At 43.6% G+C, this 121,896-nt stretch overlaps 3 protein-coding genes across 3 annotated transcripts in view; 2 read left to right on the top strand and 1 right to left on the bottom strand.

The window, feature by feature from the left end:
• The first annotated feature begins 2,305 nt into the window (after window positions 1–2,305).
• Window positions 2,306–65,558, top strand: RTN3 (reticulon 3). Its single transcript, XM_068975867.1, has 7 exons — window positions 2,306–2,575; window positions 58,189–58,396; window positions 60,300–60,438; window positions 61,011–61,080; window positions 61,536–61,582; window positions 62,367–62,425; window positions 63,489–65,558. The coding sequence occupies exons 1-7, from the start codon at window positions 2,431–2,433 to the stop codon at window positions 63,532–63,534; spliced, it is 714 nt and encodes a 237-aa protein (XP_068831968.1). The 5' UTR covers window positions 2,306–2,430; the 3' UTR covers window positions 63,535–65,558.
• Window positions 65,559–68,892: 3,334 nt separating this feature from the next.
• Window positions 68,893–74,184, bottom strand: ZFTA (zinc finger translocation associated). The gene is made up of 5 exons (XM_068979136.1): window positions 74,031–74,184; window positions 71,407–71,904; window positions 70,455–70,856; window positions 69,528–70,082; window positions 68,893–69,362 (listed from the first exon to the last, which is right to left on the bottom strand). The coding sequence occupies exons 1-5, from the start codon at window positions 74,182–74,184 to the stop codon at window positions 68,893–68,895; spliced, it is 2,079 nt and encodes a 692-aa protein (XP_068835237.1).
• Window positions 74,185–119,039: 44,855 nt separating this feature from the next.
• The window catches only part of SPINDOC (spindlin interactor and repressor of chromatin binding), a 12,611-nt gene continuing 9,754 nt past the window's right edge, over window positions 119,040–121,896 (top strand). The window contains exon 1 of the mRNA XM_068978575.1: window positions 119,040–119,166. Within this exon, the coding sequence (XP_068834676.1) occupies window positions 119,040–119,166 (127 nt within the window). The remainder of the gene's footprint in view (window positions 119,167–121,896) is intronic.

Below are 121,896 nucleotides of genomic sequence, written 5' to 3'. Positions count from 1 at the left end.
TGTGGCTTAATTTCTTCATCAAACCTCCTCAAATCACTATAACTCCATAGTGATTCCTTCTACTCTTAAATTCATACAATCACTTGTCATCTAATCATAGTGTTATAGTTTTGTGTTGTTTGGGAGTTGTTTTGGCTGCTATTTAATTTGTATTTTGTTTTAACTTTATGTGAGTATGTTCTAAGCCTCACCTAGCTTGTAAACTCAGGACAAACATATTTTTTGGATCCCTCCAGACTTCCCAGAATAGTGTCAAACACACAGCAAATGACCAGTAAACATCTGTGCAACAGATCAGGTACACAAATAACATCCCAACCAAGAGTCAGTCTCAGGAAAACGTACTGGTACAGCAGATGGAGCAGGAAGGAAAGGCAGCTTCAGGAACTGGACCGAGCACAAAGGCCTTTTTTTAAAAACATACTTATTTGGCTTCATTGGGTCTTAGTTGAGGTACATGAGATCTTTAGTTGCAGCATGTGGGATCTAGTTTCCTGACCAAGGATCAAACCCGGGCCACCTGCACTGCTAACACAGACTCTTAGCACTCGACCACCAGAGAAGTCCCCACACAAAGGCCTCTTGTGTGAAAAATCTGAAGGGTCCAAAGAGACCACCAAGACCACATCAGCGTCTTGATTTTTATCTTCTTTTCTCTCTTTCTAGATATGGAAATAGGGTTCCTTTCCAGGCATGATCTGCAGATCCTAGCAACTGCTGTCAAGAGTTAGGGACCAGCATCATTCATTTCTTTATCCAGCACCTAATAATATAAATGCTTAAAATTTATATATTTATCAGAATGGTAGCTAACTGGTTTGATTATCGTATTGGTTTGCATTTCTCTCTGTCATCCAAAGGACAAGCTGCTGCAGTATCAACTGATGCTTTAAATGCTAGAGTAAGATATTTGCCACAAAGTTATTTTGGGAAATATTCTTCTGTGTCTTTTTTTAAGAGTGTTTCAATGGCCAGAAGTTTTTTCCTTTCTTTTTTTTTTCCTCCTGTCTCAGCTTTACCTGACCTTAAATTCTGTCAAGGGCAGATGTAGTTCACCGCCTGTTCTAGAAGATTTCCACTGGTCAGATTGCTTTCCCTCTCTGTGGCTGCTTGGCTGGCTACCTCCCTCTTCATGAGGCTGCATCTTTACAGGATCTGCTGATCCTGCAAGTGCCCTTGGGGTCATTGATTGCTGCTTTAGCAATAACAAGCCCTATAGCCTTGATTTTTATTACTCCTAGTCTACATTTCCCTTTTTTAAAAGAATCATGCACATTGCAAATCATTTGGCCAGTTGTAGGTAGAAGGCTTTAAATTTTGCAAGGCAACCAGAGAAGCCAAAAAGAGTAAAATCCAGTATAAATTAGATAGTATCTGGTTTCAAATACAGTTTCCACTAAGGACCCCTTTTAGGCAATGAATAAATTCAATTATATGTCTTTTGTGCCATATTCTCAATTTTTAACCCCTAATTTTACCATCCCATAACCACAGCCAAGCTGTTATCTTCTGGCTCTTCTTTCTCATTAGTTTCTCTCTCTCTCTCTTTTTTTTTTTCATTCAGAATGTCTTCTCTATTAGTTATTCGACAGGGAACTGGCAACCTTGGGACCCAAGGTAGACCCCTTTTGGGGAAGAGTAACATAAGAACGTGAAGCAGGTTCTGCGGCTGCATTGCAATGTTATTGGAATAGTTTTTCATTCTGTACAGCATCTTTCTCCACCTACCAAATGGGAAAGCGTACCATCTGTCCCTCATGGTGATGGGGTATTAGGATATATCCAGAAAAATCCATAAATCACCTTGCAGAGTGGGCCTACAACTGTGGTTGTCACCATCGGAGTCACGAGTAGGAACGCATCAGACAAAAAACATAGGCTCTGGAATTTGCGAGAAAGATATGCTTCAATAATGGAAGCAAAAAGAAATTTCTATCGTTAAAACACATAATCAGCCTAAGATAAAACAATCACAGAAAAATCCGTGGAGAAACACTAAGCCGCAGGGTCCCCCTCAACTTCGGCCGCAGTGGCGGGCGGAGCTTGGTGTTTGACCACGCCCCCTGCGCCAGGTCCCCGAGGGGCGCCACCCACCTCTCCAAGGGCCTTGGCGCTGCGCGGAGCAGGTTTTGGCCCTGCTTCCCTGGAGGAGCGCCGAGGGACAGTTCTTGCGCCTGCGCCCTGCGTCAGTGGTCGCAAGGCGACCGTCTCCGCCCCCGCCCCCCGCCCGAGGGCCCTTGTGCGCCTGCGCGGTCGCTCTCCCGCCCTCTCGCGGCGCTCGGCTGAGTCAGTCAGTCCGTCGGAGCCTGTCCTCGGAGTAGGAGAGGCGAGGCGACTTTGGAGAGCCAGCTGCCGGATTATTTTCTCTCCCCTCCCTGTCTCCCGTCCCACATCTCTCTTCACCCCTCTCCCGCCTTTGCTCGCGCAGCCATGGCGGAGCCGTCGGCAGCCACTCAGTCCCCGTCCGTCTCCTCGTCGTCCTCCGGGGCCGAGTCCTCTGCGCCCGGTGGTGGCAGCGGGAGCCCGGGAGCCTGCCCCGCCCTGGGGACGAAGAGCTGCGGCTCCTCCTGTGCGGGTGAGGCGCGCCGGGGGACCCCGACCTCGGGAGGGGGACCCTAGGGGGTCAGGGACGGCACATCATCCTCGCGTCCTGGAGGCTTCAGCCCCCGGGAAGGAGCGTCTGGAAAATGGGCTAAGGGGGAGGGGGGTGACAGGTCTTGCAGGCGGTGAGGAAATAACGGGGTGTGGGGAAAACAGACTGGGGGAGGGGGGATATTCCCGCGGGTGGGCGTTAGCGCCGAGACTGGGCAGGTGGGCGCAAGATACCAGTGGAGAGGGGGTGTGAATCTGTCCCCTGAACCGGGGTGATTTAGTGGAGGATTAGAGAGACTGAGAGGATCGGGGCAGGTTGGTGGTAGGAGAAATGCCCTGTTAGGATTTTGAGGGGATGGCGGTGAAAGGGTTGGGTTGCATTGCAGGTTTGCAGACAGGTGTTGACAGAAGCAGCCGTTCATGGTTGTCTTCCAGAAAATATGGGGTGGTTTTTTTTTTCGGTTACCCATGGGGAGAAGGAGGAAGTTTAATAGAAACACTAAAGCCGTTTTCTGTACTGTTTTCATCCGCCTTTAATAATTTTTTTGTGGCCTGAGTCGGAATGCCCGATTTTTCAGAGGCTCGGAGGTAGAAGGAGGCGTGATGAGAATAGCTCAGGGAAGATTTGGGAGGGAGCTGCTGACGGTCCAAGATGGATCCGTGGCTGCATCTGCAACACAGCCTGCTCTTCACTGGCGCGGCGTGGGGGTGGGGACACGAGGTTAGCAGCTTATATTCTAGAAGAGAATAGATAGAGTCATACCAAGCAATCGACGTTTTAATTCCATGCTTTTTGTCGGCTGTTATTGATCGAAGTATAACAAAAGGGGGTGTTTCCCGCAGAAAGGGGGGAGGGGGAGAAAATTCAGACAAAGCAGGGGCTGGTGGAACCCCCTTCTCCTCGCATCTCTGTGAAAGACTAGGAGGGAAGCTGCAGGCCGCTTTTAGTTTCCATTGTATACGCGTCTGCCTGCTGGTGGGGGCTGGCTGGCAAGCTCCCCTCGGGCGGAGATCTGCAGTGCAGATGCCTTCTTGAGGGAAAAAAAAAAAGCACCATGAGCAGGTGGTGGTGGTTCTTAAAGGAACTCAGTCTTTGAAGAAGAAAAGATTTTTGTCGAAGGACCATAAGCTCGGGGGAGTACAGATAATTTTGCTCTTTATTTAGCTACCCTAAAGAATTTTGAGACGTTTTAAAATGCTTCATTGTCTCCTTTGCGAGAATCTTGCATTGATTCTCTAAAGAACAAAATTTATCTTAGCTTTAAATATATTCTCTAGGTGTTTTTCAAACAGTGGATTTCCACATAAATGCTTTGGTACCCGTTCGGATTTTCCAGTGTGGTTATGGACATTTCAGTAGAAACAGTTATCAAAGGAAGCTTCTGCAAGGCCAAGATGAGCTGTCCAGATAAAGGAATGAGGCAGCAAATTTAGAACCCCTGTCCCCTTTAAACCACTACCATTTCTCCTCCAAATTTTTGTGTTCTGGGCAACGGTCCAGATGAACAGCAGCTTCCTTATATACTTAGCAACTTGGTGTTTTGGCTTTAATCACTTGTCATTGGTTACTCTTACGTTGTTGGCCCTTTTGTGCATACCTTTTGATTTTCTTGATTTTAAATTTTTGATACACATGAAAAATAGATGCTTTCGCCACCTTGAACTCTTATCCACTGCAAATATGTATTAATATTGTATAAAAATCATTAATACAGTTTTAGTGAGTTCAGTGCAAGATCCTCATTTGTCAGGTCACTACTTGAAAAGTGTAGCTTAAGACACTGTAGTGTATAGTCAGAATTTCATTGCCAAAGCTCTTCCTCCTTGCTACATGTTTTCTCCATCTCTCAGAGGAAATGTCTCAGGCTTTTGCACCATGAAAATAAGATGAAGTTTGTTATTACAAAATTTGACTCATAAAATGGATTCTTTAAAAATGTACCATGTTTTAAAAATCTGTAGGTGTTAATGTCAACCTTTAGCTTCATTTTCATTCACCAAGCTTCTCTTGGTTTTAGAAACTTAAAATAAGAGTTTAAAAAAAAAGAGTAGATGGTCACTTGATGCCTGCAGGAAACAATTGTGTCTAGACCTACCTGTTTAGTAACAAATTTTAAAATTTAATTTCTAATTAAAAGTGATTAGTTTAAAGTAATTAGCCTCCAATTAAAATAAATAAATTTATATTTTTTAAAAAGTGATTAGTGATAGCGCTCTCTCATCCAGTGCGTTCAGTGTTAGTGCAGCTGGCAGTGATGTATGCTTGGAGAAGGTCAGGAGCCAGGATTGGCTTCCCAGATTTCTGCCTTTGAAGAACAACAAAGATTTCAGAGGCAGAAATTTGAGGTTGAGGTGAAAGATACGTAAATAATCAGTATTCCTTTTAGGATGAGGGTTGCCTTACTAGATATCAAGTATAGATACCTGTCTATTGCCTGAACTTTAAAAGTGGTTTAATAGTTTACTGTCTATAGCCTTTGAAATTCTTTAACTTGCTAGAGACGGTTCTTTATTATTGCTCTGAAAATCATGGTGCCAAAATAAAGCTACATTTCTTGTATCTGTTCATGGAGGTTAGCTCAAAGCAAAAAAATAGCTTGGACAACTAAAAAAAAAAAATACGCACATAAGTTTTTGTTTTAATTACTTCTTTCCTCACTGGAGAAACTGAGTTGTTCCATGTACTTGTTATGGCTTCATTTTTACGCTTTGTTCTAACATATCAGTCAATCGCATGATTATGTAATTTGTATTCAGTCTTAACTCTTAAGTAAAAAAAAAAACTCTGACTACCTACTGTTCAACACTGAAGTCTGTATTGTACACATGTCAGATTAGCAGTGAGTGTGTAATATCGTGATAAACACACAGACTTGAGTTCCAGAGATACCTATATTTCAGTCCTGCCTATGCTTATTGACCATATCACCTTGTGCACATCCTGAGCCTCAGGAATGTGACCTAGACAAATTTGCTGCCCTTAAATCCTAACTTTTATTGAATAACAATACCTAGTATTTGATACATCTATTTGTAGGTTTAAAATATATAGATACAAAGAACAATTGAATAAGAAGTGAGAAATCATAAATCTTTCTCACAGTAAAGGATGCTCTTATACTTTGTTCTTCTTTATAAAAGTGAATTGGTTTTTTCAGCTTTTGACCCCTCATATTTATAAGAGCTGCCACTCCTTTCACTTAACTGACCTGTTAAAGAAGTTGGGGGTGAAGCCAAGATGTTTCATAGGTCGCTTGGCATCAGTATGCTAAGATATTTTCTGCAGCATGTTGACCATAAGTATAGTTATGATACATTATAAAACTCCTGTCACTGGAAGCAAGAGGACAGGAAAGGGCAAGAATGGTCATGTAGTATGGTTCACAAATGCTTGTTGATTTGAATGGTTTTGATTCCCTGGGAATAGAAGATACCTTTTAATGCTGTTTTCTTTTAGAGTCAGATTCACAAATAATTTAACCATTCTGATCAAACAAACCAGTCCACATATATTTAACACTTACACCTTCCTTAAATTGAAATCTCTAAGGAATTATTTATGTAGTAGCTGGTAAAAGCATTGGTGTGTTTATTTTTATTATTTTAGAGATGGTCTGTAAACAAAATGAAACTAATATCGCTTTTATTGTATTCTGTGGTGGTGGTGTTATCCAGTCCCTCATTCGTGTCCAGCTGTTTTCTGTGATGAGGAAATTATATATCCTTACTGATACAGTAGTCATCTGTTTAATCTTGTGAAGTTTATAAGCATCTGTAAATGAAGCTTGGTAGTGAAGGAGTTGGTGACGTGTCATTGAAGGGCAGAAGGAACACTAAGGTTTCCAGTTTTGTGTGAGCCAAGACATTGTTCTGTAGAAGGGCACTTCTCTTTAGACTAGCCATAAACCTAGAACTACCATTTTTGTAATTCTGAGCAGAGTTACAGAAGCTCCAAATAAATGATTAACTATGTGTATTTGTTGTATGTACGTACCTTATAGTCTGTGTCCAACTTTATCGTTAATGATGAATTTATAACTGCCTCCTTAATTGTACAGACTTATGAAATAAATATAAATTTTGTAGTATAACTTTTTAGATGAAAATTACCAAGTTGATATTATGTTCATATGATTTAAGTCATTCAGAAGTTGCACAGGAGACTGACTGAAGTTTTATCCCGTTTATTTATAACAGCGCTTCTAGAATTATTTTGGATCATGGGGTATGTTACAGGTGTTTTTGAGAAGTGTGTATACTAAATGGGCTTCCCAGGTGGCGCTGTGCTGTGTTGTGCTTAGTCACTCAATAGTGTCGGTTCAATTCGGACTCTGCAACGCCATGGACCGTAGCCTGCCAGGCTCCTCCATCCATGGGACTCTCAGCAAGAATGCTGGAGTGGGTTGCCATGCCCTCCTCCAGGGGATCTTCCCAACCCAGAGATTGAACCTAGGTCTCCCACATTGCAGGCAATGGATTCTTTACCGTCTAAGCCACAGGGAAGTCCCCAGATGGCACTAGTGGTAAAGAACCTGCCTGCCAATGCAGGGCACTTAAGAGGCTCTGGTTCTATCCCTGGGTTGGGAGGATCCGCTGGAGAAGAGAATGGCAACCTACTCCAGCATTCTTGCCTGGAGAATCCCATGGACAGAGGAGCCTGGCAGGCTACAGTCCGTGGGGTTGCAAAGAGTCGAACACAACTGAAGTGACTTAGCACGCTCGCATGTATATTAAGTAAATTTAGCTGTAATCAGTATTGCTTATGATTGCATCATTGCAGTGTTTTACTACATATCTGTGACTGGTAACATCTGTTACTAGAGTAGGACATGTTACTCTGTAATACTGCAATTTCAGAGAAAATCCCCTTATTTCTTACTTTTCTGTTTTTGGTTGCGCTCTACCACTTGCAGGAATCTTAGTTCCTCAACCCAGGGACTGAACCCATGCCACGGCAGTGAAAGCACTGAATCTTAACCAGTGGACCACTGCGGAACTCCTGCAGAAAATCCCTGTAAATACTTTATAGGATTTGTGTTTCTGTTTTACATTTTGTGATAGGGTGGGTAATTGTTAGCAGTTAGCTTCCTCTTGTGATGGTCTCTTTAAATTTCAAAGAAACATTCTTACCTGTTTTTTCCAGTCTGCTGGTTCAGTTTTCCTCATAAGCACATCATCATAACCTGGGGGTGGGGGCGTGGTGTTGGAGACAGGTGCTCTCTAGACTTCTTCCTCACTGGCAGTTTGCCCTTGAGGATATATTGAAAGGTATTCTGAAAAACATTTTTAGCAAAACTAATATGGAGCCACCTGAAAGCATTTCAACAGTGGGCATTGTCTTCATTTTACATAAAAGGCAGAAATACTTGATTTGTGTCTTACACTTGTGTATTGCTTTATGGTTTAATTTGTGCCAGTACATTAACTTAATTTAACAAATATTTAAGCATACATCAAGCATTGTGGCTATGAAGTTAAAGGTACGATGAAACAGGGATTAAGGATCCAACTCAGTTCTTTCAAATACGTACACTGCCTCTCTTTCAAATTGGAAACAACGTGATAAAAATAGTTCTGTCACCCTCTTAAATTCAGTTATTGGTTAACCAAGTTCAGTTAACTTAGAAACCTTCACTTCTGGTCCCATGATTTCTAAGCCAGGTGGCTTTTTCCTCAACTTTTCTACAGAAACTTCTCTCATCAAATACACCAGTTATTTTCCATGTTATTAAATCCAGTGGTTACTTCTCTTTCTCATTTATTTATTTTTTAACCTCACTGTGAGGAGTGCGGGATCTTGGCTCCCTGACCAGGGATTGAACCCTTCCTTGTGTTGGAAGCATGGAGTCTTAACCACTGGACTGCCAGAGAAGTCTCTCTTCCTCATTTTAAATGCCCTTGATTCCTCTCTTTCCTTTACGCAGCAATCAGCAAATCTTACTGATTCTACAGTGACTACCAGTTTTCCCAAGCTCCATCACTACTACCCTGGGCCAGACTATTGTCATAGCTCTCCTGAATTACTGCGATTGCCTCCTGACTGATCTCCAGACTTTCTCTCTTGGCTCTCTTCAGTCTTTTCTCCACACAGCAGCTGGTGTGAGTCTGTGAAAAATTAAGTCAGATCATTTCACTCATTGGCATATGCTCTAGTCACTTCTGATCACACTCAGATTAAATGCTGAAGTCCTTAGAAAGCTTATGAAGCCCTATAATATCTGGCCCCAGCCTGCCCCTTGCTCACCTAGCTTTAGCCACACTGATCTTGTTTTCCACACCAGGAATACCTCCCTCAGTGTCTTATTTGCTGTTCACTGTGCCTAGAATGCTCTTCCCTCGTACATTCTCACAGCTCTTCGCTTTCTCACCACCCTTAGATCTTTGCCTGGCTACCTTATCAAAATTGCATAAGAGAAAAACACCTTACAGGCTTTTCCTCCTTTATTTTTCTTATCACTTGCCATAATCTGTCTTACAGTATTTGACTTATTTATTTTGTATATTGTCTGCCTGCCACAAAATAGAAGTTTCATTAGAGTGGAGATTTTTGCTGTTTTATTCACTGCTCTATCTCTGATGCCTGTCAGAACCTGGCACAGAGCAGGCCTTTGTATTTTTTTAATGAGAGCAAAGACTTTATCATTATGGAATGGATGAGTAGATGGAGAACCTCTACTCCCAGGAAAATAATGCATATAACTGAAGTATTGCATCAACTTTCACAGATTCATGAACTACTATAAAATCTACTCATAAACCTCAGGTTAAGAAAATTTTGTTTTTGAAAATCAGATTGTAAACTTTGTAAAACCTGCATATGGAAATTGATATATTCATTTTGGTGCTGAGGAGAGACTTTTCATATAAGTGCATAATACTATATCCAAATATAACGTATGTTTAAGATTGTCTTCTTTTACTACTTACTTCTGGACTCTAGTATTTTCCACTAATGGCTTTAAATCCAGAAAATTATAACCACTTGAATGCCACATTTTGGTGTATTAGAGATTCACTTCTATTAACTACTTAGTAGTAACCTAGTATGATGTGGCAGAATTTTAAAATGTGTTAAAATAAGTCTGATTTCCATCTTCTAACAGAATCTGAGATTTTGATTTAATATGTTTTAAACATTATTTGCAGAAGAGTAAAATATTCTTAACAACAGTAAATATAGCACTACTTAGAAGTTGGGTTATTAAAACATTTGTAACTGATTTACTATTTTTATGCTTCATTTTGTTTCTTTGTCAGACTTTCTAATTTTGTTTCTTTTGCAAGAAGAGTTCTGCTTATTTTTCCTCTTAGTTTGCATATGCATTTACTCTACATATGTACCAAGAAAGCTTTCCAGCTCTTTTGTGTTGTAACAGAGTGAGCATCTTGACTTCTAGAGTGAAATGCATAACTACTACATTAGTAGGGCTAATGTCCAGACTCAAAGTCTGTTTCTCAAATAACAATTTAAACTCTTGCTAAGGCTCTATAAATGTTCAAGCCTCCATATCCTGTGTCTTCTACTGTATGCTGACCATCATATTCTGTGCCTTATGAAAGATGCAGGGACATGTAAGATGATCCTTAGCCATAAGGTGCTTCCAGTCCGATTGGAATTTGTTTCCAATAGCAAATAGGTTGAACGGATATTAGATCTTATTTGGTTTATTGATTCCAGAGGGCCAAAACATTGTTACTTGGCCTATTTTTATAATAGTTATGTTAGCTCTAGTAAATTAAAATTATTAAAAATTAGCCTGCCAGTTTATGTAGATTCTCCCCCATCCCTTAAGTGGGGGAAATGCTTAGTAACTTGCTTCCAAAGGGTACAGTATAGAAGGGTGGGGAAAAGTACTACCATGGAGAAACTTGGCAAACTCTCCCTCAGCCAGGGGATCAAGGTTAACATCATCACTGATAAGTCATATTAATAGTACATACCTTGATATGGTATGACAAGGCAGCCCTTTACTTAAGTGAAGGGTTACCCCTTAGTGGTAATCCTCTCTAAAACTCATAACTCCAGTCTAACAATGAGAAGAACATCAGACAAGCCCAAATTGTGGGACATTCTGTGAAATATACTTGAGCAGTCCTTTTCAAAATTGTCAAGATCATCGAAGTAAAGAAAGCCTGAGAAATTGTCATAGTCCAAAGGAAGCTAAAGATAGATGATGACAAAATGTGATGTGGTTTCCTAGATGGGATCTTGAAACAGGGAGAGAACATTAGGGAAAAGTTATTGAAATCTCAGGGAAGTATGGGCTTTAGTTATTAGTAATGTATCAATATTAGTTCTTTAATTGTGACATTTATCAATACCTCCATACTAATATAACATGTTAACAACAGCAGAAACAGTGCTGAATAAAAGCAACAGTCTTTTCTGTAAATATAAAATTTTCTAAAATAATTTTTTAATAAGAGAAAGCTTTAATCATGAAATAGAAATTGTTTGGGGAGAGGCAAGTAGGTATGAGTAATGCAGTGGAGGTCTAGTAAGCACAAAAAGGTTTTTAAAAAGGAAAAAATGGCATAAAGTTTGGGGAGAAAATCAGTCTGCCTGTTCCTGGAGCTCTGATGAGGGAGAGGACAGTAACTGGCTCAGTTTAGCAGTTTTTACTGAGATCCTGAGTTGCCATCAAGAACTGTGGTCATGAAAAAAACAGACAAAGATGACACACAAAAATAAAACCACAGGCCAGTATCACTGATGAACATAGATGCAAAATCCTCAACAAAATTCTAGCAGACAGAATTCAGCAACACTTTAAAAAGCTCATACACCATGATCAAGTTGGGTTTATTCCAGGGATGCAGGGATTCTTCAATATTTGCAGTGTGATACACCATATTAACAAACTGAAAGATAAAAACCATATGATACTCTCAATAGATGCAGAAAAAGCCTTTGACAAAATTTAGCATACATTTATGATTAAAACTCTTCCCAAAAATGGGCAGAAGAGGAACCTTACTCAACATAGTAAAGGCCATATATGGTAAGCCCACAACAAACATTATTCTCAGTGGTAAAAGCTGAAAGGATTCCCCCTAAGATCAGGAACAAGACAAGGGTGTCCACTCACCACTATTATTCAACATAATTTTGGAAGTCCTAGCTACAGCAATCAGAGAAGAAAAAGAAATAAAAGGAATCCAGATTTGAAAAGAAGAAATAAAGCTCTCACTCTTTACAGATGACATGATACTGTATATAGAAAACCCTAAAGATACTATCAGAAAATGACTAATCAGTGAATTTAGCAATGTTGCAGGATGCAAAATGAATACACAGAAATCACTTACATTCCTATATCCTGACAATGAAAAATCAGAGAAATTAAGGAATCAATCCCATTCACCATTGCAACAAAAAGGATAAAATATCTAGGAGTAAACCTACCTAAGGAGACAAAGGACCTGTATACAGAAAATTATAAGACACTGATGAAAGAAATCAAAGACCACATAAACAGATGGAGAGATATTCCATGTTCCTGGCTAGGAAGAATCAATATTGTGAAAATCACTGTACTGCCAAATGCAATCTACAGATTCACTGTTATCCCTATCAAATCACCAATGGCATTTTCCCCAGAACTAGAACAAAAAATTTCACAATTCATATGGAAACACAAAAGACCCCAAATAGCCAAAACAGTCTTGAGAAAGAAGAATGGAGCTGGAGGAATCAACCCTCCTGACTTCAGATTGTACTACAAAGCTACAGTCATCAAGACAGTATGGTACTGGCACAAAAACAGAAATATAGACCAATGGAACAAGATAGAAAGCCCAGACATAAACCCACGCACCTGTGGGTACCTTATTTTTGACAAAGGAGGCAAGAATATACAATGGGGCAAAGATAGCCTCTTCAATCAGTGGTACAGGGAAAACTGAACAGCTACATCAACACTTTCTAACACTATACACAAAGATAAACTCAAAATGGAGTAAAAACCTAAATCTAAGACCAGAAACTATAAAACTCTTAGAGGAAAACATAGGCAGAACACTTGATGACATAAGTCAAAGCAAGATCCTCTAGGACCCACCTCCTAGAGTAATGGAAATAAAAACAAAAGTAAACAGGTGGGACCTAATTAAACTTAAAAGCTTTTACACAGGAAAGGAAACTATAAACAAGGTAAAAAGACAAACCTTAGAATGGGAGAAAATAATAGCAAATGAAACAACTGACAAAGGATTAATTCCCAAAATACACAAGCAGTTCATACAACTCAATACCAGAAAAACAAACAACCCACTGAAAAAGTGGAGAAAAGACCTAAACAGACATTTCTCCAAAGATGTACAGACAGCTAACAAACACATGAAAAGATGCTCAACACCGCTCATTATTAGAGAAATGCAAATCAAAACTACAATGTATGGAGAGAGTAACATGGAAACTTACATTACCATATGTAAAATATATAATTAATGGGAATTTGCTGTATGTCTCAGGGAACTCAAACAGGGGCTCTGTGTCAACCTGGAGGGGTGGGATGGGGAGGGAAATGGAAGGGAGGTTCAAGAGGGAGGGGACATGTGTACAACTATGGCTGATTGATACTGATGTTTGACAGAAAACAAAATTCTGTAAAGCAGTTATCCTTCAATGAAAAAATAAATTTTAAGAAAGAACTGTGGTCATGAGAGTGGAAAGAATGCCTTTTGTGTGTGTAGGGGGGCTCAGCTATAAAGCAAAAAGGGTAGCTAAATGATAAAATTTACTTACTTTTGTCTGTGCTGGGTCTTCATTTCTGTACGAGGGCTTTCTCTAGTTGAGGCAGGCGAGGGCTGCTCTTCGTTGTGGTATATCGGCTTCTCGTTGCAGTGGCTCCTCTTGTTGGTGAGCACAGGCGCCATCTCAGTAGTTGTGGCGCAGGGACAGTTGGGATCCTCCCGAACCAGGTATCGAACCCATGTGCCCTGCATTGGCAGGTGGATTCTTACCACTTCACGACCAGAGAAGTCCAAAAATAATTTGTTTTAAAATTAGAATAAGAAAAGATGTTTGAAAGAACAGATTAATTTTTTATTTTCATTATACTAATTTTAGATAAATTTCAAACACTTCATTTTTTATATACTAGAAGAAGTTTTAATAATCTGTAGAAACTAGCACAAAGGAAAAAGCTTTGACGTTATAGAAGTCATTCTACAAAGTTGTTCCCAGAATAACTTATTTCTCTAACAGTATAGTCTGTATTCTGCTGGTGTTGAAGGAATGGATACCACCAAAATAAGTAATTCATTGAAACTGTTTTTTACTGCAGTTTAGAAAATTCAAACAATGAGGTTTATTAGTGTATTTTCTCCTGATCTAAATCAAAAGTTGACTCTCACATCCAATCCAAAGCTTTTTCTGTCTTTCTCTCCCTGCCAGCAATCCGTCTAACACAGGCTTGATAAGAATTTGGAAACCTCCACTGGTGTGCCTTTTTCCTATTTTTCCTCCCCAATTTTCCACCGCTTACCTACTCAGCGTACTGCTGGAGGGAAAGGTTAAGAGGTATGGGGACAGGATCTCTCCATCGTCTTTGTTCGATGGAGTTTTAACACATAAACTTGAGAGAGGACGGGTTGTTAAGATTTGTTTGAAATTAAGAGATCAGCAACCTAAAATAATCACATATAGAAATCTCGTAACCGCAAACCAAAAATCTGTAATAGATACACACCCAAAAGAGAAAGGAGGGAATTCCCTGGCAGTCCAACAGTTAGGACTCTGGGCTTTCACTGCTGAGGGCCTGGGTTCAAACTCTAGTTGGAGAACTAAGATCCTGCAAGCCGTGAGGTGCAGCCCAAAAAAAGCAAAGAGAGAAAAAGGAATCCAAACATAACACTAAAGAGTGTCATCAAATCACAAGGGAAGAGAACAAAAGAAGAAATAGACAAAGACAAATACTGTCTGTTATCACTTGTATGTGGAATCTAACGAAAATGAATATAACAGAACAGACTCAGAGTACAAGCTAGTGGTTACGAGTCAGGAAAGGGAACGGGCTGGGGCAAGACACAGGAGTAGATGCAGAGGCACAGACTACCATGAATGAAATAAGTGCGCTACAGGGAGATATCAGACAGCACAAGGAATATGACCAGTGTTAAGAATAGCCTTATCAGTATTGCTGCTTTATTTTGGCCACATCTCATGGTATGTGGGATCCCAGTTCCCTAACCAATGATCTTAACCCCCTTCAGTGGAAGCACAGAGTCTTAACCGCTGGACTGCCAGGAAAGTCCCTAAAGTAACTTTAAATGAAGTATAATCTGTAAAAATTTTGAACAAGTGACACTAAATCCTTAGTTTATATAACTAACCCATGAGAAATAAGATTCAATAAATAATAAAATAATCCTAGGGCTTGAAAATACGTAGATGAGAGGATCGGGGCTCTGGAAAAGTCTCTTGCTCAACTTTTCTCATTACTTAAAATTATTTACTCAAAATCATTTATTCAAAAAGTACCCTATCATGATAAAGATGCACATGTATGCCAAAGATATATGTGAAAAGTTAAATTAATTCATGAAATGTTAATAGAAACAAAGCTAAATGTTAAGTGTATTACTCCATATTAATTGAAGTGTACTACTTCGTATTTCTAAATGTTAAGTGTATTACTTTGTATAATTTGATTCTGAGTTCATATGTAATTAAATTAATAAACAATGTTGTAAGTATAACCACCACAAAAATATGTATACATAAACTTGATTAGTAAATTTTGAGATAAGTAGCACATACATTACAGACCAGCAGAAGAGACAAGTGATCTGGCTGGTAGACAGAGAAGCAGCATTGGCTTTCAAAAAACATTCAAGTTTAAATCTTGATATCAAGCTTCAGTTTTTGTAAGGATTTGATTTAATATGTATATAAATAGTCAATTCAGTGTCTGTCGTAGACACTTGGGACTCTGTACGTGAAACAAAGCTCTGTTTTCGAAGAGAAGTTTTTGTTTGTTGTAGTTTTGACAGTTTGTTGCAGCTTAAATTATTATGAAGATGGAAAATCCAGTGGTATAAAGACTAGTAAGATTAGTCACTAAACGGTTTCATTGAGAGACCTGCCAGAGATCCTATTTTAGGTGTCCTTTTTTCTCCCTCTAAAGCAACTAATCCGTTTCATGTAGGTGGGAAGCACAGGTATGTGTTAGGAATTATAAGAAAAATGTATGTTCATCATAGAAAATTTAGTAAACAAAAATATAAAGAAAATTAAAAATCAATGAGTAGCATATCCTTTCATTTTGTAACAATAATCTCTAGAAATAATATATATTCCTCATACTCAAAAACTCAAAGAAGCAAGAGAAAAAACTCATAATCCCTCTACTCAGAGAGTAAATATCATTATCCATTTTTCTTCTTAAATGAATTTGTATTTTTTACCAAAATGGGGTCACATTATTTAAAATTACTTTTGTAATGCTCTTTTTTATTCATTGTATTATCAGCAGCATTTAGTATGAATAAATTCTCATCAACAGTACAATTTTTAATGAATAATATCCCATTGTATAGATATACTAAAACCTGTTTAAGCAGTCCCTAGTAACTTTTATTAAATTTCCTTAATATTTGTGATGAACAGTCTTATAACTACATAGAGGCACAGATTTATTCTTTTACTTATAAATCTGATTACATACTGGAATTAGGTTTCATCAGGTCCACTTGTGGTCATTTATCCCTTATCTTCTAGCAACTTCCTGGACTTTTTTCCTGCAAATATTGCTTCTTTTTCATATTCAGTCTTTTTCCTTCTACTGGCGCCTTTCTCTATATAAATACACTTGTCATTTCTATTCCTAAAAAATCTCTTTCAACTCTACCTCTCTCTCACTGGTGCCCAGTTTTTAGTCCTTCTCTTTATCATCCATACTCTGCACACTTGCTCTTAGTGCTTTTTAAACTTCTGTTCAGTTTTCAGTGGCTGGCCCCCTCCTCCCTCTAACCATAGAGTCATCAGTGCTGAATTACTTGATTACTTAAGTTCAGTGACCCGTTTCAAAGTCTTCACCACTCCTTGGCTTTTAACTCTGTTAATCATTCTCTAAAGCTTTCTTCAGGTGACAAAACATTTTCCCCCACATTGACTCTTTTCTGTCTCCTTCACTAGTGATTCTTTTTAGAGTCTCTGTAAATATTGGTCATGTATCTCAAGATTCCTTTGTTAACACCTCTTTGATTCTCCCTGGACAAATTCATTCACTCTGGTGGTGTCAGTTCTCACCCAGGTGTTAGCTCCTAGATATTTACCTATAACCCTTACCTGTCTCCTGAGCCTGTTCATATTGGTAAACAGTTTCCACTTAGATATTCCTTATTGTTGTTCAGTTGCTAAGTCGTGTCTGACTCTTTGCAACCCCATGGACAGTGTAGCTTGCCAGGCTCCTGTCCTCCACTACCTCCCAGAGTTTGCTCAAAGTCATGTCTTTTGAATTGTGATGCTATCTAACCATCTTATCCTCTGCTGCCCCCCTTTCCTTTTGTCTTCAATCTTTCCCAGCATCAAGGTCTTTTCCAATGAGTCAGCGCTGTGCATCTAGTGGCCAGAGTATTGGAGTTTCCACATCAGTCTTTCCAATGCATATTCAGGTTGGATTTCCTTTAGGATTGACTGGTTTGATCTCCTTGCAGGTCAGGGGACTCTGAAGAGTTGTCTCCAGCACCACAATTCAGAAGCATCAATTCTTCGGCACTTAGCCTTCTTTATGGACCAACTCTTACATCCATACATGACGACTAGAAAAACCATACCTTTGACTGTATCAGATACGCCTTTGTTGTTGTTGTTCACGTACTCAGTTGTGTCTGACAGTTTGCAACCCATGGACTGCAGCACGCCAGGCTTCCCATCCTTCACCATCTCCCAGAGCTTGCTCAAACTCACGTCCACTGAATTGATGATACCATCCAACCTTCTCATTTTTTGTCATCCCTTCGCCTCCTGCCTTCAGTCTTTCCTAGCGTCAGGTCTTATCCAGTGAGTCAGCTCTTCGCATCCGGTAGCCAAAGTATTGGAGCTTCACCATCAGTCATTCATGAATATTCAGGATGGATTTCCTTTAGGATTGACTGGTTTGATCTCCTTGCAGTCCAAGGGACTCTCAAGAGTCTTCTTCAACACCACAGTTCAAAAGCATCAGTTCTTCAGTGCCCAACGTTCTTTATGGTCCAACTCTCACATCCATACGTGACTGCTGGAAAAACCGTAATTTTGACTATACAGATCTTTGTTGGCAAAGTAATGTCTCTGCTTTTTAATATGCTGTCTAGGTTTGTCATAGCTTTTCAAGGATTAAACTTTGTCATAGATATGCCTTAGACAGCTTATTTCTTAGTGGAAATTAATACAAAGAATTCCTCCTCATACTCTAGCTGACCACATTTCATGTAGTTCTTCAGTCCTTTGACTTTTGCTTCTCCAGTCTTCAACATCCAGTGATTCAAAATCCTGTCCATTCTTTCCTGCCATATCCATCCCCTCATTCCCATCCTCACTGCCTTAGTTTAAGCCCTCATGTCTTGCCAAGATTATTAAGGAGCTTTTCAATTAAGTCCATACTTTACCCCTGATAGCTCAGTTGGTAAAGAATCCGCCTACAATGCAAGAGACCCTGGTTCAATTCCTGGGTGGGGAAGATCCCCTGGAGAAGGGATAAACTACCCACTCCAGTATTCTTGGTCTTCCCATGTGGCTCAGCTGGCAAAGAATCCGCCTGCAATGTGGGAGACCTGGGTTCAATCCCTGGGTTGGGAAGATCCCATGGAAAAGTGAAAGGCTACCCACTCCAGTATTCTGGCCTGGAGAATTCCATGGACTGTATGGTCCATGGGATCACAGAGTCGGACACGACTGAGCAGCTTTCATTTTCACTTTACCCTGAGTTTTTAAAACACGTGAGGTATTGTCAATCCCTTACCTTCAGTGAGTCCTCATTACACATCATATGATACAATTCAAATTTCATTGTATGATATTTAAAGCTATTTGGAATCTGGCCAGATGTTCCTTCTCTCCAGACTGCCTTCCCTTGTCTTCTTCATCTGATGAACATCATCTCTTCTGCCTCTGCTCTATGCATTCTTCCCATAATGCAAACAGTTTTACTGGTTTGTCTTTTTCAGTTGCTTGTGGGCACAGCCATCATCTCTGCATTGTTACAGTGCCTAGACTTAGTTACTTGTAGATAATATTTGATTTAATTATTAGTATTTGTGAATTAAGGTCACCTTTTTTGGGTGCAGTTGCCTGCATCAATATGGCATATGAATACAGTATGGTTTTGTAAGTTAAAAGAGCTCTTGAAATATTGTTGCAAACTACTTCTGATTATCTGTGTCCTGTATCAGAACAGATGGTGTTGCATAAAAATTTTTGTGTTGAAATTTTCCATTAGGAGGGTGTCAGGTGGAAATGAAAAGGTAGGTTCATGGAATCTTTTTTAGCATCAGGCTTACTTAGCGTTTGGATTTTCAGGTTTATTCAGTTGGCAAAGATTTAATGTTGAAGATAATTGCATGTAGACATTAACCCATTTGGAAACATTAAATAGAAATGCTTGTTTTAAGAAAGAAAAGAATACTGTTTTTCAGTGGTAGGAGTAAATGTGGTGCTTCATTTTAAGATAATTAAAAAACAGTGGGTTTTAAAATTCTGGTCTTGAGTTACCAAATTACTGCCTCTTGTCCACTAAGTTCTGCCTTGGTGTTAACGTGCTCCGTTTCTGTCAACTAAATAGTTTTCTTTTTTTAATTGAAGTATAGTTCATGTTCAATATTATGTAAATTACAGATGTTCAGTACAAAGATTCACAATTTTTAAAAGTTAAACTCCATTTGTAGTTCCTATAAAATATAGGCTATATTCCTTGTGTTGTGTTTAGATTGGTGCTTGCAGATATAGCAGTGGCCCAGTCCTCTAAAGCAGTCTCCTCATTTTAAGTTTATATCTGATATTTGTGAAAACATTTTTATAATTACAAGGGAAAAAGGAGTTAAGTAAAGATCGGTATACTTAGGGGTACTTTTTCAGGGTTTTGTTTTTCACATGTTGTTTTATTAATTTTTTTCCCATTTTTACTGAAGGCAGTTTATATTCTTTAATTTTTTTAAAGGCCAAAGGTTGTAATGAAAAGCAAATCTCCCTCCTGCCCTAGACCTCAAAGTTCCTTTTGTTGCCAGCTAACAAATGGAAGCACACTGTATGAACTTCAGTACTTTGCTTTTCAATTTAATATATCAACATACATAGCTGTATCTCATTGTTTTTTGTAGCGGCAAGTATTCCATTATCTGGAGGTAACTATTTAACTAGGCTTTTATCGATGGTCATTTAGATTATTACGGTGTTTATAATCAGCGCTCTTATGAATATCCTCCCTGATGTACATGTCTTTGTATATGTATGCAGATATATTTACCAAGTTCAAGAATTTGCTCAGGGGTTGGTAGGGGAAGTCTATGCATTTAAAATTTTGATATATGTTGCCAAATTTAGAGAAATATAAGTCCCAGTGTTAGAGATAGGAGATTTTTTACATTGGTCCTGTTTTTCCCAGTGGATTAATTGTGATTTAAATTTTTTTTTTTTTCAGTATTCAGCGTCAGTTTTACATATTTGCCAACTATACATGTTTAAATGCTTATATTCATGGCTGACTCCTCAAAATGAAGTTAAACATTGTTTTAAGCAAAACCAGTTAGTACTCAGATACCTATTTTTTCTTTCCTGCATGAAGTTGCAGGGGAGCATTATCTTTCTTGAGATTATTTAAAAATTCCAGGGGTTCCTCTTTTCTTCCTTTGTGGGTGAGAATATCTGACAGAAAAAATTGAATTGATTAACTTTTAGAAATGCATTTTGAAAATGAAATAAGGTTTTGCTGCCAGGTGAGTGAAAACAGTAATTGGAATTATAGATTTGGGTTTTCCCCTCTTCCTTAAACCCAGTGAAGTTACAATGCTTTGCCAAATTAAAAAAAAGTTAAAGCTCAAATTCCTATGTGAGGTTGTCAAATTCTCACGCTGTATATTTTCTTTCAGATTCCTTTGTTTCTTCCTCTTCCTCTCAGCCTGTATCTCTATTTTCGACCTCACAAGGCAAGTCTGTCATTTTTTGTGTGCATTAATAAAAGAAAAATGTTGAGAAAGAGGCTGTAACTGGGGAAATGAGGCACGAGTTTTCTGTTGCCCCCAAACTCCCTAAAATAAAAATTAAATACAAGTTAGCAACTCCTAATGACTTTATTGTAAAACCCAATAAAATAGAATGAGGCTGGGTGGACCCTTTAACATAGCATAAGCTTTAGGTGTAACTTTGAGTATTTTAAAAATTAAAAACTTGCCCAAAGAACTTGGAGTAGAAAGAACTACAGCTCAGAAAACACACTTTGTCCAGAATGCATTCACCCTGTAGATTTGCAGTTATCTAACTTGTTTGGAGAGGTAGTGCATTTGGGAAAACTATATAAAACTGTGCTTCCACTGAACTAATAGACCGTCCTAGCTAGAATACTTTCGTGTGGACTTATCTGAGATTCGTCCCAAGAGCTAGGCCAGTTCCAGATTGCCTGGGAACACTGAATAAGTCAATTGAATTTTTGGCAAGCGAGGCTTGTTTTCCTGGAGATTAAATTATGGTATTTTGGGGGGGTTGTTTTTACTCTGTCAATGAGGAAGGGAATCAGAGTTGATAGCTATATGGAAGAGAGTATGCTTTGTGCTGCTTCGATTTGCATTTTTTTAAAATGCTGTTTCATTTGTGCTCTTGTACTCCACCTCAGGGTTAGGTCAACGGAAAATCATTATTTTAAAAAAGATAATTAAACTCACTAGATAGGTTTAAGAAGCTGTGTTCAAAGAGTTTATTGTCCTAGCTGGAATGAAAGTGAGCATGCTGGTTTATTAGGAAGACTTTCACCTTGTAAGAATAAAAAACCTAATAGGATAAAATAAACGTAGTAAAAGTTTTTTTCAGAGTCTGATCTGCTTCTTGGGAAACATGATAGACAGTTTATTGCATTCATTTCAGACTGATAGCATTAGAGTCCCCAGCTCCTTTACAGTGTGCCTCACTGTGTGAATTTGGATATCTTCTGGGTCAAATTATGACCTTTGAAATTAACTTGTGTATATTAAAAGATAGATATTTTGTGAATGTTAGGAAATAAACATACAAATTGATCCTCAACATCTAGAACCCAACTAGATCTATATTTTTAAGGGTATTTTTTTCCTCATGAGAAATTTAATAATTTAGGCAAATAGATATTATATTTATTCTATTCTGGAGGATGTCAGTTAAAAATATTGTGTAAATAGAACAAATAATTATATCTTCTCAAAGTATTTCAGATCTTTTAAGATACTTTCTTCATAGTCACTTTTTTCATATAGAAAAAATTGATAGTCTAAATAGTGTGACAATACAACCTAATCACAACATGCCTAATATATAGAATGTTGAGAAGATATGTCATAGTTTTAAAAATTACTTTAATCCATATTAGGAGAAACTATATGCACACGCAAATCAGAGGTAAATAAAAGGGATTTTTCTAGTTAAAAGTTCAAGCAGGTTTCAGTTTCACAGTGACTATGAGAGTTTGTTCAAAAAAATAGATGTCATTCTTCCTTTTATAGTTATTTTGACCAGTGCAGATTCAGAGTATGTTGTTATTAAAAGGGTATTGTATTGTAAAAAAGCAGTTAAAAATGTCATATCCCTGAAGGTGTTCCAATCTAGCCTCTATTACTAGCATTCTCTCCTATAATGGAAAAGCAACCCAGCTGGTGCTCTACTTCATTGGCAGGTCTAGAGATCAGCTGATTCAGTTTTTTGAGGGCACTCTTTGGCAGGTGATTAGGTGTGTTCTAGGGTGGCCAAGACTGGTAGCTTCTAGTCTGCCTTAATAAAAGCAAGGGAAAGGAAGCTGTTGTAGGACTTAGTTAACTGGATTAAACCCCCTGGAGAGAATAGCAAGGACCAGTTCCACCCAGCTGCAGCCTTTCAGAGTGACTGTCGCCAGCAGGTACCTTTGAGTCCATAAGTGGCACTAACCCAGCTAATCTGTCTCTGGCTTTCATATCCCTCAGCCATTTAGCCTTGGAGAATTGTGCCTTGCTTATATATATCCAAGCCATATTAGGGCTTCCCTGGTGGCTCAGCTGGTAAAGAATCCGCTTGTAATGCAGGAGACCTGGGTTCGATCCCTGGGTTGGGAAGATCCCCTAGAGAAGGGAATGACCACCCACTCGAGTATTCTTGCCTGGAGAATTCCATGGACAGAGGAGCCTAGCAGGCTACAGTCCATGGGGTCACAAAGAGTTGAACACAACTGAGCGGCTTTCACTTTCACTCTTTTCAAGCCATATTAAGCAATATGTAGCAGTAATTAAAAATGACATTTTCATGCTTAAGAATGACATTTTTAATATTGAAATATATATTTATCATTATTGGACTTCAAGGAGAGGCATGTACTAAAACTTGTCTTTTTCTGTTTTTTGATCATGCTGCTAAGCTCATGGGATCTTGATTCCCAGACCAGGGGTTGAACCTGGGCCCATAGTAGTGAAAGTGTTGAGTTCTAACCACTGTACCACCAGGGAACTCCCAGAGTTGTCATTAATTTGGACTGAGAAGAAAGGGCAGTTAAATCTTTCAAAAGGAAATTATGTAGTCTTTATTAAGTTGTACTACTTTGAAGTATACAACTACTTAAGCTAACCTGTTAAGGTTTTTGAAAACTAATTTATGTTGAGAATGTCAAGAATAATCAGTTCTTCTTAAGTAAGTTGTATTCCTGAGTAGGTCCTTTCCAATTTTTTGCGTATTAATTCCTTTTTTAGTTCATCAAGCAGATTTAAATTTCAACTTAATCCTGGAGCATTTCAAAATGGAGTAAATTTTAACGTTTTCCTGTACTGTTAAATAAGGAGGTATAGATGTAGTTTATGTGGTCATTTGGGATGGGTTGTTTTTTGTTTGTTTGTTTTGAGGTTTTACTGTGGCTAGTACTTTTTTATCTCATTTAATCCTCACAATCAATTTTATGGAGAAAAGGTACTGCTTCTTTTACTAATTGAGGAAATTGGGGTTTTAAATGGTGAAATAACTTGTTCAAGGTCACACAGTGAGTAAATGATACACCTAGGACTCTGAAGTCCATATATTATAACCATTACCTCCAGTAAAGATGATGTATTAGTGATATTTTAAGGTTTACAGTTTTTTTAGGATGTCATGTTAACATGAGAACACAAGAGGCAGAAATGACCATTTTAACCATATTATTGCTGTTAGTGTTGTAATTTAGTATCATCTGGGGGATGTACTCCCTCCATCAGATACAAAATCAAATTTGGTTTCTCCTTTTGAAATCTTTGATAAAAAGTAGAGGTTGGAAAATACTACAATTTTCTGTAGAAAACATTGGAAGAAAAGTGGGTGAAAATAAGATTATAAGAAGGATCTATCCACCACCCAGAATTGGAAGCACATTTGCAGTAGTGTATATTTGCAAATAATTTGAGTAATGCAGTAGGCGTATGGAATAGGAAGTTAAACACTGAACTTTGGGGCAAGCATTGAGGGGAAAAAAAATTGCCAGTTACAGCCTTTTTTTTTTTCTTTTTTTACAAAAGCAAAACATTTTTCTTTGTACAAAGTAGACTTTTTGTTTAGGATCTAGCTTGGCTGCAAAGTGTCTGCTGGCTAACTTCCTATTTTAATGCTTTGGCTGAAAATTGCTGATACTGTTTTGCACGATTATTTGTCTTTCCCTCTTGTTTTGTGAACGTGAGAAAATTCAAGTGTAGGAAAACCTATACCTGAATATTTCAAGCCTCCCTTGTATGAATAAGCATAGTATGTATGTGAAAACGTAACTTAGTGGCTTACTACAGGCTGGCACCCTTTCTTCACTGGTGTATGCTTTTTCTATATTACCAACTAAAAGTAATGAATTTCCTGAGGCTGGGTAGTAACCAAATGGTAACTAGCATAATCCCAAGTTATTCACTGTTTTAAGGAAGAAGTGTAATATACAATATTTATTATTGCTTACCTGTTTCTAGATCACATTGTGTTTTCATTATTAAGTTACAAAACACTTGAATAAAAAAATGCTAAACCCCTTTCTAAAAGACAGTTTGGAGAGTGAGAGAAGATATTTTGAAGGATAGAGTAAACAGTATATGAAGAGGCTTTTTCAATTGAGAGTATTCACTTGACACATACACAGTATTCGGTTAAAAGTTGTTTCTTCATCCTGTGATTGGGCTTCCCTGATGGCTCAGCAGTAAAGAACACAACTGCAATGCAAGAGACTCTGGTTTGATCCCTGGGCCTGGAAGATCCCCTGGAGGAGAAAATGGCAGCCCATTCTAGCATTCTTGCTTGGAGAATCCCATGGACAGAAGAGCCTGGCAGGCTAGAGTCCATGGGATTGCAAGAATCAGACATGACAGCGCCTTAACTACATCTTGTTCTATAAGATAAAATACTCTGGATATAGAAGGGGGGGAACTTTTTCAATTTCCATGCAAGATTCTCTAGTCAAATGGAGCTTTTGCCTTATTCCAGTCAAAATTGTGAGTTAATATGTTAACTCAATTTAATCCTCATAGCTATTCTTAAGTTAGGTGCTTTAGTATCCCAATTTTCAGATGGTGTTAAGCAACTTGACAAGGCCACACACCATTAGTAAGTGTGATGAAAGGAATTTGCAACTTTTGGGTTTGGGAGTGGTCTAGAAATTTAGAGTATGACCGCCAACTTAATTTCCTAGTCTTATTTAAGATAATATGGAGATTTCTGAGTAATGACTATTAAGTGTCATGCTGACTAATTGGAAGAGTCTTTGCCAGTGGAGCTTAGTTTCTAAAGACCTATTAGATTCTGGTCTTTGTTTTATTTAATGTTTTCTTACCGTTGTAAGCACTTTACTTCCAGACTGGTTTTTTGCATGTCTTCATACAAATCAGGTCTGTTCAAGTTTGTTAGAATTTCAATTAGCCAAATGAACTTCTTTCCATTTGCTGAAATTCTAAGCAAGATAATTATTAAAATTAAAGCAAAAATGCTAACTTACTTTGCTACATGTGGGGAAGCTTGATTGACTGTCATGAGAGCTAATATCTAGAGTAATAGCTAATAGATGCTATTAGCTGAGGAATTACTCTCCTAATTACTGAGGAAAGAATGCAGCATCATACTCTGTTTAGCCCCTAAACCTGTCCCTTCAGAAAACACTATCTGCTCCAAGTATTGTCACATTATCATTAGGGAACATGATAAAGCTATTTTTGTGTATATAATAGTTATGTCATATTAAAGAATCTTCAGTAAAATGAAGTCTGTCAAGAAGTTACGGCATTCAGTACAGAACTTGGTATTCTGAGAATAAGATTTCGAACCTAATCTAGTTTTTACCTCAGATTATTATATACCTAATTCTAAACTTCTGGAGTATTAAGAGTTCAAGGAAGTTAGAAGAGAAACAAGGCTTAGAAAACTGAAAATTTTGTGTCCTGACAAAGCATAGAACATTTCTACCATCCTCTTTTTGTGTGTGTGGCCGCACCACATGGCTTGTGGAATCTTAGTTTGTCAACCAGGTCTTGCTGGCAGAGAAAAGCATCAAGTCCGAACCACTGGACCACCAGGAAGCTCCCTACCGTACATGTTTTTTTGTTTGTTTGTTTCTAATACTGTGTGCATTCTTTCATTAGCATCCAGTATCAGTTGCTTTCTTTTTCATTTCATCAAATCCATCGTCGTCACCATCGTCATCATCATCATTTTATCTGTTGACTTTGCTTCTTTTCTGTCTCCCACTCTGTACTGTAAGCACCACAAAAGCAAGGATTTTTTCTGTGTTCACTGGTTTTTAATCTAGATTCTAAAACAGTGTCAGGCACATAATAGTGGCACTTAGTAATTAACCATGAATTATTACTAATTCATTCTGTCCACTTGTGTCTGTAAAATGACAAGTCTAACTCATCTGAAATCTCAGTCTCTATAAAACATATAAGCTGAGCATTCCCTGTGAGAGGTGGAGTCAGTGTTGTTTAAGATTCCATTCGTTCGAAGGGAGGGGCTCTCAGTTTTACCTTATTCCAGATTTAGTTCATTAAATGTTTCCTGGTAGAAACATTCACCAGTAAATTCGATAATAATACATAGCTCAGACTGGAATATTCTGATATTACTGTAGTCCATAGTTCTTTAAATTTCAGGTCTTGAAACCTTTTATCCTGCAGTGGTGAGCTTCATTTATCCTTAATCAATCTTGCTGTGTATCCATACTGTACAATGACAGATGCAAAGCCATGTTTACTGCGTTAGAACTAAATATAAATTATAGCTTACTTCTATGTCATGGGTACAATTTGTACCACCAAACTTCAACTATTTTTTTCTCAGTTTACGAAGACTTTTCCCCCAGATTATGGTTACACTGTGCTAAAGGTCAGAGATCCTGTTACATCAGATTTCAGTAATATTTTAAAATATAGGAACTTTATCTGGCATTTGGAAACACATTTTTGTAATAGTAGAATTTTGCCTCTTGCAGTAAGATATTTAAGTATTTCTTTTCATCTTTATAAAATGATTTTGAATAGGATAAAGTCATACTTTTGCTTTTGTCTAATTATTACTCAGCTTCTCAAATGAAAAAACATAAGTTGAATAAAAGTAATCACAAAAGTTTTTCTCTCTCACATCTTCCCAATTGCTCATTCACACTGAAGGAAGGCATTTCTGTCCTGAGGGCTCACCTGAGCAAGCTGAATCTTTGATTCATTCATTTGGAACTCTTTGTTTAAGACCTACTTTGTTCCAGCTCCAGAGATACAACAGTGTATGACAACGATGGTGACATCGTTGCTGCCCTTGGGACAGTTGTTCTGATCTTTTCTCCAGTAAAAAAAAACTTCCTAGGTTGGAGAGTTGGAAAACAGTGGTAAATCAGTGGCTACTGCGATGTTAAAAACCGATAAGACCTAATTAATGTATTGCTTTTAGGGGAGTATTTTCTGTTTTAAAAGATTTTCTGGAGTTCACTCTTCTTAATAAAGGAAACCAGGGTACACAGTTCAGTTTTCAGTTGACAAGTTGGTACAAGAGATTTTGGAACAGACCAACGTTTTCAGTACCCTTTAAAACATTAAGGCCCTCTCTACCTGGGGCCCACCTTTCCTGTGGATAGAATGGAGTACTTCTAGCCTGATTTTCAGGCTGGGGGGGTCTACTGTATCTCTTGGGGAAAGAAAAACTCTCGTCACTTGTTTTCCTCTTCAGACAGGCTCTTACCAGTGGTTTTATAAAAGGGGTGTGTTCTGAATTGTTCCACCTACAGATGAGAGTATATCAGTGCTTCATAATATGTTTGTTTTATATGGATCACGTTTCTGCTGAATAGCTCTACTAAATACCAAAGGAAAAGGAATAAACACTTCCCCAGATTATCCAGTCTTTATTATAACCTTCTTCATGCTTTACCATTAAAGGGAAAATGTAGATTGATAAGTATTTTGTCATGAAAATTTTTTGTCATTTGCAGTTTGTAGCATGATAAGCCTTTTCTGTTTCACTGCTGGCGATTTTATGCATGTCTATAGGATAACTGTTGATCATTGTTTTTGTTACATATTTGTGTGTGTGTATGTATATATACATCCTGTGTGTGTATATATATGTGTGAATTTAAAAATAAAAAGCATGCTGCTTGGCCTGACTAGCTAATGTGTAATTGTACCTGGTAAACAATTGTTTTTCTTTCAAATTCTGGCCGTAGAGGGATTGAGCTCTCTTTGCTCTGATGGGCCACCTTCAGAAATCATGACTGCCTCCTCTTGTTCATCTTCTGAAATATGTAACACTGACCTTACAATACTACACGGAGTAAAAAGCAAAATGTTAGGCAGCCAGATTCCTTTAGCCCAAGAAGAAGACTGCTTGGCTCTTCTAGATGGGAAAAAGATGGGAAAGCCTCTGGGGACCAGTAAAGACACAGAAGACTCCCCAGTTTCTGCTGCAGAAGGAGTTCACTGTGACCGTCCTTCCATTCCACTCAGTTTCCTGGGTCATCCTGCTTTTCTCTCAAAGGAAGTTGGTCAAATGGAACCACAGATAAATAAAGATCAAGAGTCCAGGAGCCCAAATGAGGAACCAAATAAGGATGATATAACTGCCTTGGATGCAGATGACAAGTTCACTGTGCTGACAGCCCAGAAGCCAGCCACCCAGCAGCCTAAAGCAGAAGGCATTTGTCCGTGTTCCTTGTCTCCTTCTGAAGCTTCAGGAGGTGGTGTTATGGAAAAGGATTCCCCTGAATCACCATTTGAAGTAATTATTGACAAAGCAGCATTTGACAAAGAATTTAAAGACTTATATAAGGAAAGCATAAATGATTTTGGTAGCTGGGCAGTGCACACTAGTAGAGAATCACCTGCAGACATGTCAGAGTCTAATGACAAAGTATTTCCACTGAGAAAGAAAGAAGCAGGGCGTTACCCAGCCTCTGCATTGCTCACCAGGCAGTTTTCACACACAACTGCAGCATTGGAGGAGGTATCTAGATGTGTGAATGATATGCATAACTTTACAAATGAAGTACTGACTTGGGATTTGGTTCCCCAAGTGAAACAGCAGAGTGATAAAGCTGAATACGACACAAAAACTACAGGACTTGGCACAAGTGAATATAATTCAGAAATTCCTGTTGTAAATCTTAAAACAAACACTCAGAAAATTCCTGTATGTTCTATTAATGGAAGCACTACTGACACTAAATCACCAGGTGACTGGGCGGAAACACCTCTCCCACAGGAAAATGCCGTGCCAGACCATTTTGATTCCACACAGGAAGTCACTATCAAAGGTGTGCAAGACAGTGTGCAGAAAAGAGACAACACACTTTCAGAGTCACCTGGCTCTCCACTGCAGAAATGTGTCTCTCTTGGTTCTGGAGTGGCCACAGATAAAGTAGTTTTACCCGACAGCCACCTGAAAGGTGGAATGAGCTGGCAGACCTCTGTGTTGGGAGAAGTGACAGAGGCTGATAGTTCTGGTGAATCTGATGACACAGTAATAGAGGACCTCACAGCAGATAATTCATTTGAGAGCAACAAAATTCAGGCTGAAAAACCTGTTTCCATCCCAAGTCCTGTTGTAAAAACAGATGGAGAAGTCAAAGAGATCCTCAGTTGTAACAGGAAAGACAGAACATCTGAAAAATTTGAAGGGTCGGTCAGTGACTCTGAGCCACGACAAGTTCGGCCTGATCCTCTTGAAAGGAGCCCAGGTGAAGCAGTATGTTCACTAGTATCTAATAAGAATGGCACGTCAGAAGTGAAGCAGTCAGGTAGTAAGCATGAAGCTGTTCCTGAAAAGCCTGTTGCAGCTGAGAACCCAAAACTCCCTTCAGAAGCAGCTCCTACAGAACTCACACAAAGTGGGACAAGCTCTGCCTATTTGGAGTCATTGCATGAAAAAAATGTGAAAGATCTAGATGATTCTTCCCCAGAGGACCTGATGGCGGCCTTTACAGAAACCAGAGAGAAAGGAATAGTAGGTAAAGGTGAAGGCAGTACCTTTGAAGCAACATCAGAGGAGACTAAGGACTTTAAAGCAATTCTTCCTCTAGGTGTTTTGCATGGGAGTAAGTCAGGTGGTTCTGAAATTAAAACCATAAAAAGCAAATACAGTGAACAAAGCAAAGAAACACATGGGAGTAAGCTTCTGGAAGTTTTCCCTACCCAAGGTACTCCAATAGCATCTCTCGACTTAGAACAAGAACAGCTCACAATCAAAGCACTTAAAGAACTGAGTGAAAGGAAGGTGGAGAAGTCAGCTTCTGTACAGGATAAAGGAGACTCTCCTGAAGAAATATTCAAACAGACTTTAACAAATGTTAAAGAATCTTCCTGGCCACAGAGATCAGCTGATGTCCTAGAACACAAAGAGGTCGAGACTCGATCTGATCTTGAGATTTCCGGGAAGCCCACTATTATCAAGGAAACTACTAGGATAAAGGCTATTTCCAGCCTTAGCAAGACTGAGCCGGTAAACGAGCCTGTCCTAACAAGACTTCTGACAGACATATCAGGTAACCACTTACGTTAGAAATACTGCATGTGGGAAATAAAAAGAAATATTGCATGTGGTTAATTCAGCTATGATTGATTATTTAGAGGGCCATTTTTCTTAGTCTCTGATTTATATCACTAAATTATAGCTAGAATAAAATATACTATATAATGGGGAAAGGTAGATTTTTTTTTAAATGGTTGTTTGATTTGGTTTTCTTATACAAATGTTTCCCAAAGCAGGAGACTATTTGTTAAAATTAATATTCTCCTAAAGGAGAAAAATGTCATGGTCCAGTTTTTTCATTATACGTTGACTGTAGGGGAGATTGCTGCTTTTAAGACTGTCACTAGGCTCTTATTTGCACAGATTATGATAAAATCTCCGTAATAGTAGCGCTGCTTAGCCCTTAGGTGTTTTGCTTAGCCCTTGTAAAATCTATTTAGCAATCAAAAAGAAAGGAATTCCTCCTGGGAAGATAATAAATGAAACTTTTAATTAATTTGATCTTATACCACAGAGATTTTATGCTCTGAAAGTAGGTAACCAGTACTGTAGTACAGTCGTGCCAGTGATGCTTTAGGAGAACTCATGCATTGTTCTACTTTGGACCTTGTTGACATTCTTCAGGTCAAAACTCTTTGTATGGTACTAGAAGCCCTTCTGCTTGTCTTCTGTTTATTTGAGTGATTACTTTCCTAGCTGTTGATCTTCACTTAAATTACTTCAGATGCTCTCTCTTCTGGTGTCTTAGTGTAATGAAAAAAAGATCTATAAAGCCTCCAGAATCAAGCCCCAACCTCTGATCTGATATGAGGTTCTGCACTTGGTGTATGATCAGTGTGGTCAGAGTTAGGTGCTATGCAGGGCTCTGTGGTTTTCCAAACTTCTTAAACAATAGATTCCTCTTTCAAATGAAATCAGACACAGAGTTATAATATTTAAAAGAAAATGAGATTTTTGTTAAGAGAAACTTTTTAAATGAGGTTGTACCATCTTTTTTTCCCCTGTAAAGGTTTTATTATGCACAGAATAAGGAAGGGGCTCAGTCCTCTGCAGCCACTTCCCTCCGGTCACTTCTTCCAGCCAGGGTACCGCTAACTTGCTTGCTTGGTTAGGTTACCTGCTGGGATCTGTGGGTCCCCTTGAAGTCCACAGCCATAGGCTGCTGCAGAACCATGACTGCTGCCCATCATAGCCTGCGGCAGAAAGGCACCATTTACTTCTTATTTTATAAAGGTATTTCCTTACCAAAGACCATGGACAGGTTATTTAACCTTATTAAATCTTAATCCTTAAAATAGAGATAATAATGGTACTTTATAATAGTGTGAAGATTAAAAATATAAATGCAGGTTATAAAGGGCCTCAGTTCATTCAGTTCAGTCACTCAGTTGTGCCCACCTCTTTGCAACCCCATGGACTGCAGCACGCCAGGCTTCCCTGTTCATCACCAGCTCCTTGATTCATCAAACTCATATCTATCAAGTTGGTGATGCCATCCAACCATCTCATCCTGTCATCCCCTTCTCCTGCCTTCATTCTTTCCCAGCATCAGGGTCTTATCTAATGAGTCAGTTCTTCGCATCAGGTGGCCAAAGTATTGGAGCTTCAGCTTCAGCATCAGTCCTTCATGAATATTCAGGATGAATTTCCTTTAGGATTGACTGGTTTGATCTCCTTGCAGTCCAAGGGACTTTCTAGAGTCTTCAACACAGCAGTTGAAAAGCATCAAATTCTTCAGTGCTCAGCTTTCTTTAGAGGGCCTGCTGCTGCTGCTGCTAAGTCGCTTCAGTCGTGTCCGACTCTGTGCGACCCCGTAGACGGCAGCCCACCAGGCTCTCCCGTCCCTGGGATTCTCCAGGCAAGAACACTGGAGTGGGTTGCCATTTCCTTCTCCAGTGCATGAAAGTGAAAAGTGAAAGTGAAGTCACTCAGTTGTGTCCAACTCTTGGCAACCCCATGGACTGCAGCCTACCAGGCTCCTCTGCCCATGGGATTTTCCAGGCAAGAGTACTGGAGTGGGATGCCATTGCCTTGGGCCCAGTATATAGTAAATATTCATTTAGCAGCAAGTACAGGACCTGGCATATAGTAGGTCCTGGATCATTATTTGTTACTGAATGCATTGTTAATAATTATCTGTGAAAACACTGAGGCTTTTTTATAAACTCAAAATTGTGAAATGGCAGTTAAGGATAGCTGTTATACTCTAGAAGTTGAAGACAGCTGAACTTGGATTAAAGAGACCTGAATCTGTTTTGTTGCTTTACACTGTCTAGAAATGTGACTTTAAACAATTAAGTTACATCATCTTTTGGGGCTTTAGTTTCCTTATCTATAAAGTGAGGATGTTGAAGTAGGTGATCATCAATACCGTTTCTCTGACCCTGGTAAATACTAGTTTTCTTCATGACTTTTTGTCAAAATTCTTAAACATAGGTTTTTGAAGTGTTGAGGTGTATAGAAATCAGGTAACAATCCAGTGTCTAATTCTGGCAAATTCCTGCTTTAGTGTGACCTTTGACAATTAGCCAAATTGGTTTGGCATCTTGCTTTGTTAATATTGTGGTATTTTGCCCTTCTTCATAGTGAAGAAGGAAATGGCAACCCACTCCAGTACTCTTGCCTGGAAACTCCCGTGGACGGAGGAGCCTGGTGGGCTGCAGTCCATGGGATCACGACTGAGTGACTTCACTTTCACTTTTCTCTTTCATGCATTGGAGAAGGAAATGGCAACCCACTCCAGTGTTCTTGCCTGGAGAATCCCAGGGATGGGGAAGCCTGGTGGGCTGCCATCTATGGGGTCGCACAGGGTCGGACACGACTGAAGCGACTTAGCGGCAGCAGCAGCATGGTGTTACTTTTCGCGACCCCATGGACTGTAGCCTAACCAGGTTCTCTGTCCGTGGCATTTTCCAGGCAAGAATACTTGAGTGGGTTGCCATTCCCTTCTCCAGGAGATCTTCCCGACCCAGAAATTGAACCCACGTCTCCCGCACTGTAGGCAGATGCTTTACCGTCTGAGCCACCAAGGAAGATCCTATAGTAAATAAAGTACTGTGTAAATACTAATTATTAGTAAATCTCAACTGAGTTATTTAATCTAGTGTGAGAGATGAAAAGGACTATGGAAGTTTAAGTCGTTTTGTCACTGACCAAATTCTATGATTAATAGATATTTTTACATGATAATTAAAACTAGTATAATTAGACCAAGAAGCTAAAAGTTCTTCCTTTGAAGGTTTCAGAATTAAAAACCTTTTAAAATTGTCTTACATCATGAATAAATCTTTTAAGATGTGAATTATACTAATATGTACCAGCATCTAGCTCTAAGCAGTGTATCTGAGCGGTCTTCATTTCTAAAGTAAAACCAATTCTGTAATTATATTCTGCCTAAAGTTGTTGGGGGAAATAGGCAAAGGAAGCTATGAAAAAATTAATGGTATTTTATTTTTCTTTTGCTATTCTGTGGTATATATGGCAGTATATAACAGACCTGGAAATGACCTAGCAATTTTGTTTCTAGGTATGTATTCTAAGGGGAAAAGAAATTTATGTGCAAAAGCAACTATAGAGATATTCTTTGTAGGGCTGTTTACAATAGTGGCGGGTATCTTAGTGCCTTAACAATTAAAGATTGTTGGAGTGTGTAACATACCTATGCTGTTAAATGTTATATAGCCTTTGGAGTTGTTATAGGTTGATGTGAAGTACAAAAAGAAATACACTTGTATTTCTGTATATTAGAATTAACTTCTGTTGTTAATTAATATTTGCTTTCGAACTAAAGGACCCTTTGATTACCATCTGACCCAATTCCCCCATTTCCCCAGAGGGAAATTATCTTATAGTGTTGTGTTAGTTTCTGCTCCGCTACATTTTAAATGTATGCATATATGGTATTTTTTGTGCTTTTAAAACTTTATTAATTTTATCTTTGTTGGGATTTCCCTTGTGGTCCGGTGGTTAAAAATCTGTGCTTCCATTGCTAGGAGCATGGGTTTAGTTCCCTGGTGGGGGAACTAAGATCCTTCATACCATGCAGAGCTCACCCCCAAAATAAATTAATATTATTTTGTTATGCAACTTGTTTCATTCAACATTAGATTTTTTAACTCTTTTCATGTGGAGGTATCTGTCATTTTATTTATTTTAATAGCTGTGTAGTAACCCATTTTATTACTATATTATTTTTCTTTTAACTAATATTTGGGTTATTTTCTATATTTTACTATTACTAGACATTGCTGAAGTTAACATCCTGTACTCATCTGTTTTTATACATATGCACATATTTCTCTTGGGTCCGTATGCCACTGCCTATCAATTTCACTTTCTGTGTATGTGCTTTATTTTTCTAGTTACTATCAATTTGCTGTCAAAGTTGGAGTTTCTTCTATTATTCAAAAATGTTCATAGTTTATTAATAAAAACTATTATTTAACACTAGAGTTTTTATTATATGATGAATACTTAATGTAGAAAAAACAAAGTAAAAAACAAGGTTTTCGGAATAATACTTATTTTCATGTCATTATAAGTGAATCTGTATACCTACACACAGTGTGATTCTGAAGTAAATTTTTAAAAACAAGATCACAGTGATTTTTCTTGCAATGTGGCCAAGTAGGCTTTTACTGGACCTTTGTTGGGACTTCGCTGGTGGTCCAGTAAGTCCAGTAAGAGTCTGCCTTGCTGTGCAGGGACTCTGGTTTGATCTCTAGTCCAGGGAGATCCACATGCAGCGGAGCGACTAAGCCCACGTGCCACCAGCACGGAGCCCACGCTCTGGAGCCTGTCAGCCACGACTCTCGCGCCCCTGTGCCGCGGCTGCTGAAGCCCACGTGCTCCAGAGAAACCACCACAGTGAGAAGCCTGTGCACCCACAACGGGGAGTCGTCCCCGCTCTCCGCAACTGGAGAAAGCCTGCGCACAGCAACAGAGACCAAAGGATATAAATAACTGAAACTGTTTTTTTAAAGAAGCATCTCCACCTCCATCTCAGGGGACACAGGTTCATTTCCCTGATCAGAGAACTAAGATCCCACATGCCACAGGGCACGGGTACAGAAAGGGAGGCCTGAAAGCATTGGGAAAATGAGCAAAAGCGGGCAAATTCTAAAAAGGACTGACACATCCAAGAAGAGACAACATGAAATTAATTTTCTATGTTTACTGTTTCTTGCCACAGGAAGACTGAAGTTGGCGTCTGACAGGGTGGTTAAAATTTTAATAGAAGACTTATTATTAGGGCTTTCCCGGTGGTCCAGTGGTTAAGAATCACCTTACAATGCAGGGGACAGCAGTTTTTTCGATCTCTGGTCCAGGAAGACCCCACATGCTGCTGGGCAACTAAACCCATGCACTGCAACTGCTGAAACCTATGCTGTCTAGAGCCTCTGCTCCACCACAGGAGACGCTGCCACAGTGAGAAGCCCCCGTACCACCACTGGAGAATAGGCCCCGCTCGCTGCAACTAGAGAAAAGTTGACTCACACAGCAGCAAAGAGCCAGCACAGCCAAAAATATAAATAAGTTATTTTTTAAAAAAGAGCAAAGTGGAATTCTGTAATATAGTAGCTAAACTTAAAATTCACCAAGTGGCCTTAATAGTAAAACAGAGATGATAGAAGAATCAGTGAGCTTAATGATAGATGAACAGAAAACTATCCAATCTGAAGAACAGAGAGAAAAAGTTTATTACCAAGCTTCAGGGAACTTTGGAACAATATTATAAGACCTAACTTGTATAGTTGGAGTCCCAGAAGAGAGGAAAGTGAGAAGTTGAGGAAGAACATATTTGAAGATAATATGGCAAAAAAAAAATCAAATTTTTTGAAAAGCATATTTACTGATTAAAGAAGCTTGGCAAACACCTGTTAGGATAAGGATGACGAAAACCATACCTTGGTACATGTGTCAGAGGTTCCCAAGACTACCGTCAGGTTCAGTGGTTTGCTGGAAGGACTCAGTAGGATTCAGAAGCTGTTACACTCACCGTACACAGCAAAAGGACACAGGTTAGAATTGGCAAGGGGAAAAGGCGCGTGGGACAAAGTCCAAGAGGAACCATGTACAAGCTTCCTGGTGTCCAGCAGAGGCACACAGAGCTGTCCTTAATCCTCCCGTCAGTGATCCATAACAGCATGTGCAAAGTGTGGCCAACTAGGGAAGCTCACCGAGTCCTTGGTATTCAGGATGGCATGCTGACCCCCGTGACTCACCTCAGCTACTCAGACCCCAGCCATCCAGAGCAGGAACAAGTGTTCGCCATAAATCATATTGTTCAGACAGACTTAAGTGGTCACACTGGTGCAGCATGGCACAAGGCCTCAGGCACAGAGAAACACTTATCAGCCAGCATATGCCACTGGCTCAGATTTCATCTCCCAATCCTGAGGACAGACCTTTCTTTGGCACGTGCAGGGTTTGAGCATTCCAAAACTGCTGAGTTAATCCTTTCCTGCCCAGTATATCTAGTCAAATTGCTTGAAATGAAAGATAAGGAGGAAAATGACACCAAGAAATGACAGTTGTAATTAGAGCTTACTTAACCGAAAACCATAGGCTTCCCAGGCAGTGCTAGTGGTAAAACACCCGCCTGTCAGCGCAGGAGACATGAGAGACGCGGGCTCCAGCCCCCGGGCAGGAAGGCCCCAGGACAGGAGGCCTCAGAAACGCAGGCTCCAGCCCCGGGGCAGGAAGGCCCCAGGGCCAGAGCGCGGCAACCCACTCCAGGATTCCTGCCTGGACAGAGGAGCCTGGGGAGCTGTGTCCATAGGGTCACAAGGAGCCAGACAGGACTGAAGCAACAGAGCATGCATGCACATCAAAAACCACAGATGCCAAGAGAGTGCAATAACACCTTTTAAGGTGCCGAACAGGGGGGATAGTCAATCCAGATTTATCTTTTCAACAAAAATACCCTGCAAAAATGAAAGCAAAGTAAAGACATGTTCAGATAAAAGAAAACCAAGAAAATTTGTCACTAGAAGACCTGCACTACAAGAAACACTAAAAGTTCTTCAGATTGAAGGGAATTGATACCAGATAGAAACTGAGGCCTTTCAGAAGGAATGAAGAGCATTGGAAATGGTAAATATCTGAGTAAATACAAAAAACTTAACTCTTTTCCCTCTTCTAGAAAATATTTAAGATGTTTAAAGGAGAAATTGCAGCTTGCTTGGTGGCTCAGACGGTAAAGTGTCTGCCTGCAATGCGGGAGACCTGGGTTCAATTCCTAGGTCGGGAAGATCCCCTCCAGCACTCTTGCCTGGAAAATCCCATGGACCGGAGGAACCTGATAGGCCACAGTCCATGGGGTCGCAAAGAGTTGGACACGACTGAACGACGTCACTTCAAAGGAGAAATTATACTGTGTGCAGGGATTGTAATGTTTATTTGATAGAACAATTTATAACGAGTATGTGAACCTAAACTGTAGAACGAGAGTCTACATTTTTTATAAAGTGTATGACATTTTAAGTCAATTGAAAAGTCAAGGGTAATGTTGTGCTTCCTAAAATAATAATGCAGAGACATATAGTTTAAATTAAAACTTTCAAATAATCAAAAAGAAGGCAAAAAGGAAGAATGAGGGAAAAGAGGAAAACATGGTAATGACGTGGGAGACCTCCTGCAGTCGTCAGTATGTTAGTGGCTAAAGACTACAGCCAGCAGAGTGACAGAGTGCATAAAAACGCAAGAGCTACTTATATACCGGCTGTATAAAGATACGCACTAAATGTAACGACACGTTAGTTGAAAGTAAATGGATGGGCAAAGGTATATAAATGTATGCCATGCAAAAGTAAGCATAGGAAGACAAATGGTTTTACCAGAAATGAAAATGACATGTTATCATGATAAAAGATATCCTGATGTCTTGACAGTTGTAAGTGTGTATAACACCTCATAACAGCTTCAAAATAAATGAGCAAAAATTGGCGGAATTAAAGGGAGAAATAGCCCATTCTTTAATTATAATTAGTGGCTTTAATACCTCTTGTTCAGCAGTTGACAAACAAACTATGCATACACACAAAGATCTGAACAGCACAACCAACCACTTTGACCTGCGTGATACTTACAGAACGCTGTGCCCTACAGCGGCATAAAATGCATTCTTTTCCAGATGTACAAGTTATGCATTCACCAATATAGACAATATGCTAGGCCATCAAACAAAGCAGTAAATTTAAAAGATTAAGATCATACACAATATGGTCTCAGACCATAATGAAACAAAAAATTTAAACAGTGAAAATAAGATACCTAGGAAAATTCCCAAATATTTGAAAATTACTAGTCACTTTTATATAATCTATAGCTCGAAGAAGTCATGAGAAAAAAATTGAAATGTTTTAAAACTGAATAACAATGAAAATACAAGAATCAAACTTGGGATATAGTGCTAAGAGGGAAATTTATAGCTCTAAGTGCACATATTAGAAAAGAAAAATAAACTCAGTCATCTAAGATTTCAGCTTTCTTCCAAGGAGTAAGCGTCTTTTAATTTCATGGTGGCAGTCACCATCTGCAGTGATTTTGGAGCCCCAAAAAACAAAGTCTGACGCTCTTTCCACTGTTTCCCCATCTATTTGCCATGAAGTGATACGACCAGGTGCCATGGTCTTGGTTTTCTGAATGTTGAGCTTTAAGCCAACTTTTTCACTCCCTCTTTTCACTTGTATCAAGAGGCTCTGTAGTTCTTCTTCGCTTTCTGCCATAAGGGTGGTGTCATCTACATATGTGAGGTTATTGATATGTCTCCCGGCAATCTTGATTCCAGCCTGTGCTTCCTCTAGCCCAGCGCTTCTCATGATGTACTCTGCATATAAGTTAAATAAGCAACGTGACAATATACAGCCTTGACGTACTCCTTTCCTGATTTGGAACCAGTCTGTTATTCCATGTCCATTTCTAACTGTTGCTTCCTGACCTACATACAGATTTCTCAAGAGGCAGGTCAGGTGGTCTGGTATTCCTATCTTTTTCAAAATTTTCCAGTTTGTGGTGATCCACACAATCAAAGTATTGGAGTTTCAGCTTCAACATCACTCCTTCCAATGAACATTCAGGACTGAAACTCCAATACTTTGGCCACCTGTTGCAAAGAGTTGACTCATTGCTGGGAAAAATTGAATGCAGGAAGAAAGGGGACGACAGAGGATGAGATGGTTGGATGCCATCACTGACTCGATGCACATGAGTTTGCATAAACTCTGGGAGTTGGTGATGGACAGGGAGGCCTGGCATGCTGCAGTCCATGGGGTCACAAAGAATCGGACACGACTGAGTGATTAAACTGAACTGAACACAGTCAAAGGCTTTATCTTAGTCAATAAAGCAGAAATAGATGTTTTTCTGGAACTCTTTTGCTTTTTCGCTAATCCAACGGATGTTGACAATTTGATCTCTGGTTCCTCTGCCTTTTCTAAAACCAGCTTGAACATCTGGAAGTTCACGGTTCACATACTGTTGAAGCCTGGCTTGGAGAATTTTGAGCATTACTTTACTAGTGTGTGAGATGAGTGCACTTATGCGGTAATTTGAGCATTCTTTGGCATTGCCTTTCTTTGGGATTGGAATGAAAACCTAGACAGCATATGAAAAAGCAGAGACATTACTTTGCCAACAAAGGTCCATCTAGTCAAGGCTATGGTTTTTCCAGTAGTCATGTATGGGTGTGAGAGTTGGACTATAAAGAAAGCTGAGTGCCAAAGAATTGATGCTTTTGCATTGTGATGTTGGAAAAGACTGTTGAGAGTGCCTTGGACTGCAAGGAGATCCAACCAGTCCATCCTAAAGGAAATCAGTCCTGAATATTCATTGGAAGGACAGATGCTGAAGCTGAAACTCCAATACTTTCGCCACCTGATGCAAAGAACTGACTCACTGGGAAAGACCCTGATGCTGGGGAAAATTGAAGACGGGAGGAGAAGGGGGGATAACAGAGGATGAGATGGTTGGATGGTATCACTGACTCAGTGGACATGTCTTTGAGTAAACTCCGGGAGTTGGTGATGGACAGGGAGTCCTGGCGTGCTGCAGTCCACCGGATCGCAAAGAGTTGGAAACGACTGATCAACTGAACTGAACTGAAGGTTTCAACTTAAGCTAGAAGAAGAGCACAGTAAATCCAAAGGAAGCAGAAGGGAGGGAATCATAAAGATAAGAGCAAAAATTAATGCAATAACATTAACAAAGCTGAAATTTGGTTCCTGAAAATATTAACAAAATTGATTTCTTAACTGATTCAGGAAAAAAGAACACAGGTTACCAATATTAAACATGAAAAGGTAGTTATCATTTCAGATCCAGTGGATATTAAAAGGTCAGTAGAATATTATGAACTTTATGCCAGCTTAAATTAAACAAGTTCTTTGAAAAATACAGTTTACCAAAGCTAACACAATTGCATATTAAAGTCCAGGCCCAGCAGTTTCACTGGGTGGGGTGAGGCAGGGTGGGATGTGTTTCAAGCATTTAAGGAAAAAGGAGGCCAACTCTCCAACTCAGACTAGTATATTTATAGTGATACACAAACTAGAGAAAGACACTATGAAGAAAATTATAAACTAATATCACTCAGGAACATAATAAAATGAGAAGTCCTTCACAAAACATTAACAGCAAATCAAATCCGGCACTATATCAAAATGTTAATGTATCAGGGCTAAGTGGGGTTTGTTCTTGGAATAGGAGCTTGTTTTAAGATCAGAAGCGAATCAACATAATTTGCCACATTAACATAGAAAATCTAGGTGAGTATGTGAGTTGATTCAGAAAAGATTTGAAAAATCTCAACATCCTTTTCTGATAAAAGCTTTCAGCAAACCAGGAATAGAAGGTAATCTCAGTCTAATGAATGGTATCTGTTAAAAACTACAACTGATCCTCTCTTTATCTATGCACAGCACTCTCTGTTGGTCTTGCTGGCGGGGCGGGGGCAGGCTCTCTCCTCTCTCTCCGTGGTTGGCCGCAAGGCTTTCCGTCCCCCTGGATGGGGGTCTAGAGGCTCACCGGGGTCAGCGCTTCTGGTCTGGTAAATATATGTGATGTATTGTTTAAAAAAAAAAATAAAAACTACAACTGACATAATTAATGCCAAAATATTGAACACTTCTTTTGACATTGGGTACAAGGTAAAGATGTCACCCTCACCATTTGTGTTTACCATCATACTGGAGATCCTCCCCTTTGCATTAAGACAAGAAATAGAAATAAAAGGAATGACTATTGGAAAAAAAAAGTAAAGCTGTCTTAATTTGCAGATTATATAATTGTGTACATAGAAGAATCCTAAGGGATCTTCAAAGCAACTGCTAAGACTAACAAATGAATTATTCAGCAGTTACAGGATATTAGGTTAATACACAAAATTTAATGTATTTGTATATGCTAGCAACAAATAGTGAGAAAACAAAAAATGCTTTTAAAGTTCCATTTACAATAACATGAAAGCACAAAATAGGAATAAACGTAACTAAAAAATATATGCAGGACCTCTGTACTGAAAATTACAAAACTGCAGAAAGAAGCCAAAGAACTGTCTAAGAACCATGCTGTATTCATGGATTGGAAACCTTGATATTGTAAAGAAGTCAGTCCTACCCAAATTCACCTATGGGTTGAGTACAATTCAAAGTCCCAGAAGAATTTTTCAATAGAAATTGACAAGCTTATTCTAAAATTTCTTTGGAAATACAGACCTAACACCCAAAGCAATCTTGAAAAAGGGCAAAATTGAGGACTTGGGATACCTACCTCCTCCAAGACATTATAAAACTCCACTAATAAAGACTGTGGAACTTGCAGAAGAGTCAACAAATAAATGAAAGAAACAAAGAATCCAGAAATAACACATTACCAAAAACTTGGTAACTTAACACAAGCTTATCATCTCAAGGGCTTCCCTGGTCACTTAGACAGTAAAGAATCTGCCACAATGGGGGAAGCCTGGGTTCGATCCATGGGTTGGGAAGATCCCCCGGAAAAGGGATAGGCGACCCACTCCAGTATTCTTGCCTGGAAAGTTCCATGGACAGGGGGGCCTGGTGGGCTACAGTCCATGGGGTTGCAAGGAATCAGACACAACTGAATGACTAACACTGTACTTTCACAGTTTTCAAGAGTCAGGAGTTCAGGCACAGGTTAGGCCGGATCCTCTATTCAGGATTTCATTTTCTAGTTTACTGGCTGTGGGGCAGCAGTCTCGGCTCAGCTCCAAGAGGCTGCGCTCAGATCCCCGGTCTTCGGACTCTCTCACAACATGCTAGCTTAATTTTTCAAAGCTGTCAGGAGGATTTCTCTCCAGGCTGCTAGAAGGTCTTACATAACTGAAACTTGGATACGAGAGTGACTATCCCATCATATTTATAGGTTCTGCTCACATTTGGGGGCCATCTTAGCATTCTGCCTGCCACAACCCCTACTTCATATGATGTGCAAAAATGAAGTGAAAATCGATCAGAGGCATGAACATAAAAACTAAAGTCATGAAACTTTTAGAAGAAAACATAGAATATCTTCATGACTTGAAGGTAGCCAAAGGTTTGTTAAGTTAATGCACTCATCATAAAGGATCAATGAGTTATTTAGACTTCATCAGAAGTAAAGCTTGCTCATTAAAAGACACCACTAATAAGCCAGCTATTGACTAGGATAAAGTGTTTACAAAATATGTATCTGATGAAGGAATAGTATCCAGAATAATATTTAAAACTACATTTCAAAAATAAAAGGGCAAATAAAGAAAATAAAGTGGGCAGAAAAGATTCTGACACTTCACAAAAGGTAAACAAATAACCCTATAATCGGTGAAAATGTTCACCCTCACAAGTCTTCATATAATTAAGATCATTTACACATCCACCTGAATGATTAAAATTAAAGACTGACAACTAACTCTCCAACTATTGGCAAGAATGCAAAATAGTACAAATAGTTTGGAGAAATGTTGCCCAGTTTCTTAAAGAACTAAACATGCACCTGCCCCGTGACTGAGCAACTCCGCTGTAGAGAAATGAAAACGCTCGCACGAACACGTGTATGTTCATAGCAGTTTTCTTCATCACAGCCATTCATCAGTAAAGGAATAGATAACCTGTGGTGTAGCTACTTAGCTTGTGATACTTGCAACACTTGTGGATGAATCTCAGAAACTGTGAAAGGTGGAAGAAGCAGTACAGCAGTGGTCCATACTGCACAGTTCCGTTTATATGAAATTGTAGAGCAGCAGACTGTTGTGTGTACGGAAAAGGATCAGATCAGTGCTGTGGCTACCTCTCGGAGTGTTGGCTGGGAAGGTACATGAGTAAACTTCTTGGGGCAATGATAATGTTCTGTAGTTTGATAGAGTTACGTGGGTGAGTGCATGAGTCCAAACTCAGTGAACGTATTGTCTGTTTAATTGTATGTAAATCTTATATCAAAAGAAAAACAATAAATATTGAACTTTGTTAATGATATGCACACTGAAGATGATTTCCCGATATTTGCCATTTACTTTGGAACATGTTAAAAAATTAAAATGGACTAGTAGACAGATAAGAGGAACAAATACATAAGTAAGCGTAGCAAAGCATTAATGATCGTGGTGATAGTTCCACAACAATGGCTGTACTTAATGTCACTGAACTGCATACTTAAAAATGGTTAAGATGGTAAATTTTCTTACATATACTTACCATGTTAAAAAAAAGTTAAAATAAGACCTTGCTGGTAAGAATCTAGTTAGTGATTATATGGGTGTTCACTCTAAACTGTTTTCAGCTCTTCTGTATGTTGGGAGGAAATTAAACGCTGGCAGGGGGAGAGGAGGTGCAAAATAAAGCACAGTGGAGGGAAGCCGTCGCAGCCCGTTTTCCCACGAGGGAAACATTCAGTAGAGCTAAGGAAAATGGAGAGAGTATCTCAAAGGTCAAGGGTATGTGTATTATTAATATAATACCTAGTACTTTTATGTTTAAAACTTCTTTTGCTTATTACTGGCAAAGATTTTAGGGAGTGTCAGCTTTTTTTAAAGAAGAAAATAGTTTTATTACTTACTACATTAGTCTGAAACTCTTGTCACTTACCTGCATTACTTAACAGACTGTCAGAGAAGCATACAAATCCAAGTGTATTGTAACCATAGGGGAAATGTCCCATTACCATGACATGACTAGCATGGAAGATTGAATTACAAAGAAATACGAAGGGCATAAACTCGCTTTTCAAGTTTGATTGGGCTTTCACGTTAACTAGTGTTTTGTTTTAATTTTAGATTTGATCTGATAACTTCTGCAGACTTAAGTCTAAACTTTCTTAGTTGGAGAATTAAGTGGTTGTCAAGCATGTGGAAATAACCAACTGGACCTAGAAGGAAAAAAAAAAGCTAAGAAACTAAAGCCAGGGTTTTATGTCTATCCTTTCCATCATGATTTAGCACTACAATTATTATCTTTAATTGTATTCTCTAGATGACTTAGTTCAGAAGTTCACATGTTCAGATCCGTCGGTTTTGTTGGGGAAGGGTAGTCAGTACCATTTTGTCTTGTGTGCTTTTAAAATCTAAAATTGAAGGCTTGGGGGAAGGGGATGTTAGATTATTTAAATAAATGAAAAACTCTTTCCAGACAGTCTTTGAGAGGAATACTGGCTTGAAAGGGGTTCCTACAAATTTCCTTGGCCTGCTGCCAAATGTATGCATGATCAAAAGTATGTATGTTTGTCACTGACAGAGTTTTGTGTTCTGTCAGTGACCCTTCTGTGCCATCTTGAGGGAGTGTCTTTGTTAAGGATCAATCTGTAGTAGAGCAGACTATTAACCCATTTCAGCAGCCATAGAATTTGGCTCTTAAGTTTATAAATGCATTATCCAATGTCTTATAACTCAAAAAATGGCTTCACTTACAATGAATTATTAATAACAAAAGTAACCAAAGAAAATAATCAGTCTGGAAATGTCTGTATACTTTTCTTTACAGAAATAATTATTCATATAAAAAACTTAACTGTTCAATTTCCACATTTGTTAAAGAAGTTTTTGTATTGTGGTCATGAATTTTTTTTCTTGTAGTTATTGCAGTCACTTTTAAATCTTAGAGATTTCTATTAACAAATATTGGAAAATTAGTGCTTAGAAGGTGGAACATGTTGTATGGATCCTTACTTAGAGAGTTATTTTTGAAAATGAAGTTAAAGCTTATGGGCTACTAAACCTTAAAATTTCTTTGCACATTTATTCCTTTTCAGAATAAGCGTTTGAGCAGCCTTTCTTTTCTTCCTTTGAGGAGTACACTTGGGAGAGTAAAGTTTGAGAATGGCTTTGGGAATGGTTGACATTGGCATCAAACCAAGATGTTTTCCCGGTTTAGTAATAAAAGTCAATAGCCAAGGAGTCAACAAGGCTGTGCTCATTGGAATTGGCAAGAGCCGATTTCTTTCCCTGTCTTGAGATGACCATTGGATATGTTAGCGCCCTCTTTTGGTGGAAGAAGGTTACTGCACCCTTAAATAATACAGGCAAAAGGTGAGTTAGAGTTGCTCAGTCATGCCTGACTCTTTGCAACCCCATGGACAAATTCTCCAGGCAAGATTACTGGAGTGAGTTGCCATTTCCTTCTCCATGGCAAAAGGTAGACATCCGTTAAAGTTTTTAAAGTAAAAAATATGCTGAAGATTTGGAAAATTAAAGAAAGCAATGAACCACTCATAATTCTACCAGCAACATAAACACTCTTGGTTAATATAGACATTCACTGTCATATGCTTAATCTGCCATTAGCAAAATAAGATAACAGAAATTTTTGACTTCGTTTACATAAACTTATACAAAGAAGCTGGAAATGGATTCTAAGAAATACTTAGTATAACACAAGACTTTAAACAGATTGAAACATAACTAGAAAAAAGTAAGGGTCTTTCAAATAAAAATAAATTTTAAGTTATGTGATAATATAATACAGTTATAACTGAAAAGTTAGGAAAACACTAACTTTGTAGTTTGGGGACTTTTTTTTCATTTTTTCCCAGCACCCACTGTACTAGCTCAGGACTTTGGAAGAGGCTCACTTCAGTTCAGTCACTCAGTTGTGTCCAACTCTGCGACCCCATGGACTGCAGCATTCCAGGCTTCCCTGTCTATCACCAACTCCCGGAGCTTACTCAGACTCATGTCCACTGAGTCAGTGATGCCATGCAACCATCTCACCCTCTGTCATCCCCTTCTCTTCCTGCCTTCAATCTTCCCCAGCATCAGGGTCTTTTCCAAGGAGTCACCTCTTCGTGTCAGGTGGCCAAAGTATTGGAGCTTCAGCTTCAGCATCCATCCTTCCAATGAATATTCAGGACTGATTTCCTTTAGGATGGACTGGTTGGATCTCCTTGCAGTCCAAGGGACTCTCAAAAGTCTTCTCCAACACCACAGTTCAAAAGCATCAATTCTTTGGCGCTCAGCTTGCTTTATAGTCCAACTCTCACGTCCATACATGACTACTGGAAAAACCATAGCTCTGACTAGGTGGACCTTTGTCAGCAAAGTAATGTCTCTGTTTTTTAATACGCTGTCTAGGTTGGTCATAGCTTTTCTTTCAGGGAGCAAGCATCTTTTAATTTCATGGCTGCAGTCACAATCTGCAGTGATTTTGGAGCCCAAAAATAAAAAGTCTCTCACTGTTTCCACTGTTTCCCCATCTATTTGCCGGGACCAGATGCCATGATCTTAGTTTTCTGAATGGTGAGTTTTAAGCCAGCTTTTTCACTGTCCTCTTTCACTTGTATCAAGAGGCTCTTTAGTTCCTCTTCGCTTTCTGCCATAAGGGTGGTGTCATCTGCATGTCTGAGGCTATTGAAATTTCTCCCGGCAATCTTGATTCCAGCTTGTGCTTCTTCCAGCCCGGCGTTTCTCATGACGTACTCTGCATATAACTTAAATAAGCAGGGTGACAATATACAGCCTTAACGTACTCCTTTTTCTATCTGGAACCAGTCTGTTGTTCCATGTCCAGTTCTAACTGTTGTTTCTTGACCTGCATACAGGTTTCTCAGGAGGCAGGTAGGGGGTCTGGTATTCCCATCTCTTCAAGAATTTTCCACAGTTTGTGGTGATCCACATAGTCAAAGGCTTTGGTGTAGTCAATAAAGCAGAAGTAGATGTTTTTCTGGAACTCTCTTGCTTTTTCAGTGATCCAACAGATGTTGGCAATTTGATCTCTGGTTCCTCTGCCTTTTCTAAACAAGCTTGAACATTTGGAAGTTCATGGTTCACGTACTGTTGAAGCCTGGTTTGGAGAATTTTGAGCATTACTTTGCTAACGTGTGAGACGAGTGCTATTGTGTGGTAGTTTGAGCATTATTTGGCACTGCCTTTCTTTGGGATTGGAATGAAAACTGACCTTTTCCAGTCCTGTGACCACTGCTGAGTTTTCCAAATTTGCTGGCATATTTGAGTGCAGCACTTTCACAGCATCATCTTTTAGGATTTGAAATAGCTCGACGGAAATTCCATCACCTCCACTAGCTTTGTTCTTAGTGATGCTTCGAACATTGGAAGAGGCTAAGTAAGTGTGTTAGCTGCCCAGCTGTGTCCAACTCTTCATGACTCCATGGACTGTAGCCCGCCAGGCTCCTCTGTCCATGGAATTCTCCAGGCAAGAATACTGGAGTGGTTTGCCATTTCCTTCTTCAGGGCTCCTACTGGGGCAGTTAGAATTGGATGCCTCACTTCTAAGGGAGCCTCCCAGCTATGTTCATTATCACTGGAAAAGACGAGCCAAGGCTTAATTCTGTCTCAGTAAGACAGTGTGCTAGAGTAGCAGCTTGTTAGCCATTGACGCTCAGTTAGGATCCTAGTTTCCCGTGAACAGATTCCAGGAGGTAGGCTTTGTCAGGCCATGGTGTTTGAGTGTAGGGGATGAGGGAGAAGAAGTGAGCCCTGTTTCTGTAACTGTTTGGGGTTACTGCTTGGAGGGCAGAATGAATGGGTTTTGAGGTGTTCTAAGACGCCTCTAGGTGACGTCTTCTTTTCTCACGGCTTTAGGTTTCCACCTCTATGCCGGCATCTCTCATCTATGCCAGTTCAGTCTACCCTGTAGGCCCCCTTGTCATATTTTGTTTACCTCCTGCCCTCTGCTTTCTTCTAACTTCTCACACGCCATTCTCTTTTTTAATCAGTGCTGACAGTGCAACTCCTTTTTCATAGGAAATTTAGCAACAAAGAAAAGAAAAATCTTAATTTCTTTGTAGCAGATTTTAACTTTAGTTCTTAATTTTCCATTTTAATGATAGGCATTGGCAGTCAAATGAATAATAATAATAGCAAACATTGTATTACTACCTAATCACTAGTGTTCTGAGCACTTCTACTCATTAACCCATTTAATGGAGGCAACATCACTGTAAACCAGGTACTGTACTGTTCCATTTTGCAGATGAGAAACCCAAGGCACAGAGAGATTGTGTCTTGCTCAGCATCACACAGCTAGTAAATATAAAACGATGAAAACCCAGGCAGTCTGGAGCAGAGTTTGTTCTTGGCTGTACTGACTCTAAAGCTGAGGATAAAGTGTCACCAGGTAGGGATCTGGAGCCAAGTGGAAGCCAGGAGGCATGAAGGGGCTCCAAAGAGAAAGAATAATACCTAAAATAAGCGTTGCTTAATTCACTGTCGTACCTAAAGCTGGATCTAACTAACGCCTTTCATAATCATCTCTGATGTTGCCTTTAGCGTCCAAGACCATAGGTTGCTTCTCTCTGAATGACACAGTAACCAGATTGCTAAAGTTTCCTTTGTTGGTAATTTTTAAATACAATTTAATCTTCGTAAGAATGTATACATTTGTTGTTTATAAATCATACTTCTGAGTAGTTTAAGGGGTTGGGAAACTGTTCTGTTATTTATCAGACATTTTTACTTACAGACAGTACAGAGGTAAGCTTGGAATATTATGAAGTCTGAATTCATAGTAAAAGACTTCAAATTAAAAAGGCTTTTCTGTTCATTATTCTTCCTTTTCCTCTGACTCTGTCTCATGAATCATTGCTAAGTTTGTGTTAGAATAACCACTTGAAGATCAAAACTAATACATATTACCTCATGGTCATTTTCACTTTCATGCATTGGAGAAGGAAATGGCAACCCACTCCAGTGTTCTTGCCTGGAGAATCCCAGGGACGGGGGAGCCTCTGTGGGGTCGCACAGAGTCGGACATGACTGAAGTGACTTAGCAGCAGCAGCAACAGCATGGTCGTTTAACTTTAAAAAAAATGTGTTATTGCGGCTTAATTGCTGTGCAATAAGTTGCACATATTTAAAATACGTAGCTTGGTAAGTTTTGATACGTGTCTACACCCATGAAGCTATTAACTGCGAACATCTCCAGCACAGAGATTTTTGTTTGATTTCTTCTAGTAGTTATATAGTACTAAGTTTTACATTTAAGTCTGTGATCCTCTTGTGTTAATTTTTACATATCATGCTAGGTATTGAGAAAAAGAGATTTGGAGATTTTTGCATATGTATATTCTGTTGTTCTGACACCATTTGTTAAAGATTCAGTTCTACCATGAACAGTCTTCTGCTTAGCCGCTTAGTCGTGTCTGACTCTGTGACCCCATAGACTGTAGCCCACCAGGCTCCTCGGTCGGGGGATTCTCTAGGCAGGAATACTGGAGTAGATTGCCATGCCCTCCTCCAAGGGGTCTTCCCAACCCAGGGATTGAACCCAGGTCTTCTGCATTGAGGGCGGATTCTTTACAGTCTGAACCACCAGGGAAACCTGTCTTAGCAGCTTTGTCAAAAAATAGTTTGTCCATTTAAGCTATTTCTGAACTTTGTAGACGGTCTATTGCTCTGCTCTGTCTTTAAGCCAGTACTATACTGTCTCGACGGAGAAGGCGATAGCACCCCACTCCAGTACTCTTGCCTGGAAAGCCCATGGACAAAGGAGCCTGGTAGGCTGCGGTCCATGGGGTCGCGAAGAGTCGGACATGACTGAGCGACTTCACTTTCGCTTTTCACTTTCATGCATTGGAGAAGGAAATGGCAACCCACTCCGGTATTCTTGCCTGGAGAATCCCAGGGACAGGGGAGCCTGGTGGGCTGCTGTCTATGGGGTCACACATAGTTGGACACGACTGAAGTGACTTAGCAGCAGCAGCATACTGTCTTGATCGTAGTAACTTTATACAACCCTTGAAATCAGACAGGGTTAGTCCTCTGACTTTATTCTTCTTCAAAGTTGTTTTGGCTCTTTTAGGTCCTTCACATTTCCATAGGAATTTTAAAATCAGTTTGTCTATTTCTGTTTTTTAAAAAACTTACTGAAATTCGGACTAGAATTACTTAGAATTATAGATAAATTAACAATTTAGCAATTTTTAGTCTTCTAAGCCATGAAAACAATGTTGTTGTTGTTGTTGTTCAGTTGCTAAGTCATGTCCGACTCTTTGTGACCCCATGAACTGCAGCACTCCAGGCTTCTGTGTCCATCACTGTCTCTCTGAGTTTACTCAAACTCATGTCCATTGAGTCAGTGATGCCATCCAACCATCTCATCCTCTGTTGCGCCCTTCTTCTCTTGCCCTCAATTTTTCCCAGCATCAGGGTCTTTTCCAGTGAATCGGCTCTGCATCAGGTGGCTAGAGTAATGGAGCTTCAGCATCAGTCCTTTCAGTGAATATTCAGGGTTGATCTCCTTTAGGATTGACTGGTTTGATCTCCTTGCTGTCCAAGGGATTCTTGAGAGTCTTCTCCAATACCACAGTTCAAAAGTGTCAGTTCTTCAGCGATCAGCCTTATTTATGGACCAACTGGTGGCTCAGATGGTAAAGGGTCTGTCTACAATGTGGGAGACCCGGGTTTGATCCCTGGGTCGGGAAGATCCCCTGGGGAAGGAAATGGCAATCCACTCCAGTACTATTGCCTGGAAAATCCCAGGGACAGAGGAGCCTGGTAGGATACAGTCCATGGGGTCACAGAGAGTCGGACACGACTGAGTGACTTCACTTCACTCATATCCATACATGACTACTGGAAAAACCATAGCTTTGACTATATGGACCTTTGTCTCAAAGTGATGTCCCTGCTTTTTAATACATAGTCTAGGTCGGTCATAGCTTTTCCTCCAAGGAGCAAGCGTCTTTTAATTTCGTGGCTGTGGTCACCATCTGCATTGATTTTGCAGCCCAAGAAAATGAAAGTGACATTTTCCCCATCTATTTGAAAACAATGTAGCTTTCCATTCATTTAGGTCGCCATTAGTTTCTCTCAGCAGCATTTTATAGATTTCAGAGCACAGGTCTTATACATCTCTTGTCAGATTTATGCCTAAGTATTTCATATTTTCATGCTATTTTAAATGGTGTTTTTAGGTCAGTTTCTTATCAGTTAATACTAATACATGGAAATATAATTAATTTTGTATCCTGCAACGTTGCTAAAATTTATTAGCTTTTTTGTAGATTCCATCAGATTTTCTACATAGGCCACATGCCATCTGTGAATAATGACAGTTTTACTCCATCCTTTCTAGTTTGATGGTTTTTAATTTCTTTTTCTTGATTTACCATGCTGGCTAAAGCCAGTAGAAGTAGTAAGAGAGAATATCCTTGCCTTCTTTCATTAAATACAATGTTAGCGCTAGGTTTCTTGCAAATTACTTTTATTAACTAAAGGAAATTCCCTTCTATAACCTCATTTGCTGAGAGGTTTTATGAGAAGACATTGGATTTTGTTTTTCCATATCTCTTAAGATGATCGTATGGTTCTTTAGTTTGCTGATGTGGTAAATTATATTGACTAATTTATGAATACTAAGTCTCGCATTTTTGCAAAAGAAAAAAACTTGGTCATGACATACTCTTTTTTTTAAACGGTATTTATATTTGGCTATGCTGGGTCTCTGTTGCTGCGTGGGCATTTCTCTAGTTGCAGTCAGCAGGGGCTACACTCTAGCTGCAGTGTGAGGGCTTCTCATTGCGGGGGTTTCACTCGTTGGGTAGCATGGGCTCTAGGGCATGCGGGCCGTAGTGGCTGCAGCATGGACTCAGCAGCTGCAGCTCACGGGCTCTAGAGGACAGGCTCAGCAGTTGTGGCACGCGGCCTTATTTACTCCGTGGCATTTGGGATCTTCCCAAATCAGGAATCAAACCCATGTCTCCTGCACTGGCAGGAGGATTCTTTGCCACTGAGCCACCAGCGAAGCCCTATCTATTTATTGAGTGAGCTTTGATGGTCTGATCATTGGAGAATTTGTCCACTTCATCTAAATTGTCTAGTTTATTGGCATAATATTGATCCTAATATCCCCTTTTCTTTTTAATGTCTTTAGAATCTGTAGCAATGTCACCTCTCTGATTCCTGATATTGGCAATTTGTATATTCTTTCACTTTTTCTTGATCAGTCTAGCTAGAGTTTTATCTATTTTATTGGTATTCTCAAAGAACCAACTTTGGTTTCATTGATGTTTCTGTTGTTTTTCTATTATCTGTTCATTGACATTTGCTCTGGTTTTCATTCTTTCCTTTCTTCTGTTTAGTTGGTATTCAATCAGTTCTTCCTCTAGCTTTTTAAGGTTGAAAATGAAATCACTGATTTCTCATCTTTCTTCTCTTATAATATAGGCACTTAGCTGGACACCACAGATTTTTATTTTCATTCAGTTCAAAATACTTTGGAATTTCCCTGTTGATTTTTTCCTTTGGTCTATGAGCTGTTTAGAAGCATATTGTTAAAAAAAAAAAAGAAGAAGAAGAAGCATATTGTTTAGTTTATACAAAGTTTATCATTGGTTTTCTCAGTATCTTTCTGTTATTGTTTGTGATGTAATTACCTTATAGTCAGAAAACATGAAAGTGTCTTGAATCCTTTTCAAGACCCAGAGTTAAGTTTATCTTGGTAAATGTTCTACATGTACTTAGAAAGAATGTATGTTCTGCTGTTAAAAGTGTAGAGTGTTCTTTTGAATGTTAAATTAGTTGATAGTGTTCAAGTCTTATATCCCTATTGATTTTTTGTCTACTTATTTTGCCATTATTCAGAGAGGAATGTTGAAATCCCTGACTATAATTGCAAGTTTGTCTCATTTCTTTTTTTTTAATACTTTTTTGAGATATAACTCATATACTATACAATTCATCCATTAAGGTTTACAACTAAATGATTTTTTCATCACCACTATCCAATTTTAGAATATTTTCGTTCCCCCACTGAAAAGAAACCCCATACCCATTAGCAGTCATTTCCCATTTCTAATCACACCAGTTCAGTTCAGTCGCTCAGTCGTGTCCGACTCTTTGCGACCCCATGGACTGCAGCACGCCTGGCCTCCCTGTCCATTACCAACTCCCGGAGTTTACTCAAACTCATGTCCATTGAGTCAGTGATGCCATCTAACCATCGCATCCTCTGTTGTCCCCTTCTCCTCCCGCCTTCATCTTTCCCAGCATCAGGGTCTTTTCAAATGAGTCAGCTCTTCACATCATGTGGCCAAAGTACTGGAGTTTCAGCTTCAGCATCTGTCCTTCTAATGAATATTCAGGATTGATTTCCTTTAGGATGGACTGGTTGGATCTCCTTGCAGTCCAAGGCACTCTCAAGAGTCTTCTCCAACACCACAGTTCAAAAGCATCAGTTCCTTGGCACTCAGCTTTCTTTATAGTCCAACTCTCACGTCTATACATGACTACTGGAAAAACTATAGTTTTGACTAGATGGACCTTTGTTGGCAAAGTAATGTCTCTGCTTTTTAATATGCTGTCTAGGTTGGTCATAACTTCATCACCACAGCCCTAAACCACCACTCATTTACTTCCTCTCTCTATAGAGTTGCAGATGTTTTATATAAAACATAATCATACAATATGTGCGATTTTATAATTGATGTGTTACAGTTGGCATAATGTTTTCACATTTTATCTATGTTATGATATGTAGTATTGGAACTTCATTCCTTTTTGTGGCCAAATAATAATTGCATTGTATGGATATGCTCGTTTTATTTGTCTATTCACCAGCTGATGGATGTTTAGATTGTTTCTACATTTTCCATATTATGAATAATGCTTCTGTGAACACTGGTGCACATAAATTTTTGTGTTGTATGTTTTTATTTCTCTTGCATATTTGCTTAAGAATAGAATTCCTGGATCATACAATAATTCTATGTTTAACTTTCTGAGGAACTGCCAAATTGTTTTCCAAAGCAATTGCAACATTTTTCATTCCCACTGGGAATGCATGAGGTTTCTCCGCATCCTTGCCAATATTTGTTATTATATTTTTTATTATAGCCAATTTAGTGGGCTCATCGTGGTTTTGATTTACATTTCACTAATGACTAATGATTTTAAGCCTCTTTTATATACTTATTGGCCATTTGTATATCTTTGGAGAAATGTCTGTTTCGATCCTTTCTCATTTTTTTTAACTTGTTTTCATTTAAGCTGTTCTTTTTATTATTGAGTTATAATTCAATTAACCCTATTAGATAAATAATTTGAAAATATGTTCTCTTATTCTATGAGTTTTCTTGTCATTTTCTTGGTACTGTTTATAACACAAAGGTTTTTAATTTTGATATAGTCCAGTTTATCCTTTTGTTCTTTTTCTTTTGGTGTGCTGGAGTGGGTTGCCATTCCCTTCTCCAGGGGATTTTCCCGACCCAGGGATCAGAGCATATAAGCATGCTTTAGTGTTTGCATCTTTGAAGACCCTTGGCTCCAGATGTTATACTCCCTTTCATACCCACACTTCTTAAGCGTTTCCTCTCACACTGCCTCCCTGTCTCACCAGTAATTCCTCTTCAACCCCCTCCAGCTATTCACTGAACTGCTCTGATCAGACACCAACGATCTCCATATTGCTAAGTCCAAGGTGACTTTTTCTCTTTTTCAGCCTCAGCACAATTAGCCAGTTTCCACTTTCTCCACGAAGCGCTCCTTTGTCAGCTTCTGTGACTCCATACTCCTAGTTATCCCCACTCCCTTGGTTATTTCCTCTGTATCCTTTCTCCAGCTCCTCTACTTTTACTCAGCTACTAAATATTGGAGCACCTCAGAATTAAGCCTGGGCCTTCTTCCCTGTAAACTAGGTAACCTTATCCATTTTCACGACTTTTAATATTATTTGTGTGTTGGTGGTTTCCCTATGTGCATCTCCAGCTCAGACTTGTCCTGTGTGCTCCATACTGGTAGATCTGACCACCTTCTCTGTGTATATCTCTAGACATCCATCCAGAACTAACATGCTCTCTACTCTCCTTTTTCTCATCTCAGTAAATGACACCACATCGATCTATTTGCTCAGGCCCCAAAACTAGGTCTCATCCATATTTATTTCCCTCTGTCACCTCCCACATCAGTTCATCATCAAGTTCTGACTGTCCTGCCTCCAAAATATAGTCTGTTTCCACTCCGCTCCATCCTGACCTAATCTAAACGCCCATCATCTCTGACTTGAACCCCTGTGTTAGCCTCCTAGGGAGTCTCTGCCTGTACTCTTGCCCCATCCCAGTCCATTTTCATCAGAGAAGCCCATTGTAGGTTTGACAGTGCTTATCATTGTAGATTTGACTATTTATTGTCACAGTTTTCATGAGAAAGGGAGGCTTTTTCTAATTTGCACCAAAGTAGATTTGCATTTAGGCTAGCATTTTTATGCCTTTCCCTTCTCTGATGCATCAGGGTCTTTTTCTGTCTAGGCCTCACCCTTATCCTCTAAGCTTTTCTTTCTTTCAAATATTTCAGACTTAAAGAAGTCAAACAAAAAACTGCCATATAACCTTTGTGCCTAGGGAGTCTCTCTGCCTGTGCTCTTGCCCCATCCTAGTCCATTTTCTTCTCGCTTCAGCTTGTCTTTCCAATGAATATTTAGGATTGATTTCCTTTAGGACTGACTGATTTGAACTCCTTGCAGTCCCAGAGACTCTCAAGAGTCTTCTCCAACACCACAGTTCCAAAGCATCAGTTCTTCGGCATTCAGCCTTCTTTATGGTCCAGCTCTCACATCCATACATGACAACTGGAAAAACCATAGCATTGACTAGACGGACCTTTGTCAGCAAAATAATGTCTCTGCTTTTTAATACACTATCTAAGTTTGTCATAGCTTTTCTTCCAAGGAGCAAGTGTCTTTTCATTTCATGACTGCAGTCAACATCTGCAGTGATTTTGAAGCCCAAGAAAATAAAGTCTGTCACTGTTTTCTTTGTTTCCCCATCTATTTGCCATGCAGTGATGGGACCAGATGCCATGATCTTAGTTCTTTTAACGTTTTAACGTTGAGTTTTAAGCCTGCTTTTTCACTCTCCTCTTTCACCTTCATCAAGAGGCTGTTGAGTTCCTCTTCACTTTCTGCCATAAGGGTGGTGTTATCTGCATATCTGAGGTTATTGACATTTCTCATGGCAGTCTTCGTTCCAGCTTGTGCTTCATCAAGCCGGCGTTTTGCATGAGGTATTCTGCATATAAGTTAAATAAGCAAGGTGACAATATACAGCCTTGATGTACTCCTTTCTCAATTTGAAACCAGTCCATTGTTCCCTGTCTGGTTCTGACTGTTGATGCTTGACCTGCATACAGGTTTCTCAGGAGGCAGGTAGGGGGTCTGGTATTCCCATCTCTTTAAGAATTTTCCACACTTTGTGGTGATCCACACAGTTAAAGGCTTTAGCACAGTCAGTGAAGCAGAAATAGATGTTTTTCTGGAATTCTGTTGATTTTTCTGTGATCTGACGGATGTTGGCAATTTGATCTTTGGTTCCTCTGCCTTTTCTAAATCCAGCTTGAACATCTGGAAGTTCTTGGTTCACATACTGTTGAAGCCTAGCTTGGAGAATTTTGAGCATTACTTTGCTAGCATGTGAGATGAGTGCACTTGTGCAGTAGTTTGAACATTCTTTGGGATTGGAATGAAAACTGACCTTTGCCAGCCCTGTGTCCATTGCTGAGTTTTCCAAATTTGCTGGCATACTGAGTGCAGCATTTCAACAGCATCCATCTTTGAAAGGATTGGAAATAGCTCAACTGGAATTCCATCACCTCCACTAGCTTTGTTCATAGTGAGGCTTCCTAAGGTCCATATGTCAAGTTACCTTTGGTTTTATAGTCTGTTGACTCAACTGTTGATAATTTATAAGCCTGGTTTGCTTAATTTAGTCAACAGTTTTCAAGCTTTCCCTACAGTTGCTCTACTGAAACATTTAAAGTAAATGACACTTTATTTCATTGAACTTGAGTAGCCATGACTAAAAACTAAGTTTCTGTAAACCTGTCCAGAAACCAGAAAAACCTTTGGCAGTGTGAATCATCCCTGATGTAATTGGAGTCTCCTTGGTTTTTATTTACTGTCTTGAGGAGGGTGTACCTGTGACCGCACGCTAGTGTAAGGCTTGTCAGGTGTGCGGAACACAGAGCGGACAGTCCCAGCCTTGTGACTCGTGAGAGGTCGTCTAACTTACGCTCCCTTTTCTGTTGGCAGTGCACGACTTGATTTTCTGGCGAGATGTGAAGAAGACTGGCTTTGTCTTTGGCACCACACTGATCGTGCTGCTGTCCCTGGCCGCTTTCAGTGTCATCAGTGTGGTTTCTTACCTCATCCTGGCCCTTCTGTCTGTCACCATCAGCTTCAGGGTCTACAAGTCTGTCATCCAAGCTGTACAGAAATCAGAAGAAGGCCATCCATTCAAGTGAGTTGAAGCATCATTACTAATGCTCTACAACTTAGGGAAGGGTTTGCAGAGGCTGGTCAGATCCAAATCAGACCTGATTAGAAATCAGGAATTATAGGGCCTAATGCAGCTAATCAGTGGCGTGAAACATCAACTTGAGACTACTTTATGAAGTGACCAAGTTAGGAGCCAGGAACTTTTTTGACAAACTAGAGGGTCACCTAAAAGGACTGTCTGAATTCCTGGGCAGGGTCATCCTGTAGAGAAGGCAGAGCGTCTGGACAGCATTCAGTTAAATGGGGTCCCAGGTGCATGTTTAAGCCCCACATAGTTAATACTTAAAACAGCCTTGAAAAAAAAAAGAAAAAAAACAGCCTTGGAATGTTGTTGTTGAGGATGCATTCTTGGCAGTATAAGAACTCTGTGTGTATATTCTTGGTTTTATTACTGATTTCCTTCCTATCTCTCCTTTAGTTGCCTTAATACCAGGGGCAAGTCGTGATGAAGTCAGTAGGTCATGCATTTGTAGAATCCAGTTGCTAGCTTTTCCAACTGTGCTATGATTTAACAAATGTTTTCCTCACTCCTTTCCTCTTGAAAGTCTTGGCCTGTAAAAAAATTTTAACATCAACAAATGGCAGTATTTTATTATTTTCAAATAGCAGGTTTTTAAAACCCCTCCTCGTGGAAGAAGTATTTCTGTGATCTCTCAGAACTATGACAGAATAGGTGTCTGACTGCAGCTTTGGTCCTTGTATTTTCTCCTGGTGAAAATAGAAGGAATAATTTAAGCTATATGTGGCATTTTAAAAGTTACTTGCAAATTGGTTTTAACAAATCAGTAGTTGTTGATTGATTGAGTGGATAAATTTTACTGTTTTGCCACAAGCTGCAATGTAGAAGTTTTTTTTTTCCTCCTTTCACATGATGCTGTTACATATTTATAAAATGTGTTTTGCTAGGTTGTATTAATTACAGCATCTAATTGTTATAACTTTTGTGTTTGATAGTACATATTTCCTTAATAAACCGGAAAGAAAAACATGCCTATTACTCTTCTGACTTTTCCCGCAAGACTGTAGGCTGTTTGAGGCAGAAGCAGTTTTATTTTTCTGATATCCCTATACCTAGTAGAGGGTCTGGTACTGATGGGCACCAGTAAGTGCTGAGTGAATGAACAGATTATGAGCAGGTGGTTACATCTCAGTTCTATAATGCATCCTGGGAACAGAACGCAGGTCTTTGTGTTTTTTTAACAAATATTTTATAATGCCTCCTTTATCATTTTGAAATGAAATTCATAGATAATATTACTGGTAAACAATTTTTAAAACATCATAATTGTAAGGAGTGATAAAATAGAAAGTCATTGACAATGAAACAACTAGCATTTCAGTCAATATTTTAATTTCTTAGAAATAACTATACCAAAAAAGAAACTAAAAATACTTGAGATCAGATACTTGCATGTACATTTATAATCTCCCTTACTGATGTGATTTTCCAAAATGGCAAAAAAAAAAAAAACTTAAGGTTTCAGTATAAACAAAATACAGTTTTAGACAATTCGGGATATGTCACAATTGTGGGGAAAATACTTTGTTTTTATATGTTCTGGGCTCTTGATAATTATAAAGAGGTTCACCTTCATGAATATCCTATGAGATAGTAAAAGTTAGGCAGGACATTGGGCAGTTTTATTGTACATGACTGTCCCACACTGTGGGCATAGGGCAGTTTTGCCTCTACCTACCAAATGGCACTCATGTTCCCCCCACCCCACCCCATGTTAGCAAAGTCTGCCTCTGCAGATTTCACACACCCTTCAGGGGATTTCACCCTCTGAAGAACTTCTGTGCTAACAGAAAGAGATCGTCTCCTGCCATGTCAGATGTGTGACTGTTGTTTCTTCTTCTGGAAGAGCCTACCTGGATGTCGACATCACTCTGTCCTCAGAAGCTTTCCATAACTACGTGAACGCTGCCATGGTGCACATCAACAGGGCCCTGAAACTCATCATTCGTCTCTTTCTGGTGGAGGATCTAGTTGACTCCTTAAAGGTTAGTTGCCTCTGCAGTTTTTGGTGGTGAGGCTGAGGAAGACCGGGGACTGAGTTATAATTCAGAGGAAAGGCAGTAAATAAGGTTTTATCAGACAAAAGCAAAATGAATGCTTGTCTCAATCAATCTACAAAAATGGAAGTAGGGGTTAGTAAAGAAGGTACTTTCTGCATCAGGAGAACTAACATCAGAATAAGGATAATGTATGTAATTGATAGAAATGTAGGTATTGTCTGTTTGGTTCTTCTGAGAGAACCACTGAGTTCTCTTATGCACCCTCAAATGTATAATAGAAATGAGGTAACCATGTTGAAATTATTAATGGCATACATCACTGAATTTATGAGGACTTAGCTAGAAAAAAATAACATCAAATAACCTGAATTTTGTAAGATCCCCTGCTGGAAGGCATGGCAACCCACTCCAGTATTCTTGCCTGGAGAGAGGAGCCTGGTGGGCTACAGTCCATGGGGTTGCAGAGAGTCAGACACAGCTGAGTGGCTAAGCACAGCCCAACCTGAATTCTGCATCATGATTATCCCTGCTTAACCCCCTGATGTTGGCCTTCACAGCTTGCTGTCTTCATGTGGCTGATGACCTATGTTGGTGCCGTTTTCAATGGGATCACCCTTCTGATTCTTGGTAAGGTGGCAAGGAAATTGTCTTCAGGCTCTATGAAGTAATTGGTAAGAGTAAGAGCAGAGAGAGCTCAGCGTGGCTCCAGTCCTTTCACACTGGTCCAGCCTTCAACATCCATAAAGGCCTTGTCTAAATATTGGAGGAACCTGTGTTTGTGGGCACAGGTTTATTAAATGGTCCCACCTATAAAGAAACATCCAGACAACTAGAAATACAGGAGAGTTGTCGAGATTTGGTTTAAATATGAGGATCTTCATAATTTGGAAATTATTAGTGGTACAAGAGGGAAGACTATATACCTGTATCTAACGGTCCTTAGTTGAGAGCTCTGGCCAGGATTTCTCATACTGATGAAGTTCTGTGTTTCCCTGTATTTCATGAGGAAAAATATCCCTGTTACTCAGACTTTGTGACTGTCTCCATTGACACTTGCCATGTCTTATGATTCTTTCTTACAGCTGAACTACTCGTTTTCAGCGTTCCAATTGTCTATGAGAAGTACAAGGTAAGCATTTGTCTGTTTTGAGTCAGATATGCCAGTTAATGTATGACTAATTTTAGTTCTTTTTTTATTTCTTTATTTATTTGGCTACATCAGATCTTTAGTTGCAGCATGTGGGATCTAGTTCCCTGAACAGGAATTGAACCCGGGCCCCCTGCGTTGGGAGCACGGAGTCTTAGCCACTTGACCACCAAGGAAGTCCCTAGTGCATTTTTTAGGCATTGAAAGTTCACAGCAATCTTTTCCTAGCCGTTTTTACAGTCTTAATTTTACAAGTCAAGTTCCTACAAGAAACTGGTAACTGGTTTCCTCTAAGAAGCAAAACTGAATGTCTAGAAGAGATAAGGGTAGAAAGGGAATTTACTGTGTTACCATGCTGTATGTCTTTTGAGTTTTATCAGATGGATCTGTTCCCAAAAAAAAGTTGAAAAAAATGCTCAAATAAGAGCTGGTATCTGAGAAGAAACAAACTATTAAAGGAGTTGTGGGGATCCATCAGTGTGAATAGATGCCTGCACTGTAGAGTGGCTTATACCGAGTGCACTGGATGCTATGAAGTTATTCTTGATAGATTGTCGTCCATCATCTGACTTGATTCATGGCTTTTTGGTATTAAATGAATTAGTCTCACCAGGAGTCAGAACATATTTGTGTTTACTGAATGTAGATTAGACACACAGTTTCTGGTATTGAGAAAATTATGGTTAAACTAGGCTAAAGAATCTTACCTTCGGGAAAATTGTTAATCTGTGTGTTGCTACAACTGAATGACTTTTCTTTCTTAAAGACCCAGATTGATCACTATGTTGGCATTGCCCGCGATCAGACCAAGTCGATTGTTGAAAAGTGAGTACACTTAGGTTCCCCATTTCATCATGACGTGAGCTTTTTTTCCCCCAATTATTTTTAGTCTCCTGTGTAAAATGCTAATGCCAAAAAAAGTAATTTTATCCTGGGGAAAAGGAAAAGCTTGGTTAATGGTTTCATTTTACTAGAAATAATTTCATCTGCTCCTTTGTAAAGCATTCTTTGTATCTTAAACTGAAAAGGACCAACAGAGTTAGGACCACTCTGCCTTTTTGAACTGTTTTTTAAATGTTTGTGGTTGTCTACTCACCATTTAGTTTCACAAATATCAATATTAAGCCAAACTCTTCCTTCCCTTTTCAGAAATAAAAGTTGTAGTAAATATATTAAAGCTCAAAACTACCTCTTTTCTAAGACTATATATCCTTCTGTTTTAATCAGTTTCATATTTAAATCAAATAATAAAATATTGGTAGAATTTTTATGACTCCCTATATCAAGGAACTGTAAGTTAATATTTTTCCATATTTTCTTCAGATACTCTTTTAAGAAACAAAGCATCACAGCAGTTAAATTCTCTTTGTGCCCGCCCCCCACCTTTCACACCCCAGATTTCAGTGCTTTTTCTAGCTTTGATATGAGGAAACCTTATCTATATCCAGACAGCCCAGACTTAATGCAGGATCTTTACCTACTTTTTTGCTTTCTTAGGTAGACACTGGAGCTAAAGCCCGGCAAGGGCAGTTCACACAGATTTGTATATGGTTGTTGCTTACTCCTATAGAGCACAGCCAGCAGGCAGTGTGCTTACATATACCTCATTCTCTGTCATCCCCAGTGAAGGGAGCCAGGAGGTTTGGGCAGCAAAAGAGGACAGGCAGCAGGCTCAGCGGCAGGGAGGGGGTGGATCTTGGGGGTTCTCTTCAGCTCATCCCAGGCCAGACTCAGCCCCTGCCTCTTCATCTAGAGGAAGCCCAGTGAAAATGGGAGTGTTCACGTGACACCAGTAAGTTCAAGAGCTGTCTTCTAGGATCAGTGTTAAAACAAAAATCTAGAACTAATGTCTGTATTTTCACTCTTTTTTCTTTCCTTTTCCCAACAGGATCCAAGCAAAACTCCCTGGAATCGCAAAAAAAAAAGCAGAATAAGTACATGGAAACCAGAAACGCACCAGTTACTAAAACACCATTTAATAGTTATAACGTTGTTACTTGTACTATGAAGGAACATGCTCAGTGTCAGCTTGAGCCTGCATTCCAAGCTTTTTATTTTTTAATTTGGTGTTTTCTCCTCTCCTTTCCCTCTACCCTCAGTATCAAGCACAAGAATTGTTGGACTTAAAAAAGAACTGATATCTTAGAAAACCCAAAAGAATAAAGAAAGAGTCAAATTAATAGGATAAATCAGTACCTTAATGATGGTGGAGCTTTTACCTGTAACTTGAAAGGAGGGGGAAAATTGGAGGTAAAGGAGAAAATGAAAAATAAAAATATCTCTTGGGTTCTTTTATCCAAATTTCAAGGACTAGTAAGTCTTCTATAGCTTCCCATCATAGTTTTGCCCTTATTTTAAGTTAAGAAATAATGATTAACTTATGAAGAAATTATCTGGGGACAAGAATGGGATTCCTTCCCTTGTTCGTTGTTGTTTTGTTTTCCAGTCCTCTGATCCCATCTTCCTGCCCCACAACGTGAGCAGCTACTCCTAATTTTCCTCTTCTTCATTTAATGATATAACTTTCAACTCTGTGAATAACTTATAGTTGATAGTGATGACTCCTGATTCCCAGAATACCATCTGATAACCAAGAATGGAGATGGAAGGTCAGACGGAGGAGTGCACAGGACCACTGCTGTGACTCCCGTGCATCCTTAGGAAGGAAAGGCTCCGCATGGGGGACGGTGGTGTCTGTGTCGTTTTTTCTGGACACCAGTTCTGAGCTGTAGTTGGAGAGCTTATTCCTGAATGTGCTTTCCTCCCTCTTTCCTACCCTCAAGTTCAATAAATATGGTTGTACTTTTCTTATTATAAAATAAATGTCTGTAACTGCTGTACACTGCTGTAACCTTGTTAGAGAAAAAAAAAATTAATCTGCATGTGGGCTCCTCCGTTATTGAGTTATTGTAATCCTGTCTCAGTCCGTGGCGGGGAAACATTCTCAAGAAGTGAACTACAGAAACACAAAGGCCTTTTTCTCTTTTCCCTGCACACTCCATCTTTAACCTGTGCTCATCATTTTACCTTGAGGACCAAAGCTGAGCTGGCTTGCGAGGAGACTGTATCTGTGGTTGAGACACCACAGATGAGTGTAGGGAGGTGCATTTTGCGGTTCAGGTGGAGTTTTAACTTAGAGGCTAGCTTATTGGGCATGTGTGGTTTGAGGATTCCTTCCATTTTCAGGCACTTAAGCTGTCTCAGCACCTGTACCACCATGGCGCAGGGTCCTCCTTTTGAGAGTGTTTTCCAAGAAGCTTTAGGTAAGGGTGACCAGGCAGGGCCAGATTGTGTTGGCGGGCTCCATGCGCAATTAAGACAGCAAAACAGTTCACGTTGATATCAGATGGAGGGCATTTGGGAATCTTTGATTCCCACTTAACGTTTTCCTCCCCTTCCAACATGAAAATTCAGTAAACTTGAAAGAAAATCATCTGTGAATTCTTTCAGGTTGTAACTGACAGTTGTGATAATCCAGACGGAATATGCACTGGTGACTTTAAAGTAAGGGCTATAATCTTTGACGGTCCCAAAGCAGTGCAGCTCTGTAGAAGGTAGTGGAAGGACCTTTTCTTTCTACTTTGTTGAGGAAATTACTTAGGAATTTAGATGGGTAAAAGGTACCTTGCCTTACTCCACTCTTATTTTCTTAGCCCCCTTTCCTTTTGAATGCTTTAACTCATTTCATGTCATGGTAGGAAATGCACTCTCCATCTCCACTCCTTTGCCCTCCCAAGAAGTCAGTGCACTGATTGTCTTTTTGGGCTTCCCCTCCAAAGGACCTTTCCCTGCACTGGAAGCCTCCACACCTAGCTTTTGTTTTGTCACTGCTGTGTTCAGATTGATTGGACAGATCTTTGTGCCACACAGGAATTTTTTTTTTTTTTTTAAGAAAAATCTATAGGTGAAAAATTACTAATGAAACTGTGTGCGTATATGTCCGTGCAACATAAAAGTACAGTAGCACTTAAGGAGCTTGAATCTTGGTTCCTGTAAAATGCAAGTTGATGTGGTATTAATAAAAAAGAAGAAAAAAGAACAGTGTGTGCTGTCATTCTGCTAACTTTATTCTTTATACACAGTTTGGGTAAAGTTAGAACCAAACAAGGCTTCCCACTGGCCCCCATCCCCACTCCACTTTTGAGGCTTTAAAAAGTGACTAATACTTGATACTAGTAATGCTTTCCAAGATTGCAGAATTTCCATAGTAGAACAAAGCTGTGCATTTGGTTTCTGAAAGAAAATAAGAGACCCTCTTAAGAGGTGACCATAGGAGAAAGATGATGAGTGGAAGGGGCCAGGGGGGTCTGTTGTCCCAGTTCACACCAACCTAAGAGGGTTTCCCCCACCTGCAACATGAAGCAGCCTGTAACTCCCACACAGTCACAATGCACTTAAAATGAGACTCAGTCACCATGGAAAATGGAAACTTTTCCATCAGGTCTTTGCTCTTTCCCAAAACTAAGGCTGCCATGACCCTTAAGCTGATTTTTATTCAACATACCTCTTAGAAAACTTAGGCTGAAATTTTTAAAAAGTAACTGATGCAAACAACTTCACAAATACGCATACAAATGTTCAAATAATGTCACTAACATGGTATATAAATATGTATTTAGAGTAACATTTACATATTGGCCATAATAGCAAGCATACCATTAACAAAAAAAAATTCATGAAGAAACTTCACCTGTTCATATCAGACTCCCAAGGCAAGGAGGAGGCACCTAGAGATGGGAACCACCTCTTCTGACTTAAGAGGCTGCAAAGTAGTGATGACTACGTGCCACTGCGTAGTTCACTGGTGCTCAGAACTTCAGTGTGCCTCGTGACCACTGGAGGGCTTAGCAAAACAGATTCCTAGGCTCCACGCCAGTTTCTGATCCATAAGGTGCCACCCAATAATTTGCATTTCTACTAACTTCCTAATTTCTGTTGGCTACACTTGAGAACCAGTGGAGTGCTTGGGGCTGCTTCTCAATGAAGACATCCACTGCTGCCCTCCTAAGGCCTCTCCCTGCCTATCGAGAGCAAAAACCATTCTCACCCTGCTCTCCACCCTGGCTTACCTGAACTTCGGCAGAGGGTGTGGATGACTATGATAGTTGCCCCAGTCTGCCTGTTTTTGAATAGAGTAGCAAAAGTGGCAGAGCAGTCCTGGATCTGAAAACAGCATGCATGAAGGAAAATAAAAGAATGGCATCCATAATCCCTGCTCTCTTTTAATACTGTCTCAAAAAACCTGGAGGTTCAAACATGCTAGGAATTCACTTTTCAGATGAGTGACAGCCCATGCAACATTTCCTGAACCCCTGGTGGCATCAACAAAACAATGCCAGAGCCTTTGCTCAGCAGGGAGGACTTGGGCTAGGTGGCAGTCAGCCCTACTTCTGCAGTTCTGGTCAGGAAAGCTGCTGCTGGCACCCTCCAGCTGAAGCCAGTGGTGGCAGAACTGCCCTGATGAATACTTGTTCCAGGAGTGTGCTGCTCTTTGCCACTCCCAGAAGCCCACAATTGCACTGGGAGGGCCTGCAGAGCCCAGCTGCGGCACGCCATCCTCCGGCAGGCCTAACCGTAAAAGAAATGTAACTTACCAGAGATGGGGAGGCCATGTGGTGTAGTGCAAAGAACACTGAACTGGGAGTTGAGGTTTTTATTCTGGTCCTAGTACTGCTCCTACCTGGTGTGTGATACTTTCAGTTCCTGGACTCCATCTTACCTAACTGTGAAAGGGGTGGGGGCAGGTACTGGTTGATCTCCAAGGTCTTTCCAGCTCAGACAATCTTGAGTTATATAAAAAATGCTATAAAATCCGTGGTATAAAATTCAATTCCCAATCAGAAGAAGTGAAGGGGACTGGGCCTGAGGCACTTGAACCTTGGGCTCTGGCCTGGAAGCACTGAGATAAGAAAGGCTTTCCTCTCTGCTTTCTGCTTTCCCATCCACAGAGGTGGCTGCCAGGGCCGCTACCCCTCCAGACCCAGCCCAGAAGTCCCCACCCGCTGATCTCCCCACTCAGCCTTGAAGACCAAAGGAACCGGCCGGGCTATGTGAAGAGCACCAGTGGGTTACTAGAGACTCCTCGGAGGAACCTGATGAGGCACACATTAGTCTATGATGTTTGGGGTCCTCCCGTCCGCGCCTCCTCTCTCCTACCTTTAGGTCCTTCCTCCACCACCTCACAGCTTATCTCTGATACACGCGTAATAAATAAGACATTTGCACATAAGGGTGACGGACAGCTCTCTTCCCGCCCCTCCCCCTCTCATATAAAAGCATTAAATACAGTTTCAAAATAAAATACAAAGAGCAAAATGGGCCTGATCCCGGGGCCACCTGTTCTCCACAGGAGAATGAATGTACACATCCCTCTCGGACCTGCCTGGGAGATCGCGGGGCCCGTTCCCGGCCCCTCGCGGCCTGGCTCTGCCGCGGAGGAGAGAAAGGAAGGCCGAGGCCCGGCCCCAGGCCCAGAGGGCTGCGAATGGGTGGCACGTCCACGGTGTACAAAAGGGGGAGGGGGCAGGGAGGGGACGGGAACAGAACGCCAACTGCCGGGACCTCCAGTGTCCCGGACTCGGACTGAGGGCGCTTGAAGCAGGCGCGCCTGACTGAGCTTAGGGGTGCAGGGAGACCTTCGGAGCAGGCGAGCAAAGAAAGTGCTAAACCCTTTACAAGATCGCGGCGCCGGCGGGCGTGGCAGGGGCCCGTGGCAGGGAAGGAGGGCGGGGCGGCCCGCACAGAGCCCGCCCCGTGGGCGGGGCTCGGGGCTGGCCCTGCCCGCCCGCGGGCCGGCTGGCTCCCAGGCCCCACTGCCCCTCCCCCGAGGAAGGCCCTCGTCCGCAGTCCAGGCCACGGAGCAGCCGCGACGGCCAGTAACGAACGGCTGGGGGCCGGCCCCGACCCCCGAGAGCCGTGCCTGCCGGCGTGCCTCTGTGAAACCTGGGCGCCCCCCAGCCAAGGAAAAGGGACCAGCGCGTCCCTTCTGCACCCCCTCCGCTACACCTACTTGGGACCCTAATACTGACGGCGCCCCGCCCGCCCAACCCTGGCCTGGCGGGGTGCGACCGGGGGCCGAAAATTCTCCGTGCACAGACTGAGGCTTCCCAGGAACTCGCCGCCTTGAGCGAGGAGGAGAGCGCGCTTCCCGCGGCGCCCGCACTAGCTTGAACCCGCCACCCCACCCCAGTCCCGAGTCTCCGCCCTGCCCGGCCAGCGGGGGTGGGCAGCAGCCAGGGCCGCGGGGAACCGGGAGAGCCGGCTCGGCACCGCCGCCCTCCCCCTTGAGTGATCTACGCCCGACACACGGCGCCCGCCTTGAGGTCCGCGCCGCCGTCGCGCGGCGCCGCCGGGGCGGGCGGCCCGAAGCCCTCGTGACCGTAGCAGCGCAGCGCCGCCTCCTCGTAGGCCTCCAGGATGGTCTGGCGTTCCTCGGGCGTGAAGTCCATGGAGAAGGGGTGCACCTGCAGGATGTGCCGCTTGATGGTGCTGACCTTGAGCGTGGCCAGCGCGCCCCCGCACACCATGCACACCAGGCCGCGCCGGCTGCCGTCGTAGTCCATCAGGTACTCGCCCCGCCAGCGCGGCTGGTAGTTCCGCCGCTGCTCTCGGCTGCGGGGCGGGGGAGGTGGGGGCGGCGGCGGCGGCGGCGGCGGCGGCGGCGGAGGGAAGGCGAGCGCCCCGGGATCCGGGCCGTCCTCGTCGTCCTCCTCTTCCTCCGCCTGCCGCTCCGACGGTTCCCCGGGGGAGAGCGGGACGTCGCCTAGGACGGAACAAAGGACCACGCTGGAGCGTCCCGGCCTCGTGACCCTCCCACCCGTGCCCTCCGGTGCTGCCAGCCTCCCGTCTCCCCTTCGACCTTCCACTGTGCCCACCCGCCTTCTACCCCTAGCCCCTCTCCCTCTCCACCTGCTCTGACCCAGCTCACCCCACCACTCCTCCTCCTCCTCCTCTGGCTGCGCCTCCTCTGCCCCTCCCCCCTCCTCGGAGGCTGCGGCTGTGCTGGGGGCGGCGGGGTCCCCGGGCGATTCCGGGCAGGGCAGCCCCAGGGCCAGCAGGTGGGCGGCCTTCTCGCTCCACTCCTGGGCGATGAGGGCCCCGACTGGCCCGCCGAGGCGCGCCGAGCCCGGGTGGCGCCGGCGGATGTGCCGCTTGATGGTGCTCATCTTGAGCGAGGCCAGTGCGCCCCCGCACGCCAAGCACACCAGGCCGCGCCGGCCGCCGTCCAGCTCCAGGAGGTACTCCAGCCGCCAGCGCTCCGGGCAGTGGCGGCGGGGGTCGCGGCCCCGCGCAGATCGGCCAGGGGCCCCCACCCTCTCGCCCTCCGGCTCCTCCTCCCCTGCCGGCCCGGGCACCCTCTCAGGGACCCAGCCAGCCTCTTCCTTTACGTCTGGGGGGCTGAGATCCTGAGAGGACTGGGCTCCAGCAGCGGGGGCCGGGTCCCGGCTCTTGCTGGTCAGGTCCTGGGGGACGAGGTCATCGTCTGTTGGGGAAGGGGTGAGGGAGAGGGGCTCAGCTTGCTGGCTGGGTTGCCCTCACCCACGAAGAGGGGGTCCCTTGCTTCTCATCCCAGCCCTAAGCTAGAAGCCCCACCAGAATCTGTGTGCGTGTCTATGGGGGCGGCGTGAGGGGGGGTGTGTGTGTCTATGTTGGGGGAGTAGAGATGAGTCCCCCCCAACCAGAACCTGTGTGTGTGTGTTTGTGTCTGGGAGGTGTGGGTGTCTATGTAGGGGGAGGGGCATGTGTGTGTATCTATGTGGAGTCAGAGAGAGATGAGTCCCTCCCAGTTTTGGCCACAGACCTCACTTTGCAGCCCTTATATGAAGGGGTCCTGGCCATGGGAGGGGCCTCGCACCTGGTGGGGACTGGGTGAGCTCAGACAGCGCCTCCGGCTGGCCACCCCAGGCCTGCAGCAGGGCGCTACGCTGGAGGTCCCTGCGCTGGGGGCCACGGAGCCCCAGGCAGCTGGGGTGCACCTCCAGCACGTGGGCACGGATGTCATCCAGCTGCAAGCTGGGCAGTGCCCGGCCACAGGCCATGCACACCAGCCGGTTCCCCCGCGGGTCATAGTCCATGAGACACTCTGCCCGGAACCAGTTCTGCAGGGACTCCTTCAGCCTCCGCTCCAGCCGCTGGGCACCCAGCCCCCTGCTGCCCCCAGCCCTCCGGGAGGCAGAGAGGCACCCACGCCGAGCCCGGGGTGCCCCTGGGCCCCCTCGCCTCTGGCGCCGGCTGCCCCCACCAGCTGGGGCTTTGCCTGAAAGGGTTGGAGGGAGGGAAGGGACTGAGATGCTGGCCCTCTGGGAGAGCCCCACCACCACAGCCAGGACCTCCAGCCACAGGCCTCTCCCTCACTCTGACTCTGAGCCCTGTGCCTAACCTTTGCCCTTCCCTTCCTCTTCCCTCAAGTCTTAACTCCTTCATTTCCTAATCCGCCTGCGCACAAACCCTCAGCCCGACACGACTCCCCCCCAGGTCCAGATTCTCCAGTTCCCCCCAGGTCCAGATTCTAGCCCCTTCCCTAAACTTCACTGTCATACCTACCTTTCCAGTACCCTCTGCTCCCAGGCCTCTCTCCAGCCTCCACTCCCTGGATCCTTCTAAAACTACAGAATGTCAAAACTGTCTATGATACTGGAGATCTTGTCCCAAGGTCCATCACCCACTGCTGTCCAATAAGCAGAGCTCACCCCAAAAAGGAGCAGTAGCTTGCTCCAGGAAACCAGCTAGTTGGCTAGGAAGCCCGGGCTGGCCCCACCTGGCCCCATCCACCACCTAGGCCCCAGCTTCCCCAAGTCGGACATTACCTGGGCCCTTGGGCAGGGTAGCCTGGAGGCCAGCCCCTTCCTCCTCCTCCTCCTCCTCGTCGTCCTCCTCCTCCTCAGGCCCCTGGGCCCCCAGCCCCTCAGCCTCTCCGCAGGCCCCCAGCCCCAAGTGGGCATCCCAGCTGTTGCTGATGACTTCCTTCTCCCGGGGACTCCAGTGCAGGGAGTAAGGGTGCTTTTGACGGATGTGTCGCTTGATGGTGCTGAGCTTGAGGGTGGCCAGGGAGCTGCCGCACACCATGCACACCATGCCGTGCCGGGCAGGGTTGAAGTCCATCAGGTACTCCAGCCGCCAGTGGTCATGGTAGTAGCGACGATGGTCACGGCCAGGAATGCGGCTTTTTCCAGGCCTCGAGGCCCGGGCCTCACAGTGGTCTGAGTATTTCCTGCCTGAAGATGCTGGTCCCCTGGCCCTGGAGGAGGGCAGGGGGGCACTCCCCCAAGACCCTAAGGCACCCCCTTCCAGCTGAAGATCTTGCCCTGAAGAGGAGGGGGGGAAAGGGAGACAGTTTCTCAATCTCTAAGATTTCCAGGGAAAGAACCTAGGGCTTCCATTTTGCAAGAGAATGGAGGTGGGCGACAGGTCTGTTCAGGGGCAGGAAAGGGACTGCAAGAGCAGTCAAAGGGAGGTGGCAGAGCAGGGAGTCAAAACATTGGTCCTTTACAAAGAGTGAGACCCCTTTAAGAGAGGATCAGGAACAAAAGAATGCAGGGCACAGCTCTAATTTTTTTCAAAAAAATGAACATGAAGGCCAAGGAGGCAGCAGGTTCTGCAAAGCACCCCTTCTGGATGAGCACTGTCCGGGTAAAGCCAGGGCAGCAGCCTGCTGCGGCGGTTATAGCCAGAGCAGAGCGGGCAGCCGGGCCAGAGAACAAAGGGGGCATCTGTCTGCACACAGGACCCACCGCCCGAGGCCCCAGCCCGGAGGGCCCCACCCAAAGATGATCTTTTTCCCTTTCTGCAATAATGCCTCAAATACAACCTCCTAAGAGGCCCATTTTAAGGGGTACTAAGCATTGTCAGGTCCCCAAATTAAGGAACCCCATGACCAAGCTGTCAGCACCTCCAGGGAAAGGAGTTTTTAGGACTAGAGTCTGGGAGAGCTGATGACTGGAAGGGGCTGGCAGGAGGGCCACCAGAGTGGCTACTGAAGATACTGCAGCAGGGAGTGGCCACCACCCACTGGAATCCATTAAGTCTTTCTGGGGATTTATTTTTCCGCTCTGGCCCGGAGCTGGCCACTGCCCAGCAATCAGCGGGCAGGCAGTGGAGAGGCCACCAACCCAGTGGTGTCCCCTTTTGCCAAACGGAGACCCTGAGCAGTCCCTCCCACTTTCCCTAGTTTTGACCGTATTTCATTTAGAAAAGGGTCTCCTGGCCAAATAGGCTAAATAGACAGGTGTGGTCACCCTCCTAGTAGAGAATCTCACCGTATGGAAAACAAAAGCCAGGATCAGAGGGGGCTCCTGTCACCCTGTTTTTGTTTGGTTTTAAGTACACAGAAGAAAAAGAAAGCGCTAGTTTCAGAGTCAGAAACCTGGGTTTGACTCCGGGCTTCACTGGTAACTTGCTCTGTGACCTTTGGTAGGTGATGTCCGCTCTCTGGGCCTGAGTGTCTTTGTCTGCCAAGGCACTGGATAGCTAGCGGGTCTCTCAGCATCCTTCCAGCGCCGGATCTGTTAGTCTAAGGTGGACTGGCCCTTTAAGAGCCGAAAAAAGGGGAGGAGCTGGGAGTCTTTAAAAACAAAAGGGGATGGGGAATTTCTAGGAGGGGAGCTCTGGCATTAGGGGTGAAGCTCCAGAGCCTGGACGAAAGCTTCAGGGCTCTTAAGCCGTTGACCCCGCATAGAGAAACAGCCTCCTTTGAGAGCAAACGGGGAGGACTGGCTGGTCCCGCTATAGCTGACAAATTGTGGCAAAATTTCTGAAAAGATGGGAGGGGTAACGCGCGGATACAAGGGAAGTGAATGCCATTGTGGGCGAGCCCATCTCTTTAAAAACTGCCCGCCCGTGGGGAAGGTACTGATAGGTCCCCAAGAGGCGCAACCCATGCTCTCTTCCAGGGAGAACATAGGGAAAAAAGAAAAAAAGGTCCCCTTCTCTAGGCGAGGCCCCAGAGGAGAAGACAGCCCAACTTAGAGCAGCGGAGTCCCCAGCTCAGTTCTTCTGGAGGGAAGCCCCGGGAAGGGACCCAAGGTCTGGGCAGACTTTTTAAGAGACAGCCGGTTAAGGGAGACCACCTGGGAGTCTGAAAGAGAAAGGGACGGGGGACGCAAGTCCCAACAGCCTAGAGCGCGCGCCCCGCGGCGCCAGGCCAGGTCCTTTGGGGCCCCTCCAGCTCGGCCTTCGAGGCGGGGGCCGAGGGGCCCTTTAAGGGGGAGGGGATCCGCCCGAGCCCCGCAGGCCAACCCCGGGAGCTGGGCGGGGGGCTCCGCCGCTGGCGCTGCAGCCACAATCCGCGCCCGCCAGGTGGCGCCCCCGCCCGCCCTGCTCGCGTCCCCCGCTTTGTTCGGCGGCGAAGAGGGGCCCGGAGCCCGGAGCCGCAGCCCTCCCCTCCCCCACGCCGGGGCCCCCGCCCGAGCCGCCGGCCCCAGCCAGCTCTTACCGCCGTCGTCCTCCTCGGGTTCCGCGCTGCCGCTCGATCCGGCGGGCGGCAGCCGTCGGCCCCGTGCAGAGGCCGCTGCTGGCCCGGGGCCGCCCCTGCCGCCGCCGCCGCCGCCGCCGCCGCTCCGGCTCCGGTGGTCCCCGCCAGGCTCCATGCGCTGCGCTGCGGCGCGGGGCCCCGGGGCGGCAGGGCGCGGGGCCGCGGGGCCGGCGGCGGCCGGCGCGCGGCGCTCGGTGCGCGGGGCCCCGGGGCGCGGGGCGCATGCACAGGGCGGCCGGCAGCACGGACGGCAGGCTGCTCGCTCGGCGGCGCGGGCTGGACCGGGGTGGGGATTCCTGTCTGGGGCCCCTGGGGCTCCTTTAAGGGCTCCTGGGTAAATTTAAAGGGGCCGCGCGCTATTTCCTCCTGCCAGCTCGCGGGGGGCTGGGGGGAGCGTCGGGAGGCTAAGAGCCCGACCGAGGCTCCGTATCCGGCGCTCGCCGCGGACGTTAGGAGCACGGACCTCGCCGTCCTCGCGGGCCCGCGCTGCCGCCTGCGGGGCTCGGGTCCCGGCTTCTGGAGGGTCACCGAGGTGGCCAGGGGGGCAGCGTCCGTTGCGACGCGCTTCCACCCAGGCTCGGCTCGCAGCCACTGCCCCCTCGGGGCATGTCAGCGCCCGGCTTCCCGCACCCGCGCTGGCAAAGGGGGTCGCCCGGTGGGGAGGCCCGGGCCCCTGCCAGGGGCTGCCTCCCGCGCGAGCTCGGCGCGGGCCCCAGAGCGGACACGAATGGCAGGGGCCCCAGATGGCCGCGGCCCCGCGGAGAGGGTGGAGCCGCGGGGGCGGCCGCGCCCCCTCCCGGGGGAGCCGCCGGGGAGCGCTGAGAGCTCAGGCTTCAGCCCTGGAGGGCGGACGAGCCGAGCGCCCTCGGAGCTGGCCGGGGCGGGGACCGCGGCCTCGGAGATCCAGGCCGAAGAGAGGGGGCGCGCAGGAGACCGCGGAGAGCCGGCCGCGCCGAGGCCCGACGCCGCTGGGCGTTGGGGGCCCCAGGATGGAAGCCGGGAAGAGAGGGGTTGCGCCGCGGTCGTCTCTGGCTCCTACCCTCGCAGGCCTGGGGGTGGCAGACGCGGCCCTGGACCCTCTGGCCGGCACGAGGAGGCAAAGAACGCTGACCCCGAGCGAGGTTGTCGGCACCCGGGGACGCGCCCCACCACGGCTGGGAAGCGCTGGGGCTGACCCTGCGTGCGAGCCCCGGGATGCCTCGGAGCCCCCAGGTCCCGGGAAGCGGAGGAAAGGGGCCCTGAAAAGCAGCCAGGGGCTCGGCAGCCCGGGGTCCTTCCTCGAGGACCGGCTGGAGGAGCAGGTGCTTTCTTTGCCTGTGGTTGGTCGCCCACAACAAAGGCGATTCCTAGAGATCCAAATTACAGGGTGCGGGAGGCCGTGCAGGGTCTTATTATCTCGAGGTGGGTTTTATTCTCTTTTTTGGGGATGTGCCCAGCAATCCGTTAAAGTCACGCTTGACACACATTCCTTTGCTCACTCCACACCTACTGTGTGCCAGCATGCCCCTAGGCGCTGGGCAGACAGCAGGGAGGAAGACCCACAAGTCTGATACTGACTTAGCACCCACGGCTTATGAAAAGAAAACAGTCCCCTTGGGGAGCCATGGGAAATTCTAAATTACTTTCAGCACAGGAAGCCCGTCTCCTGAATGTGAAGAGGGGCTGGGAACTAAAATTTCTGTAGTGTCTAAAAGGTGGCTGTCTAAAAGGTGGCTGTCACCGCGGGAGATGTCCTATCTCTTCCTCAGTCCCCATGATGACCTGAGAGAGACATCTCCTTGGGTGAACACTGCCTCCCTCCTGCAAGGCTATTCTGTCCACTGCTGGCCTTCCTGCGCTCCCTGACTTACAGGAGGGCAGGGGCCCTGATGCTAATGCAGTGCCAGATGGGGCCATGTGATGGGGGATTCCCGCATTCATGCGTTCTTTACCTCTGCCAGGCCAGGGACACAAAGGTGAAATAAGACATGGACCTGGCCTTCACCTGTTCCTAAGTATGGTTTTTACTTTATATTTTTTAAAAGGTAAATATTTTTATTTATTTGACTGTGCCAGGTCTTGGTTGCCGCACGTGGGATCTAGTTCCTCGACCAGGGATCGAACCCCCGTCCGTTGCATTGGGAGCACAGAGTCTGAGCCACGGGACCAGGAGGGAAGTCCTCCAAGTATTTTTTTTTTTTTTTTTAATTACGAAGATAACCGATGCTCAGGGCTGACCACTGTGATACGCTTTTGGTAAATGTCCTGGTTCTTTTTCTCCGAATATAAATAGGATAATCATATTTGTTATCAACAAAAAGGTATGGACACCACCTAGAGGCATTTTTAACAACCTCTGGCTCCTCTCGCTCCCATTTGTGAGCATAGCTTCAGGACCAGCTCCAAGTCCATGTTTCCAAGCCATCTTCCACCCACATTTAGTCCTCACAACCATCCACGAAGACGATGAAGAAATGGAGGCTCAGAGTCTAGAGTCTCACTCAAGGCCATTCGTTCATTTGCTTATCCACTTATTCAGAAAGCATTGCCTGAGCCTGTCCTGCGTGCCAAGCACTGGACTAGGGATACAGAGGTTTTAAAATTACGTAACACAGCCCTGGAACGTTCTGTTCCCCACTTCCTAGGAGCTCTCAGTCTACTGAGTCTACTCTGGGAAGACAACGCAATCCCGATCACATTATGACTCCTGTTGGGCCTAGGAACTTTTGTCTCCGAGTGTGTGTGTGTGTTCAGTCGTGTCTGATTCTTTGCAACCCCATGGACTACAACCCACCAGGCTCCTCTGTCCATGGAATTTCCCAGGCAAAAATACTGGAGTGGTTTGCCATTTCTATCTCCAGGGGATCTTCCTGACCCAGAGATGGAACCCGCATCTCTTGTGTCTTCTGCATTGGCAGGCAGATTTCTCTACCATTAGCACCACCTGGGAAGCCTTTGCCTCCGTGGGAATCTTCTAAAGAAAATTTTTTAAATGGTTTAGTGGATTTTTATGGGCCCAACCAATTTTTTTTTCTGATATGAGAAAAAATAACATTTTCTTTGACCCTTAAAATGCTTTTTTTCTTCTGATTTTTAAATAAGTTAAAACATTCTCATGACCCTCTAAGATTATTGAGGACTCTGGGCACTATGTTCCCAGTGCCCAAAGGCTCGCCAGCCTAGATACAATAACAGGGAGACAAGTGGCAAGGAAGTGGTCTCCAACCAACTAGGCAAGGTATGGCTTGAGCCAAGTCTTGAAAGACCAGGAGGTGTTGCCAGGATGAGAAACAGAGGCAAGGAAGATCTAGGGTGAAGGAAAGTTTCACAAGGCTGAAGAAGAAATGGAAAGAGCGGGGACAAGAGCCTGGGGTGCCTTGCTGCAAGCCTTTGAGTTTGTCCCCGAGGTTTGGAAAGTGCCTGGAGCCAGGGCACTGGGCAGTCAGGAGGCAGCCCTGAGACTACAAGGGAGGAGGGAGTGAAGAGAGAGAGATTGGGCACAGCTGGAGCCATCCACACCAGCCACAGAAAGGCAGCAGCTGCAGGGCTGCTGGAGAAGAAGCCAAAGATTTGAGCAGGGTCCCTGCTTAGCATGGTGCCGTCTTTACTGCACACAGGGGGGCCGGAGGGGGATGTGAAATGCTACCTGTTTCATTATTCTGTCTCAGTAGGAGTCAGCACACTTTGAGGGGGTAAATGATGGAAGACACAAACTGGATCAGTATTTTTTTTAAGGAGGGGAAGCGTATATTTGTTCACGGGACTGACCACTACAGAAGAGGTATCTTCAGATGTGACTTGACCCAAGGCTCAGCAGTGTCACCATGACCTCAGTGTTTGTCTGTGTCTCTTTGCTTCTACCCTGCTTCCCCCTTGATCAGTTCCCTTTCAGACAGGTCTTTCAAACAATGGCCCCTAGCAGCTCCAGATGTATGACTTCACCACGCCAAGGCCCTCAGAAAAGAAACAGATCTTCCTTTCTCCAGCAGTGTGAACAAAATCTCAGGTCTAACTCTCATTGGCCTGAACTGGATCACGTGCTTAGTCACATACTTACCCCTCAACCGGTCGCTGTGGCCCACGGGATGTGTCATTCCCCTATGCCTGAGATCAGACACCCATTCCCAGAGGAATCAGCACGTGGACCGAGATGGGCAGATGTCGTAAAGAAAAACCATATGAAGTTAACAAAGGAAGGGATGCTGAACAACGGAAATGACAGATGTCTAGTCACTCATGTTGAGGATACACTGTCATTCCAGCTACTAGCAAGACAAGGATGAGGTACATTTGGGGGGCAAGGCACATGCAGGGGTCATGTCTCCCGTTCTATCCCTCACAGTCCTGCTGGACCTGGCTCTTTGGCTATCTGCACAGCTCTCCCCTCCCCACCCAGAGTGGGAGCTCCCAGCAACCATCTTTCCTCCACACGTTCCAGCTTAAGAGCCTAGAAGTAGGAGTCCAGCAGGAGTGTCACCCCGACCTATGCAAGGCCAATCAGATTCTCTCTCCTAACACTTTTCAGGATTTCCAGGCAGCTGGATGATGTCAGAGGGTGTACCGGTCAGGACCAGCCCTCTCGCACTGTGAGGAACTGAGTGAGGAGAGCTAGACTGTGGAAAGGGGAAAAGAGGCCGTGTACCCTTCCCATTTCCAAACCCTGAAAAAGCCTCCTTACTCTCCTACTTCGGTTTCCTGGAACACAGTTTTCATTTCCTCAAAGTAGTTTCTGGTTCTTAGAACAAAAAAGCACCTATTATGTGCCAGCAGTGACTATAAGACGTAGCCCCTCCCCTCACAAAAGTACAATTTTCTTACAATACAGTAAGAAAAATCCATCATACAGTTCAAAGAAGAAAAAAAAAGGTCAAAGGTTAAGAATAGGCAATTCACCGTCAAGGAATGACAGGTGGCCAGCTAAGAGTAGCTTGACTTTACTTGCGTTCAGGGAATTTCTGATTAAACAGCAAGAGGACTTCCCTGGCGTTCCAATGATTGAGACTCTGCACTTCCACCTGCAGGGGGCACAGATTTGATCCTTGGTTGGGGAAGTTCCACATACTGCGCAGTGTAGCAAGTAAATAAATAAATAAACAGCAAGATACTACTAGCCACCTATCTGCTTGGCAAATATTTTAAAGTTTGATACTATCAGAAATGGGAAGCGTATGAAGAAAGGGGGACACCCAGCTGAGAATGTGACAACTAGTAGGGCCACTTTGGAAAGCAATTTGGCCAAACTGATTTATTAATAAATCTAAAAATGCGCATACTCCCAAAGGCAACGTGGTATCCTGGATTGGATGATGGAACAGATAAAGGACATTAGTGGAAAAGCCAGTGCTACAGACTGAATTGTGTCCCCTCCTAAATTCATCTGTTGAAGACCTAACCTCCAGTGTGACTGTGTGTGGATACAACCTTGAGAGAGGTAGTTAAGGTCAATGAGGTCATAAGGACGGAGTCCTAATCCTGTGGCACTAGTGCCCTCTAAGAGAAAGAGACACCAAAGCGCCCGCTCACTCTTCCCATGCAGGTGTGCACAGAAGAAAAGCCATCTGAAGATGCAGTGAGAAGGTGGCCGTCTCCAAGCCAAGGAGAGAGACCTCATAAAACAACAACCCTGGAGGCGCCCTGATCTCAGACTTCCAGCCTTCAGAACTGTGAGAAAAGAAATGTATGTTGCTTAAGTCACTAAATCTATGATATTCTATTATGGCAGCCTGAGAAGATAATACAACTAGTGGAATTCAAATAGGGACCTCGCTGGTGGCCCAGTGGCTGAGACTCCACACTCGTAATGCAAGGGACCCAGGTTCCATCCCTGGTCAGGGGACTAGATCCCACAAGAGTTTGCATGCCCCAAATGAAAGGCCTGCCTGCCACAACTAAAAAGATCCCGAGTGCTACACTAAGACCTGGTGCAGCCACATAAATAAATATTAAAAAAAAAAAAAAAAAAGGAAAGAAATCCAACTAAAGCCTGGAGTTTAGTTCACAGTAATATGCAAATGTTGGGTTTCTTAGTCTTGATCCATGTATCATGATAATGTAAGATAATAACATTAAAGGAAACTGGGTGAAGGATATATGGGGACTGTCAATACTCTTACAACTTTTCTGTAAATCTAAAATTGTTCCAAAATTTTTTTTAATTTTATTTGCAAAAATGCCCATATCCTCTGATCCAGCAACTGTATACTGGAGAAACATACATGTGCAGGAATCATGAATAAAGGGTGTTCCTTGCAGCATGGCAGGTAATGACAACTCGGGAATTACCTAACTGTCCTTTGGTAGGGAAAGAGCTAAATAAGCCAGAGAATGTTCATGCTATAAATATTATGTGGCAGTAAAAAAAAAATGAGGTAGAGCTATGTGCATAAAAATAATAAAAGTGAGACACAGAGGACTAAGTTATTCAATAAAATATTATTATGAGACAAATGGGAAGAGCAGGAAGAGCTGGAGCTGCGGGGAGGCTACTGGGGCTGACTTGTGGGCAGGTGGGCAACTCTGCCCCCTTGGGCGCTCAGCACTCTCTGCCCATTGGGCATGCTTCCTCCTGTCCATGTATCTGTTTTCTTTCTTCTCCTTAACTGTTCACTAAAAAAGTCATTGTATTTCATTAGGTTATATCGCCCACCTCTGAGGGAAAGAGGCACTTTTCTGACTCTCTCTCTACTTACTCCTGTGGTATATACCCAATTGCTATTACTGGTATGTGGCTTTCAAGAAGTTCTATGAAACAGCAGCCCTCCAATGTCATTTTCTCTATAATTGAGGACTCACCGAGTGTGCAAAGCTGACGGCAGAGCAGGGATACCTAGAAAGCTGCCACTTGAACTATTGGGGACATTCACATCCTTTGAGGGGGAGAGGTCCTACCGGTTTTATAATGTTGGAGAATGTCAATTGTCCCCAGCATTCGATCACACAAATGCTTTTAGATTCTAACTCCTAAGCTTCTCTTCCCTACTGACCAAACCCACTGCACAGTCCTTTGTTAAAAGATACGGAGGCATATTAAAATTTTAGAAATTCATTTGAGCAAAAATCCGTTTGCATTGGTCATCATCAAGTGGAAGTGGTTAGAAGCACTCCATAGATGGGAGCTGGGGACAAGCTTTTATAGAGAAAAGGTGGGAGCAAAGTAAAGAAATTATTGATCGACTCTAGTTGAAATGCTAGTTTATGCTCTTCATGATTGGTATTATGCTATTCATGATTGGTTGTTAGGTTTTGTTTACATAACCTTGAGGTATTTACAGGTTTACATTTTGGTTTGCTTACATAGGCGCTGAGACATTGGAGCCACTTCAGTCCAATGGCCTCCTTGTTTAATTTAACAATTCCCCCTTTTGGTCATTCAGAGGATGAACAAGAGTTTGCTGTTAGCCCCGATCTCACTCACTATGAGAGTTAAATTGCTGTTATCAGTTGATGATGTCAGATCCATAGGTGAATTGCCTTTGCTGTTTATCCCATTGTATATCTTGTTGCTGTTTCTCCAAGCTCAGTGAGACCATCTGATTTGCTGCTGTTGGTTGCAAATATGCATTTGAGATCTCTGACACAACACAGGCCACCAGGGAGACTATAATGATGACTGTGTGTGTTCATCGCCCAGTCGTGTCCAACTCTCTGCAACCCCATGGACTGTAGCCTGCAAGGTTCCTCTGTCCATGGAATTCTCCAGGCAAGAATACTGGAGTGGATTGCCATTCCCTTCTACAAATAATGATGACTACTAGGGGATAATACCAAAAGACCGAAGTGTACTTCTTAGCCAGGGCCCCACGAACCCAGTATCAAATAAATCAAAGAATGTACCTGATGTGGTACCAATCCATTTTAACCAAGTAGCTTGTTTGTTAATTTCTTGTATTTGAGTTTTTACAATACCAGAGGTGTTAATTCAGGGACGGCTGGAGGTATTAGCTATGGTGCAGTCCCTTTGTTCAGTCAACAGATAATCTAAAGCAGTTCTTACTATCTGAAATCACCTTAGCTAGAAAGCCGAGGTACTTTTGTTGTGCAGCCAGAGTTAAAGATAAGCTTCTAATCATATGTTTGTTTGTACTAACTCTGAGCCGTGGAAGAAGGGACTGTCCAAATAATCCCCATCTGGAGATATTAACATCTGCTGACAAACTTCTTTTCTGTCTATAGTATAAGTTCAAGGGAGTGGGCCAGTGTTGAGTTTCTGAGGTATTATAAAGGGATAATGAAATAGTAAATGCAGCAAGAACATGGTGCCGTTTCATTCTCCAGCTGTCAAGACAATGAGCTGCTCAAGCATGAGGGCTAATACCAAAACTTATGCATACAAAGCCAGGAGGAATACCTAGGACTGCTCTATAAGTATTATCATTTGTGGGCTCATTGGTTGGTTAGCATCTAGACCCTCATTTTCCATCCCAAGATTGGGTTAAATTGAGGCAAGAAACAGGAATATGTGGAATTAGTATTTTAACTTTATAAAAAGGACCTGTGGAACAAGTTAGGTACACAGTGGCATTTGGGATTCCAGTGAAATTACTTCTAGGGTAAACTGAGGGGTTTCTCCCTTCATGGGCTGATTTTGGTTTAACATGAAAAATCTAGCAGTTAGTTCAGTTTCCTGCAGTAGCTATTGTTGGTGAAATCCTAATTATAGTGTCATCTTCCCATGCATAAATAGAGAGAAAGCAGACAACAAATAGGTAAAAGAGATAAAGACTTCATATTGGAGATATATATTTTGATCTGTAATCTAGAGAGAGGGTGTTTGCTATGACCAGTGCATTTTCTTAGCAAAACTCTATTAGTCTTTGCCCTGCTTCATTCCGCATTCCAAGCCCAAATTTGCCTGTTACTACAGGTGTTTCTTGACTTCCTACTTTTGCATTCCAGTCCCCTATAATGAAAAGGACATCTTTTTTGGGTGTTAGTTCTAAAAGATCTTGTAGGTCTTCATAAAACCGTTCAACTTCAGTTTCTTCAGCGTTACTGGTTGGGGCATAGACTTGGAGTACTGTGATATTGAATGGTTTGCCTTGGAGACAAACAGAGATCATTCTGTCATTTTTGAGATCGTATCCAAGTACTGCATTTCGGACTCTTTTGTTGACCATGATGGCTACTCCATTTCTTCTGAGGGATTCCTGCCCGCAGTAGTAGATATAATGGTCATCTGAGTTAAATTCACCCATTCCAGTCCATTTTAGTTCGCTGATTCCTAGAATGTCAACGTTCACCCTTGCCATCTCCTATTTGACCACTTCCAATTTGCCTTGATTCATGGACCTAACATTCCAGGTTCCTATGCAATATTGCTCTTTATAGCATCGGATCTTGCTTCTATCACCAGTCACATCCACAACTGGGTATTGTTTTTGCTTTGGCTCCATCCCTTCATTCTTTCTGGAGTTATTTCTCCACTGATCTCCAGTAGCATATTGGGCACTTAATGACCTGGGGAGTTCCTCTTTTGGTATCCTATCATTTTGCCTTTTCCTACTGTTCATGGGTTTCTCAAGGCAAGAATACTGAAGTGGCTTGCCATTCCCTTCTCCAGTGGACCACATTCTGTCAGACCTCTCCACCATGACCCGCCCATCTTGGGCTGCCCCGCAGGCATGGCTTGGTTTCACTGAGTTAGACAAGGCTGTGGTCCTAGTGTGATTAGATTGACTAGTTTTCTGTGAGTATGGTTTCAGTGTGTCTGCCCTCTGATGCCCTCTTGCAACACTTATTGGCTTACTTGGGTTTCTCTTACCTTGGGTGTGGGGTATCTCTTCACGGCTGCTCCAGCAAAGCACAGCCACTGTTCCTTACCTTGGACGAGGGGTCTCTCCTTACCGCCACCGTTCCTGACCTTCAACGTGGGATAGCTCCTCTAGGCCCTCCTGTGCCTGCGCAGCCACCACTCCTCGGGTTGCTCCTCCCGCCTGCCGGCCCTGGCCTAGGGCGTGGGTGGCTCCCCTCGGCAGTCCCTGTGCTGTCGCAGCCCGGCACTCTAGGCCGCTGCCCCTGACCTCGGACGTGGGGTAGCTCCGCTCGGCTGCGCTTAGTGAGCCGGCTTGCAGCCGCCAAAGAATGCTCAAACTACCGCACAATTGCACTCACCTCACATGCTAGTAAAATAATGCTCAAAATTCTCCAAGCCAGACTTCAGCAATACGTGAACCGTGAACTCCCTGATGTTCAAGCTGGTTTTAGAAAAGGCAGAGGAACCACAGATCAAATTGCCAACCAACATCCGCTGGATCATGGGAAAAGCAAGAGAGTTCCAGGAAAACATCTATTTCTGCTTTATTGACTATGCCAAAGCCTTTGACTGTGTAGATCACAATAAACTGTGGAAAATTCTGAAAGAGATGGGAATACCAGACCACCTGACCTGCCTCTTGAGAAATCTGTATGCAGGTCAGGAAGCAGCAGTTAGAACTGGACATGGAAAAACAGATTGGTTCCAAATAGGAAAAGGAGTACGTCAAGACTATATATTGTCACCCTGCTTATTTAACTTATATGCAGAGTACATCATGAGAATCGCTGGACTGGAAGAAACACAAGCTGGAATCAAGATTGCTGGGAGAAATATCAATAACCTCAGATATGCAGATGACACCACCCTTATGGCAGAAAGTGAAGAGGAGCTAAAAAGCCTCTTGATGAAAGTAAAAGAGGAAAGTGAAAAAGTTGGCTTAAAGCTCAATATTCAGAAAACTAAGATCATGGCATCTGGTCCCATCACTTCATGGGAAATAGATGGGGAAACAGTAGAAACAGTGTCAGACTTTATTTTTTTGGGCTCCAAAATCACTGCAGATGGTGACTGCAGCCATGAAATTAAAAGACGCTTACTCCTTGGAAGAAAAGTTATTACCAACCTAGATAGCGTGTTCAAAAGCAGAGACATTACTTTGCCGACTAAGGTCCGTCTAGTCAAGGCTATGGTTTTTCCTGTGGTCATGTATGGATGTGAGAGTTGGACTGTGAAGAAGGCTGAGCGCTGAAGAATTGATGCTTTTGAACTGTGGTGTTGGAGAAGGTTCTTGAGGGTCCCTTGGACTGCAAGGAGATCCAACCAGTCCATTCTGAAGGTGATCAGCCCTGGGATTTCTTTGGAAGGAATGATGCTAAAGCTGAAGCTCCAGTACTTTGGCCACCTCATGCGAAGAGTTGACTCATTGGAAAAGACTCTGATGCTGGGAGAGATTGAGGGCAGGAGGAGAAGGTGATGACCCACGATGAGATGGCTGGATGGCATCACGGACTCGATGGACGTAAGTCTGGGTGAACTCCGGGAGTTGGTGATAGACAGGGAGGCCTGGCGTGCTGCAATTCATGGGGTTGCAGAGTCAAATACGACTGAGCGACTGAACTGAACTGAACTGAACTGAATCTAGAGAGAGCTGTTTATCTCAAGATGTCAATAGCTTCTGGGGAGGGATCTCCCTGGTCAATTTTAGCTTTACCTCTCTGGCTAGAATGTAATTCCAAGACTCTGGGCCTTTACAGCTGGGAGATGTGGACCTAGGGTTAGAGTCCCTGAAGTGTAACTACTATCTGGGTAGTGAGGGAAATATAGATTGTCTCTGCTAATGAGGTGCAAGGTCAGTCTTTCTTAGATGTTTCCAGAATACCCACCCTCCAGGTTCTAAAGTGTAGAAGCCTCAACCATCTGTAGAAAAGTCATGGAAAGCTTCTTTTACCAGGTGGAAATTTGCATTAAAGCTTTACAATACTGAATCATATCAGAATTTGAGTCCAGGAGACAGATGTGATTCTATCATCAAGGGTATCAGTCTTCCCATTACTATTTCATAACGCTTTCCTTTATCCTTTCCCATAGGTGTTGATCTAATCGCCATGCCCAGAAGATTCCTCCCCAGAGGCAAATGACATCTTGAGGTGGTAGACAGCTCTTCCAAGATCACAGATCAAGGTCTTTATCTCCAATACTGGAATTCTAGGCAAGGGCTGTCCAATTGATTCCATTAATTTAGCTAGATTCAGTATGTTTTTAATGCTTATTTTATTTATTTAGCTGTGTCAGGGCTTGGTTGCAGCACATGGGATCTTTTTGTTACAGCACCCAGACTCTAGTTGTGGCTCAGGGGTTTGATTGCTTCCCAGCATGTGGGATCTTAGTTCCCTGACTAGGGATTGAACCCTTGTCCCCTGCATTGCACAGCAAATTCTCAACCACTGGACCACCAGCAAAGCCCTAGCTAGCTTTAGTTTTAAGATACCATTTATTTGTTCAACTTCTCCAGGTCACTAAGGACAATGATAATGCCTTTGAGTCAGCAGTGCTTTATTTGTTTAATTATTTGTCTGAGGAAATGAGTTCCCCTTTCATTGGAGATTTCTCTGGGGAAGCCCCATGAAGGAAATATATTTTCTATAAGTTTCTCAGCTACAGTTGTGGCATCAGCCTTTCTCCATAGGAAGGCTTCAATCCATCCTGAGAACATGCAAGCAATTACAAGAACATATTGATAAACGTCCATATAGTCAAAGCTATGGTCTTCCCAGTAGTCATGCATGAATGTGAGAGCAGGACCATAAAGAAGGCTGAGTGCCAAAGAATTGATGCTTTCGAATTGTGCTGGAGAAGACTCTTGAGAGTCCCTTGGACTGCAGGAAGATCAAACCAGACAATCCTAAAGGAAATCAGTCCTAAATATTCATTGGAAGGACTGACGCTAAGACTGAAGCTCCAGTACTTTGGCCACCTCATGTGAAGAGCCGACTCGGAAAAGATTCTGATGCTGAGAAATACTGAAGTCAAAACGAGAAGGGAATGGCAGAGGAGAGGGTTAGACAGCATCACCGACTCAGTGGACACAAATGTGAGCAAACTCCAGGAAATAGTGAAGGACAGAGGAGCCTGGCATGCTCAATCCATGGGGTCATACAGAGTCGGACATGATTTAGCAACTGAACAACAACAATTGATAACTCATTGAGAGAAGCAATAGAATTAAATCCGTTTGTAAGTGTTCAAATGGCCTGCTTAGTAGATGATAGGAATGCCCCATCTAATACCTTAATAGTCTTGCCAGGATTATGGATTTGACAAATCAGACCTTGGTCGTAAACCAGATTTGTAACCTTGGAGTAGTCATTCCACCAATTCTTTTTCATAATTCAGATCATTTTATCTGTGCCACGATGAGATGCAGAATGTAGGGCTTTTAGTAATGGCATTTTCAAGGATTCAGGAAGAATGAAGCAACTGTCCAGGCCCTCAGTAAATTCTTGTATAATGTCAAATTTGCACGCTTGTTGGTCCCAAGATTGTTGCTCCAGCTCAGATGCCTGATTTTGTCTTTTATATAAGTTATCATAAATAATTTGGTTAGATTTGATTTTGCAGAATTCATTCAGGTTGTGTCTTGGTACAGTTTTAGCGCTGGCTGATTTAGCATGGAAGCCTGCCACAGCATTTGCCTGATAATCATGTTTTGTCTTTCTAGTATGAGCCTCAGTTTTAATAATTGCAATTCAGTTACACAATAGAATGACGGAGAGCAGTTTCATTTATAAGGGGCACAATTTTCATCAGCCTTCCACTAGTAGTGAGGAACCTGTTTCCATAATAAACCAGTCATGCACCACCCAAAAGGCATATTTGCCGTTGGTATAAAGGTTTACTGATTTTCCTTTGGATAACTGACAACTCCGAGTGAGAGCATATAGTTCTGCTGGTTGAAGAGTTAAATTGGGAAAGGCTTCCCCTTTGCCGTAAATCCGATTGAGCTGTCATGGCATATCCTGCTTGAGCTTTGCCCCCTGCATTCCTAGCATAAGACCCAGCGACAAGTACCGAATTTTGTTTTTTTTAATGATGTATCCTGTATGTCAGTGCAAGGGGTAAATAACCATACCACATGTCTATAAGTTACCATGATCTGTACCGTCATCTGCAAGAGCGGCAGAGCTGAGAAAGTTGCGGTGCTCAAGATGCTTGGAAAGTAAAAGGAGAAGCGTCTCATGAGAGTCTGCTTGCTGAGAACTGTTGAGTCTGATGGGAGTTTAATAGACTGAACACCATGAGGTACTTGAAAGTATAAGTCATATGCTAACACCTATTCACCTAAGTCTTCCACTAATTTAGCTGCTGTGGCTGCTGCTTTCAAACAATTTGAATATGCTCTGGCTACTGGGTCTAACTGTAAGTTACAGGAAGCAATAGCTCTGTTTTCCTTCATGTTCTTGTGTTAGAGTTTCTGCATCCTGGTTATCACTCATGGACGAATAAGCTGAAAGGTTTGGGGGCCCCAGGGCTGGAGTTCATTGCTAGGCTAATTTTAGTCGGCGATGAACTTGCTCATGATTATCTTCCCAGTGTTAAGCTCTGGCATTGAGATCCTTGCAAGCTCACACAGGGGACTTGGTGATCAGAGAAAAATGTGGAACCCAAGACCTACAATATCCTGCAAATCCTAGGAAACTCATTTGTTGTTTAGTCATCGGTCTGGGCGAATTGTGGATAATCTCTCTTTTTTCAGGTGAAAAGGAAATGCCTTCTGCACTCCAACTGTGTTCTAGATAGTAGACCACTTCCTTTGAGAATCGGAGATTTTCCTTGAGGTCTTAGGGCCTTTACAAGCTAATTATTGTAATAGATAACTCAAATCTATTTCTGAGTTCTCCTTTGTAGTGGAACATAGCAATAAGTTAGTTATCTACATAGCGAATGAGTGTAGAGTTCTTAGGAAAGATTACCAAGTCTTGATGTAAAACCTTTGAAAAATAAGATGGGGCTCCAGTGAATCTTTGTGGCATTACAGTCCAGGTATGGTGTTGGTTTTTCCTAAGTGAAGACAAATAAGTATTGATTATCCTTGTCACCTGGAATACTAAAGAAAGCAGAACTAAGGTCCACTGCTGTGAACCATTTTGAGCTTGTAGGTACATTAGATAACAAGGTCTTGGGATTTGGAATGGAAACTTGGCATCATAATTTTATTAATTGCATGCAGACCCTGGACAGATCTCCAGCCTCATCCATTTGGTTTTCTGATGAGCAAGATCAGAGTGTTACAGAGACTACTGCATGGAATTGTAAGTTCTTCCTTAATTAAGTCTGTATTTGATGAGAGCCCTAGGATAGCTTCTGGTTTAGGCAGGAGTTTGGAATGTTCTGTTTGGATTTTTTTATTGATTCAGTGCTCTTAATTTTGCCTGTGTCACTTGAGGAAGAAGCATACAGGCATTCAGGCACTTCTGAGAGTTAAGGGCTTTCATACTTTAGAGTCTCAGTTGCATCCGTTCCCGCTTGCAGCGAGTAGGACACCTCAGGTTCAGGGGGATCAGAAAATTCTAAGATCGTTGTGCCTTCTGAGTTAACCTCATCCTAACAGGCTTAAGGGGGCCATGTCACTCAGAAGGAAAGTATGGTTTCCCAAAAATGTCATCTGGTTCAGTTCAGGTTAGACACAAATACCCTTTGCACTTGGTTAGAAACCCCCAATATGGAAATATTCTCTTTACTCCAAGGGAGTTGCTGTTTTATGAAAGGAAGTTTTAATAGTGATCAAGTGGCAATGGTAAACCCCAATACTGTGCAGTATTCTCCCTGTTTATCTTAGGTTCCGTTTGCTCATTTGGAAGAATCCTGGGGAGCAACTTACAGGAGGACCCCTCAGAGCCCCATCAGTGTTTATTATTACTTCAGTAATCAAAGTTTTTGAATTCCCCCAATAGAAAAGCAGTCTGGATTAATAAATGGAGGTCTATGAAGCAATGGGCTCAGGGGGGCAATGCATTCAGGGGACATCTGCAGGGGGCATTGCTTTTTTCAGTGCCCAGCTCTCTACAGTGAAGGCAGATACTTCAGAGCAGAGTATTCCTGAATGGGGGGATCTCTAGATTCTGGCTTGCAATGTGTTTGTGGAGGTCCCCTTGGCCCTTGGAGCTGTTATAACTTCAGGGCCATAAATTGGTTGGCTTTTTGAATTTTATCTTTCTCCAAGGTTTTTTCAAAATGCTTAGCTAGGTCTATTAATTCAGCAAGTAAGGTAGCTTCCCAGCCCAGCTTGTGTCTCCTAACTAGGCTACTTGGTTCAGCCAGAGCTTCCTAATGAATAAGAAAGTAAGAGTGTTTTCTGAACCTGCATTTAATAAAGGATGTTTCACACACAGTGTTTCCAATTTTTGTCTTATAATCTGAGACTGCTTCATTCTTTTCTTGTTTGTTTGCAAGACTGATAGACTAGTCAGTCTCTCTGGGAAATGCCTTATCCATGCTTTCAAGTAGGTCTTCAGCTATATTTCTAGTGCCTTCTGGGCCATCTGTGGCAAACCACAGTTTGTATGTAGGTCTTTGTCATCAGTCTCAGGATCTTACCATTTGGCTTCAGTCATCCGTTTTGGGACATTGCCACATCCTGATTCATTTAAATAAACTGGCAGAGGTCCAGGAGCCCCGTATGGTAGGCTCTAGTTAGACTTCTACATTCCTCATAAAAATTTTGAGGATTCTCTTGAGGGTCTCAAGAACTTTGATGATGGCCTGGATTCAGCCTTTGACCAGGAGAAAAGATGGTTACATCTGGTATTCCAGGCTTAGCAAAGGGCCTCACTTTAAAAGGTAATTGAGGGGACGTCCCTGGTGGCTCAGCAGCAAAGAATCCACCTGCCAACGCAGGAGACACAGGTTTGATCCTTGATCTGGAAAGATCCCACGTGAGCTGGAACAACTAACCCCATGCACCAGGACTACGGAGCCTGTGCTCTAGAGCCCGAGACGTGCAGCTACTGAGGTGCGCGCACCCTGGACCCTGTGTTCCACACAAGGGAAACCACCGCAATGAGAAGTCCATGCACCGCAACTAGAGAGTAGCCCCTGCAACTAGGGAAAGGCCCATGCAGCACAGCACAGCCAAAAATAAATAAAGTTATTTTTTTTAAAAAGCCCACTGAGGGACTTCCCTGGTGCCCAGTGGTTAAGACTCCATGCTCCCAATACAGGGGGCCTGAGTTCAAACCTTGGTCAGGAAACTAGATCCTCCATGCCACAACTAAAGATCCGATGTGCCGCAGCCAAGACCTGGTGCAGCCACATAAACATATGCATGCGCGCTCAGTTATGTCTCACTCTTTGCGACCCCATGAACCGCAACCTGCCCTGCTCCTCTGTCCATGGAATTCTCCAGCCAAGAATCCTGGAATGGGTTGCCATGCCCTCCTCCAGGGGATCTTCCCAACCCGGGAATCAAGCCCACATCTCCTGTTGGGCAGGCAGATTCTTTACCACTGGGCCACCTGGGAAGCCCAAAAGAAAGATAGACACGGCCCTTGCTTCCAAGGAAGCTATAGACTACTGGGCATAAATGTATCCTAATCCTGGACCAGTTCCCTGCAAGGCATTGATGCTGATGTTGTTTAGTCTCTTAAATTGTGTCTGAGTCTTTTTGCGACTCCATGGACGGTAGCCCACAAGACTCTGCTCTCTGTGGGATTTCCCAGGCAAGAATACTGAAGTGGGTTGCCATTTCATTCTCCGGGAATCTTCCGGACCATCTCCTGTGTTGGCAGGTGGATTTTTTTACCACTGAGCCACCAGGGAAGCCGCCTAATAAATAAATATATTTAGAAAATAGAAGGCAACTGACTAAAGGGATTAGTAGGTTCAGGAAATTTCCGGAGGGGAGGGGTACCAGAAAGAACAGTAGAGTCAAGTCAGGCAGTATGCATTTCTTTTTAGAGTCACCACCAACTTGTTGCTTAAAGTTTTCAACTGCGTCTTGTAAAGAACCTTTTAAAGAGGTAATTTTGATTCCTTTCATTTCTAAGAAGCTTCTAAATACCAGTGAAAAAAAATGAACTACACTGTTCTGGGGGAGATTTGGAGCTCTTTTTTCTCTGGAGCACCTTGTAAAGATATGCTTATCTATGTTAAAAATTTCCTGCTATAGCCACTGTAATTCAAGGTTGTCTTTGATAAGATAATACAAGGCCCATAACTGTATACATATAGTTAGCCAGGACCACATGTGGAGGTCCCAGATTTTTGAGACGCAAGGAAAATTTTCTTTCTCTCTCTCTCTCTTTTTTTCCTTTATGTTTTGTCCATGACATGTGGCATGCAGAGTCTTAGTTCTCCAACCAGGAATCAAACTTGTGCCCCCTGCAGTGGAAGCAAGGAGTCTTAACCACTGGACTACCAGGGAAGACTCCCCCAGTCCAGTTCCTTTTAAGTCAGCTGATCCCCAGGCCTAGTCCAGAGAAAGAAATCTTCAAATAAATTCAGAGAGTTCTTTCAGACACAAAAACTGCAAAGCTCAAATGGGAAAGTAACTTACCTACAACTTCCAGAGGTAGCAAGAAAGCATTGAGCCCAGTGGGCTCAGTGGGTAACTGCCTGGTTGTTTGCTCCTGGGGCAATTTGGCATCTCCTTTGGATCCCACCTCTGACACCAGAACAGTTAAAAGATAAACTGAGGCATACTAAATTTTTAGGGAATTTATTTGAGCAAAAATATATTCAAATAAGGCTGTGCCAAACTGGAAGCTGTTAGAAGTGCTCTGCTGATAGGAGCTGAAGAAAAGCTTTTATAGAGAAAAACTGGAAGCAAAGTAAGCAAAGTATCGATTGGCTGTAATTTTAAATGTAGTTGGCTCTTTGTCCGTGGGTTCTGCTTTCATAACCTTGATGTATTCACAGGCTTAGATTTGGCTTTGCTTCCGTAGATGATGTGGGCTTCCCTCGTGGCTCAGCTGGTAAAGAATGGGAGACCTGGGTTCGATCCCTGGGTTGGGAAGATCCCCTGGAGAAGGGAAAGGCTACCCACTCCAATATTCTGGCCTGGAGAATTCTATGGGCTATATAGTCCATGGGGTCACAAAGACTTGGATATGGCTGAGTGAGTTTCACTTTCACTTCACTTTCCTTAGATGGTGTAGCGTTAGAGCCCCCTCAGTCTAATGGCCTCCCTGTTGAATTCATTTAACGCCATCATCTGTCCTCCTCTATCTCCCTACCCCAGTGTCGTCCCCTGCAACCCCCTCTCCACTCAGCATTAGAATGATCTTTCGAAAGCAAATCTGGTGCAGTATCTCCCTTGCTTAAAGCCCCCCCACTGGCTTCCCATTGCCCTCAGAATCAGAATCCATTCCTTCACAGCCCATCTTCCCCCTTATTCTGGTCTCTCACCACCAGCACTCCCGGACCCCTCAAGGAGGAGGCTAGCGCCCTCTGCCTGGAGTGCATTTCTCTCTCTGTCCTGATTCCAACTTCCTCATTCCCCTAAAGGGCTTCCCAGGGGAAAGTGAAAGTGAAAGTGAAGTCACTCAGTCGTGTCTGACTCTTTGCGACCCCGTGGACTGTAGCCCACCAGGCTCCTCCATCCATGGGATTCTCCAGGCAAGAATATTGGAGTGGGATGCCATTTCCTTCTCCAGGGGATCTTCCCAACCCAGGGATCGAACCCAGGTCTCCTGTATTGCAAGCAGACGCTTTAACCTCTGAGCCACCAGGGAAGCCCTGGGCTTCCCAGGTGACTCAGTGGTAAAGAATCTGCCTGCCAATTCGGGAGAAAGTTGTAGGTTTGATCCTTGTGTCTGGAAGATCCCTGGAGAAGGACCTGGCATCCCACTCCAGTATTCTTGCCTGGGAAATCCCATAGACAGGGGAGCCTGGTGGGCTACAGTCCACGGAGTAACAGAAGAGTTGGGCATGGCTGAGTGACTAAGCAGGGCAGTTCAAGGACCTCCCACATCTGGGATGATTTCCATGGGCCTGTGGTGCTCAGTCGTGAGTCCTGTGCTCTTTTCGAGTCCTGAAGTGTTAATTTTTCTTTTGTTCTCACTGCTGTGGAAGAATTAGCAGGTCATTGATTTGAAAACTTGGGTTCACAGAAGCAAGGTGGCGGGATTGTTCCAGAGGGGAGGGATCTCAACTGTTGAAGAGAATCCTGGTGGGATTCCAGGGAAAGCAGGGAAGAAATCAGTTCATCATCAGTTCAGTTGCTCAGTTGTGTCCGACTCTCTGTGACCCCATGGACTGCAGCACACCAGGCCTCCCTGTCCATCACCAACTCCCGGAGTTCACTCAAACTCATGTCCATTGAGTCAGTGATGTCATCCAACCATCTCATCCTCTGTCATCCCCTTCTCCTCCTGCCTTCAATCTTTCCCAGCCTCAGAGACTTTTCCAATGAGTCAGCTCTTCACATCAGGTGACCAAGGTATTAGAACTTCAGCTTCAACATCAGTCTTTCCAATGAATATTCAGGACTGATTTCCTTTAGAATGGACTGGTTGGATCTCCCTGCAGTTCAAGGGACTCTCAAGAGCCTTCTCCAACACCACAGTTCAAAAGCATCAATTGTTCGGCGCTCAGCTTTCTTTATTGTCCAACTCTCACATCCATACCTGACTACCTGTTGACATCTCCTAGGTGTTGAGAGCAATGGGAGGGTCTCTGAGGACAGGAAAAGACTCACCTGAAAAGCAAGGGTAATAGAGAGATCTGAAGGCAAGGCAGGAGTGGGTAAGGGGAATGGAGGTGGAAAAGACCATCCTAGGCATCCCAGCATGTACAAAGGTTCTGTAGTAGAAGGGGACAGACTCATATAAGAGGGAAGTAGCATGGGTGAGGTATGGCTTGAGACACGGCCAGGCACGCAGGGTCTTAAAGGCTTTGTTAAGGATTTTAGTCTTTTTCCTAAGAGCAAGAGTGTTAGGGGAAATACACTGACTGAAATTGCCCACCCAGACTAGGCACCATCTGCAAGAGTTATTTTATGACAGGAGGTCCTGGTAAGGAACTCCGAACTAGTAGGAAATAATAAGCCACCACCTACTGGGAGAATCCGGAAAAAGTCAAAGGGAGACTCCACGTGTCCTACGTCCTCCCAGAATCCGTCTCACTGGCATCCGTCTTGGCTGAGCCACGTGCGCAACGTCAAGGACTCTGAGTCAGAATGCTTGGCCAGAGCCAACCTGGAAACGAATCCCATCAATATAAAACCTGAGACTGTGAGCCACACGGCAGAGCAGTTCTCCTGGGTTGCCTTACTCTCCTGCTCTCTGCCCAGGGACCCCTTCCCAATAAAGTCTCTTGCTTGGTCGGCACATGTATCTCCTTGGTCAATCCATTTCCCAGTGGAAATGAGCCCCTTTTCAGACCCCTCCTTGCTCCAACAAGAAAGTGAAAGTGAAGTCGCTCAGTCGTGTCCAACTCTTTGGGACCCCGTGGACTGTAGCCCACCGTCCTCTGTCCATGGGAATCTCCAGGCAAGAATACTGGAGTGGGTTGCCATTTCCTTCTCCAGGGGAATCTTCCCGACCCAGGGATCGAACCCTGGTCTCCCACATTGCAGGCAGACGCTTTAACCTCTGAGCCACCAGGGAAGCTCTCGCTGGAACAAGAGGAGGTTTTAAACATTCGCGGGGGGTCAGGGTGGGGCAGGGGTTGACATTATCAGATTCATATTTTGAAAAGACAACTGTGAAAATATACTGCAGGGAAAAAAAGAGTAGAGGCAGGAGGTAGATAGAAAGCCAGAGAACTGAGGAGCTGCCCGCAATACAGCAACACACACGGAAATGTAAAAAGGAGGCAGAGTCCACAGCCCCTGAGGATACTGAACGAAAACCGAGGAAGGACAGGGGGAGGAGAGGGAGGCTCCAGTGATGACACTGAAATTTTGGTTTGCAGGAAAAGAAAGGTGCTGGTATTATTCATTGAGCCCTGGGACGTCAGGAGAAAAGCTGCCTGGGGCTGGGGAGGGGGCCGGGGAGGGGCAGATCAACTGGGGAGCCTGTGTCTGCAAGCACCAGAAGGCAGAGGCTGAACTGTAAGACTGTCTATTGTTTACAAAAGAAGCCCAGAGATTAGTTTCCTGAGTTTTCCCAGACTCTTCCCACCGTTCAGCTCCCTCCCTTCTTGCGGGCTGGTTTTTTAGTTCTGTGTTTGTTGTCTCATGACTGACATTAGCTCCAAATATCATGTGCTCACACCAGCATTACAAGTAGGAAGTGAGGTGCAGGGGCTCTGTCTTTTTATCTGGAAGGCAAGATCTTCAAAAACTCCCCATCAAATTTCCCATTGCCTCTCATGGGCCAGAACTGGCTGCCTGACCATCGCTGAACACAAAGGGAGCTAGGAAGTTCTGTATTGGTGACAAAAAGTCTTCCTTGACAAACTCCAATCAAGCTCCTCTGGAGCCTCTTCTCAGCTGTGCCCTGACTTTTGGACTTCTGTGTTCATCTCTGCATCACTCAGTTTTAACAAGAATCTGTTGGGCTGGTCTCGCCAGAATCTTGACCTAACCCCTTGAGTTTTCCACTTAGTAATTTTCCATCCACTGACCCCCTACCCTGATCCTTGGCTATAAATCCCTACTTTTCTTTATTGTGTTTGAAGTTGACCCCGAATACAAACCCTCATTGTAGCAGCTCCTTGGAAAAGTGCACCTGCTGATCATCAACAAATGTAATGAATGGCTTTTCCTTTAACATCAATCATTTGGCAAAAAAAAAAAAAAATATATATATATATATATATATATGTATATATATATCTCATTGGTAGTTTAGAGTAATCATAATTTATCCCCCAGGGCTGAGGGCAGAGCCTGTATTCCTAAAATCAAGGGAGCCCATAAAGGAGCTGGGGGAGGGCTACTGGGGTCACAGTGAACTGGATGTGCACAGTGTCAAGGTCAGCTATCATCTGTGCAGCTCACATCCATGCTTCTTTCTGGAAACAGCACTTCCACTTTTTCTTTGGGGATTGTGCTTCTCATACCCAAACTAAGTGTCTGGGTGTGGCTGATCTCATCCGCCACAACGCGGGGTTGGTGTGTGACCCAGGCGAGGTCGCCAGCACAGGATGCGAACTTGGGACATACGAATCTTCACATTTTATTCATTATTTATCTAAAATTCAAATGCAGCTGAATGTTTCATTTTTCAATTTTTTAATTGACATGTACACACTGTTTATTTATTATTTTTTGTCTGTGCTGGGTCTGCATGGCTGCATGTGGGCTTTCTCTCATGGTGAACAGCAGGGCTATTCTCTAGTTGCGGTGCACGGGATTCCCATTGTGGGGGCTTCTCTTGTCGCAGAGCTTGGGCTCCGGGCGCACGGGCTCAGTAGCTGTGGCACACAGGCTTGGCTGCTTGGCTGCACATGGAACCCTGCTGCACAAGGGATCAAATCCATGTCCCCAGCATTGACAGGAAGATTCTTATCCACTGCGCCATCAGGGAAGTCCTGAATGTCTCGTTTTTTTTAACTTTTTATTTTATACTGGAGTAGCAACAGTTAGAACTGGACATGGAACAACAGACTGGTTCCAAATAGGAAAAGGAGTCCGTCCAGGCTGTATATTGTCACCCTGCTTATTTAACTTATATACAGAGTACGTCATGAGAAACGCTGGACTGGAAGAAACACAAGGTGGAGTCAAGATTGCCGGGAGAAATATCAATAACCTCAGATATGCAGATGACACCACGCTTATGGCAGAAAGTGAAGAGGAACTAAAAAGCCTCTTGATGAAAGTGAAAGAGGAGAGTGAAAAAGTTGGCTTGAAGCTCAACATTCAGAAAATGAAGATCATGGCACCCGGTCCCATCACTTCATGGGAAATAGATGGGGAAAGAGTGGAAACAGTGTCAGACTTTATTTTGGGGGGGCTCCAGAATCACTGCAGATGGTGACTGCAGCCATGAAATTAGAAGATGCTTACTCCTTGGAAGAAAGGTTATGACCAACCTAGATAGTATATTCAAAAGCAGAGACATTACTTTGCCGACTAAGGTCCATCTAGTCAAGGCTATGGTTTTTCCAGTAGTCATGTATGGATGTGAGAGTTGGATTGTGAAGAAGGCTGAGTGCCGAAGAACTGATGCTTTTGAACTGTGGTGTTGGAGAAGACTCTTGAGAGTCCCTTGGACTGCAAGGAGATCCAACCAGTCCATTCTGAAGGAAATCAGCCCTGGGATATCTTTGGAAGGAATGATGCTAAAGCTGAAACTCCAGTACTTTGGCCACCTCATGCAAAGAGTTGACTCATTGGAAAAGACTCTGATGCTGGGAGGGATTGAGGGCAGGGGGGCAGGAGGAGAAGGGGATAACAGAGGATGAGATGGCTGGATGGCATCACTGACTCGATGGACGTGAGTCTGAGTGAACTCCGGGAGTTGGTGATGGACAGGGAGGCCTGGCGTGCTGTGATTCATGGGGTCGCAAAGAGTCGGACACGACTGAGCGACTGAGCTGAACCGAACTGATACCCAATTAACGATATTGTGATCGTTTCAGGTGCACAGCAGAGCTACTCAGTCATACATACACATGTATCTATTCTCCAAACTCCTCTCCCATCCAGGCAGCCACATAACATTGAGCAGAGTTCCCTTGCTATACAGTAAGTCCCTGTTGGTTATCCATTTTAAATATAGCAGTGTGTACATTGTCCGTCCCAAACTCCCTAACTATTCATTCCCCTCATCCTTACCCCCAGCAACCATAAGTTCCTTCTGGAAGACTGTGAGTCTGTTTCTGTCTTATAAATAAGTTCATTTGTATCATTTCTTTTTAGACTCTGCATAGAAGAGATATCCTATGATATTACCCTTTCTCTGTCTGACTTACTCCACTCAGTATGACAATCTCTAGGTCCATCCATGGTGCTGAAAATGTTATTTGATTCTTCTTATGGCTGAGCAATATTCCACTGTATATATGTACCAGATCTTCTTTATACTCATATTTTTATTCACTAAATCTGGCAACTCCAGATCCAGGCCTACCAATAGGACACAGACATTGGTTTGGAATAGACCGTGAGTCCTAAGCCAGGCTGATGAGAGTCCCCCTTCAAGCATTTGATGGAGCACTCAGGGAGGAGGCTTTTTAAATTGTACTGGGTTGCAAAGCTAGCAGAACATAACTTCAGCTGCAAGAGTGAACTTCAGACCTAGATCTGGCCTGTCCAAAGATTCCTTCTCCAAATTACAATGATTGGGTCTTAACTAGGCACAAACCCAAGCAGAGTCAACAAGACGCAAGCCTGGAGCTGATGATGGAATCATCAGGATAGAGAAATCTCTGTCTGTCTGCTGGAGATGCTGAGCTGGAAGCATGGAAGGCTGTTGGTGCTGGTGATTATCTCACCCCCACGTGAGGGAGGGTAAGCATAGACGTTAAGTCAGCAGAGGGGATTCCCTGGCAGTCCAGTGGTTAGGACTCTGCATTTCACCACAGAGGGACTGTGTTCAATCTCTGGTCAAGGACGGAAGATCCCACAAGTGAAGTCAGCAGAGAAAAAAGATGAAGCAAGAGATGGAAAAACAGATACTGAGACCTGTCAATATCATTGAACTTTTAATATCAATCAGCCAGGCCTCAAGCCATTCTTCCTCTGGACTCTTCAGTTAACTGAGCCATTAACTTTGGTTTATGGCTTAAATTAATGTGACCTGGAGTTCTGTGACTTGCCACCAAGGGAATGCTGATTAGGGGAAGGTCTCTGGTTCAATTTTGGACATGTTGAGTTGCCTCTGATGTCAAGTATCTGGGTGCACATGTGAATCTGAGCTAGAGGTTTAAATTAGTAAGTCTACTCCGCATAGATGGTAATTGAATTCCCCATGCCTAAAACCAAGCCTGGCATAAGGTAGGCATTCAGTGAATATTTGATGAATATGTGAATGAATGAATATAGCAATCATTAATTCTTAGTATCTCTTCAAAACAAGAAGTGCTGATCAGTCCAGGTAGTTGGGATAAATAGAGTGAATACTGCTGAAGAAAATGATAGTGAACAGGAAGACCAGATTGAATAACTTTCCCAGATGGGAGAGGTTTTAAAAATTGAAAATATATATTTTTAGTTAGTAAAATTAGAAGTAAAAATATCCAGATAATAGGATTTCAGAAAGAGAAATATAAAGTTGGAGAAAAAAATATTTGAAGAGATAATGAAAGTAAATTTACAGAATATAAGAAAAGATCAAAAGAATTCTGTTTGCAACCAGGATATAGAAATTTTCAGCAGGCCAATGCTCCCACTTCAGAAATTAGAAGAAAAACAAACAAACAAAAAAAAAAAAACAAGAAAATTGCAAGAATCATGTTTTTGAAATCAGCAGTTATGAACGCAAAGCTATGAATGAATGAGATAAAGATGCCAGACATGAACCTTCATTCCTAATTTGGCTGAGAGTCACAGGTCAAATATTTCTCTCTGGAGGGATTTGCCAATTCTGGGCACAAAAGCTTAGCTCAGGCAAAGGAACACTTCTCGGAGGAAGAGAAGCCAGCAGAGCTTTTGGTGGTCACGAGGAACTGGAGATTCCTGGAAGTCCGAAACTTGGGAGTGAAGTCTTCAGCAGTCTCATATGTTTAGGAGACCATGAGACTCCTAAATTAGAGAAAGAGGGACTGCCTGAAACAAAGGGCACTTGCTATGTTGTAAAGATGTGTGGGGCGGGAGAGGGGAGTTGTTGTTGTTGCAACTGGGAGAGTTAAAGCTCAAAACTTCCAAATGGCAGAATAAAACATCCCACAGCCCAAAGACCAAGACAGAGACCTTCCAGGGTCTCATTCAAAAGCCCCAGAATGGAAAATTCCCTGGTGGTCCAATGGTTAACAATCTACCTTACAACGCAGAGGGTGCTGGTCAGGGAACTAGATCCCACATGTTGTGGGGCAACTAACTTGGTGTGGGCAACTAGAGAACCCACACGCTGCAACTAAGACCCAACACAAAAAAATAAGTAGTTTTTTTAAAATATAATTAAGTCTTTAAAAATAAAAATAATGAACGGAAACGAAAGCCCAGAATGCTCATGCCTAAGAAAAGAGGATGAAACAAAAGTAGATAGAATATTCATAAAACTGAAATGTATCCCCAATTCAGTTAATCCTTAACTAACTAAATGTGAGCAGTCTTGGTGCAGGAGCCCCGCAGGGTGAATGCAGAACATCGTCCATCTAGTGGAGGATAAGATCATCTGTATCAAAGTTCATGGTCCTTTGGGAAGTTGCTAGTCTGTGCTGACAGCAAATAGAAAGCTGAGCAAGCTGAGAAACGAGCAACTCTTCTTAGATGTGTAAGAGAAGTGAGGTCACAGCAAGTGACGGAAGGTCACAGAGGGCCAGGGACCTGTGACAGTGAGGTCACAGAAGTGAGGGCAGCAAAATGACACACCCCAAGGCGGAGAGACAGTCAGGCGAATACAGAGCAGAAACCCACGAGCTGAAGCCCTACCCACGCCAGGCAAGGAAACCTGAAGTGTAGCTGATGAATCGCTAGCAGTTCAGGGTGGAAGGCCATGGCATCACCGACTCAGTGGACACGAGTTTGAGCAAGCTCTGGGAGTTGGTGATGGACAGGGAAGCCTGGCAAAGAGTCAGACATGACTGAGTGACTGAACTGAATGGGAATATTAGAAAAAGGAGAAAGAGTGAAAGGGGCAGAAGAAATACTGGAAACAGCAATGACTTTCCCCAACTGAATGTCAGATTCCAAAGCAGTAGACTTGCCATTTTTAAGAAATGTTAAAAGAAGTTCTTCAGAGAAAAGGGAAATAATATAGGTCAGAAAGTTGGATCTACATACAGAAAGGAAGAGTATGGAAGAAAGAATAATGAAGGTAAAATTAAAACTTTCATTTTTCTTATTCTTAATTGATCTAACAGATAACAGTTTGCTCAAATTAATAGTGTATACACACACAGACATAATATATGTTTATATATACGTGACATGAATGACAATGAAGGAACAGGAGAGAAGTTATGATTATTCTGATATTATAGGAAACTGGTTACCGAGACTTCCTGGTGGTCCAACAGTTAAGACTCCAGGCTCCTAACGCAGGGGGCCTGGGTTCCGATCCTTAGGGAACTAGACACCACATGCTTCAGTGAAGATTGGAGATCCCGAATGCTACAACTAAGACCTGGCACAGCCAAATAAAAAAAATACTAAAAAAAAAAGAAAAAAGAAAAACTCATTACCCTTGAGGTTGTACAGTGTTATTAGAAAGTGGACCCGGACTTCTGGTGGTGCAGTGGATAAGAATCTGACTGTTCATGCAGGGGCCATGGGTTCAATCCTTGGTCCAGGAAAAGTCCGCACGCCATGGAGCAACAAAGTCCGTTTGCCACAACTACTGAGCCCGAATGCGGCAACTACTGCAGCCCTTGCAACTCGAGCCTGTGCCCCTCAGCAAGAGAAGCCACTGCAATGAGAAGCCAGCACGCTGCAACGAAGACTAGGACCTCTCACCGCAACTAGAGAGAGCCCGCACCCAGCAACCAAGACCCAGTGCAACTAGGAACAAAGCTAACTAGATGAAATTTTTAAAAAAGAAAATGGACCTGGATTAGTTGTAAATGGATATTGCAAACTCTAGGGCAACCACTAAAAAACTAAAGAAAAAAAGACTATTCTTTATGCTGGGACAGGAGAGAAACTGGAATCATAAAATGCTCAGTTAAAAATCATGAAAGGGGGACTTCCCTGGTGGTCCAGTGGCTAAGAGTCTGCACCTCTAATGCAGGGGGCCCAGGTTCAATCCCTGGTCTGGGAACTAGATCCCATGTGCCACAACTAAAAGTTCCCACATGCCACGGCTAAGACCCAGTGCAGCCAAATAAATAAACACATTAAAATGAAAGTGTAACGCATGTAAGAATTAAAGATTTTTTTAAAAAAAAATAAATAAATAAATAAAAATCATGAAAGGTAAGAGAAGAATGGAATATAAAAACAGGAATAAAGAAGGGCAATAAGGAGGAAACAGTAGCAAATACGGTACATATGAATACAGCTATGCCAGTAACCGCTTTTGCATGTCAGTGGTCTAAAGGAACTAAGCAAAGGACAGATACTGTGAGAGTGGCTCACTCCACCGATGAGTCGGGAAATGCAAATAAAAACTACAGTGAGACACCACCTCACATCCATCAGGACGGCTACTAACAAACAAGCAAACAAAAAAAGGAAGTAAGTGTTGATGAGGACATGGAGAAATGGAACCTTTGTGTGCTATTGATAAAAATGTAAATGGTACATCTGCTGTGGAAAATAGCATAGCATTTCCTCAAAAAATTAAATTAAATTTCCTCAAAAAAGTAAATATAGAATTACCATATGACCCAGCAATTCCATTTCTGGCTATACACCCAAAAGAATTGAAAGCAGGGTCTTGAAGAGATATTTGCACACCTATGTTCATAGTAGCATTATTTACAGTATGTGGAAGCAATACAAGTGTCTATGGACAGAAGAATGGGGTGTATACATACAATGGAATATTATTCAGTCTTTAAAAAAATTCTAATTGATGTATAATTGACATATAACATTATGTTAGTTTCTGGTATACAACATAATGATTCAACGTTTGTGTACATTGAGAAATCATCACCACAATAAGTCTAGTTAGCATCTTTTTAGTCTTTAAAAGGAAGGAAACACTGACATATACTACATGGTTGAGCCTTGAAGATCTTATGCTAAGTAAAATAAGTCAGTCACAAAGGGCAAATACTATTAATATATGATTCCCTTCTGTTCATATGAGAGTAGAAGGGCTAGTATTTGGGGTAGTCAAGTTCATAGAGACAAAAAGTAAAAGTAAGATGGTGGTTGCTAGGGGCTGGGCAGAAGAGAAAATAAGGGGATTTTGCTTAATACATACAGGGATTCCATTTTATAAGGTGAAAAGATTTATGGAGATGAATGGTGCTGACGGTTGTATAACATTATGAATATATTTAATACCACTGAACCATAAACATAAAATGGTTACCATGATAAGCTTTATGTGTATTTTACTACAATAAAATAATTGGGGGGAAAAGATCTATGAGAGGAAAACCACACAACCTGATGAAAGAAATCAAAGAGCTAAATAAATGGAGAGATATTCCATGTTCATGGATAGGAAGACTCAGTACTATAAAACTGCAGTAATCAAGACAGTGTATTATTGATGAAGGAATAGACAAATAGATCAGTAGATCAGAACAGAGAGCATATAAACAGACCCACATAAATATGGTCAATTCATCTTTGATAAAGGGGCAAAGGCAATACAGTGGATGGAAGATAGTCTCTTCAATAAATAGAACAACTGGACAGCCACAAACAAAACGAGAAAGACACAAACCGTACGCCCCTCACAAAAATTAACTCAAAATGGATCACTGACCTCAATGTAAAATACAAAGCTATAAAACTCCAAGCAGATAACATAAGAGAAGACCTAGATGGCCTTAGGTTTCTAAATGACTTTAGATATGACCCCAAGGGCACGATCCATGAGGAAAAAGTTTAAATCCTGGACATAATTAAAATTAAAAATTTCTTCTAAGTAAAAGACACTGCTTGGGACTTCCCTAGTAGTCCAGTGGCTTAGATTCCGTGTTCCCAGTGTGGAAGGTAGGCAGAGACTTCTCTGACTAGGCTCCACCCTGCGCCCTCTGCAGAAGGGCAGAGTATTAACCACTGGACCACCAGGGAGGTACCATCACTTATTTTCTCAGGGAAGAAAATATTTCCCAAGAGTCCTCCAGCAGCCTACCCTTCATGTTCTCACTGGCTAAACCCAAGTCACAACCCACAAACCAATCACTGCAGTAGATGGGATTCCAGAGCTTTGTTGTTGATGTTCGGTCGCTAAGTTGTATCTGCCTTTGTGACGCCGTGGACTGCAGCACACCAGGTTCCCCTGTCCTTCACTATCTCCCAGAGCTTGCTCAAATTCATGTCCACTGAGTTGGTGATTCCAGGGCTTGGGTTAAACCAATTATGATTCATGCCCTGCAGCTGAGTGAGGGGCTCTCCTTCCCTTAGCTTCTTGCTACCCAGCCAAACTTGGATTCTGTTAGCAAAGAAGAGGAACACAGCTATTTGTTAGGCGATAATACATGCCATATCCTCCTCTTATAATAATGTCATCCCAAATGTTCTCTGTAAATATATTCATATGTCACTCTCAAAAAGGTCGTTCAACTGGGGTGACCCCACCCCCAAGCATCAGGAGTGGACAGTAAGCCACAAGGGTGGTCCAAGGATGAGTATATGACCTCTTCTCACTGATAACAAGCATCCTCTGAACTTTCCTGGAACTTTCGGGGCAAGCTGCATTCACTCCCCATTGAGCTTGCTAAACTACCAAGTTATAAAGCTGAAGTCGCTGCGGTGTTCATCTCTGCCACGTAGTAGATTTCTCTGAAAAGGAAGCCAATACAGAGGACAGAGCCTGGAGATGGAGAGAAAAGGCGCTCCCCAGAACGCGTGCACTCCTGAGTCCGGCTGTGCCTGAAGTCAGTGTTGCTCAGGACTTTACCGACCCAGTGAAAAAGAGAAAATCAGTTTCTATCATGTACAACTGAAGAGTTCTAAATAAACAGAAGACAAGCAGGGGCCAAGTCATAAAAGGACTGAATGTGAGGCTAATATTCATTGGAAGGACTGATGGTGAAGCTCCAATACTTTGACCACCTGATGCAAACAAATCAACTCATGAAAAAGACCGATGCTGGGAAAGTTTGAGGGCAGAAGAAGAAGGGCACGACAGAGGATGAGATGGTTGGATGGCTTCATCGACTCAATGGACACGAGTCCGAGAAAACTGTGGGAGATAGTGAAGGACAAGGATGCCTGGTGTGCTGCAATCCATGGGGGTCACAAAGAGTCAGACACAACTTGGCGACTGAACAACAACGGGGAAACATGGATGAGTTTTAAGTAAGGGAAAGACATGACCAGGTATGTGAGACGTGGTCCTTGTTGTAAAAACTGCGGAGCCTCTTCCTCTGCCAAAGTCAGATTTGCCACGTTATCCTGTTTAAATCGGGAAGGTAAAAGCGTCAGTTGCTCTGTCATGTCTGACTCTTTATGACCCCATGAACTGTCCACACTCCTCTGTCTATGGGATTTCCCAGGCAAGAATACTGTAGTGGGTTGCCATTTTCTTCTCCAGGAGATCTTCCCAACCCAGGGATCGAACCTAAGTCTTCCACACTGCAAACAGATTCTTTACCGTCTTAGCCAAATCAGGAAGAGGTACCAAATTCCCCAACCCCACCCCTATCGACTTTATCAGAAGAAGACTCTAAATCAAAAGAATTTAAGGAAAACCACTCCCTAAGTCATAAGCCAAGTAGCCTTTGAAAGTGGGTATGGATTGGGACTTCTCTGGTGGTTGGGATTCTGAGCTTCCAATGCAGGGGGCACAGGTTCAATCCCTGGTCAGGGAACTCAGATCCTTCACGCTGTGCAGTGTGGCCATAAACAAACAAAAGGAAGTGGATGTGGATTAACGATGTCCCCAAGACCCAGGCAGTGCAGGAAGGAACACTTTCTGAGAAGAGAGCTAGCCATGCAAATGCGGAAAACATCTTTTTAGACATTTATCTTTACTGCCTCTAGAAACTTTTTTTTGGTGGGGGGAGGTCTTTGAAAGATGTATTTACTTAGGAAGAAATCTAATAAGGGAGCCAGCAGGCCCTGCGGCTTTCACTCTTCCAACTGAGCTACAATTGGTGGGTCCACTGAGGCATCCTTGCTCTGGGTCCTGGAAGCCGTTCATCGCCTGGGTTGGGCTGGCAGGAAGCAAACATCAGTGCCCTTCCGGCTGAAGTCCAGGACCCTGCTCTCTTTAGACCACAGGATACAGGAAGGAACCCAGAAGCAAAACCTTCTCCTGTGGAAAAGGAGTGGAGCCTTCCTTAGGAAGAGAGCAGTCATCTTACTGAGACACTAGGAAGGAAGTTCATGTACACATGCTGGGCGTACCTAGAATGGGGATGCCAGGTCAGAAGAGATGAATGACATAGAGATGGAGGCAGGCAGTCATATAATGCTTTTTTGTGTGAGACAAGGGGATGTTCAAGTGTGCCAGAATTGTAATCTCTGCTGCTGCTGCTGCTAAGTTGCTCAGTCGTGTCTGACTGTGCGACCCCATAGACAGCAGCCCACCCGGCTCCTCTGTCCCTGGGATTCTCCAGGCAAAAATACTGGGATGGGTTGCCATTTCCTTCTCCAAGGCATGCATGCATGCTAAGTTGCTTCAGTCGTGTTCAACTCTGTGCGACCCTATGGACAGCAGCCCACCAGGTTCCTCTGACCACGGGATTCTCTAGGTAAGAATACTGGAGTGGGTTGCCATTTCCTTCTCCACTATAATCTCTGCTCCTCTAATAATGTAAATTCCTTCAGAAAATGCCCTAATTCTGTGTTTTGCAAACTTTTTTTAGACTGCATAGGAGTCCTCCACAGGGCTTATTACACATCTAGATTTCTGGGATCCTTCTAAAGATTCTTTTTGAGTAAAAAACGTGGGTAGCTGTTGTTTATACCCGTTTATACCCGTTATACCCCTTCACCCCTTCCTCTGGTATCTTTGGGGAAGCAAAGTGAAGGACGAATGTGTAAGCACTTATTCACTAGCTTCCATCCCTGTCAGTCAGTCAGTCATGGCTCCAGGGGCATCCGTTCCACCCACTTCTAGGGTGTGCAAGTGTTAGTGCTGAATAGGGCTCCAAGTATCCCACGCTGAGGGGTCAGAGAAGCCCCAGAGCAAGAAGTGAGAGGTGCAAAGTGTGGGCAGGGTGCAGTCAGCCTGCTTCTGTGTGAAGGGAAGTTAGCAACAGTGACTGGAAAAGAGGTGTAACTGATAAGATGTGAAGTCTTGTGCCAGAGTTTCCTGTATGGTCCATATCCTGAACTCTCAGATCTGTTCAGGCCCTCCATTAAGTCCAATCCATTATGAGGATACACAAAAGAAGCTATGTTAATTGTCCTCTGCGGGCGGGCGCTCCGCAGAAAGAGAGAGGCAGTGGAACTTCCCTCAGCAAAGCCGAGGTGTCCCGAAGAGCGGTGAGCCTGCTATCCGCCAACCCAGCCCCTCGGCGAGCGAGAGACAATCAGACACCACAGGGGTTCCCTCTAAGCAGTTCCGCTTTATTGCCAAAAACTCTTGGTTTATATAGGCAAGCAGGGGGGTTTTGCGAGGGACCTTCCATAGTTGCACCAATCACGTTAAAGGTCAAATCGTCATGTGCCATAGTTGCACCAATCTCGTTAAAGGTCAAATCGTCATGTGCCTTCATTATAACAGGAGTCTATGGTGATCACGCGCTGTCCACGTGCACGGAAATCAAGAGAGCCAATCAAAAACTGTAACATAGACCACGCCCCTATCTCTTCCGCCAGGCGCCATCTTAGTTTCCGACTGCAAAGCTAACCCATCTTTTTTAAGGTTTCCCATTTAGGGCCCCACAGTCCTCCTGGTCTATCTTCATTCTTTTTTCGAAATTTATGTATCTATTTCTTTCTGGCTGTGCTGGGTCTTTGTCGCTGTGTGTGGGCTTTCTCTCCTTGCGGTAAGCAGGCTTCAGACCGTGGTAGCTTCTCTTGTTTCAGAGCACGTGCTCTAGAGCACAGGCCCAGTAGTTGTGGCACACAGGCTTAGTTGCTCCACAGTATGTGGAATCTTCCCGGACCAGGGATCGAACCCGTGACCCCTAAATTGGCAGGCGGATTCTAAACCACTAGACCACCAGGAAAGTCCCATCTATCCCTGTTCTTGATTTCTTTTGCCTACAACCAGCATTGGTATAGAATTGATGCTTTTGAACTGTGGTGTTGGAAAAGACTTGAGAGTCCCTTGGACTGCAAGGAGATCCAACCAGTCCATCCTAAAGGAAATCAGTCCTGAATATTCACTGGAAGAACTGATGTTGAAGCTGAAGCCCCAATACTTTGGCTACCTGATGTGAAGAACTGACTCATTGGAAAAGACCCTGATGCTGGGAAAGATTGAAGGCAGGAGGAGAAGGGGAGACAGAGGATGCGATGGTGGATGGCATCACCGACTCAATAGACGTGAGTTTGAGGAAGCTCCGGGAGTTGGTGATGGACAGGGAAGCCTGCCATGCTGCAGTCCATGGGGTCACAGAGAGTCGGACATGACTGAGTGACTGAACTGAACACCCAGCATTGTGCTCACCTGGCAGTAACCCTAGGGTAGAGAAAACACCGTCATTAAGGGGTAGCTCTAGTGGGGATTTGAACCCATGCAGTTTGTCTCCAGAGCAGGGGCTTTTAACCACTACCGTGCCTATAGCACAATGTTGAGAAAGCTTCAAGGTAGGTGGCATCCAGTTTCAGTGATTTAAAAAACCCACCATAACTGCTTAGGGATGTTGACTACGAACGAGGAAGCTGGTAGACACACCACCAAAAGCAAAAGTGACCAAAGGAAAATAGATTCATTGGACCACATCAAAATTTGAAACCTTCTTGCTGCAAATTAAGAGTAAAAAGACACCCCCACAGACAAGAAAATATTTACAAATTGTGCATCAGAGAAAGGTCTAATTTCCAGAATATATAATGAACCCTTACAACTCAAACGTACAGAGACTAATAACCTAATTTTAAAATTAGCAAAGGATTTGAGTAGAAATTTTTCCAAAGAAAGTATACAGATGGTGAATGGGCCCAAGAAAAAATGTTTAACAGCATTAGTCATTTAGGGAAATGAAAATCAAAACTATGATACGCCACTGTGTGCCCACTGCTGCTGCTGCTGCTGCTGCTGCCAAGTCGCTTCAGTCGTGTCCGACTCTGTGCAACCCCATAGACAGCAGCCGACCAGGCTCCCCCGTCCCTGGGATTCTCCAGGCAAGAACACTGGAGTGGGTTGCCATTTCCTTCTCCAATGCATTAAAATGAAAAGTGAAAGTGAAGTCGCTCAGTCGTGTCTGACTCTTAGCGACCCCATGGACTGCAGCCCACCAGGCTCCTCTGTCCATGGGGATTTTCCAGGCAAGAGTACTGGAGTAGGGTGCCATCGCCTTCTCCAGGAGAGCTGTAATAGAAAAGATGGACAATAACAAGTGTTGGCAAGGATGTGGAGAAACTGGATCCCTCTTATGATGCTGGTAGGAATGTACCTCAGAGCAGCTGGAGCAAACAGTCTGGCAGCTCCTCTATCAGCTGGACGTAAAATTACCATATCACTCAGCAATTCCACTCCTAGGCAGACACCCCAAACAACTGAAAACAGATGTGCAAACAAAGACTCGTACACAAATGTTCACAGCAGCACTATTCACAGCAGCCCAAGGTGGAAACACCCAAGTGTCCACCACTGATAAACAGACGAGTAAAATGTGGTCTATACATACAACTGAATTTTTCCCAGCAATAAAAAACAATGAATACCAATACATGTTACAAGAAGGATGAACCTGGGAAACATCATGTTAATTAAGAAAAAAACAGTCACAAAAGGCTGTACTGTCGGATTCCATTTATATGAAATATCCAAAATACATAAGTTGACAGAGACAGGAAGTAGATTAGTGGTTGCTGTGGGATGGGAGGGGAGCAATAGGGAGTGACTGCTGATGAGTCTGGAACTTCTTTTAGGAAGAAGGACAAAAATGTTCTCAACTTAGATTTTTGTGATGGTTGTACAACTCTGTGACTATACTAAAAAAAACACTGAACTGTACACTGTAAATGAGTGAATTGTATGGGATGTAAATTATATCTCAATAAAGCAATTTTTGAAAATCTGAAAGTCCCATGTCCTAGGAAACCCCTCAATCATTCAGGAAAACCAAGATGGTCGTTCCCCCTAATGCCACTCTCAGCCATATAAAATTTTATTCAAAAAAAGAACAAGGGGCTTGGGGAGAAAAGGCAAGGTCTGGAGTATTAGTCAGCTTCTTGCTGTGGCAAGGCTGTATAACAAACAACCCCAAAACGCAGTTGTTTAGAAGAGCAAACACTCATTTCTCGCTCACAGGTCTTTGGGTCACCTGTGCGTCTACCAGGCCAGCTGTGCTCAACTGGACTGGGTGTCTCCCGTCCTAAGACCCAGGCTGGGGAAGCAGCATTTCCCTGGGGCATGCTCTTCTCATGGTGGGTGGCACAGGCAGAAAAGGCTAAGGCATGCCACACACAAATGCAGGAATCCTCAGCTAGAATATAGATTATCTCATGCCTGTTCACATTTCATTGGCCAAGGCAAGTCCCTCTGCCAAGCTCAAAGTCAGTGGGATGGGTAAATATTCACTGCCTAATGAGAGGTGCTAAAAAGTCTCCAGGCATAGGGGCTAGGCCTGTAATCTTATTATAGGGGGAGTGGAATAGTTGGCAATAAGCCAAACTACCACAGTTACTAGGCCAAATTCTTGTCATTCCTGCATTATGAGACATTTGTCTAATATCTGCTCCATTGGAAGTCTTTTTTCTTTAATAGAAGTGACTATATTTTAAATTCTGATTACAAAAGTACATCAGACAATACAGAAAACTTTAAAATATAAAAACTATAATCCCATCATTCAGGCTTAACCAGTGTTAACAATGTTTATTTTTATACAATTTCTTATATATACATAATCACACTGATGTTTTAACATAATTATGACGTACACTGTATTGTAATTGTCAGTTAAAATTTCATGAATACCTTTTTATATAAAAATGTAAATCATTATTTTTTATCACTGCTATTTTTAATGTTCGTGTGAATTTCATGGTACTTACATATTTTGAATGTTTGTATATTTCTTTACCAATAATTCTGCCATCATAACAGATTTATTTCCATTTCTCAGGTTTACCTCCAATCTGTATTAAAGTTATTCAATGTTTTGCTTCAACATAATCATAGTATACGGACTTCCCAGGTAGCGTTAGTGGTAAATAACCTGCCTGCCAATGCAGATGTAAGAGACGCTGGTTCAATCCCTGGGTCACGAAGATCCCCTGGAGGAGGGCATGGCAACCCACTCCAGTATTCTTGCCTGGAGAATCCCATGGACAGAGGAGCCTGGCTGGCTATGGTCCATAGAGTCGCAAAAAGTCGGACACAACTGAAGCGAGACTTAGCATGCGTGCATGTAATCGTAGTGTACGGGTGGTCCCCAGCTGACGATGGTTTGAGTGAAGATGTTCACCTTTATGATGGCTGGAAAACAATATGCATTCAGTAGAAACCACACTTTGAGTTTTGAATTTTGATCTTTCCCCAGACTAGCAATATGCAGCCTCTGTCATGATGCTGGGCAGTGGCAGCCACCGCTCCCAGTCAGTCGTGTGATCACAAGGGTAAAAAACTGATACACTTCCAACCATCCTGCACCCAGACAACCATTCTGTTTTTCACTTTCAGTACAGTATTCACTAAATTACATGAGATATTCAACACTTTGTTAGAAAATAGTTATTGTTGTTCAGTCACTGTTGTGTCCAACTTTTGCGACCCACCAGGTTCCTCTGTCCATGGGATTTCCCAGGCAAGAATACTGGAATGGGTTGCCATTTCCTTATCCAGGAAACCTTCTCCACCCAGGAATTGAACCTGCATCTCCTGCAAGGGTCCTGCATTGCAGGTGGATTCTTTACCTCTGAGCCACTGGGGAGGCTCTTGACATGGCCATAGGCCATGACAAAAACTGGTTAGAACCAGCTAGGTCCAAGATGGCAGACAAGTTAACTTCCAGTAGACCTTGAGCCTCAAATGACACACCCATCAGGACCAGCACAGTTCAGAGGCTAACCATAAAAGGCCAAAAAGTGGGCAATGGCCCAGTCCCTGGCAATTTCCACCCCCTTCCTAAAATAGTCAGAATAATCCTCCCATTTCTTAGCCTATGAAATTATGCAGCCCATAAAAACTAAACATTGTATTATATTTTGGGGCCTCTCGCCTTTTGAGATAGCCCATGGTCTCGTCCGTGGAGAGTGTTTCTCCCAAGGTCGTTCTTGCCTTTTGAGACAGACTGCATTCTGTCTATGGAATGTGTATCTCTCTAAATAAGTCCACTTCTTAATAAATCGCTTTGTCTCTCACTGAATTATTTCTGTGATGAGACATGAGCAACCTGAGCTTCATTAAGTCCTGAGACCAGGTGTGTTATCTCAATTAAAAGACTCAGGTTAAAAGACAATCTGAGTTGTACGATTTCAAACTTATGATAGGTTTATGGGAATAAACCTGTAAGTCAAGGAATATCTGTGTATGTTTGTGGGTTTGCACACTTAACATTATTCCATAAATGCTTTTCTATGTTGTTACAGTCTGGAAATTTGTTCTTTGTGGTACTATCACACCATCATTTAATCCCTGTTACTGGCTGTTTGTGATTTTTAGTATTTTACGATTATATTAATTTATTCCCAATATTCCTGTTGCATTCAATTGGCTCTTTGTTTTTTAATATTTATGTATTTATTTGGCTGCATTAGGTCTTAGTTGCGGCACGGGGAACCTTCGTTGAGTCACGTGGGATCTGTGCCAGACTCTCTAGTTGTCCTTCGGCATGTGGGATCTTAGTTCCCTGACCAGGGATCAAAACCTGTGTGTCCCCTGCATTGCAAGGCGGATTCTTAACCCCCAGACCACCAGGAAGGCCCTGGCTGAGTTTTTCTGCCACCTTTTCCACCATTGTTCCCCTCACATCAAGTGGAAGAGGGATGGCCATTGGCAGTTCTGACTGTTGAGTTCAGCAGCTGTGTAGTAGATCAGTGGGAGGCGTTGTATAAATACACTGCTATAGATGTGTATCGTTCATAGCCACTTCCCTGTCTAGTTACCAAGAACGGTCCTGAGTGGGCATGGCTTCCAGAAATTCTCTGAATGCCCACTAAGCAGATTCAGCTCACTTTGTGACACCAAAGTGCATGGTCAGAAGTCTTCTGCTGATAGGAGTGTCTTCTACAGTGCCTGGCACCCAAGGCGCATGTGGGCAGTGGAGGAGAAGCAAGGTTTGAAGCGTACCCAGTCCCTGGTGGCTCAGACAGTAAAGAGACCACCTGCAACGTGGGAGACCTGGGTTTGATCCCCTGGTTGGGAAGATCCCCTGAAGGAGGGCATAGCAACCCACTCTAGTATTCTTGCCTGGAGAATCCCCATGGACAGAGGTGCCTGGCGGGCTACAGTGCATAGGGTTGCAAAGAGTCGGACATGACTGAGTGACCAAGCACCGAAGCTAGTAGATGGGAAATGGTGGGAAATCTCCTGCTATGTGGGAAAAAGCCATCGACAAGGAGAGAATAAGGCTGGTGCACAGAAAAAGGCAGAGACCAGGAATGGAAAGATTGGACTGGTGGTGTTCACATCCTGCCTGTCTCCCTGCCCTTTGCATGATCGAGTGTTCAACCCTTCCCTGAATTCCATGAGCCAGTAGATCCCCCATTTTGGTTTCGGCTTATTTCCTGTTTGCCTGTTGCTAGGTGTTTGTTGCCACCCGGGCTTTTCTTCTGTTGTGATGCGCGGGAGCCACTCTCCAGCTTCAGTGCTCAGGGTTCTCGCTGCGGTAGCATCTCTTGTTGCTGAGCACAGTCTCTAGGGCGTGCAGCCTCAGTAGCTGCAGCTCAGGTTCAGCCGCTGCCGCTCCTGGGCTCTACAGCACAGGCTCGGTAGTTGCAGTGCTTGGCCTTAGTTCCCGGGCTAGGGATCAAACTCCTGCATTGGCAGGTGGATTCTTCTCCACTGAGCCACCAGGGAAGCCGCTCCCCGACGCCCCCACCCTGCCCTCTGCCCATTTTGTTTGAACAAGACCCTTGTAGTATAGACACCAAGCTGGTGCTAACACCACAGCTCCTGGGCCAGGGCTGGAACTAGAAAGATGGATGAGAAATGGACCCGCCCTCCGGCAACCCACAGACCAAGAGACTGGGAGACGCTGACAAGTGATTTGAACACAAGTTTCACAATAGAAGTGTTGGTGTGAGTACAGAATGCCACGTAAGTTAAAGTGCAGCCCCACACACTGCAGCCCCACACACCCTCTCTTAGCCTTCAAACAGCCCTCTCTTCACGTAGAGCTCCGGCTGGCTTTTCCCACACCAGCCCAGTTCTTGTCCCCTCTCATCACCAAGGCCCCAAATGCCAACAGTAAGAGCTGGATCAAAAGGAAATGCTTCTATTCAATGTCTTATAGTAACCTATCATGGAAAAGAATCTAAAAAAGTATATATGCAAATGGAATAATATAATTTGAAAAAGCTATATATATATATATATATATAAAACTCAATCGGGGCTTCCCAGGTGGCTCAGTGGTAAAAAAAATCCACTTGCAATGCAGGAGACTTCCGGGAGACACGGGTTTGACCCCTGGGTCAGGAAGATCCCCTGGAGGAGGGCATGGCAACCCACTCCAGTAATCTTGCCTGGAGAATTCCAGAGACAGAGGAACCTAGCGGTCTACAGTCCGTGGGGTCACCAAAGAGTCGGACAGGACTTCGTGAGTAAACAACAACATAACTGAATCACTTTGCTGTACACCCAAAGCTAACACAACATTGTAAATTAAGTATACTTAAATCTTTTTAAAAAGTAAAAAAAAAAAAGAAAAAAGGCAATGCTTCATCCCGGCGTAGGCCTCCAGCTCTGGGATGACGTGGGGAATGGCCTGGAACAGCCAACTACTGGGACAGAGGCCACTGTTTTCAGGCCTCTCATCTCCAGTCTGACCTTCCCCTGCTCTAGGAATCTCATAATCCAAGGCCAAATTCATGAGCTGCAGACATACTTGCCTAGTAAATCTCTACCCTCTCTCCTCCACACAGGCCAACTCAGCAATTAAAGTCCCAATTCCTTCAAAAAGGACTCAGCACAGACTATGTGTCCGACAGATGGGGACTGGTAACAGCTTCATTTAAGCTGGTCCTGGAGTTTCCCCTCGGATGCTCTGCACAGGGAGGGCTCCCTCAGCAGTAGGTATCATGGAAAAGAGCCCTGGCTTTGCAGTCAGAATCACTCTGTGACTTCCAAGCTGTTTGATCTCAAGTGACTTATTTCTCTTGGATTCAGTTTCTTTGTATGCATGTATTGGAGCTAATAATATCTACCCTTTCGTTCATTTAACAACTATTAGCGTGGTGCTGTAGTGGATAGAGCAAGGCCAGTGGATGGGTAGAATGGGCAGAACAGGAGTTCAGTCCTGCTGTTGCAACTGACTGGATTTCACTCAATAGAGCATAGGATGTAAGATGAACCATTATTTTAGGCAACCCTAAAAAAAAAAAAATGCTGCCAAGTTTTGACACAATGATTTCTTATCTCTTGGAATTGTATAGTTATTAAAGAGCTCTTTGAGACATTGTGACATAGATTTTTATTATGTATCACTCTTTATATGTATAAAAATGGAAAATGGAAGCAAAATAAATCTGTTAAGGTTGTCAAAGCCCTTGACCAAAGACCACCAGAAACACACCTGTAGTCAAAAAGAGTCAGGTTTATTTAAGAGCTTCTGAGAACACCCTGTGTGTGTGTCCTTAAATGTGGGCTTTTCCCCCTGGTTCTGTGGAGGAATTAGGGAAGTGGGGACAAGGTCTGGATTGAAGGCTATCAAGAAGCAGGGGCAATTCAGAGACTGGGTATCTTTACAATGCTTACCTAGGAGGCAGGAAGATTCAAACAGGGCTAGATTTGTATCTTTGGTAAAGAAGCACCAATTGGGAATTCCCTGGTGGCCTAGAGGTTAGGATTCTGGGGGCCTGGGTTCAATCCCTAGGTGGGGAACATCCCACAAGCCACGTGGTGTGGCAAAAACAAACCAAACCAAAACCAAACCAAAAAAAAAAAAAACCCACCATCAATCACTCAGAGAAAGGCCAAGTCATTTTTGTGGTCACAAAGTGGCCGCATGTGTACATCTAAGCATGTCTCATTGTAAGCACTGATAAATAACAAAATTCAACTGAGTAAATGTGAATATTTAATTGGCTTTATCTAATGATTCAGCATCCCATCTAAGGAACAGGAAAGTGCTCCAAGGAACTGTACAAAAAGGAAGGTTTTTACAAAAGAAAGGAGTGGTGAGTGGATAAGTTATTAGCAAAGAAAGAACTTTTTCAGTCTAGGTTATCTTCTTTTCAGGGGAAAGGGGACAGAAGGGGTCTTTTATGCAGATTACCTGACAAGTACTGATCAGGAAATTTCAGATTTTCTATTTATAGATCACATTCCTGGGAAAGGATGAAACTGCAATTAAGCCTTGATTTGCTGTCCTGAGGGCAAATGGCTCCATTTGGGGCTTGTTTCTTTTCTTCTTAAAATAGCAATGGTTTACGTTCTGCTGGAGTCATCACTATCCGACTATCGGAAGGGCCATCTTATACTTTCTTGATAGTCCTAAAACTTCACACTGGTGTCCATTAGAGAAAAAAGTACCCCCACTGTAAGATGTTAAAATGCAGGGGGAAATGCTCATGCTAGATTTGATGAAACAGGATTCATGCTGATTAACTTGAGCAAGTAATAAAACCCTGTAAGACTCAACATCCTGCTAGGTAAAATGGGAACAATACAATCTACCACATAAAGACTTGTGAGGTCTAAGAAATAATGTCTACAAAGTGCCTGGTATAATAGTGGGTGTATCACTCAAGGTCCAACCAGGCAAACAGGAATTACTTTTAAGTATGTAAACCAGAAAATCCAGTGCCCCGTATTGGTGACACAATGACAGGGGTGATGGAAGGGCTGAGAAACCCAACAGGACAATGCGGCGACCCAAAGATTAGGAAAAACAACAAGCTGCCCAAACTCCTAAACTAGAGGGACAAATGGGAGGGGGTGGAATTAATGGAGAGTGGGGGAGAGGGTCATCCTGGAGAAGCTGGAACCACAGGCAAGAGAAATAATCTGGCTTTTTCCTGCCTCCTACCTTCCAGTCTCCTACCTCTGTCTCCGTTTCGCCAAACCCAAGGCTGAATGAAGGCAGCTGTTCTGGAAGCCTGAGAAATGCACCCTTCAGGGCAATACAGAGCTGAGCAGAAAGGCAAGCAAGGGGTCTGCAGCAAAGGGAGCGAACAACTTTTAAGACAGAATTAGGGTAAACACACTTAGTAATACCTTTATTCTGATCTGGTACAGTTGCATTTTAAGAGGGATTTTTCAGTGTCAGGCATGTCCTCCACTGAATTCTCCTGAGGGCTTCTACAGCAGACGGAGATGCCCATTCTCTGTCGCAGAGGTCAGAGCTCAACCTGACCGGAATCATGGTGCAGAGCGTCATGGCAACCGGACTCCGGTCCAGGGCTCTCAAGGGCTTCCGAGTGACCTTAGTGGGGAGGAGCACGATGTCTGGACTCGCGTTTAAAAGATGGAAATCATAACCCTCGGCCGATTGACGCGCGCTCACAACACTCCACTTGGCATCTTCATCCTTGTCCAGAAGGCTCCACAATGTTTTGTTGTTGTTGTTTTTTAATAAAGGATTAAATAGTCTAAGAAAACAGGTAACGTATCCAAGGTCCCAAAGCTGGCAAATCCTAAGGAATTCAGTCTCTACTCTTCCCACGCCAAAGCCCTTTCCGCTCCCAAACAGGTTCTTCCCTCGCCCGCGGGCATCTTCTGGCGGAGGAAGGCTTGTTCAGGGAAAGACTAGAGTCGGGGTCGATCAAAACCCTAGGGCGCCTGGTAGCGCTCTACGTGCAGGCAGCGCGCCCGTTCGGCGTCTCAAATGGCGGGAGACACGTCAGGCTCGACTGGCCGGCTCCAGACGCTCCCGGCCGGGAGGAGCTCAGGGTCCTCTCCCGCGGGCCAGGGACCCCCACCTCCGCGCCCTGGGGCAGCCGGAAGCCGGCGGCCCTGCCCGCCCCTGGCGGGTCCCGGGGATTCTAACGGAGCTGCGTGCCCGGGGCGGGGCCACGCGCGATTGGCTGCGCGGAGTCGGGGGCGGGGCCGCGGCGGGCCGGCCGGGCGGGCGCCGACAATGAGCCTCCATAAAAGGGAGCGGCGGGGGGCTGGGGCCCCGGATTGAGCCCTCCCCCCCACCCCCACCCCGGGGTCCCGACGGTCTAGGTCTGAGGGAGGCCCAGACGCGCCCGTCCGCAGGCTGGGGCGGCGGACGGCGGTGAGGGGACTGCACGGGGCGCGAAGTGGCAGCCGCCCTCGGCGCCCAGGCCTGCGCGCCTGTCCTCGGCGTCCGGTCACCAAGATCCCACCCTGCCCCACCCCCCGGGCCGCGCCATGGCCCTGAAGGCCGAGGGCGCCGCGCTCGACTGCTTCGAGGTGACGCTCAAATGCGAGGAAGGGGAGGATGACGAGGAGGCCATGGTGGTGGCCGTAATTCCGCGGCCCGAGCCGATGCTCAGAGGTGAGGAGGGGAGGGGATCCCACTTCCGCGTCACGGTCCGGGCTCGGCGTCCCCTCCTCAGTTGGGGATCCGGGTACCCCTCCCCCACCTCCAGTCGGGTGCCCAACCGTCCCCACCCGACTCCAGCCTGAGGCCCGGGCGCCCCCTTCCTCACAGAGTCTGAGGCCCTGGCGCGCTTTTGCTCCACCCCCACACCAGGGTTTGGAATCTCAGGCCTCCCCGAACTCCCCCTCCCCCCCACCCTGCCTGGGGTCTGGAGCCTTCGATCCACGCCCGGCGCACTCCGAATCTTCCGGTGCCCGAGCGCCCCCTCGCCCGGGCCCGGCACGACGGCTTCGAGGTGACGCTGGCGGGTCCCCCGCCCGGGGAGGCAGAGGCAGGCCCAGGGGCCAGGCTGTGTTCAAGGCCGAGGGGCGTCAAGGCCTCCAGGCCGGAGGCAGGGGCCCTTCCCCTCGGGGTTCGGAGCGACTCGGTGGGTGGAGGCAAGCGCCGGTGTAGCCCGCCGAGAGGTGGATTTTAAGGGCGCTCCAAGCATAAAGCTTTCCTGCGCTTCCCCGCCACAGTTCCCAGGCCTTGTACACGCATAAGCCACAGGTGTCAGGTTCTGGCGCTAGAGGGGTGAAAAGGATTGCTCACAGCACTCAGTTTTGGAAAAGAAATGGGCTACAGGAGCCCCCGGCCACTCTAGAGGGAGATGGGCCTCGAGAGGAGATTCGAAAAGCAATGTGTAAGCACTCACTTTCCCTTCCTCCTCCACCGATTTTTCCAGCCCTCAGGATGTTGAGGGCCCTAAGAAAACAAAGGGCCACCTTCGTGGAAGACATACTATTCATGAAAATGCAGATCTTTGCATTCCTGGATACCTTCTCTCTTAGTGGGCACAATACTCAAAAGCTTGAGAGCAAGGCCGTTCATTTAGCTTCAGCAGAACATAATGACATCTCCCTACACCGCCTCTCTTCCTTTTTGGAGGGCTTAAAATGAGGGAAATAAAACATTTTCCATCCGAAAGTTTCTCTCCCTACCTTTGCTAGCATTTATTGAGTGCTCAGTGCCATGCTGTCTCAGTTAACCATCTCAACAACTGCGAGAGCATCCTTCTTCCCCAGAGAAGTGGATTCATGCAACAAGTATTTGGGGGCACCTCTTATATGTCAGGGCTTCCCAGATGGTGCAGTGGTGAAGAACCCGCTTGTCAGTGCAGGAGATGGGAGACGTGGGTCTGATCATTGGATTGGGAAGATCCCCTGGAGCAGGAAATGGCAACCCACTCCAGTATTCTTGCCTGGGAAATCCCATGACAGAGGAGCCTGGCAAGCTGCAGTCCATGGGGTCACAAAGGGTCACACACAACTGAGCACGCACACTTACATGTCAAGCACTGTTTTAGGCTGGGCATGCTAATTAGGGTAAACAAAGTTGAAACCCTGTTCTTCTGGAACTTGTGTGTTTATACACACAATGACCAGAGATAGATGAATATAAATAAATGTATAGCTTGTCAGATGGTGAGGAGTAGTTCAGAGAACACTGAATCAAGATACGAAGAGTGAGAGTGGTTTATTTGGAGTATCAAGTAGTCAGGAAAGTCTTAATAAGGTGAATTTTAAACATAGACCAAAAGAAGTGAGGAAGGGAACCCTGTAGATAATTGGAGGTAAGGCATTTTAGGCAGAACAGCAATTGCGAAGATCCTGGAACAGAAGTTTCTTGAAAGGTTTGGTGCACGGGGGTAAGAAAAACACAAATTCAAGGTTTTTGGTTTGAGTGACTGGAAGGATGGACTTCCCATTTGCTGAGACAGGAAGACTGAGGGGCAGGCCTGTAGGAGGTTACAGTTTGAACAAGACAAGTTTGAGAAGCACATTGAAGCACAGAGGTCCGATGAGAAATAAGACACGTGAATCTAAATTTCCTGGGAGTGTCTGGCTAAAGGTATAGACATGGGAGTTGTCAGCAGGCAGCCTTTGTGGCAAGACCACCAGAGGAAGGAGATGGACAGAGAAGGGGTCCTAGGACTTGAGTCGTGGAATGCTCCACTGGTTCCAGCTTGGAGACTGAGTGGATCCTTACCAGACATTGCTGAACGCCACAGCATGCCAGGCACTGGGCCAGTTGCTGGAGATACAGGTGTGAAGGATCAAAAAATCCATGCTGTCACGGACCTGCGGTGAAGTGAGGAGACACAGGGAACAAGGAAAGCACATGTGTCGTCAGGCAACATTGTGTGTTCTGGAGGAGATGTAAGTGAGGGGAACAGGACGCTCAGGTGGGGCTGTTGGCCGCTTTCTCAGGAATGGCAGGCAGGCTTTGGTGAGAAGACGGTTCTCTCTTAGAGAAGGAACCAGCATGGGTGCCCAAAAAAGAGCCCCTGTGAAGTAAGGAAAGAACCAACAGAAGGTGGTGCACTGGAAACCAGGTGACAAAAATCAAGATGGAAGCAGTGATCTGCCAGGGGATGAAGTTGAAGCGCTGACCGCTGGGTGTAGCATTGGTGACTTTGACAAAGCTATTTTGGAGAAGCGGTGGGAAAGAACAACAGCCACCGTCACCTGGGGGAGAGATACTGCCTAGCCTTGGAGCTAAACCTTCTGAGACCAAGCCAGTTCTCAGACCTGTTTCAAATGCCACCTCTACCAGGAAGTCCCCAGGTATTAGGACCTCCCACGTTTGTGTATTGTCCCATCCTCTCAGGTGAGAGAGAGGTGCACCCACAAGGGATTAAAAGCT

This window comes from Capricornis sumatraensis, chromosome 8 (assembly GCF_032405125.1).
Source record: "Capricornis sumatraensis isolate serow.1 chromosome 8, serow.2, whole genome shotgun sequence".
In the NCBI taxonomy this organism is placed as follows: Eukaryota; Metazoa; Chordata; class Mammalia; order Artiodactyla; family Bovidae; genus Capricornis; species Capricornis sumatraensis.
Note: the sequence above shows the minus strand (reverse complement) of the source record. Positions and strands in the feature narration are given on the sequence as shown.

Coding starts and splice junctions, on each gene's coding strand:
- ZFTA (XM_068979136.1), bottom strand. CDS start 74,184: ATGGAGCCTGGCGGGGACCACCGGAGCCGGAGCGGCGGCGGCGGCGGC. Junction 70,857..71,406: donor TACCCTGCCCAAGGGCCCAG/GTAATGTCCGAC, acceptor CAACCCTTTCAG/GCAAAGCCCCAGCTGGTGGG. Junction 69,363..69,527: donor GGAGGAGGAGGAGTGGTGGG/GTGAGCTGGGTC, acceptor GTTCCGTCCTAG/GCGACGTCCCGCTCTCCCCC.
- RTN3 (XM_068975867.1), top strand. CDS start 2,431: ATGGCGGAGCCGTCGGCAGCCACTCAGTCCCCGTCCGTCTCCTCGTCG. Junction 60,439..61,010: donor ATCTAGTTGACTCCTTAAAG/GTTAGTTGCCTC, acceptor TGGCCTTCACAG/CTTGCTGTCTTCATGTGGCT. Junction 61,081..61,535: donor GATCACCCTTCTGATTCTTG/GTAAGGTGGCAA, acceptor TCTTTCTTACAG/CTGAACTACTCGTTTTCAGC.